The sequence below is a fragment of the Pipistrellus hanaki genome (assembly GCF_964339955.1).
Source record: "Pipistrellus hanaki genome assembly, chromosome: 9".
In the NCBI taxonomy this organism is placed as follows: Eukaryota; Metazoa; Chordata; class Mammalia; order Chiroptera; family Vespertilionidae; genus Pipistrellus; species Pipistrellus hanaki.
The window spans coordinates 57334181-57478359 of record NC_140511.1 but is presented as its reverse complement, the minus strand read 5'-3'; the positions used below and the strand labels follow the sequence as shown (position 1 = coordinate 57478359).

The window sequence follows — 144179 nt, the reverse complement described above, 5'->3', positions numbered from 1 at the left end:
ATAAGAGATAGAAACATCAAAAATGAGAGAAAAACCATCAATCAGCTGCCTCCTACAGACTCTCTATTGGGAACTGGGCCTGCAACCCAAGCATGTGCCCTGACTGGGAATCAAACCGTGACCTCATGGTTCATGGGTCTATGCTCAATCACTGAGCACACCAGCTGGACAATGAAATAATTTTTAGTATTATGATAGTTAAGGACATCATAGGCCCTCATTGGTTGCCATCAGTAGGCATGCTTCAGCATCATTTAAGAGACTTAGTGATCTGGGTATCAAATGCCAGGGAACTTATTTTATAGTGATATCACTGCTGTGATTCCCAATATTGATCCAACAATATTTCTAAATCTAGAGGCAAAAAAGCTTATTTTGAAGGAAATTTTACTCAGTAATTTTTCTGGATATCCTAATCTTCTACAGGGGTCTTCAAACTACGGCCCGTGGGCCACATGCGGCCCGCAGAGGAGTCTGATCCTGCCTGCCAGGTTTTTTGGGCAGTGAGCGCAGCCGAGGTGTTACAGTAGGAATTAGTAGTTCATATAGTCCGGCCCTCCAGCTCTCTGAGGGACCGTGATCTGGCCCCCACTTTAAAAAGTTTGAGGACCCCTGTACCATCACCCTGTGTTGGGGAGCACAAGAGACTTGATTAACAAATTGTAAGGAGGATATTCTAAGAAAAGGGAATTGTGTGGAAGACCACCTGGCCAGTTTATGGGAATTCTGATTAGGGAGACTTAAGGGAGTGTTGAAGGTGTTGCCCCGGATTATTCTTTGACCTTTCCAAAAAGTCTGTGCATGTGCAGATCCCCGGGTGTTTACTGGAATCCTTATGCTTAATCCCTGGATGCCCTTGCATACAGGACAAAGTAAGGACATGTGTCCTCCCAAGATTACTTACCCTTCTGATTGTATCTAAAGATAAAAATTCCAATAAAAGCCTAATGAGGCAGGCAATGGAGGCTGCCTCACTCCTTCACCTGGGGCATCCCTTAGCCTCTCTTTCACAGTGAAACTGTGTTGGAATAATCCATTCATCTGTTGCTCAGGATCTGCTGTCAGCCCTGGCAACCACAATTTACTGACTTTGAAAAGTATATTAGCAATTTTAATGTTTTCCTAAGCAAAAGCTTATCTTATGTTTAGCAGCTAAACCAATGACCCCTTGCCTATGCATTCCCAATTTACCTGTTCTACTTTATTACCCACCTCCTACCTCTTGGTTTGATATCTTGACTTGATGTTATATTTTGCTCCCTCACATTTTAGAATCTTTCAGACTCTGTCCCCGGCATTGAGGACTTCAGTAATCAGAACTGTAGTACTCCTTAACTTGTAGCATTCCCTATTGCCTGTGGTGGGTACTATACCTTGACTCCCAATGGACTTTTCTTTTTCTGTGCTTCTTCCAGGGAAAGTGGAACGGTAGAGGTATTACACAGGCAAAGGTCTGGTAAGATTGTTATTCGTTTTTGCCATCACAAATATATGACCAGTCCTCTGTTGATTTTTGGCTAAATTTGAATGACAGGCAATTAACAATAAAGTTTGCATGGGAAAAAACTGTGTCCTCAGCATTTCCTGAATTAGAATACTTACTTTGAATATTTCTATGTGGGTACAGACAAGACAGTAATCTTTTGTATCTTGATGTCACTATCTATTCAATTGATTGCAAGAACAGCTATCTCTTAAAAATGTAGGTAATTCTTGCCAAAGCCGGTTTGGCTCAGTGGTAGAGCATCGGTCTGCCGACTGAAAGGTCCCAGGTTCGATTCCTGTCAAGGGCATGTACATTGGTTGAAGGCACATCCCCGGTAGGGGGTGTGCAAGAGGCAGCTGGTCGATGTTTCTCTCTCATTGACATTTCTAGCTCTCTATCTCTCTCCCTTCCTCTCTGTAAAAAATCAATAATATATATATATATATATATATATATATATATATATATATATATATGTAGGTAATTCTTGTTTGTGAAGAATTATAATAGAACTAAAAAGGTCTCTGGATACTAAAATGATAGTTCTCTTCTATTTCACTGCAGGGAACCCCAAGAGGTCTTGATGGAATTTTAGTGTGTAGTGTATATAAGGGTGTAACGCCATGAAATATTTACATAACACATTATGTCATATGAACTAGACATAATTTTAGCAGAAAATATGGCTTTATTATATGTCTGCCATAAAGTCATAATCATGGGTGCCCTATGGTTGGGCGTGGGGAAAATCAAGCAGTCAAAGCAAGCATGATTTTCCATTCCTCAGTTTTCCACAGGCTTGTTCCTCAATCATTCCTTTTTCTTTTTTAAGACAGCTATAGAAAGTATCAAATATCAAGAAATATATATGGAAGAAATTTTAAAATTTGAGCCAATGCTTGTCTCAGAAAATCATCGCTCACTTTTGGGAACAGAATATGCTCCAGTTTAATTCAAGGAGTTCTTAATTTCCATACCAAGATAGTTTAGGAACCACTGTGCTCACATCCCAAGATCAGCCTCTAAAAGCAACTAAATTCCCCCTCTTTTAAAAAAAAAATGAAATGCAAGTTAAAATAAGATGGTTTTACTTAGGTGAAGATTAAGATGCTAATATTTCCAAAAAGAATGAATCTATAATTTCGTATAAATATGTAACATGTACATTTCTCATTTTTAATAGTCTTTTAAATGTTGACATAGAACATTCACACTGCCCTCATTCATGGTAATGATGCCTAATTTAAACCACATTTTCCATTAGAGAGACGATTGTATATGGAAAAGGAAATAGCTCCCCAAGTCCCTCTGTGTATATCGAAATGGAAATCTAAAGCCATTATATAGTTTATGCTTAAGTTTTGATTAAAAGATATCATAAAAATCCTATAAGAGCTCAGCCCAAGGTAGAGGATTTGACTTCAGCATATTGAAAAAAGATTGGTGCCCAAATACCAGCTTTAAGTATCTTTTCTCACTGAACTCTATAATAAACAATCCACATGAATGTAAAAACCAGGAACTTCCCGAATAATGGTCACATCTGTTTTCCAGTCAAAGTTAAATCCCCTATCTCTAAATTTAGTGAATAATTCATTTTAGAGCTGGAAAAGAATTTGGTCCAATTCCCTCATATTATACTTGAGGAAATTGAGGCACAGAGAGATTTCTCCCTAATAACCTTACTAATCCTTCCAGTCTCAGCCTAAGATTAACTCCTTGGGAAAGCTTTCACTGATTCTGCTGCCACAAAAAAAAAAAAAAAAAAAAAAAAAAAGAGTCCCCTCTCCTTTCCTATACTCTCAAATTTCTCTGTAGTTTTCTTCATAGTACATAATATATAATTATACAAGTGTCATAACTTTTTAGTTTAGAGTCTGTTGTCACAATTCAAAGCTCCGGGGGTTCTATGAGCTGGATGCTCACCAGGTAGCACATGCCAAGCACAGAGTGTGCCCAGTAAGTATTTAACAAATCAATGTTTAAGCAACATGTAATGACACAAATATATGTATTACATCATTTATAAAATGAGAGGTTAGACTAGATGATCTGTAAAATTCAAACCAACTCAAAACTTTTTATGAATGCTTATAGTTAAGTTTAGTGTTCCTTCCACTATGCCACAAATGTTGTCTCCTTGCTATTCATGGTTTTTACACCCACTACTTGTGTGATTTTGGACAAATTTATTCTCTATATTGAAGCTTAACTTCTTTGATGGAAAAATAATAAAAGTTATTCTTTCAACACATTTAATTTTTAAAGAATTTTATCAATTGTGGTAAAATATATATAACAAAAATTTATCATTTTAATCATTTTGAAGTGTTCAGCTCAGTGTCCTTAAGTGCACTGACATTGTTGTGCAAATATCATCGTCATCTAACTCCAGAAATTTTTTCAACTTCTCAAAGTTTTATTTTTATGCTTCCCCTTTACCACCCTTCCTTCTTCCTCAAACTGCCAATCCATTTACCCTTTCTTACCATCTATTACTAACTTTGTATCAATGATCAATTTCTATGTAACAGGCCACTTATTAAGCTCACAATTTTACTAAGTGGTTCTTTTGATCTGGTCTGGGCTTAGATTATTTTAGCTGGGTTTGTTCATGAGTTTGCAGTCAATTGATCAGTTGTCTTGGGTTGCCTTACTCACATATCAACCAGTAGGTTGGCTATTGGCAGATATGACAAGAGTGACTGTATCATGTGATTTCCACTCTCCTAGTAGGATTATCTAAGCTTACTCATATAGTGGGGATAGTAGAATCTTGAATGCACCAAGAGGTCAAGCCCCAATGCTCAAATGCTTTTTAAGTCTCTATATCATATTTGCTCATGTCATATGGATCAAAATAAGTCAAATGGCCATAATCTGTGTGTCAGAAACTATAAAGACATGAATCAGGGAGGCCAGGGCAAATTGTGGGACATCACTGTAAAAATATATCACACCCTTGTTAAACAAACTGTATTTCATATTCTTATCATTATGATAATTTCTTTTTATCAACTCTTTTTTTTTTTCTAATTTTCTCTCCAAAGTACTCAACTGGAAAAATATCCAGACTCTGGTCAAACCCAACAATCTGCCAATCGCACCACATACTGGAGCAATTATCACTGAAGAAAACAGCCCAAACATCCATCCTGAATTCTCTCATTTGTAATTTATGAGTACCAATCTCATCTGGGCACTGAATATTACTTATCAGTCTCACATATTTGTTATCCTAGCTGATAATCTTATTTCATAATATACATCACAAACATACACATGTTGAGAGAATATGAATCAAAGTATCACTCATCTTCCTAGTAACAATCCTGCATCTGTTAGCATATTCATTACATCCCTTCTAGATGCCAGTTAAAATGACTTCTCAGGCTTAATCTCTCTCTCATGCTCCCTTCTCACTTAGATGTCTGCTAGGTAGATCAAGCATAACATTCCCAGACAGAATACTTGGTTCTCTTTGTTTCTTTTCCACCTCCTCCAACACATAAACCGCATCTCTCTCCTAGATTTTATATATAAAATGGCTCTTACTGTTGCTCAAGTCAGTAATTGGAATTTCTAGCTACCTCTTCACATACCCATTACCAACTCCTGTTGGATACCAAAAAGATATATCAAATCCATATGCCTTTTATATATCTCTGCTTCTACTATCTCTGCCAGTCTAGCATCATCTCTCATCTCCTGCAATATCTTTATAGCAGTTTCCCTTGCTTCTTTCTACTCTTGAATTCTTCACTCTATTCTCTGCACAGCTGCCAGAATCTTTTAAGAACACAAATGATCATATTACTTCTCTGCTTAAAACCCTCTAATGGCTTTCCACTACAAAGAGAACTAAATACAAAACTTTCATGGTTGTTTGCAATGCTCTGATGTGGCCCCTGCCTACCATTCTCCAACCCACCTCCCATTGCTATGCTTCTTCTTATGCCTGGGCTGCTCTGACCTGCATTCTGCTGCTTGATCACACCAGGCCTTTTCCAGCCTTGTGGCTTTGGCCCTTGCTATTCTCTCAACCTGGAACACTCATCGTGTGGTGAGGCATTGTTATAATTCAGGTCTCACCTCAGATGTGACCTGGCCATTCTTTCTAATGTTGCTTCTTCTCCTACTCCCTCATATGGCCCAACGATAGCCAACCAGTGGCCCACAGACCATTGGTGGTCCATGAAGTCTGGAAGTTTGGTGACTATTGAATACTTCTGCTCACTCTCTACCATACTACCCTGCTTTTCCCTCATATCATCTGTATTAGTTAAAGTTTATTCCTTATGTGTCTGTTTCACTAGAATAGAAAATCCACAAATGTTAAGAACACATCTTGTTCACCATTTCATTCCCAGCTTATAGGACAAAGCATTAAAAAATAGTAGGTATTCAATAAATAGGTTTGTTTTTTTTTACATTGCATGGTTTCTGGAGGAATGTTTTAAACATATTTGAAACACTCTGGTATATAATAATCATTCTATAAGTGATGTTCATAAATCACAAAATATGTTTTTCCATCTTGTATCCTTGGCACCTAATAGTTACTTGGAAATGGTATCCATGTGACAATTTTTTTTTTTTTAGCAAATCAATAATTCCAACATAAATAGCATTAACATTGGTTAGTACAAATTCCATAGAATATTTTAATCAAGGCCATTTTTGGTGACAAGTAATAGAAATCAATTCATACTAACTTATATACAAGAAAGAATCATTAAATGGACCAAAATGAATCATTAAATGGACTACAGATGCACGGAAAGTACAGCCATGACCTCCATAGAATATTTCAATCAAGGCTATTTTTGGTGACAAGTAATAGAAATCAATTCACACTAACTTATATACAAGAAAGAATCATTAAATGGACCAAAATGTCATCTACAGATGCACGGAAAGTACAGCCATGACCTCTCAGGGGCTTAGAACAAGGAACTAAAATATCACCACATCCTGTGGCTATTTCCTCTCAGCTAGCATGGCAATTCTGTCTGCATGATTCTCTCTCTGCAAACCAGTTCTCTCTGGTTTTTCAAGTAATGGCTATCCAAAATCTGGCTTTATATGAGTTCATAGTTCACATGACCAAAAGAGACTGAATTAGTGTCTGAGAATTGAATTTCCAAATCCCTGTGGAGAAAATCTGATTGATCCACATTGATTAAGTACTTACCTGTATTCAAACTTGGGTAGCCAGGAGTTGTGGTCATATATCATCAGATGACTCTGAAGGTCCACACCTCTGTGTGTATGTATGTAGAGAAAATAGAGTTCTAACAAAAAGTGGAGAAATAAAGGAATGGACAAATACCTTGTAATGCAACTGTCAAGGCCCTAAGTCAGTGGTCGGCAAACTCATTAGTCAACAGAGCCAAATATCAAAAGTACAACGATTGAAATTTCTTTTGAGAGCCACATTTTTTAAACTTAAGCTTTTTTATCACCACTTCTTCAAAATAGACTCGCCCAGGCCGTGGTATTTTGTGGAAGAGCCATATTCAAGGGGCCACATGTGGCTCGTGAGCCACAGTTTGCTGACCACTGCCAACCACTGTGTTCAACTTACAGAGAAGTGGAGAATCTATCTCCAATGGTACCTTTAGTCTTCAGGTCTACATTGAGAGAGCAGACTTCACTCAGATATGTGTGATTTTACCTTGGTTTCAATCACTGGTGGGAATTCACACTCCAGAGGCTTTAGGGTGAGCCGGTGTTTGATCTGTGTAAATTATGTCAGATACACAAAGCACTCACAAGATGGGGGCAAAAAGTCTTGTCTGATAATGCTGAAGGAACAAATGCAATTGACATTGGGTAAAAATTCTCATGTTCCCGGGAAGAACCATTTTGAAGCAAAATACCGAGTAGAGATGCACATAAACACATCTTTGACCTCCAGAGACACTTGATTTATTAAGAGCATAGGAAACGGAATGATTTGATTCCTGGTGTTAGCACAGGCATTGCCGTCATCATGCAAGGAAAAGAAAGTGGATTTATTTAAATTCATTTTGCCTTAGCTCTCTTCAAAAGAGCTCATGAATAAGAGAAGTGTTTAATGAATTAGAGGACATAATTCTTCTTTCCGCCTGCCTCCTCCCACTCTATGGCTCTCTCATGAAAAATAAACACCATTTAAATTAAGAGACAAGAGTAAGAGAAAGGTGACAATTGAACTGACTTTTTTGAACATGGAAAGAAGTCATAAAGGTAAAGATCATGATATATGACTGAATCCTGCTTTCTATTGTGGACAGTCCAGATTAGAAAGGAAATATTTATTTCGTTCCTTAAGTCCAGCTTCATTTTAACAACAACCAGGGAAAAGTACAGTAGCCCCCCTTATCCTCTGGAGATACATTGCAAGATCCCCAGTAGATGCCTGAAGCCATGGATATACCAAACCCAACATATACTATGTGTTGTTGTGGGGTTTTTTTGTGTGTGTGTGGGTTTTTTTTTGTGGGTTTGTTGTTGTTGCTATACATACATATCAATGACAAAATTGAATTTATAAATTAGCATAGAAAGAGATTACCAACAGAACTAAAAATTAAAAAACTATAATAATATACTGTAACAAAAGTTACATGAAGGCTCTCTCTCAAAACATTTATTATGTTATACTCACCCTTTTCCTTCTTGTGATGGTGTGAGATGATAAAATGCCAAACTTCTCTCTGCACCTCTGGGACTCTCCTTGACTTGCTGAAAGTGGCCCGTTTCAGGGGACCCCTTGCTGAAGTCTTCATTCAGGTTCAATGCTTTCTGGAGCAACCCATTCCTGTCCATCAGAAACCATTTTCTGTTAAGTCTTTCACCCACAAATGCAATGCCTTTTCCAGCTTAATTAAGGCATTTATTTCGCACTCTGGCCATAACTCCTGCAGTTGGAAGTGTGATTGCAAAACTAATATAGATTTTTGACCTTCTTCACAATTTCAAGGATAGGAGATTTGTTCTTACCTCAGATCTCGGCAACCTGGGCACACCATCTGTCCCCCCTTTCTTTATTTAAAGTCAAACACGTTCACCTCCTTCTCCGCCCAAGGACGCTCTTTATGGTTGCGTTGCGCTTTGGCAGATCCAAATTGCCAGTGTGACCACCCTTGCAACTTGGGGGCCTGATTAAATAAAATAGGGGTAACTCCAACACAAACGCGGCAATGCCACCACGGTCCGTGGCTACTAAGGGACCGACTCCTACGAGACTCGCGTCCCAGGCGAGACAACGCGAGACTCCATCCCACTGCTCAGAAAATCCTGCAATTTAAAACGAGTACATGGTTCGTTTCTGGAATTTCCCATTTATTATTTTCGGGCTATGGTTGAACACAGGCAACTGGAATTGCTGAAAGCAAGTCCCCAGAGAGGAGAGACTACTGAAATTAAGAGAGTATAAATGTTGGGTATGCTAAGGCTTTTTCTGCTCTTAGCAAGTAAGATAAGTATACAGAAATTAGAGTATTAATCAGACTTCAAACATTTAAAAATATATATATTTTATTGATTTTTTTACAGAGAGGAAAAGAGAGGGATAGAGAGTTAGAAACATCGATGAGAGAGAAACATTGATCAGCTGCACACCCCTACTGGGGTTGTACCCCCAACCAAGGTACACTCCCTTGAACTGAATCAACCTGGGACCTTTCAGTCCACAGGCTGATGCTTTATCCATTGAGCCAAACCGGTTTTGGCTCAAACATTTTTTTCATAACCATTTGTTAAGATCTGAGCTTGTGGGCCAGGACAAAAATGCAAGGTATACACCAGATTCTATTTGCCATTATCTATTGCGCTACTTATCCAAATTCATTGCCCTTAATAATGCTAGCCATCTTGAAGGGTTCATATATCAGTTGGTTGCTAACAAATACATTTTTATTCACTTATTCATACATTTTTACATTTTTATTTTACACATTCGTTTTCTCAAAAGATATTTTTAGGACTTTTCAAATTTCAGTTTCTAAAAAAAATAAATAAAATTCTAGGTTCTGTTCTATAAATGTAGGCTATAATCAAGCAAAGAATAAAGAAAAGGGAGAATAATAATAATTAATTAGGACCTTGCAGAATACTGTGTTTTGCTGGACACTTACTGTGTGTGTGGTAGTTAATTTTATGTGTCAACATGGCTAGGCTATGATGTTCAGTTGTTTGCTCAAACACGGACCTGGATATTGCTAGGAAAGGTATTCTGTAGCTATTAGTTGTTTTTAAGTAAAGGAGATTACCCTTGATAATTGTGAGCGGGACTCTTCTAATCAGTTGAAGGCCTGAGAGCAAAAACAGGTTTTCTGAGAAAGAAGCAACTATGCCTTAAGCCTGTAACATGTAAGTCCTTCCTGCATTTCCAGTACATCAGCCTGACCTATGAATTTCAGATTGAAGATTACAACCACTAAGTTTTCCTGAGTTTACAGTCTGCTGTCCTGCCCTGCAGGTTATGAATCGGCCAGCCTCCAAAATCATGCGAGCCAGTTCCTTAAAACTTCTCTTTCTATCAGTTCCCTTCTCTCTTTTCCATATATATCACTTTCTTAAGTCTTTGTATTTATTTAATATCTCATTTAATCTTTGGCCCCAAGCCAAAGTGCAAGACAGATTTACTTAATATCTCATTTAATCTGTCTCAGTGACAAATCCAGGTATTATGAAGTCTGAAGGTAGTCAGTAGTCAATTATAATCAATTATGAGGCCCTATTAAGAAAAACAACACAAAATTACAAATATAAAATTACATACTAAATTTGAAGAAAATATGTACAAATGATGCCTTGATACTTGTTAATGTTATAGTAAATCCACCTTTTTTTTTTATAACAACCTATCAGATGAGTATTATTATTTTAAGTTTTTCCAACTGATACATAAGGGAAACAAGATTTAAGAGTTACTTGTTCCATGTTTTGGAGCTCAGGATAGAGCAATGCAAAATTCTAGGATAAATTATAAATCATGCTTGAAGTTTAAAGTTCTTTATGGTAAGTATAGTAGGTAATATTTCAAACAAGAAGTTTCTATTTTTTGTTCAAAGGATAAAAATCTGAGAAGTCTGTGCCTTCCAATTTGATGTGCCTTTTTAATTTCTAGCTCCAAAATGTACCACCACAATCCCTGACCAGATACAGAGAATAGAGAAAGAATGCCCATGTACTCTGAAATGCACATGGTATTGGAACATTAAGATTTATGGGCACAAAATGATAGTGCATTAAAAATTGGGATTTATGAGCAGCAAATGATAATAGTGCAAAAAAAAAGGCTTAAAACTCACTTGGTGCTGGCGCATTAGGATTTATGGGCACAAAAGAATAATAGTGTATTAAAAAAAAAAATAACTGAAGCAAAATGGAGTGGTTTTAGTACCTATGGGAGTGAAAATACATTTCTTTGCTCTTATCTTTCATCCCAACCAAATGTCATATATTATATTCAAGACACTGTGCTGTAAAGCAAATGCTATTGTACATACAATGAGCTTTAAACAAACCTTAATGTTTTGCCTTGTTTGCTTTGAAATTTTAAGATATTTCAGATATAAGTTGAGGTACATTTGTATATCCTTCTCAATCACATTTTTTTCTTTTCAATACTATTTGTTGAATAAATGAATAAATGAACTAATGAACAAAACCACTTGCAATATATTCACCGCCCCTTTCCTTCCCAACAAAGCCATAAGTGCTTCCATCCTCTGCTCTACAAAAACTCTAACAGATGAGCACACCCTGCAGATTTCAGTGAAGAAGCTGCAGGTGGATGTTCTGGCTCACCCAGAGTGTCAAAAACATTATTGGGAAATATATTCATTTATTATAAAGCCCTATTGAAAAACCTTGAACCAACTCAGGCTTTGCTCTACTGCATAATCAACCTATGATCAATTTATAGGCACTGAATGCATCTGTCATTTAGAAATTGTAGAGAGAGGCTGCAGTGTTTGGACAGGTTCAAACCTTGGACTACTGAGAGGGCATAGTCCTCTCATGGCCACATGCAAGTCCCAGCTTAGAGGGCAGAACCCTCCCAGCACAATTATAGCCAACAGCTATAGTTGTAAGCTTGAACCTATGATCTGAACACGTGGCCCCACGTGCCTAAGTGATGTGAGCTTGATAGAGTTCAGGTGCAAGTAATTGAATAGGATTGAAACCCACAAGAATGTTGTAAACATCTTGATCACGCCCTTACTTTGCCTTGTGGAATCTGGCTATAAAATAAAGACTAGGCTGTGGCATTGTTTTCCATCAGAGAGGATAGCTTTCCATCAGAGAGGATAGCATCCCACTAAGACCCAGCTTTCTTCTCTTGTCTGTCTTTCCTCAATCCTTCACCGCCTCCTCTCAGGATCATCAAACCTGACTGAGCTGGTGTGGCACATAAGGTGCCCAATATGGGGCTGAATATGCCATGGCCGTGCCACTTGCCACAAAAAAAAATTGCTATCAAAATCTAAGATCAATTTTTAGAATTACAGAATCACTTCTCTTTAATTTCTAGTTTGAGGTATAGGTTGAAATGAGGACTAACGTTTATAAAAAATCCTCATCCATATGTGGAAGTCACTTTTAGCATGAAAAGTGTGATATTTGAACTCTGTTGGAAAGAGCAAGATAATATAGACATAGGCAACAGAATCACATCAAAGTTTTGCGACCTCCAACATCTGAAGAGCTCCTGTCTTTGAGTTATGCTACAGCTTTCATGTTCATGGAAGAATTGCTTGCAATCGCTGTCTGGCCCCGAACACTGGAGAGATAGAGGAAATAGCTGCTCTCCACCTCACCAGGGTCCAGGATTTTTCTGTTCAGTGAAGGGAAGTAGAATTCTGATTTATAGCTGAAAAGAGACATTTTTTAAATGCCAATAATAGTGGACAGGTCAAACTCTGAGCAAGGCAAGCTTGGTTTAAAATCCTGGTTTTTCACCTGACTAGCCTCATGAAGCCTGAGAAAGTGAGTCTTTCTCTGTAGCTTCGTTTCCTCACCTGTGATATGGAGATAATGACAGTAACTACCTCATTAGGTGGACATTTAATTACATATTGCAGCTCAAGTGCTTTGCATTGTGTATGACACATAGCTGTGGTGCACCAAAGGTACATAACTTGAATTAGTATCTTTAAGAACCAGAAACGGAACTGCCTCTCCAACTCCCCTTTCTAGCAACCCTGCCTTCACAAAGTCACTTCTAGAGCCATCATACAAATACATTATAATCTCACCTGCTGGCCACAAATGATGGTATAGGGGCGGGCATCTGATCAGTCCTTTCCTGAGAATTTTGGAGCTAGCACTGAGAGAAGCAGACTCTCTTTGAGTTATGCTGGCCAAAGATATAACACGCTGGAGCCGACTTCTTGGGAGGCCTTGATTATCATGATGAATAAAATGCCGGTGCTCAGTGGAAGAGAAGTAAAACTTCCACATGCAAATGAAAGTACATATGATGAGCAATAGTGTGCTAAACGCATTTGAATTGCAGTTGGTTTTGAGATATAGCCACATCCCTGCATTCTGTAAAGTCTTCATGTCTTATAACATATCCCAATAACTCTCCAATACATTGCCCTTTATACTTAAGCCGAGATTGAGTTTTTATTTTATCTTAATAAAGGCAACATTTTATATATATTATCTCATTTACTTTTCAATAATGCCAAAAGATAGATATTATTATTCACATTTTGCAGATAAGGAAACTGAGGTTCAAAAATGATTAGTTGCCTAAGGCCAAATTAGTAATCAATTGTAGGACCAGGATAGGATGTAAGCCCTCTGCCTCCAAGCTTTCATTCCTGACTCCCAACCATCAGGTTCTTGCCATTTCTTGCTGTTCTCTCTCCCTTCACCTAACTTACGTTGGTCCTTCAAGTACTGTGGAGAGCAGCTACAGCCTTTGGACAAATTAAAGCCTGAGACTACTGAGAGGACACGATCCTCTGAAGGCAAAGCCAACTGCAAGTCCCAGCACAATTATAGCCAAAGTCTATAGCTGTAAGTTTGACCGTATGGTACAAACCTGTAGCCCCACGTGGCTGAGCGATATAGGCTGCAGGAGGTGCAGCAAGTAAGCAAAGCTTGATCAGGTGCATGTAACTGAGTAAATTCAAAACCCCAGAGAACGTTGTGACCACGCCCTTACTTTCCCTCATGGAATCTGGATATAAAATAAAGACTCGGGTTACAGGCCGTGGTACTATCTCTCCATCAGAGAAAGCAGTGTCCCACGTAGTGCCCAGCTTTATTCTCTTGTCTGTCTCTTCTTAATCCTTCACCACCCCTCTCAGGCTCACCGAACCTGGCTGTGCCCGCTGGGCACATATGGTGCCCAATGTGGGGATGAGTATGGGGAACAGGGGCCTGAGTATGAGGAACTGCAGGTTCTCCCATGGCTGTGAGGGCTTGGCACAAGGTGTCTAGCCTATCATTGCTTCAGGAAGCTTTCCTTGGCTCCATGGACTGGGTGCAGGTTTCCATTCCATGTTCCATAGCGTTTTAGCTTCCCCTTATAACACATATCACTTTGTACCCTGAATGTCTTCTCTCCTGTGTACTCTACTACACTATAAAACATCTAAAGATAGGTGTCTTTTTTCCATCTTTGTATCTCATATCAGACTCAACCCCAGGGATAAAGAAGGACTTTATATGTGTATTTTGAATTGAATGAATATATGGAGGAAAATGAGAAGGATGTTTTCTGTGTCCCCAAATTCACACTAAAGGTATCACCCACTTTCTTATACAGAACAGCCCATCCATCAGACAATCTTTTCCTGGGTCTGATGCTCCCATCTTATATAATACTACAAATCTTCCTTTGGCATAGCTGTCCCCTCTTCGCCTCCCCTAAACCCTCATCTCAATCCCCTGCAGCTTTGCACTCTGCTTTAATTAGAGGGTGAGAGTGAAATAACAAATGAAGACAATTTAACCACTCTGAGCCATCTCATGACAATTCTACAGCTTGGGAGAAAAATGTTTTGGGCAAGTAATGTTTATAAGACTTATGGTTTACATTCAGTCATACTGTCCTTTAATCTCCAGGAATAGAAGCTATTGTTTTTCATTAAGTTTTACTCCAGAATGTAAAACATTACCTGGCTTTTATATATATTTTTTCTTGACATGTAAGGAAATATATGTATCAATATAGTACACACACAGTGAGAGAATGTATACTTTGAATAAAATAAAACCTAAAATAACAATATTATGAAAGATTCTTCAAAATTAAATCAATCACAATAAAGTTGAGTAATTTTAAAGAAGATAAAATTTTATTGAATGTAGTCTGCACCTAATTAAACTTTTCTCCCCAGAGATGTTCTCATGCATAGGAAGAGCCATTGGAACAGAAGCTATAATATAATGAACTATCAGATGTGCGTGTGTGCACGTGTGTGTGTGTGTGTGTGTGTGTGTGTGTGTGTGTTGGACTTTGTGATCCTCACTTCTCAGTTTAATGGGAGAAGACAGTGTGTCTTTTTGTGGAGACCATACCAGAATGTTTTTGAATTATTGGGACTTTTGGTAAAGTGTGTCTTTTGTACAGGCGAACTGTGCTGAAGCTGTGAGTCTGTCACCATCCTCATTAAATAAAATAGCGAAAGATCAAATCCTCATGCAGGTTGGGACCAGAAGGGTTCCAACAGCTACTCTGTGGCCCACAGCGATCCAAGTTGTCCTTTGAAAGCATTGTCTCCTAAGCGAACGAAGGAAGGGGATGAGAGTTTGCCTACAGAGGATGAGGCAAACAAAAAGACACGTAGTGTGAGGCTCTCAGAACAGTGCAGCTTAGCTCGGAACACGTGAGATGCCGCCTTTCTTCCTGCGGGCTGGGGGATGGGAAAATGGAAGCAGTCGCAGAAGCACGGAGGTTGACATCCATAAGCCAAAGCTCTCGCAACATAAGGAATAGAATCTGAGGGCAGGAACATATCCCTCAATCACTGTCAAAACTATTTTAAACAGGAGCTTTATGGTTCTCAGCCTGGGAGACTTACTGTATTTAAAACCTTCCACAAGCTGTGTTCCCCTTCCATGAATCTTTGTTTTTTACTGAAAGTTGCTGTTTCTAAATTTTGGTGAGATGCAAGGATCTGTTCAGCTGTAGCTCATTTTTGGTTTATAACAAGGAAAAGATTAGTTGTTTCACAAGCACAGTTTATCATAAAAGGTGCTAACTCACAGAGATAAATTAGACGGATGTTTGTCTTTATTGCCACAAAGATGAAAGGAGTTACTTGGAAATAAGCTCCAAACCTCCAATCAGAATGCAAGTGGAAATCAATAATTCATTCCCATACATCTTCCTGCACTTTGCTGGCAATTGCAGACAAAATTAACAACAACCCTGACAGCCAAAAAGAATGACTCTGCCACGTTTCCCCAGGAGGCCTACACCATTTCAGTCCCAGGGACATAGTTTCTACATCCTTCACACCTTTGCTCTGGGTACTTATGAGTCAGCTGTTTCCTGTGACAGCTTTATCTATAGTCTGGGCGATTATTATTTTCACGAAGCCAAAAATAATTTTTCTGTTTGCAAGGAACGGCCATTTTGTGGGCACAGCAGAACCCAAACTCAATCTAATTAAATCACTCAACAACATTTGTCAGCTGTAGGTAGAGGCATCGGCGCTTCACAAGGTCTGTGGGCTGCAGTAAATGTGGGGTCATCAGGGGTCATATGCAGAGATCACTTGATTTCCAAGAACAGAGAGCCATCGCAGCGAATCTAGATAAAGTAGAGTTTAGAATAAGGTTAAAGGGAAGCCATCTCATAACCACCTAAGGAGGAAAAAATGGTGAAAATATGTCCTAGCTTGACTAAAATATCAGAAACTTCTATTTCTCTTGTGGTTGTATCACAGAAAGAGAATAGATTCCTTGTCTAAAAATTTAGTTCAGGTGTTGAAAGTGATAATATCACGCACTCGAAGAGACTATAAAAAGATTGATTGTTCACATAATAAAGCTTCCTGGGGAGAGTAAGGCAGGGTCTCAAGCAGTTCCAAAAACGGCTTGAGAGAGCAGGGATGGGCAAGTGGCTTTGAGGCTTACAGCAGTTAAGGGGTGGAGCTAGAGTGAGGGATCTCATGAAGGGTCTCAAATTGGGTTTTGCATAGTTGAGACTTCCTATTAATGTGAAGGGAGGGAGCACTGGGCTCTCTTACCAGCTTTTTTAGATGTGGGGCAGAAGAGAAAAGAGAAGGGTGCTTGAAAGTTGGCACTAGTCCAACATAAAAATGTGCTTATACTCTTCATTATACTATCCCTCTTCCATTGGGCCCACATATTCTGTGATTTCAGATTCTCTCTGGACATCTGTTCTTTTATCTTTTTTTGAGGACCCCTCTGTAAGTCTCTTATTTTCTGTATGTCTCTCAGGGCTCTGTTAGGGATGGCAAAATCTATAGCTATAACTCTCAGTGACCTTTTAATATTAGTGTCTATCACCGCGTAAATGACTAAACCTCTGCATTAAATTCAGGAGTGAGATAAACAAAAAGAGAAAGAGAAATAATAAGACAAAGAAAGAGAATGAATCCTATGTTTGGTTTTCTTCCAAATGAGTATCTACTCTGGCCCATTAGATTCTGTCCAATGAGATAGTCAGAAGGTTCAAATATGGCCACTCAAATGCTCTCTCTCTGAAGGTCCTGTGGTCAGGGTGAATTTTAATTAAAAGAAGGCTAACTTAAGAGTGCTTAAAAAAAATACCTTTAACTAAGCCCATACTTTGTAAATAAACCCTTTTCATTTATTTTGTTTGTGCTGGTTCCAGACACAAACCTGGCTATATATATAGACACATAAACATACATTGTAAATCTATTCATATATTTGAAGCAATGAATATAAACATCTGGAAATTATTGCTTAAATAAAAGCAAATGTTAATTTGCTTTTCCACATATGTGGCATAAGCTTAAAATTTAAACTGCTTATTTGATGATCAGAAAATACTATCCATTCATAACAAAGCCAAATAGTAAACATCTCCATGGTTAGCCCTGACTTTTTAAGAGATTAAATCCTGGTATATCATGTAGGTATCATTGTGTTAATCAGAAATACCATTCTGAACATTAAAAATGCTCAGGTGCTTAAATATTTATTTTATCTCATTATATCCCTGTGTGCAGGAATATAAAATTCTGTTTTTTATTAAATGTTCCCCATAAATCCAAAGAATAGGCATATTGTTAAATTTTATTATCACTGACACTGTCAGATGACCTAAAGTTTTACAGAAAGGCAAAGACAAGAAATCAAAGAAAATTGTTGTCATAGCCAGGCTCAGGTGCGGCCCTCAGGGACATTGTGAGTTTGACAAGGTCCTGGGAGCTCAGACTTCACCACCTTCTCATTGTGTGCCTAACATCCTGCTTTTCTTTCTCAAAACTTTCTCTCAAACCTTATTCAGATTTTATTAATTGATAAAACTTGAAATTCCATCTTAAATAATTTATTCTAATACTTTCCCCTATGTTTTTTTTTGCGTGTGTTTTTAAAAAAAGTTTGGAAAAATACAATAAACTGAATATGTCAATCAAAATTTCTCATGGATAAACACTTATTCTTCAATAACTTCACACTCCAGTAAAGATGTTTCCATTTCTCTGAAGTCACATAAGTGGTCCTTCATCAGCCCAAGAACTGGACTAAAATTTTATCCAAGTTACAGTTTAATAACTGGACTTTTGCACTCCATTATATTTTTTAATCTTCTTTTATGAGCCCATCTAAGACCCCCAAGAATCTTGTTACTTATCACTAAATTTTCAAGTCATAGCACTGTTTGTTTTACTGATAACCTTTGTTTACCAAGTACATAACTATGTAACAGTCTTTTCCCCAAATCCTTAACGCAGTCTCTCACATTTAATTTTTCCGACCACTATCATCCTACTTCATGGATGAAGTTTTTGAGGCCACAGAGAGGTGCTTTGCACAAGTTCTATAGCTTTCAAGTGGCTGAGCTAGTGAAAGGAGCATATGTATATCTGCTTAACAGATGAAATGATGCACTCCTGGGTTGTCTCATGATCCTTATAACTGGCACATGTATGTTTAAATACATAGATTTTAATATCAATTACCAGTTCATCCTGATTTAAAAAATGTGGAAATTGTTAGTAAGGAAATATTTTCTGTGTCAGTGAGACCTGGATTTCTCTTCCTTATTTCAATTGTTTTTGCAAAGAAAAGCAAAAGTGCCTTGTGGGCCAAAGGACTAATTGTGAACGTTCTCTTGATCATGATTTTATACACAATGCCATTCACATCAAGTGGGCTTGGAAAATGGCAGAACTTTAAACTGTCTTCATCAGACCTTTCCTTAAAACATACAGTCTTTTCTAGTATTTAAAGAGCACATATTGCTGTGGTTCTTAAGCTTATCAAAAGGTCAGACCAAGATAAATTGTAAGTGGAACAGAGGAGAAATGGCAAGGGAAAGGAGGAGGGATTTGAAGCCGAGAGAAATAGCAGGCCCAGCGGGAAGACATTTGGATCAGCGGGGGATAGTCAGGGTTGATGAATATATGGAGGAAAGCAATCTAATTTCTATAAATGACCATATTTGTAGGACTAGAAAGGGCACGTCCAAAGCACAGTCTCTTCAAAGATGTCTGTCTTACTGTCTAGGAAAAGACCCTGCCTGAGAAGGGATCTGCGCCTCCTCCAAAGCCCTATCTGTCATTTATTAGGCAGTCTTGCCTGTGGGGTCCGCATCTTACCAGGGTATCAAGACCACAGAGCCCAGGAAGCAGCAGTCTTAGTATTAGAATATTTTTCTTGTTTTACCTTTCTTGGCTACTTTTTATATTATCTGTTTGTTTCTCTGAATCTCCTAGACATAAAAACCTGAATGGTTGGCAGTTTCCTGATATCCCTTCTGCTCCCCATTCTTCCAAAATCCATATCAGATATATATATATTATATATAATTGATTTCAGAGAGGGAGAGAGAGATAGAAACTTCAATGATGAGAGAAAATTATTGATTGGCTGCCTCCTACAGAGGATTGAGCCCACAAACCAGGGATGTGCCGTTGTCCAGAATCGAACCCAGGACTGTTCAGTCTGCAGAGGCATCAGCTCTATCCACTGAGCCAAACCAGCTAGACTCATATCATCTTTTGGGGCTAATTACATTTCTCTTCAGGTTCAGGTGTAGAGTAGAAAATTCTTCACCAATGTTATCATGAGAGGTTTAAGCAAGATTCCTCTTTCTCCCTCACCTCATCATTCAATATCCATCAAGAAATCTGTTAGCATTTCCTTCAGAATATTCTGAAACTCTAACAACTTCTCATGTTTACTATGGCTACTGTTTTCAAGTCCAAGCCCCATTATCTGTCAACTGCACACTGCAGTAACCTAACTGGTCTCTTGCCTCTGTTCATGCTTCCCCTAGGATTTTTAAGAGCCTTATATCTTATTCTGAAATTCAAGCCAGATCATATCACTTCCCACTGAAAACCTTATGATGAGTTTTCTTTGGCACTTACCCTAACATGCATACACGTCCTGGTACCCATCTGCTTCTCCAGCTGCGTTTCATCCCAGGCTCCACATTTCCACTGAGCCCCAGGAGCACTGGCTAAGCTCATTCCCATGATGGAGATGGACACTTGCCCTCCCTTCTGCCTGAAGTACTCTTCTTCCAGATACTTTCATGAACAGCTGTTTCATCCTTCCAGGGCCAAGATCAAATATCACCCCCTACTTAAGATTCCTTCTCAGAGAGGCATTGTTCACAACCCAATCTAAGGAAGAACTCCCCCACTCTCCTCAATCTTCTCTATCTCTTTGCCCTTTTTAACTTTTCCCTAACATATACCATTCTAAAATTGTCTTTTTTCATTATATTAATTTTATTGAAAAATATAAGATGTTTTTAATTTTTTAAATGTACTTGTAATTAAATATATAGGGGTGACATTTATTAATAAGACTATATAAATTTCAGGTGTACATTACCAGAACATATGATCTCTATATTGCATTGTGTGCACACCACCCAAAGTCAAATAATCTTCTGTCACCATATAGTTGGCCCCCATTACCCTTTGTTACCTCTCCCCACCCCTATTCCCTCTGGTAACCCCCATACTGTTGTCTGCATCTATGAGCTTCAGTTATATCTTTTTTACTTATTTATTTTTTTTTAAATATGTCTCCTGGACATGTAATAAACTCCATGACATGCATACATATGCTTGGAAAAGCACTTGCCGATGTGTGGTCACAGTCAATATTGGTTGACTGAATGGAAGGCAGACTACACTTGGATGAGGAAGAAAATGCTTTCTTTGTCTAAACTTCTATCTCTTAAGTCTGGCATCTGAAATAGGTAGCTGTTTTTGAGTATATCTGCAGGTTAAGGGGGAAAAAAGGCTAAGAGCAAGGCAGGAAGTTATCCCTAGATCTTGCCAGGAAACCAGACCTGTAGTGAATGTGGGACAGCCTATAAGATATGCCTAAGGATTTCCCTAGCCATATAGCCCCTAACATTGCCAGCCCAGAGGTTGTTAAATGTGAGTCTGAGGGCCAAAATAGCCTGGGGATGTTTTGTTTAGCTCACATTGTTGTTGCCTTTATATTTGCTGACAAAAACAAACAAACAAACAAACAAACAAACAAACAACAACAAACAGTTGTGAGATGTCACAGAAATACTTGGATTTTTAACCTCTCTTGAAGCTTAGTGACATTTCCACATAGCTACAGGCAACTGGAACCGAGAAACTGCTGCCCCTTTTCAGCTGGTCGTGGTGGGTTTTCCCCGTCAGCACACCCCCACTAGCCTTCCTGCTTCACTTGCATATATGCTTGGTCCTTATAAGCCTTTGAGTTTCTAATTCCAGTTGAAACATTGTATGAAACTCTTCTATAATCCTGGGTCCTTTCTCTGATGAATCTTTGTAAACTCTTCAGTTTGCCACGAGCTGTGCTGTAAGTAAAGAAAAGACTAGAGTGGCAACTGGAACAAAGGGACAGGCCACTAGGGTTGTCCAGAATGCATGCCAAGCAAGGTACCCTGACACCAGGCAACCAAAGCAAAAGGTGTCCCTTTCAAATTTCTTTGGCCTCATAATAATTCATTAGCCAAGAGCGGCCCATATGGAGAGGGTGAGCAATGGGTAAGCAATGCCCAGTCAGGCCAGCATGGTGAGAGCAGGAAGAGTTTGAGCTGAAAGTTTTAGTAACACTGGGTAGATCAGTTCTTTCTCACCAAATGCAACAGAATCCCAGTCAGTGACTCAGATGGATATTACAGCCCAAGGGAAGTCCCCCAAAATGAAAATTCGGCATTGAGTCAGGAGTAGACTTTAGGTTTAACTGCTGTGTGACCTCATTAGAACTGAGAAGCAGAATGACTTAGAGGGGTTCTGTTTTATTGATTTTGGGGCAACTTACCAGTTTCATATACTTTGAAGATCTAACATTGAGATGTATACCATTGTTGATTCTTAAATAAATACCTACTCTAAAAAACAGCTCTACCTCCTGCTGTGACTGAGTTGTCATTATATTGAATCGCTTCACGGAATTTTTCTGAGTGATGTTAAGCACAGTCTAAAACACACACCACCAAGTGGAAGAAGTCAGACTCATGAATGATTTGTGATACCAGTCACACAGCCAAATACACTAGTGCTATGCTCTTGTCACTGGTGCTCATTTTATTTATTGCCCTTTGATCTAGGACTTCTGCCATCTGATTCTTGAGGGGATTGACAGCGTGTCTTGTCAGACTGACTCCTTGTCAGCAGGATGGCCACATAGCATTTCTGTGATGTCTTCCTTGTTGTCCAGAATGCAAGTGAAGTGGCACAACCATTTGCAAGAGTCTCATTTTCCACAGTAAAGGGGAGAAATCGAGACATTGAATAGTTGCTTTCTAGTCACTAATCACACAAGCTCTTTAACAGTTAAGACCAACGGGAGGTTGTTATGAGTTGTATTGTGTGCCTCCCATCAATGTATATGTTGAAGTTCTAACCCCCAGTACTTCAAAATGTGGCCTTATTTGGAAATAGGGTCACTGCTGATGTAATTAGTTAAGATAAGGTCATACTGGACTAGTCCATAAGCCAATATGACTGGTATCTTTATAAAAAGAATATTATATAAAGAGACAGACATTAACACCAGAGAGAAGAATGCCATGTGGAGATTGGAGTTATGCTGCCATAAACCAAGGAACTACCCCAAACTAAGGGAGAGGTCTGGAACAGATCATTCCCGAGCACCTTCAGCAAGAAGATGACCCTTGATTTCAGACCTCTGACCTCCGGAACTGTGAGACAATATACTCTATTGTTCTACACCACCAGTTTATGATACTTTATTATGATAGTCCTAGGAAACTCATACAGAGGTGTTCTGAATCCCACTCCACTTGATTCTGTATCTATTATGTGAGAAGTATAGTTTGGATTTTGTGTGAACACATGAAGATAAATAGGACATGATTCCTACCTTCAGTGAGTTTGCTGAATAGTATAATTTTTAAGTTTTATACTATATTTTTATTGATTTCAGAGAGCAAGGGAGAGGGAGAGAGGGAAACATCAATGATGAAAGAGAATCGTTAATCAGATGCTTCCCAAGGGCCCTCCTCTGGGGATTGAGCCCACAACCTGGCCAGGTGCCATGACAGGGAATCAAACCATGACCTCTTGGTTCATAGGTAGATGCTCAACCCCTGAGCCAAGTTGGCTGGGCATTGGCAGCACAAATTTAAGCACAAAGAATAAGACACTAAAAATAAGGACTACATGGAAATAAAAGTATCTTGCTACCAGAGAGCAGAGAAAAGAATGACATACCAGCCTTTTAGACCCATCCTCCTCCTCCTCAGTGCTCCCTCTCTCCTCACCCCACACAGAGCTTCCATGAAGTCATGTGGCTGCTCCTGCACACATCCACCCAGGGGTGCCCCTATGAAACCCACCGTACCTGAAGAGCAGCTCTGTCCAATGACCACCCATCTTAGGACTTATTTCCCTTGGGTTTATCCTTTCCAAGAATGAGTACTGTGGTATATCTAAATTATATACCACAATTCTAGCCCCAAATTGGACAGATGAAAGATTATCACTAAGTCTCAATTTTCTGTTTTGTTTTATTTGAAAAAAATTAGATAAGGACCCTCTCCATTCTATGTCACAGCACGAGAGTGAGGATCAAATAAGGGAGGATGTCTGGAGGCATTTATCAAACCTGTAATTTATCATAGTTACTATTGGTCTAGTATGTTTACATCCAGTTAAATTCTTTCCTTTTACTGGGAGCTTCTTGCAAAGAGCTGCTACCTTCACCCAAATGGATGAACTGAAAATCTCTGCATTTGTTTGGCACCTTTTAAAGATCTACAAAGCTTGCAAATCACATTATCTTCCTTGATGTTTACCACAGTTCACAGAGCTATGCACTGTTATGCCTGTTTTGCAGATGAGGATGCTGAGCTCCAGAAATGAAATGGTTTGCTCATAAGTGGTTAGAAGTATGAAGTGGAGTCAAATCCAATGCTCGTCTCACAGTACTTGGCCACTCCTAGTGAGGGGGATGTTTTTGATTACCCAGCCCTTTCTATGTTTTTAAAAATAAACCCTTAATACAGGCAGCTATAATGTCCACCAGTGCTGATAAAGCACAGTTTTGACAGTGACAACCCTTTAGTGATACGTTAAGGTTTTATTTATGTTTCTAGGCACATCATGAAGAATCATGTCTGTCCAGAAAGGAGAAAGAAATACAGTGAAAAAATGCACAAAAAAATGATGGGGATATAGTCAGAGCTTAAGTGGAATCCACCATTAAGAGTCTATTGTTCCCTAGGTTGAGTGCATTGATTTCCTGGAGAAAAGAGACTAACTTGGTTGGGTAGCAATCTGTCCCTAGATATGAGAAAGAAAATGAAGTAAAAGATTGAGACACTTTGTCTTCTTCTTGCGTGTAACCTTAAATTTCAGACAGTATTTTGAAAAAGAAGAGAACAAAATGTTATCTCATAAATATTGCCTGTAGTTCTTTCTGAGTAGTTTTGGAAGCCAGAGGCAAATAGATCACTCTACCTTGGAATGATATGCAAAGGGCAGAAAGCGTGAATCATGTACTTGTGAATATATTTTGATTATCCACATCTGCTCTTGGGTTTGAGTTGGAAATAGGTAGATATGGAAGGAAGGAATATGCCAGGCCCTTGTCTTGACATTTGGAAAGCATTATTGTCTCCAGGGCAACCATCCCTCTCCCACCCAAGTCTTCCATGGCACTCTTGTATAGAATATGCTCCTGTTTCTTCCCACTCTACAACATTTTGCAAGACAGATCTGATTATCTCAGGCCCCACTAAAATGCCTTTAATTATACAATAGCATCTGAACACTTTAGTCTGGCATTTAATGCACTGCACAGTCAGCTTAATTATCCCATGTAGGCTCATATATGCTCCTAAGTACACTTGATAGTTCACCACACCACCTGTTCACACCTCCAAACACTCCATGAGAGCTATACCTTCCTGATCTGCTGATGGTGTAGCTTCTGCCTCTGTCTTTCCTCTACTTATAAAGTGGGAAAACATCTATTTCACTTTCAAAGTCTAGTTCAATGTTTTCTCTCCATCTTTCAGAGAGTCAATAGGAAAGTAGGCAGAAACTAAGCATTTACTCTTATATCTAGTGCAATTCTGAGAACAACTATAATACTTTCTCAAGTTGACTCGAGGAACTCAGGTATTTGTCAGCAAGAACAAAGTCATAAAATTTCAGAGCTTCCGAGCTGGGAGGATCTTTAGAAATAATCAAAGTTAACCGCCTCCCCTATTTTCCAGGTGGGGAAGCTGAAGCCCAGAGAGCTAATGCGACTCACCTTACATTCTATAAAGGGCAGTGGCCAGTCTAAGGCTTGAACCTAAAGAATTATACTTTTTCTGCTATCCCACTGCAACTGGAATCGAAAGAGTTAATATTCCTTTAGACTAATGATGACATACTAATTCCCACACTACACTCGTGGGCAGAGACATGTCCCTAACACCCCCTTCTTAAAATCTTTGAGAAATAATCCAGCAGACTCTGACAAGGTCTGTCAGAAAGATGGCTTTCATCGGTGACATATTTTCTCAGGCAGACTTTCGTTGGCTCTGTGCAGAAGAACTTCATTTGGATTCATAACCCTACTCATAAATGTGAGAAATCCTGCCTTTACACTGACTTTATAAAATTAATACGTTCTCCCAAAGTGGTTGCATTAAATTATATAGCTTCTGAAAACGGTCAAATACACTTGAAGATCATGCTATTATCTTCAAAGGCAGCCCAAATATTAAAAGCAAAACAAAACTAGAGAGAAATAAAACTTGTGTTCACTGGGGAAAATATTTTCTCTGATCTTTGCTTGTTTTTCCATTTTACAGTAGAGAAAAGTACCATAAAAATATAACAGTCATATATGAATTCTAAGAATAAGCCAATATTTTCTCATATTTGCTTTATATTCAAAATTAAAATATAATATTTTGAAGCTTCTTTAATGCTTTTCCCAAGTTCATTATTTCTTCATCTCCAGATGTAACCACTATGAATATTTTTATGTCTATCCTTCCATGTCATGTCTTTATCATCACATTTTTAGAATTATATATTATATTGTACATATAGCACTCTATAGTACCTATTATTCATGCTACATAAAATCTATAACATACAATTGGAAAAATAAGTTAGGTAACCAACCTGAGTAATTTTTTATAACAATATAAATACCTCAAGATAGTTTTCAAAATGGCCCATTGTGATGAATCTGACATTGAAATTATAATTGAGTGAATATCTTATATTTACTTAGCATTATGGGAAAGGGGGGAGGGGAAGTCACATTTGTTAAACTCTTACTAATGTTCAGGGTGCTGAGCTAACTACTTCCTATGTTATTTTATTATATTGAAAAAAACAGCTATCAATTTGATATTAGAGTGCCATATTATAGATGAAAAGAACTGAGCGTCAGAGAAATTAATTTGCCAAAGTCACACAGCTACTTACCTTAGCAACAGTGATGAAAAGCACAAGGTGTGGAGACAGAGGGCTTATTTTCACATTCTAAATTTATTTCATTAGCTGTGTGACGTTGGATAAGGCAGTGTTTTTCAACCTTTCTTGGGCAAAGGCACACTTGTTTCATGAAAAAAATCACGAGGCACACCACCATTAGAAAATGTTAAAAAATTTAACTCTGTGCCTATATTGACTATATATAAAGTAATTCTCTTGAATAGGAATCAAATAAACACAAAGAAAGTATTTTATAATTACTTTATTATGAAATATTAAGTAAACAAAATAGTGAAAAATTATAAAATTCTTGTCTTGTCTGCACCTACGGCACACCAGGCAACATCTCGCGGCACACTAGTGTGCCGCGGAACAGCGGTTGAAAAACGCTGGGATAAGGTACTTAACTTCCCAGTGCTTCAGTGCCTCATTTATACAATGGAGTTAATAATAGTACCTAACACAAAGATTTGTTCTTAAATATTTTTAAGATTAAATGATTAGATATAAATATAAGTATAAATATAAATAACCCTGAAATCATCCCCTAGCTGGCCTGGCTCACTGGAGAGAACCTAGGCCGGCGGACTGACAGGTCCCAGGTTCGATTCCAGTCAAGGGCACATGCTGGGGTTGCAGCTCAGCCCCCAGTAGGGGGCAAGCAGGAGGCAGCCAATCCATCATTCTCCCTCATCGCTGATGTTTCTATTTATCTTTCCCTCTCCCTTCCTCTCTAAAATCAATATATATATATATATATATATATATATATATATATATATATATATATATATATATTTAAAAATAACCTTGGGAACAGTTTCTGGTGTTTTATATACCATATGAAACATATGAATAATTCCTATCATTATTATTATTGGATCCGCCATTCACTGCCTCTTTTAAAATAAAGTCAAAGGTAAATAGCAACTAAACAAATAAATAATGAAAAAAACAGAAACCAAACAAAACTGAGGAAGGGAGATAAAAACAGCAATTGAGCCAAAAAGTGTGTCTCTAAAGCTTCTTGTGGAGACAAAGGAGATGTGGTGGCCCCGGGCCCTTTCATACCTAATTACTGACAGGGCTGTAATGCATCTTCCAGCTCCTATGAAGAATGCAAGGATTTTTATCTACTGCATATTGAGCAGAGCAATAAAACAGGTCCTCAAATGTGATTTAACAAAAGTAAAGAGGACTCTTCATTTTGCCTGTTCTTGGTGAAAGCCAAGGAGGTATTCATTCAACAAGAGCTGCTGAATGTAGATGAGGGACAGGGTTATATATCAGGGTAATACGCAGCTTTTAGATGCTTGGCTATAATGAGGGTGTGTGGAGAGGGGGGAGCATAGAGAAGCTTGAGCATTTTTAAGGAACTGAGTAGTATAGATCAACCTACATCAGTAAAGTATTTTTGATAGCAGCTGAATGACAATTCAATTTTGAGGTCTTGCATGAGAATAGAGAGAAAAATAATTTAAAAAAACAAACAAACAAACAAAAAAACCTCACCCTGATCATTATAACAGTATAGTAAGAATGAAATATCAAGAGCCACTATTTGTTGTTAAAGCTGAAGGAGGCAGCATGTACATAAAGGGGGTGAGGGAGGAGGAAAAATTGATGGATTATTAGAAATCCAGGGGAGAAACAGAAACAAAAGCAATTGGAAGAGCTGGATGGGAAATGTGCTTAATTAGTTCAGCCCATCCATCTCGGCTCCTGCAGCTTCAGGCACTGGAGAAAGCTGATGCTGATCTCCCCTCAAGGCCTAGCTTCCCTGCAGCTTGGGGATGTCTCAGGCTGAGAAAAGCATTGTCACCTGAAACTATTTTTTTTTTAATGACAAGAGAGCACCAAAATAGCAGCCCAGCTTTGGGAGTTTAGAGGTTTAAGGAAAATCCTTCCTCGGGGGATTGCAAGGGCCGCATGTCCAGAAAGAGTCTCTTGGTCACATCTGTGTGGCCTGACTGGGCAGCTGGACAGCTGCAAACACCTCAGGAGGAGCCTGGGCTTTAAGGTCCATGATGGTAGAGACTGGATCTGTTTCCTCACTACTATATGCCCAGGGACTTCTTCCACGGTATCAGTGCTTCATAAACACCTGTACTATTGAGTGAAGAAGTGAATGAATAAATCCCAGAAAAGCCAATAACCAGTAGTACTCTCTACAGACAAACACAGGAATAGTAAACTATAGATAGTAACTTAAATATCCATCATGGTTATAAATGTTATATATATATATATATATATATATATATATATATATATATATATATATATATATATGTGACTTTGCATTCCCTCACGAAGAAAGAAAAAGAGAAAAGGGTATAAAGAAGAAATATTCATACGTAAGGTATTGGATAAACAAATACCTTTAACATTGCTCATGGTGTGTAATATTAGACTACAGCACTATTACTCAAGTAGAAATATTCACATGCTGAGATGTCAAATGGAAAAAGTAGGTTGCAATAATAGGGCAAGTGTAAGTTCAAATTTGCAAATTACAAAATATATGTGAGTTTTCTATATATGTGGTTTTTATAAAAAAAAAAAACTAGAGGATCAGTGCACAAATTCATACATGAGTGGGGCCCCTCTGGGTGGCCTGCAGGGATTGGGCCAAAAACCGCAGTCCAATGCCACCTGCAGCTCCTACCTGCTGCTCCTGCTCATCCCGGCCCCACTGTGTCTGCTGCGGGCTTGTGCCCAATCACTCCTGATAGGGGTTCATGTTGCTGCAGCAGCACTCGCCAGCCATGTGCCCTGAGTCTGGTGCCTTCCCAAGGAGACTGTCTTGCAGGATCAGCTGAAACTGCCTCTCCATCATCCCCCAAGGGATACTGGATTGTGAGAAGGTACAGGCCAGGTTGAGGGACCCCACCAGTACACAATCAGGCTGGGGAGAACTCCAGGGCATGTTTGGCCCAACTGGCTCAGTCTTGATCGGCTGTACCCCAGCAGCAAGCTAATCTACCAGTTGGAGCATCTGCCCCCTGGTGGTCAGTGTGTCATAGCAACTGGTTGGTCAATGACTGTCTGCCTCCTGGTGATCAGTGCACATCATAGCAAGCAGTTGAGCAGTCTTAGCATATCATTAACATATTATGCTTTGATTGGTTGGTTATTCTACTGTTTGTTCTATTTGCATATTACCTTTTTATTATATATCAATAGAATTCTGTATATATGGTTTTAACACTGATTATATCCAGATAGCAAGATTATTGATTAACTTTTTAAAAAATACTCTTTACCTAACAAAGGTCCCCTTTAACCCCATACTACATTTATAATCAAGGGATTAATAAAGTGATTTAAAAGTGAAAATACTGGAACTGAAAGCAAACCCTTTATTGCATCCTTGCCCTGGGATTGTGCAAGTGGCAACTGTCACTCAATAGCACAGAGGGGGAAAAAGTGAGCCCTAGCCAGTTTTGCTCAGTGGATAGAGTACCCGCCTGTGGACCGAAAGGTCCTGGGTTCAGTTCTGATCAAGGGCACATAACTTGGTTGCAAGCTCCTCCCTGGCATGAGTTCTGGTAGGGGCTTGTGCAGAAAGCAACCGGTTGATATATTTCTCTCACATCAATGTTTCTGTCTTTCCCTCTCTTTTCCACTCTCCCTAAAAATCAATGGAAAAATATCCTCGGGCAAGGCTTAACAACAACAACAAAAAAACAACAACAAAGAATCTCTCTAAGAACCATGTCTCACACAATTTAAAGAATGCCATGTTTCTACATTAAATCTCAAGTGACTAAAATAATGTTCTTCTTGAGCCTAGATGTGGCTTCATTGGATCATACACAAGCTAAATTCACATTAAAGCTACAATCTAAATAAAATCAACCCAAATTAAAGTACTGCTTTTTTACAAAAGGATAAATAGAGCATTTTATTGACACTTTTTTTTGCAGCAACAAAATGATAGCCCACATATTTTCATTCAATACAACAAAAGCTGTGCTCACATTACACCACTTTGAGACACCAAGCAAAATATATGGTTTGCATTTTTAAAACAGACTTTATGTTTTATATTTGCAGTAGCAGAGCCTCCAGTCACTAGCACAATACAACGAACAGATCAAATATCCAGAATAGACAGTTAAATACACCAATAATATTTTGAGTTGAATTGGGAAATGCACTATTATTATTTTAGAGAATGAAAATGAGGTATGATGTTATTTTTTTAAAAAGAAAAGAAAAATCATTCCAACCATCCAAAAAGCTACCACAAGCAAAATAAAGATAATATACAGACAGGAAATTTTATGCATTGCACTTATTGCTTGGTACACAAATGTTGCAATTACTGTTGAGTTATATTAAGAAGTGACAAGCAAAATGCCTCTGCCCCCATCTAAAATTCTATGACTCTATGAAAGTAGAAATTCTATCCCCTAACCCAACTTTAGGTGTATGCTATTTTTGTGTGTGAAGATTGTTTATTATGTTTCTGTGTATGGATATGTATAAGATATACAGATATATATATAGATATAATTTTAATATAATTTATTGTCCTATGTAAGACAAATATATTTTAAATGGGACTTTAAATAATAAAATTATCTACTTACAATCTCTCTATTAAATTTATCTTCTTATATATAGCTCTGTGGCACAAGTTTTATATAGCATTTAATTATTAAGGAAGAAGAATATCTTAACCATTTTCTATTTCTTTTGTTTTAATATTGCATTTTCAGGGTTCTATTTCCATAGTAAATTTATCATTAGATTCTTTATAGTGTGTGCATCTTTTTTTATTTCCCTAATTCAAGTTACAACCTGTACAAAGTTGTAATAAAAATACATTGAAGTCTTTTTCTAATTGTTTTTTCAAAAAAGTTATGTGATATGCTACATGAAAAGTCTGATTTATTAAAATGTGAAGGGTTTTATACTGTCGGGTAAATGAATGGAAGAACATGAAGCATACCCCACACTTTACAAGTTCTCTTTCACAGATATGTGTTTGTGCCCAGTATTTCATATAAACCACTGCAAGACATTCCTTTTGATAACCAACAAAATAACTCACATTATATAATAACAATAATTATTTAGTATGCCTTGCTAGTAGCTAGGCCACAATGTTCTTCTCTGAGAGATATTACAACTTCATGATTTACATCCAATAAACATTATCAACATCTGTGGCAGCCAACATGACAGCATTACACTTTTGGTGTATTTTTTGTTTTTTGTTTTTTGTTTTTAACACGACTTCTGCGCGAGAGCTTGCAATACAATGTAACAAATATATAAGTGCATTTGACATGATCAAGTAGCTTTGGCTTCCTAACTTTTGTAGGATGAAACGTGCCAACTGTTTTAGCTGTGCTTTATTAAATGGTGGTGAGTTTTAGCTCATATAAATCCAATGAGTAACTACTTGTTTCTACAGTTTTTGATCAGTCAACCTTGAAAGCACAAATGCAAGAATAGATGACCTGGATGGGAAAGATGGGATTTCACAACTTCTACAGATTGCACTTGATGGTAATTTCATGAGTTTGTTTTCATTTCATTTTTACAGCAAGACTTGCCTGGTTGATATGTTTACATGTTCACACCACGTATTTTAAAAATGTTTGTGCAATCACAATCAAGTTAATCACAGACACTAAAAATAAATCCAGCAATTAGTTTTGTTATGAATACTCATCTCGGTCCTTATAGACGTATGTGTCTTGTCCTTCTTCTTGTACAAATTCCTCTTTCTTTTCCCAGCCATTTGGCCAACCTCCATTGGCCTGTGTTGTGGCACCGTAAGACTTGGTGGTACCATAATTGATATAATTTTGAGTAATGTCCCCTGTTTCTTCATCGAGCTCATCTTCATGGATAAACCCACATTTTTCTTCACTGGTTTCCTCAGGGTCTGCCCAGGGTTGCTTCTCTCCCGAGGCAAATATTCCATAAAATATGACTCCACCATAGTGGACGAGGGCAGCAATCAGGAAGACATATTGCCACTCCTCACGTGACTGCAGGGACAAAAGTGACCGTGTGAGAACAAACTCCCCATGTATGAGACATCTTCTCTACTACTATTGTACTTTCCATAAAATGCTAACTGTAGTGGAAACCCCTCTTCCTGATTCTATGAAGCAAATCTTGTGACAGAAACTTTCTATAACACTGTAACTTTCATTACTTTAAAGATAATTTAAATCTAATGTTATGAAATAATTCCAAGTATATCTGTGGTCGGCTAATTTTAACAATATTTGTCATTGATTTGCTTAATATCCTTTTCTCACTCATTTATTTTCCTCTAGTAAACCATAGTTTTGAAGCTCTATACATAAGGATAAGCAGCTGATAATTATATTCTTCCACTGACAACTGTAGAGGGGTCTGGATTGAGGTTTGTAAATAAAGCTCAGAAGATTTCTGCTTGCCTATTTTAATAAACTGGAAGCAGAAGGTTTTATTTGTTAACTACATCAGAGGCCTCAGAAATATTACAAGGTGTTGAGATACATGTTGCTTATTGGTTGGGAAAGAAGGCTCACTCAGAGTTCTTAGATATTTTCTTCTGAGCCTCCATCTTCTCCCCTACCCAGAAGTGTGGGGAGTGGACCAGAAAAGAAATGCCAAAGAGAATATATTAACCCTTTCCCCAACCATGAAAGTGAATATTTTACAACTAATCATCTCTTTTGTTCCATCTTACCTTATTCTTTGTCATTGCACCCACAATGATAGGACAAACCATTCCTGACAATGTGCCAACACCATTTGAAATGCCCATTAAGATGCTGGCATATCTTGGAGCAATATCCAGGTGGTTAACATTGAAACCTGAAATACATGTAGAATCTTTAACTCAGAGAACTTCAAGCCTCTTAGAAGTGTCTATAAAATATTCTCTATCATATTCACCACCCTCCTTAAAAGAACTAGGTACACAGCAGGTGCTTAATAACTACTTTTTGGTAATTTAGCTTAGGGATATAATGAGAATAAAATGAGGTATACTTTCTTATATTATGCTTAATATGTGATGCTCACGGCACAGAAGGAGATATGTTCTCATAATCAAAAAAATAAATGAATTAAATAAAAAGAGTAAGAAGGGGCAAAGTGAGTAGTAACAAGTCTCAGTAATGAATTTTAAATGTTTTATTATTTCTAATTTAATTTTTAGTGAAAAAATGATGAGCAAACATTTTCTAGTCAAAATATTCAAATAGGAAAGTAAAATATATGGAGATAGATGGATAGATCATCTTATTATCGCTAGCCAAAATGAGATGTCACAAGTACAAATTTTAAAAATGTATGTTACCAGATATAGCAAATCCACTGAATCCCACTGCAAGTACCAGGAATGAGATAGCTACTCCTCTAGTATGAGAATAGCCAACAACCAGGAGCAGGGTTGCTTCCATGCCAAAACCTTCAGAAACAAACACATGAAACACTTCAGAAATTTGTGTAAAATTTTCCAATGAGCTAAAAATGCCCTTGCAAACAACTTCTGGCAGTCTATCCTAAAAATAATAATAATAACACTAATAATTTATATACAAAGACTCCTGAAACCTTCCTTGTGCTGAATAAAAACATCAAGAGCAACCTTAAGTTTCAATGGTGGCAAGGGTCAAGTTAGTTATGCAGTTATTTAAAAATAGGAGTTATGAAAATCTAAAGTTAAGATAGTAAAATATTTATAAATGAACAATGAAGACACAAATGTAACGGCATATTTGATATGATTAGAAAAAGTTACTTATGCAGATTATAACTTCATCAACTAAAAATACGTTTTTAACATCACATAGGTACTTACCACCGCAATTCATGATCTTTCTTACTGTAGTAGTTGAAAGAATTTGCCTGCTTCTTAGAAAGTCTGCAATCTGCCCTCCAATAGGCACAATAATTGTCATTACTAAGTGTGGCAAAGCAGACAGCATGCCAACCTGGTAACAAGAGGGGAGAAATATACGCGATCGTAAGTAATGTGGGCCATTTAATGGTCTTGATTTTCTGGAACCTCATTATAAATCTCTTCATGGGAAAAGGCAGGAAGAATTCTGTCTCCAAAGGACCACTTATTTTCCTAGAATAAGTGATAACTTGAGAATAAATGAGAAAAGCTAAGTAATTTTATTTGGATCCCTTTTTTGTGTTCCGGAGAATACTTTTCTTCTGTGCTATGAGAGTCATTAAATTTTGAGTTTATGAATAAGCTACCTTGAATCTTATCACAGAGTGATTAACATTATTGCAAGGCACTACTCTGTAGAAATTATGGAAGCAAGAAGTATAAATAAAATGCATTTTAATTATGTATTACCACATGTGGACTTAGTACATTTTAAATATAAACATAGAAGGAGGTTATTTACTATGCATACTTTGAAGCACAGTTCCTGACAAGTGCTGGATAAGTTTATTATTTGATGTAACTATGTCTTTCAAGTTAGACTACTGAAGGTTTGAGACAAAGATTGTATTTTATTTTCCAAGGTGTATAATGTGACACCAATGACCAAAGACTTGGGTTATTTGGACAATTAATTAAGATGGTGAATGACTCTAAAAATAGGTGAAATGTCCAAGCTATTTAGTTCTCTCTTTCACTTTAGATAGAAATGTTTTATATTATCATTGTTATAGTTTATTGTGGAGTTTAGTTCCTGTATCATGTCAGCCTAGATCCAAAGCCCATGATCTATTTCCTCCATCACCTCCTTTATATGTTTTTCAGGGAAGTCAAGAGTCTTTTTGTTGTTGTTGTTACCCGTATCATCAAAATCATCAAGCCAATCTGTGTGTGTAAAATGTATCCATAATTTAAACACATAATAAGTGAATCAAATCCACCCCTCTGGTTATTATATTTAGTTGTAAAATGCCATTGTTTTCACTCACGCGTTTTCTATTAATTGGAGCTCCAGGGCCAGAATGACCATGTGGTTTCATTAACATCAGTTGGTTCCCTCACTCTCCCCCAGGAGACCTGACATTATTAATAGCCTCTCAGTGTCATAGTTGGCCTAGATTATGAAAATGGACTCACACCTCTAGCAGCCTTTGTTGAGAAGTATAACACCTCTCAGAGCTCCCAAAGGCTACTCTGCAGCGTTTGATCAGCTACAGGGAGAAGGGCCTTCTCTAAAGCAGCATTATTCTCTCAATAATGGAGGAGACAGTTTCCTTAGAAACAGGGATTACAAAAGGGCTCTTAGAATAGCTACTCCTAACTCAGGTTTCCTTCAGTTCCAGGCCTCAGATAATCTTTCAAGTAGAGGCATAATATGAATAGTGAGCCCAGCTGGACTTATGTAATGACATGAAGAGAAATGGCAAGTCCATTGCTAGCACAGGCAAGTGTATTCTGGACTCAGCAAAGGACTTGGCACAGAGATGGCATTTGACAAATACTTGCTAAATGCTTAAATTAATATGTGGTTTACCTGAATTTGAATGGCAAATTAGAGGGAACTGAAACAGTCAAAGGATCTGGGCTTAAAGCTGATTCTGTCATTTATTACCAGCTTGGCTTCAGGCAATTTAAATACCATCCCTAGCTTCTGGGTCTACATCAGTTCAAGAGAAATGGTGATAGTTACACCCTATTTAATAGCATTTAGCATACTGTGCTGCAATTGGTAACTTCCTTTTTTTTTTTTTTTTTTTTTTTTTTTTTGGTCTACACCACCAAGCTATGAATTCTTGAGGACAGAAAACATTCTTATTTCTGAATTTAACACAAAATTTCACATATCATGTTCAACAAATGCTTGTCAAATGAATAAATTGGAGAAACCATATAAGCATGTTTCCAGATATTTTTTTGTTATCCTCAAAAATTTTAACCAGACAAATTTCTGAGATTATTGAAGAAGAGTTTGATTGGTAATAGCAATTCCACCTTAATGAAGTACTTTTTCATTGACTGTTACATAGTCTCTGATATGATATTTAAAAGAAGTTATGTTTGCCCTGGCTGACCAGTGTGGCTCAGTTGGTTGGAGTCATCCTGTGCACCTTAAGGTTGTGGTTTGATTCTCAGTCAGGGCACATGCCTGGGTTTCAGGCTCAAATCCCGCCCCTGTCCCCCCCACCCCCCCACCTCCTGCCCTAGGGTCTGTGGTCTGTGCAGGAGGCAGCAGATGGATGTTTCGCTCTAGTGTTCTCTCTCTCTCTCTCTCTCTCTCTCTCTCTCTCTCTCTCTCTCTCTCTCTCTCTTCTCTCTCTCTTTCTCTCTCTCTCTCCTTTCCCTCCCTCCATGCCTTCCTCTAACCATATCCTCTGGTGAGCATTAAAAGGAAGTTATGTTTAATTGCAGAGAGAAGGCAACACTGCTGCCCACCCCAACTGAGATGTAAGCTCCGAGTGGAGCTTACAAAAAAAGATAACAGATTCTAGCAGATATTTAAAGGTAATAGATAAACATCTTGCTTAGTTTTTGTTCTCCAGAAATTACTTATTAACTGGATCTATAAATAACTCATGAAATCTAGAAGATAAAATCTTAATAAAGAAACTTAATAATCACATAAATACAAAAATTATGCACTAGTTACACAGAGATAATTTTTACATACCTTGCTGATTTCAAATCCAAAGACTTCCTCAAAATATGCTGGCTGACTAATTAGCAATAAATAGAAAGTCCAGCTTCGACAGAAATTTGCGACAATTATTGCATAGACTGGCATAGATGTAAAAAATTTCCTCCATGGAGTCTTGAATTTCTGAAATCCCAAAGAGAGAGCCATTCTGAGCATTTAAAATATATTCTAACTTACATGGGAATGATAGGAGCTTTGCATTTTTATGATATGTATGTTGGGACATGAGTGGGAGGTAGACAAGAAGTAGCTAGTCATTAATTGCAACTGTCCAGTTAACCTTAGTTATATGAATAATCATTAGAAGAGAAAAAATATATTAGCCTTGTATTTTGATTAAATTGTTTCAGTGTTGGGAATATACAAGATTCCATATTTATATAAAAATTATTCCAAAAGCACAGATCTCAGTTTTTAAGATTTCTTTCTTTTTTGCAGTGATAAGATCATGCCTTAGCTAAAACTCACTGTGACCTTGTTGTTATTCAAACCAGTGACCTTGTTGGTGTCCAAAATATTTTGTCTAGAATATAAAAAATTTAATATACTTAGAAAAATTAAAATGAGAAAAATTAAGAGTGCAATAATCTAGGCCCTACCTAAAGATGATGATACCACTACTTATCTATAAACACTTTTGCTAGTCAATGGATATCAGTATCAATTCTGTGACACTGGAGTGCAAGGCTCTATAAAAGTCACATGATGTACATTTGGTTAAAACGTTTGGCGAGTAACCCAGCATACCATGTGCACATCATAACTACAGTCATGCATTTCGTAACAACATTTTGGTCAATGGTTTACCACATATACTATGTGGTCTTATAAGATTATAATAGAGCTAAATTAATTCCTATTGCCTAGTGACACCGGAGCCTAATACATTACTCGCATGTTTACAGATTCTCATATAAATAAAGCTACAGCACTGATAGTCATATAAAAGTATAGCACATCCCTGAATGGTGCTCAGTTGGTTGGAGCAGCATCCTGTACACCAAAAGGTTACAGGTTCAATTTTCAATCAAGGCGCATACCCAGATTGCATGTTTGATCTTCTGTTAGGGCACATGTGATTTTTCTCTTTCACATTCTCTTTCTCTCTTAAAGGTCAATAAAAATCTCTGGATAAGGATATAAAAGAAGAATATAGCACTTAAAATTACAGTAGTAGGCTATGCCATCTAGGTTTGTGTACATGCACTCTATGATGTTTGCACAACTAATACTTAATACCATTTTTCTCAAAATACATCCAGTCATTAACTGACACATGACTGACTGTAGTTATTTATGATATTCAAGAAATTCAAAATTAAAAACCTAAATATGATTGGCTTTGCTTATAATACCCATTAAAAATTGCATCCAGTATACTTAAAGATTCTGTGTTTGCCCAAATGTACAAGTATCCTCTCCCAAGACTAATTTTTACACCATAGTCTCTCATATTTCCAAACACTTTTCAATTACTTTACATTGAACACCAAAATACTGTTTGGCGAAGAATCAATAAACTAAAATAATTGTGTTTAATCCTATCTTGGGATCCTTGACCTAACCAAATGAATAAAAGAGGAGGCACTCATCAGTGGGATATAAAACTGAAAGCAACAAAAAAGACAAACAAAAACTCATAGAAACACACAATAGTATGGTGGTTATTACTGTCTGTGTCTATGAGGAAAGGAGGATGAGGAGGAGTAGAGGGAATGAAGTGTATGATGACCAAAAGAGATTTGACTTTGGGTGGTAAGCAATGCAATATAAATTGTACACTTGAAACCTGTAATTTTATGTCATCCCAATACATTTAATAAAAATTTAAAATTTAAAGAAGAGGAGGCAAAGATGCTTTTACACAGATTTAGTAATTATTTCTGGATGTAGAATCCCATCATTGCTATTATTGATTGTTATTCTAATGAATCCTTTTAAAGGTCCCTTTAAAGCAATTTAGTGGGATGCTATACTGTGGTGATCGCAAATATAATATATAATAGAAAAACAGAATCAAAACAACACAAAAGCCATCCTGATAATATATAATGAGTTCTATGGGTTTAGATAAAAAATGTTAAGTGTCAGCATTATAGATGGGTTCAAAAAGTGCAGTTTTTTCCCCCTCCTTTAATTCAATATGTTCTGGAAAAATGGTGCCAGATGAATATGCTTATTCACTGATAATAAAAATGGCCGAATAAGGAATGTCTGCATTATAGATATTTGTAAGAGAAATAAGTTTAGAATATTATTAGAAGTAAATAACTTTTTCTTGCTTGACTGGTATTTCTTTTATTTACATCAGGACCCTGAAGGACTTTATTCTTCAGGTTGCAAAACACTTCATCAAACCTAAGAGAAAAGTATCTAATTTCATACCTTGAAACATGGTTGGGGGCTGCAGGAGCGTTTATGGTATTCTGATAACATTCTACAGCTACACAGGTGTATTTAGTTTATTAAAATTTAGCAATCTATTTGCTTATGATTTTGTTCATTTTTTCTGTATATATGTTATATTTAATTATTTTAAAGAGAGATTTAAGAAACATTATTGTCAGCTGCAATGTGTGTGATCTTTAATTGGATCCATACTCAAAACAAATAGCTATAAAAGACATGCGAACATAGACTAGGTATTAGAATTTGCACCGGATATTAAAAATTTTAAATATCTTGGTATTAAATAATATTAGGAAATTATTTTTAATTGTGTTAGGTATGATAATAGTACTTAAATTCTGAAAGAGAATATTATTTTCTAGAGATATATGTGAGATATTCATGAATAAAGGTTTATGACAGCTCATTTACTTTGAAATTATTCAGCAAAAAAACTGAAACAAGAAGTATGACAAGATGTTAACAACTGTTTCAAGTACGCAGTGAGTTCATGGCTGTCCTTCCATATTAAGTTTGTTCACTACAAAAATGTTCAAAATAAAATATATGTTCTATCACCACCTGATCTCATTTTGAATAATTTACCTTGAAGCTAAAGTATAAAATATCAATAAGTCATAAAAAATTATGTTTAGAAAAGCAGTGAATTATAGAAAATGAGAATTTTGAGATTATGCTCTTTTATGAATCTGCCTGATCTTTTGGGGGTTATTTCAGAAAATTTATGCCTGATCTAGACACACAGTATCTCAAGAACTGGTAAATAAAAGAAGCACATTTCACTAATGAAGACATAGGCTGATCAGAAATTGAGCAGAAATTGAAGCTAAATTCTGAACTCACCTCAAATCAACCTACTTTTAGCTTCTGCTCACAGCAACTGTGGCTGGTGGGAATAGAAATTCCAGAGCACACTGCCAACACCCACCCCACCCCCACATAACCTCCTATCTTTTGAGTAGCCACCACTAGAAAGAAATTATCAATCCATTTACAGAAGGAAACAGGAAGGGGACAGTTTTAAATGCCAATTTACTCAGCTCATGGAACAACTATAATATAAGGATTGTTTTTAAGTACTGAAGTTTAACTTCTGGATAATATCCAACATGGAATTTTTCTTATTCATTAAAGGTCAAGATGCACGTCCTTAGTAACAATGGGCGGCTGACCTTTTACCTAGAATGAGATGTCAAAGACAGGCCTTCTTTAACAAATGAAGTAGAGAAACAGAGCTGGAATAATATAGAATTTGAATGTAGGAAAGAGAAACATAATATAAGGGGCATTGGTTCCTCAGCCAGTGAATGTTACCTTCCTACTCAACATCAGGAAGTTGAGTTACTGATTAAATGCTGAATTACTAAATCTGTCTAAATACATGACTTTTAGTTTACTATTGATAGATCATAGTATCATATGACCATCTACTACTTACTATTTATGAATTATTAATGTCACATGTACTAAAATAGTTGCATTATTGACATATAACTTCATTTCACTCTCTATAAGCAGATCCTGTCCAAGAAACCAAATCCAAATCAGGAAAAGGGTTTTACAACATTATCTATATAATGCTCTCCATAACAATGATCCTGAAAATGGATTATATCAATAAAAGTATTATGTTAAGAATATTTTCACATCAGCTATCTGTTATCAGCATTATAATGCTTATGTTTTACTAAACCACAAGTAAAATAAATACATATGTATGAAACCTACATTTAGACTATTTAATGAACAAAAAGATTTCCTTGTCCACGACTGTATTAGGTGATTTGACATTTCCTACAATCTAAAATTAACTATTGGTTGAATTTGTTTAAATTATGGAACATATTGAGCTGTTTTTAAAAATTCACTTAGCTTTATAGTCATAGCTATAACACAGGGCAAATTTGAAACTACTTAACAAAGATAAAGAAAAAAAATTATAGCAATAATTCCCAAGTATATCAGGGAATATGGATGAAGTAAAGAAAATACTCATGATTGATACCAAATTAGTTTTGTTGAATAGGGACGCATAAAATAATTTGGTTGATTGAAGGGAGATGAGATGGAAAATAGGAGTAGAAATATACATCATAATAAAGTTCTTACTTCCATTGCACCTAAAAGATTTGCACTCTCTCCAATGCTTTCTTCTATGTACCTACGTTCTTCATCTGTAATAGTAGGATGCGTTGCAGGACTCTCATAAGACACCAAAAGCCAAAACATGTACCAGACCATTCCAAAACTTCCTGCAAGCAAGAGTTCAAAAGGAGCAAGTCAAAGAAAACAATTACAAATACTTCCTTTTAATAGTCATTTGCTGAAATAACACTACAAAACAAAATCTCATGACAATCATATTCTATAAAATGTGAATTCAAGTTTATGTTTCTACAACTGACTTTAGTCATCTCTTCTTGTCTTTTGCCACCAGACTTCAATCTTCCTGAAGGGTGGTCCTGGATTTACCTCTTTGTCTCTATAAATAATGCTGCTACACAAGAAACTCACTACCAATCATTACTGAAGGGTGTGTCTGGAACACATTCACCCATCCAACAAATATATATCGAGAAGTGACTTTCCCAGACACTCTGTTAAGGGTCAGAAATATGAGGAACAAGACAAAACCCCCGTCCTCAAAAAATTCTATGAGGTGAATCCTTTTGTTATTGGCCTTTCTTGAATATACAAGAGTGGTCTGCATTTCCAGAGGGTGGAAAAAAATGCTCCTTTTCTTCTTTTGATAGCCTTTCCAGATCTAGAAAACAGACTACTAAGTGAAATATAGAAAATTATTTCAGCCGTGGGTGAAATAATTTAAGAATTTAAGAATGGGCTTCTGTGATTTATTTAGGAACATTTCCCACTTTATGTGACTGAACACCGTTTTATTTTCAGGACATGCTATTGCCTATGGATCATTTTGGAGGGGCAGATGAAAGTTTTAAATTCCAGTACAATAGACTGCTTGCAAGTTCTTTTCATCCCCTTCTTTATTTATCTCTCTCATGATTAAACATCCCCTTATTTTTGTGATATAAACTGGACACATTAATAATACAAAGAATTTCAAGTGATTTATTCTTGTTTCCCAGCAGCTGGCCATTTCATTCTTGCCTCAGACTGTTCTTTTTCCCTTGGGCAACAATCCCTGATTCCATATACCTTTTATTTTTTTCTTGCTCAGTCTCTCGGTGTCCCTTAGTACCATAGTTTCTGATGTGCCAAGCTTCTTTCAATTACTAAACATGACAGTGAAAATCCAATATATTATACTGGTTATGGAATATGGCTCTCCCAGATTCAAATTTTCACTATGCCACTCATTAGCTACATAATCTGATCAGGAACTGAATCTCTCTAAACCTCCACTGTAAAATGAGATAATAATTCATTTTTTATGAGATTGTGGCAAAGAAAAGTTAAGGCAGATAATGCACAAAGCCACTAACACAGTGGAGGGCTGAAAATAAGAATTCAATAAATGGGAGCTCTTGTGATTAGAAATAATTACCATTACTCCTCTATGAATGCATCTGAAGTGCCAGATATGCAGCTAATTGCTTTTTAGAGGATGGAGCAAAAGAAGGTTTACAGTTGTAATTACCTGAAACGTAGTTTATCCTGGTGTTGTTATTTATTAATGAGTGTATTATTTCCCATAAGAACAACTGTAAATCTACTTTTGTCCCACCCTGTATGCATTATCTTTTTTAAACTTAGTCGCTACACAATTCTTATCTTACTGAGTTTTAAATTATCAATATTAAATGTGTGACTCAAAGAACCAAATTTTGGTATACACAGCAACTGAGCAGGTATTATGATAGGATATTTTCAGATTACCTAATATTTAAACTTTGAACCATTCAAGGATAAACATAAAATAAGTTATAACTTGAAATGATGTGGCTGATTCGAATACACACTTTGTGGAAATTAGTCTCCTTACTTTAAGCCACACCATGTTTTCAATCAAGTAATGGACTAGGTACATATCAGAGGATTTAATGGATGGCTCTCCCACTTGTACTCTACACCCTAGAAATAAATGCTTTAAACTTCTTTGAATTATGAAGTCTTGAAAATCTAATGAAAGATATAGATTAAAATCTGATAAAATGATCTCCCCAGGAAAAACAATGTACAAATGCATGCATGGCTTATAATTTAGGGCCGTGGTCGGCAAACTGAGACTCGAGAGCCACATGCAGCTCTTTGACCCTTGAGTGTGGTTCTTCCACAAAATACCACGGCCTGGGTGAGTCTATTTTGAAGAAGTGGTGCTAGAAGAAGTTTAAGTTTAAAAAAATTTGGCTCTCAAAAGAAACTTTAATCGTTGTACTATTGATATTTGATTCTGTTGACTAATGAGTTTGCTGACCACTGATTTAGGGCATTCATAAATGTAAAAGCCATCCAGGGCTTTTGAGCCAGACTAAGAGCCCCTCCTGTAAAGTATATTTAATAACACTCTACAAACATAAGGGTTTGCTCTGATGACAACATTTCAAAATGGAAATGGATCACAACAAATTTGGAAACAGCCAGATAACTATTCTGCTCAACCACATGGCTTCATTAATCTTTCAGGTTCTCAAGCTCATGCTCAGAGATGGTATTAATCAATGACAATATCAGTTGGAATCCAGCTTTCTTATGTTTTCCCTTTCCTCGTTGTTATAAAAGTGTCTCTCAGAGAGAGATCATAGGGGGACTTTCATTGATAAGTTTTCAGCTTCTCGTTACAAAGTAAGCAGAAAGGGAGTTTGAATTTAGGGCTTCTTGTCATACTTTTTATTTCCATTTGGGGGCCCAATCTCCTTTAATGCAAAAGAAATTAGGACTCAAATATGCTACTGCTGCAAGGGACTACTAATATTTCTCCACAAAACTGAATTTTTTTAGCATTACTATGGCCGTCTAGCTCTAACCTTATTCAGTCTTGAGGAGGCACAATCAGAGAAATGATCAGGGAAACAGTAGTAAGAAAGAGAAGTGGGGGCTTCCTCGTTCTTTCCTCTTATTCAGCTTTGACTCAAGAGATAACTTAATTTTATTATTCATACTCAAGGGGCAATATACATCATACATCACAAAGTTTCCATCAGCAATGTGTTTGCTTTTTAAAACAATACATAACAATGTAGGAAAAATCATAAAGGAAGAACATTTTCCTTGATCTCCTCAGAATATAAGGAAACAATTCTTAATAAGGGAAAAATAAGTAAGTAAACACAGAAGTTACATTTAGTGTCCTATCTCATTGTTCTAGCTTATGCAGATTTCTTTGAACTCTAGTGTATAGAAATGTAACATACCATAGACGTAGAATACTGAAGACCAGCCAGTATACTGTACAAGAATGCCAGCTAACGGCATTGCAATCACAGCTCCAGCATAGGAACCTAAAGTAGAAGGGAAAATAGAAAAAAAGGTAAATGAAATCTATAAAAATTTTTTACTTTATTTCATGTTCCTTGATTCACTCACACAAATACCCACTTGTACACTTGAGTACATACACACTCACACTCATACACTTCCAAGCACACATATATGCCTACATATTTAGCCAAGAATACAAGACTACACAAGTAGATATAACTTGACCAAGAGACAACAAAGATTTAAAAGTAAGACTACACTAAAAATTAAATTTAAGACTATCATAAAAATAATTCATAAACAAACTTGAAAACCTAGATGATGTGGATGAACAACAACAATCCCCCATCCAAAACAAAACAAAACCACACACAAACAACAAAACACAAAAACAAACACAAGAGACCAATAAAAATTAAAGAAATTAAGCTAAAACAGGTTTGGCTCAGTAGATAGAGCGTCGGCCTGAGAACTGAAAGGTCAAGGGCATGTACCTTGGTTGTGGGCACATCCCCAGTAGGAGATGTGCAAGAGGCAGCTGATCGATGATTCTCTCTCATCGATGTATCTAACTCTCTATCCCCCTCTCTTCCTCTCTGTAAAAAAATCAATAAAATACATTTTAAAAAAAAGAATTCAAGAAATTGAAATGGCAGTCCCAAACCTTTCCTCATGTACACACACAGGCACTCCCCCATTGGTTTTTCAGGTACCCTTTACTAATTTAAAAACCTTATTCAAACAGTTCCTAAACCTTCACCCACCATAACTACATTGGCGCATAGTATTTACCACAAAAGGAGGTGGTTGCCAATCTACTTCTCTCTAGAGGAGGGGCCCATTTGCTCCATATTCCATGACATGCTGGGTAGGTGACACCCTGTGATGGAGGAAGATATATATCACATTTAGGATCCATGGTCATTGGAAAATAGGCACATTACCTTCTCTGGTACAGTTTCCTTAGAATGGGCACAAGGGGAAGTTGCTATTCATGAGACTTTGCTGATGATTCCCTGAAATTCCATTTTAAAACTTTCAGCCCAGACCAGGTAGGACATGGCCTCTTTTTAGCGACCTGTTCAAATTCTCCCCACCCTTCAAGTCTGATTTCTACCTCAATTTTCTTCTGATCAAGGCAAAATGAGGAGATCTTACACTATTCAGTTCATATGTAATTCTGAACAGCCTGAGAAATTTGGAAGACCTTTCTGTAAGGCATTACACTCAATAATCTTAATATAAGGAATCCATACAAAGGAAGTTAAAGCTTAGATCCTTGAAGTTCACAGTTCCTGAGAGTAGTGTCTAGAACTTAAGACCCTTAAAATATAATCAGCCCTCTGCAGTCACAAATTCTACATCTGCAGAGGCAACGAATCTCAGGTTGAAATTTTTAGGGGAAAAATACTACATTTGTTCCTGACATGTATTATGTAGTAGGGCCTACCATGGTTGTGTCTGTACCGAAAATGTATACACTTGTTTTTTTTGTTATTATTCCCTAAACAATAGAGTGTCACAACTATTTGCATAGTATTTACATTGTATTCGATACTATATTTAATTTAGAGATGGTATACAATACAAAGCAGGTCAGTGCACATATAATACCCAAAGACTACACCATTTTAAAGGACTTGCTCATCCATGAAATTTGGTATCCAAACAAGGGTTCTGGAAAGACTACAATTCTCCTTTTTTCTATTATTTCGATCCTATTCATCTTTCCTTGTTTTTGGAGAGAGGAGATTGTTTTCAGTGCCTTCATACTTACCTGACTTATCTATTCCCATCTATTCCATAGAAAGAGAAGGGGCAAAAGGTAGGCCAACCTCAAGCTTTTAAATGCAATTTTTTCAAAGGAAGTAAGCTGATGGAGTCAGTCACTAGAGTTACATGCCCCAAACATATATTCAATAAAATGCATTAGTGAAAACTCAAATAATGATTCAAAACCAATACACAGATTTGGTATAAAATTCCCAAAATTAAGTGTTATGGTCAGCAAAGAATACACTCAAGAATTTTTATTCCAACACATTTAAAAAATGCCTGTTTTTTTTTTTTTTTTAAGTGAAATAGTCACTAAACATTTCTTTAATACCACTCAATTCTAGAGAAGGGGCAGTAAGCAGTCACAGTTGTAATTTATCATCATTTAAAGACAAAATATCTGATTGCCTAACTTTTCAATTTTCTACATGATGTAGACACAACCAACTAAGACATATTTATTTGTAGATCAAGACAAAGATTGCTGGTTCTTAATAACATGGCAACATTAGCATGCTGTCATCCTGCAGTTCCATACCTCAACAAGTCCCTGCAATATCCTAACAAAGATGACACACCCATAATGCACTCTGGCGGCTGATGGGATTAGCATATTTAGGGTAGAGGTGAGAAGTATGGCAGCTCCAAACACCCTGAAAAAGAAAAGGAGTTAATAGATCTAAATTTCTCTGGTTAAGTTAATCACAAACAATTTTAATAGAATGCTTTTTTTCTCAAAGAATAAAATACATTCTGGACTCGATTGGCTTGAGCCACTGCAAACAGATTTGTGGACTAACTTGAAATGCTAGAAATATAAGAAATATCTAATAAAACTGGTTATACTTACTTGTATTTATTGTCTTTGCTGATGTACGTACAAATTGCAAATATTTAATGAATCAGTGCATACATTTTTGGTCTGTATCTCCATCTACAATGGAAACTGCTTAAGGGGTAGAGTGTGTTTTCAGATACAGTTATATCCCCAATACTATGTGCCAGTCATATAGCAGATACTCACTGAAGAGCTATTGGAAAATAATAAATGCCTAAATGGAGCAATGCCTCACATTATACAAGTATTTTTAACATCCTTAAATCAGTTATATTCATAAAATTGTATGAATGATATCATATTGTAAATACCCCAAGAGATCACATGATCAGATCCCACAGCATGTTTTTGGTTTTGGTTTTTACTTTTTAAAATATTTTTATTGATTTCAGAGCAGAAGGGAGAGGAAGAGAGAGATAGAAACATCAATGATGAGAGCGAATCATTGACAGCTCCCTCCTGCACACCTCCTACTGGGGATTGATCTTGCCAACTGGGTATGTGCCCTTGACCGGAAGGCCAATGCTCTTTCCACTGAACCAAACCGGCTAGAGCAGCACATATTTTTATAATTGAAATAACTATTACTTAATATTTATGTCTCAGTTTTGTTTTGTTTTTCTTTTTTGAATGTGGGAGGGTGGGGAGATGATGTTTGAGTAGCATCTCTAGATGCATACATATCCATTACAATTCAAGAAAAAAGTGCTGAAAATATGATGCTTGACCTTTTATCTATCTACAAGTAAAAAGTCAATTTCATCACTTAAAACACTTAATGTTCATACTAAAACAAGAAAAACATCCCCCATCTGATTGATTTTTAGAAATATCCTCTTGCATGGAAGGTTTGTGACTTATTATCTCTAATGAGCTTAGTATGTGTTCTATGCAAGTTTTCTTAAATCACACATTGAGCCTTTTACTAGTACTCAGTCAAAACTGGTTGCCTCAGAGAACCTCAGATTCTTCCAGAGGCACGTTGAAATGTAACTGTAGAAGGCTTGATCTTCTGTAAAGAGTCTTGATTGCTATTCATCTGCTACTGAGATTTGAATAATGACTTTAGGAAGGGTTGAAGAATATAAGCTCCTTTTCCATGAATCATAGACATAGACTGAGACAAATGCTTTTGTGTACTTAATGCAGCCTACTAGCCCCTGTCCTCAGAGGTTTCTCTCCAGCGAGGTAAAGGGTGACTCAGGAGGTAAAAGTCCTGCTCCATTTCCCTCTGTTCTGGACACTGAATAGGTATCTTTGTGTTTGTGTCAAAACATAATTTATGTCCTAACAGTTTGACACCAAATAGAAACTTTCTATTCCTAGAAATAACTCTTCCCACGAAAATGCCATGCACCCAGTGATGTTAAACTTCTGCCAAATATGGATTTATTTTTCAGAGAATAAATGCAAAAATCCCAGAACTTGTCCTGTAAAGTAAGAATCTAAAATTATTATAAGAACTGCTTTTAAAAGTATTTTAATCCTTACTGATTCCTTTTGAATTAAAAGGATGTTCACCTCTCTTAAGTCTACAATCTAAATCTTCTTACATGCCATCCACATAACACCTTGGCTCTTTTAGGGCTGAGAGGAAGTAGGAGGGAGTCTATGGGGCACGTTGGCTGAACCTGGTGTTGCCAAAGGCCAATGAGGCAGACACATCTTCCCACTTTCCTAGGAGTTTGGATGTGGTACCTGTGCAGCAGAAAGAATGAAGTTGGAAAGGACAAACGGTGCAGGAGTTCTGGTCGCATGAGTGAGCTGTCTGGATGTTGGCAAATTTGTGCTGTCTCTCTGAACATCCATCCCACTTTGTTTATTATCATTGATAACAGTGAAATGGACTGCTCAGGGCTTTAAGGATAGAGAACCAAAGCCACATAATGCTACAAGATTCCTGAAAGTGTTTATATGAGTTATACATCCTCTCCATTCAGCCCTTTCCAAGAATTCTTTCCAACTGTCATCTATAAGCCTGCTGCATTAGAATTCGCTGAGTGCTCATTAAAAATGTAGATTTCTCCCTCCACCAGCCTCCCCTCCCCCCAATATCACTTCACATTGAAAGACAAAGGAGAGCAATGTGTGTGTGTGTGTGTGTGTGTGTGTGTGTGTGTGTGAATGTGCAGTATAGGAGGCTCTCTGTTACTAAAGAGATTACCAAAATTGAGACCCACGTAGTATTGCTGATACAGAAATGTTGGGAAAAGGAAAAGCTGCTGTTGAAAACCTGCGTCACGCCCTCCTGATGATAATCCTGCAGTGTGTTCCAAAGTGAGTTAGCTGTGGGATTCACAGTCATATACTTTTTTGATGAGCCATAGCCACAACCCCATTCTCATATCAAGCCTACCCCGAAAGGATTTGCCCGGAAGAGGTGACAGAAGCACTGGTGACTTGTCACTTCTATGGATTATATCCATCTTCCTGGGATCAATCCATCAATCTCCATTTGGGCTGTGGCTTGTTACTAACAGGGAACTAGTGTTCCGCACCCCAGGTGTGGCACTAATCCTCTCCTGGAGCGTCCGCAGGAATAAAGCGATTCAGGCTGTTTAATCTATTTAGTCTAATCAAATCCGTGCTCAGGCACCGCCCTTTGTCACATCTGATGCCCCCACTTCTCTATTAAATAAGGACTACACGAGCGCACCAGCCCTCGGGCTCCCTTGGTACATCATTAAGTTGTAAAAATGACTTCATCACTCATGACAGAGAAATTGGACAGCCCCCACAGTGGCATATGGTAGAGGGAAAATCATTCCACCAGCTGCCCACCTGACTCTCCTCTCCCTCCCCTCCGGGGGCTGCCATTGTAAGATGTAGCCACAGAGGAAGCTAGAGCTAGTAAAGGGTGAGAAGAGGGGAAAATGAAAGGCCAGAAAAGCTGAGAGAAGCTCATGTCAGCAAGCCACCTGCAAGCCCTAAGGGACCCCTCTCCCTCTCCCTGCACACGCATCTATTCATCTTGTGGAAAGGGTATTTCTTTTGTCGGAAAAAGGAAGGCATCTTCTGCATTGCCCTAGATACCTAACCTATAGGGCCCACAATGGGAAGGCAGCGAGATGAGGGAGATAGAAATAGTCACCTCTGACCCTAAGAGACTGAATGACTGACTACAGGCTGTTTTCCATCATAGCAGGATAGTGGTCCCTTGCAGCAGGCTTTATGTTTATGATCTGAATTATTTTCTCACACAAAAGGAATTTGCAAATGTTTCTCACTGGAAAGGTTAAGGAGCCCTAGCTTGCAATTTACTTCAATGTTGCAGAAAATAAGTAAAAAGTACAGAGGAAAAAAGATGATAGATAATAGAAATAGATAGATGATAGATAGATAAATACATAGATAAGCAGATAGGGTGTATTTGTATGTGCATGTGTGTTTGTTGATAAGACTTAAGATTTCCAATAAGTAAAACACACTTTTATTGTTTTATTTTTATGAAGGAAAAAGAATAGCTCCAGCAAAATCATTTCTTTTTGGGCTTAAAATATGAAGGTGTTGTGTTTAAAGTATCTTTGTTTCCCTCTTTCTGAAAATCACTATTATTGGGGAATTTTTCATAATTAGGTTAGTGAGAATATTTACTTAAAACATATCAAATTTCCTTTTTACAAATGCAAATGCACACGAATAAACTGTTTTAAACCCATCCATTTGAATCTGTGCAAGTTTAAGTATAAATTCTTCCCTCTTTTATATTAGTAGTATGAATTAAATTGGGCCATTTGAAAACCCAAGGAACAACCCTTCTTTGACAAAAGGTCTAAACTACTCCCCTCTCCCAGTCATGCTGGAACCTCTACAATCTTCTAGGAGCCCAAATTGCCACAGGGGCTGAGTAGGGAGGAAAAGTTCTAAATTTATGTTTTCCTCTCCAGATAATCACACTCTTTGTTTGAGTCATTACCAAGTTTGGATATTGCCTTTTGTAGAGGGAAGAACAGAATCACTCATGTTGTGGCCAAATAGTTTGGGAGCCAGTACACACACACACACACACACACACACACACACACACACACAAATACTATACTAGAATGTTTCTCCTGCCACAAATAATCTAAGGATCTCGTGGGCCCACTAAAAGCTTCTTTCTCTAATTCATGGATTTCTGTCCAGGATTTGGGGCATGATAGATTGTAGGCACTGATCCAGAGAACAGATGGCTCAGCCTGCTGCTGAAAGTAAACTTTGAGTCCATACTATCAGGCAGAGATGCTCAATTTTAAAGAAGATGTGGCTGTGGGTCATATACTATGGGACATCTGAGTTTTAGTCTCAATCTCTCCTGACCTTGGGCCCATCCCATACTCCCTGATGCTCTATGTCCTTTCCTGGTCTGTAAAATGTGAGGATTGGATTCGATGAGTCCTGTCCAGCTCTCATATGGGTTCTTTCTGGTACAGTAAGTACACTCTATGGGACAGACATATGCAACCCTCAGATAAAGAATGATTTTTTTTTTTTTTTAGCAAAATTCAAGTTAAAAGCCCAAGAGATACCCTGAAAGACAAAATCTTGCACTAGGAACTGAATCTTCTTTAAATAAAGAACGGGGCAAGAGAAAAAAAAATAGTAGTTTTCAACAAAGAGTTTAACTTCCAGCTTGTGGATTTCTGAGTTCATTTATAATGCCTGGCTAGAATTCAGACATTGCATGCACCGAAGTACTAACACTCTCAATACCCTGGGCTGGAGATATTTTTTAGGACAGCTATTTATGAGACATGACATTTCCAGTGAACAATGATATTAATAATGTGTAAAGGAAAACAACTTTAAAGGCAGAAATCTGACCTGAAAAGAGGCATTTTTATCACAATAAAAATAATCCTTTGCATTACTAACACTTAAGGCAAATTTAAACACAAGTAATGCTGAATGTTCATAAGAGCTTTTTTTCTTTTAATATCTTTTCTGGATTTAAGATTTTATTAATAATAAATGACAACAGCAAACAATTATTAAGTGCCAGTAAGAATTTCACACATGTTCTCTTATTTAGCTGTCAGTATAACCAACCATATCAGGTAGATATTTTGGTTAGTTCCCTTTTATAGAAACAGAAACTGAGGCTCAAAGAGGTTAAACAATGAGCAATGCCATTCAGTTATTAAATAGCATATTTAGGAATCTGAACTTATACAGTTAGCTTTAGAATCTATATCCTAACCACTATGCCATAATCCTTTTTCTTTTTAAGCCACAAACATTTTGTTGTGATGTTCCTTTTATTTATCAACAAGGATCCATCGTGGGCCAGACACTCTCTGAGATGTTATGTATAGAGCAGTAAAAACAACATGGACAAAAACATTTGCTTTGTCATGAAGCTTACTTACATTTTATTGGAGAAAGGCAGATAAAGAGAAAAATAAGTAAAATATTGGAATGGCAGGTGGCAGTGAGTGCTATGTACAACGCTAAAGCAGGACTGGGAAATGAGGACAGGAGCAGATTAGGGGCAATTTTGAAGTAGGGTTTCAGTAATATTGCCACCTTGAATAAAGAGGCAAGTATGATCTGTGTATACTATCATCCACTAGAAATGTCATGTTGGCCAAACTTCCTTTGGTAATTCTGACCTTCTATGATTATGTCCACTGCAAAATCCTGTTGTCTCTCACATTATTTTCTCAGTAAGGTTCCTCCTCACTCTCTCAATGCAAGGTACAAGTAGTCCTTAGCCATTTCCCATTTGTAAATACCTGGATCACTGGAAGCTCCATGCTGCCTTGTTTAAAGGCAAAGTTAATAGCCCCCAACACCTTTCAATCACAATGTTAAATATGTTCTCATCTGAAAACAGTACAGATCTTGTGAGGAGTCTTTCTTTGATTCCCCACCCTAAGGCCCTCCATGGAGGTGAGTAAATTCTCCAGACCAGGATGTACAATAGCCCTTTAAGGAAAGACAAAGGGAAAAAAAAAATGATGCATTTTTGAGTTTTCTCTTGGGAATTGAGTTTTCTCTTCCCAGGACTCTCTCATTTCCTCCTCTCCATGAGCTGGAAAGCAAGAATTCTTAGAATTTGACTAGAAAGGAGAACCAAGAACCTGTATTCTGTCCATGAGGGGCTCCTTTTGTTTCGTCCTTAAAATAGAAGCACCAAACCATTGCTGTTTGTTTTTCATTGAGAACTGCCTGGAAGTGTAACCAGGAGCCCTTCTCTCTTGAGGTGCTGTCTCCACACACCTCCGTTCCTCTATTCTATAATAGTTCCACCCATCACGGTAATGGCAAACATTTTTCCAAAGCAAGCTTCTTTTATTCCTGGAGGGAAAGGCATCTGTCCCCAGTATCCCACCCAAGGGGAATTTTAGTCTATTATTAAATGATCTATAGGGAGAATCTTATTTGAATGGGCATCCACACTTGTAGGTGGAAAACTGGTCTTGCTGTGTTGTTTTTACTATGTTTGAAGGTGATTATAATAGAAAACATACACTTTTCTACCCAATTCTAAAAATCTCAGATTTTGTGTTAAAACAAAACCCTTCTAAGATTAAATTCCATGTAGTAGGTATAAGACTAATTAAATAGTGACCAAAATGTTAATAGGTGACTCTCGGTTAATAGGTGATTCTTTTTTTAGATATTTTTGTTTAGCATGTGATAATTTTATAATCAGAAAATGAAATGTTACATATTTTTAAAACATGCTTTCACAGGAGGCTTCAACTATATTTGTAATGTTTTGTTATATTTTTTAAATGTAGCAAAGATCTCAAAATCCTAAGATATAATGAAGAGCTAGTCAATGATTTTCCATCAATTCATAATATTTTACAATGAATTTTAACTTAGTTTTCTCAGTCTTGTAGAACACAAAACACTGCATGTGAAAATATTAAGTTGCTCTCCCTTTAAGATCCATTGAAAGGTAAGGTGTAACAGATCCAAATAAAATTTTTAAAATTCAAAAAAATTTCCTTTATGGAAAATGTACCAAATAAATTAGAACCTGAGTCAGTATTAGTCAATTCTTTGCTAAACATGAAACAAATGCTAGCAATGAGCTTGCAAAAAAAAGCAATAATGACAAAAACTAATAGAAAAACCTATTTATTGGCCTCCCAGTCTTACAACCAGGAAAGCTGGGACATCCCTGGTGCTGTTTTCTTGACAGGAAAATGCTAACATTTGCCAAGCTGGAGGCTTTGACTCTGAAAACACAGGCACAGCCTTTCTATTTTCATTTCACATAACATTGAGTTCCCTGTGTCATTTTTGGGTTTTGGTGAATTTTTTGTATATTTATCCCCTGAAGTCAAAATATTTCATGTATGTATTTGGAGTATCTTTCTGGGGAAGTTTAGTTTGTTTTAGAAAATATTTTATAGGAAAAAAAATTAAGATTCAAAACACAACATATTAGGGACATGAAAGCCAAGAATGTAACAAGTTCATTACCAGTAATGTTTAAGGGAATATTTCCTTAGCTTTTTCTAATGTAATTTTTATCTGATTTATCCCAATTATAAAATTGAGTCCTCTACACAGTTAATGCCTTTCATTTTAAACTGATTCCTTTTTTTTTTTTTTTTTTTTTTTTTTAAGAATGTCTTTTGTTGGGTCTAAGTACAAACCATCCATAATGTCGAGTAAAAACAATATTCAAAGGGCACTTTTCTTAATGGATTGCATTCTCCTCTTAACATTTTGAAGGATTGCCCCAAAATATTCACTCTAGAATCATTAAGCCTAAAATAAATTTCCAAGAAGGATCCTAGGCCTTGGAAACGACTGGGAAATATTGGGAAGGGAGACACCTCTGGAAATGGTACTGTAGGTAAAAAAAAAAAAAAAAAAAAAAAAAAAAAAAAAAAGTACTGAAAGTGGCCTGGGATATTTCACTGAGAGATGATGACAAGGGACCAATTTACAAAAACAGAGGAGCTCAGATTAGAGAGGTGCCAATTCTAGATTACTTGCCACCTTTTGGGGGGCACGAGGGGAGAAGTCGAAGGTACAGGGTCTGATGAAAGACCCAAAGTCTTTATTTGGGGTCTCTGTGCAGCATTACCTGGAAGAACGAGTATTCTTTTTCAGTTCAACAATTCAGATATAAAGAGCACTTAGTTTTATTTGCCATAACTCACACAATGAGGTCAATGAAGCCGTCTCTCAACCCTTGAGTGGCTGTATTCTTTGATACCCCCACCCAACCAGTTCCTAGGCCCCGGATTTGGGGTGCCTCTCTGGGTGGCTCTGGGCGCAGTCCTGGGGGCTGACTCTAAGACCTGGGCTCGCAGCCACCGCCCCACAGCAGCCCTGCCTGAGGCCGCAGGTGGCGCCGCCCCCACCCCGCCCCAGCTCAGCGGAGCTCATTAACAGGTGGAACCTTCCCCCAGCCCGCCTCCCCTGGGCCTGCAATCCCGCCCGCCTCCATAGAAACAAATCCTTCTGACCGAGAGCCCCATCTGGGCGAGCACCGGGTCGGGCTCTCCACCGCCCTGCCGGGGAGGTCAGCGCCGAAAGGAGCCCGGGCACCCAGGGGACTAGCGGGGGGTGGGGGGAGCTCTGCACGAGGCGCCCCCACCTCTGTGTGCATCTGGCCTCGCCACCCCAGCTCGGTCTGCTCGCCACCAGGCCGCGGCTCCTTCCAGGCCTTAAGGCACGTCCACTATTTTGCGAAGGCGGATTCAGACAGGGCGCAGAGGAAGCGACGACGTGCGCCCTCCCCGGAATCCTTTAGGGCGCCTTATTCTGGAAAAAGGCCCCAGCAATTCCTGCTCCAAGAAGGGGGTGCCAGGGAATTGGGAGACCTGGCCCAGGAGTTTCCAGCCCCGGGGGGGGGGGGGGGGGGGGAGTCGGTATTCCCTGCCCCCAGTCCCCGCTGCCCATCTCTGGGTCCCACCGCCAGGACCCCGAGCCGAGCCGGGGCCGCGGCGCGCGTGTTACCTGTTGGCCGCCAGCCGAGACGCGATGTAGCCGCCGGGAATCTGTGTGATGATGTAGCCCCAAAAGAAGGACCCGTGGATCATCCCCACGGTTTCCGGATCCCAGTTGAATTTGGCTTTCTATGAGAATAGGGGGGAAATAAATTAATAAAATTTAATTTACAGCCGAAATCGGTTTGGCTCAGTGTATAGAGCGTTGGCCTGCGGACTAAAAGGTCCCAGGTTCCATTCCGGTCAAGGGCATGTACCTTGGTTGTGGGCACATCCCCAGTAGGGGGTTTGTAGGAGGCAGCTGATCAATAATTCTCTCTCATCGATGTTTCTAGCTTTCTATCCCTCTCTCTTCCTCTCTGTAAAAAAATCAATATATATATATATATATATATATATATATATATATATATATATATATATTTAATTAATTTACAAAACTGGGGTGGAGGGTGAGGGTAGAGTCAACGCCTGGGGCCGAGGTTCACTTTCAGTGGTTTCTCCAGCCAACGAGCCCCCATTCCCCGGGCACTCTCTGCATTCGGGGCCGGTGGGGGACTTAATTTCGTTTCTTAACAAAACAGAACCAAAACCTTCTTGTAGAGAGGAAATGTCGCTTGTAACTGGAAACCCGTGCTCATTGGAATTGTATCGTGATCAGTGGAAAAGCTAGACCCCCTAACTTTGCTCTGGGAACCGCGTTAGGTGGGCGCAATCTCCCGAGCGAGTGAGGGAAACTTAGGGCTCCAGATTGGGAAATTCGGACTTCCCAGGAAGAGGTTCCGTTAGGCCGCTGGGGATAGAGACCCTGCCTGGGCGCATTTATTACCCGCCCCGCCGCCAGCCAGTGCAGACGGGAGTGGGGTGGCTTGGAGAAAGGGATCCAATCCAGGAAATTGTGGGGAAGGGAATTGGGGAACTTGGGGTGCGTGCGAGGTGCGAGGTGCGGAGGCCGGTTGGAGGAGTCAGGAGGAGGATGGTCCCAAGCAAAACAATGGGGATCGGCCAGGGCAGGCAGGACTAAGAGTGGCCCTGGGGATTTGGGGAGTCAGCGGAGAGGGAGGTGCTGCTCAGGGCTGGTCACGAGAGCCCAGAAGGGTGCACTGAAGGTCAGGGCCTAACTGCCTTCACCAGTCTGAGTGGCGAGTGAACTTCAAAGCAAACTGGGGCGAAATGCCTGCAGTGGAAAAGGGGAGGGAGAGCGCATGTCTTCAGCCTGAGCAACTGGGGCCCCCTTTCTCCCTCGGAATAAAATGCTGAAACCAAGCGCACTTGGCAGGCTCTCCCGGAATCCCCCGGGCCGGTCAGCGTTTGCAGCTTCCCCCCCAAAGCGAGTGCTAAACTAATCCTCCCAACCCTGGCCTGGCCAATGGTCCCTCAAATTCTGAAACTGGAAATGCAGACCCATCGGCTTCCGTGACCTTGACATAGCATATACCCTTCTCTTCCTAGAGGTCACTCAACACACACTGTAAGAGCAGAGGACCGGGCTCCAGAGACCCCAAGATACCCTGGGGTACACTTCCCTACTCCCCCCACCCCCACCCCCACAGCCAGTTTGAGTTGATTTATTTTTCGGTTTTGTTTCATTTCCATTATTAAAAATGTTTGGAGGAATTCGGCGGGAAATGATAGCTAACGTGCTGCTTCATTCCTTGGAGTAAAAGAAAAACACCTCGATTTAGAGTCTGCAGGCATGATAAAGCCGCGACTTCCTGTGTGAGGTTACTCTTCTCAAAAAACCCAGTGAGCTAAAATAAATGAATTAATTAAAATAATGTTTTAGAAAGCCTGGAGAGCTACACGCGGCTTTCCGTGTTGCAGGTGAGAAGAGGAAGGCCAAGAGGGCAGAAGCCACTTGCTTCAGGAGCAAAAAAGGCAGGTGAGGATGATGTCAGAGCTTTCCACCTTGGGAAGGCAGTGTCCGAAGGGCCCCAGGGGGGCACCCAGGCCTTCCTCACTCAGTGTGTGTGTTGGGTGGGGTAACCGGGCTCTCACAGGGGACGTGGCTTAGCGCAGCCACTGGCCAGCTGTCGCCCACCTCCTTGATGACCTTGCCCCCTCGGTGGATGGTGCTGTTGTTGACCATGTCCACGATGGCCACGCCCAGGTTGCAGCGGATGCCGAAGGAGATGCAGAAGCCCAGGCCGCTCATGATGGCGATGATGTAGCGGCGCGGCAGGCCGAAGCACGTGCAGTCGCACAGCGGCGCCTTCTTCTCGGGCACCTCCAGGGGCTTCCCATCCTCCGTCAGCTCGATGGTCTCCCCGCTGGTATCCTGCTTCTTCTCCAGCACCCTGTGCGGCAGAGCAGGGGACCGGGGAGGCGAGGACGCCTCAGGTTAGGCACCCCAGACGCCCTCCTTCCTGTCCCCAAATCCCAGGGCCTGGCAGGGCTGAGTGGAGCGGCGCTGACCCACCCCCCATCGCTCCAGGATGAGGATGCTCCGGACTCTCCAGCCTCTGCCAGTCCCCTCCCCCGGCAGCATCTCTTCTAGGTTAGCACCGCTGGCCTAGGGCTCCAGGCTCCCTTCCCCCCAGGAGCCACTTGGCAACACCTTGATTCACGTGCACAGGCCGCTTGTTTGGGCCTAACTTTTTTGCGGGGTCTGCAGTTTATGAGGATCACCCCAAAAGCGCCTTCTGAGCGCCTTCTGAGCAACTGTGTGGGCCGCCGCAGTGCTTTAACCGGGATTATTTTTTTATTATTTTTTTTTAATTCCAGCTGCCCAGCTGCGGGCCGGCCCAGCCGAGGCTCTGCACGCGTCCTACCCCTTCCTTCCCAGGCAAGTTAAAGCTTTCCAGGGTGGGGACACCGCGATCCCGCCCACAAAGGAGCCGGGGCCTCCGGGGACTGAGGCCTCTCCAGTGCGGGGCCCGCGCGGCCGTGGTCTGTGAATGAGCCGCGTGCTCTCGGGCCCCTTCCTCCAGCCCCCGGAGCCAATTTAGTGTTTTCTCTCCAGGTTACACATCTTTTTCCTCGTTCCTGGAGTTGGAAACAAAGGCCTCCGCAACATATGGCCGACACCTAAGCCTTCTGCTGCCAGAACATGAATAATTAATTCTTCACAACCTTGCGTCATTACTATCTCTGTTACAAACACCCAGAAAAAAAAAAAGTCCCCGGCCCATTTCCAAAGGTTTGAAATGCAAATCCCAGGTATACAAACGCGCCCCTCAATCAACTCTGGTAGGGTGTTCCACACCCAGGTAGAAGGTCTCACATTTAGTTTTTGTTTTGGTTTCTTTTCTTTTCTTTCTTTTTTAAATTAGCATTGCATCTCACCCGCCTGATTCCTTTCAGGCTTTTGTCCTTGGGGGAAGGGGGTAGGGGAAAGCGGAGGGACAGAAAGATTTTACTAAAACCCCATAATGTTGTTCTAGTCCACCATTTAACTGTGAAATTTCTGTTTTGTGTTTTTAAAAAAACAAGTGAAGGGTGACATTGCCATGGACCCTTGAGGTGAATACTCTCAATATTTAAACAAAGAGCCTCCCTATTTAAAATAGGCAGATATTTCCAATCTACCATATAATCGCTTTTTATGCACCCGCCCTTTCAATGATATATCCGGAAACAATTGTTTTCATACACACGGGCAAAGCAAATGAAATTTTAATATCAATTCCAAGAATGCATGGCTTGGGAGATGGCTGTCAAGCAATTTGAGGCTACCAGGGGGCGGGGGGGGGGGGGATGTCATACTTCCAAATTCTGTAAGTAACACCTGGAAATAGGTCACTAACGTATCCTTGGCTCTGTGAATGCTCATTCCTAAAGTCCAATCCCAATTGTAGAACACGGGGCAATACATACAGGGAGAGGAAAAGGGAACGAATGAGATTTTATTTTTACTTATTCCACATTGGCTTTCTGTACTCATATTGCAAAGTCCAACTCCGCACCTGACCTCCCCACCTGATGGCAGTTGGGCTGGGGAAGGACAGCTCTTTCCCAGGCAGCTGCGGGACTGCAGGGCCCTTGCGGTATGCAGTGCCGCATAGGTGCATGACCGAGCCTGCGTGAAGCCCACCAGAACCAAAGGGATTTGGAAAATGGGGAGGCACCTTGGTCAATTTCTTTACATTTCCCATCCATTCCCAAAGGCTTCAGTTGCCCAAATGTGAAAATTAGCACTCTCTTGAACTCGTTTATCCTTTTATTTCTGCCCTCTTCTTGATTTGGTTCATATTAAGAAAGGGTGTAGTCATTATACATCTTGAAAGGCTACAAAGTGGTGGAATTGACAGCATAATTAGTGCAATGATTGTAGGGAGGATGAAATTATTTTTTTAAAATTTCCAGCACTTTCAAAGTCATTTAACTGGTTATTATTATGGTTTTTCTTATAAGTAATGCGACCTTTCCCATACAAGAAATAGGCTTCTATGAGAGGTCAAATAATAAATATATACATATACATTGTTCTTAGTTCAGAGAGAAGAACTGCTTTCGCTATCAATTATTGATATGTTTTGATTCTTCTTCCTTCTTTAAAGAAGGATGATTCCACTGGGGGATTCGCTACTCAAGTGGTTTTAAAGCTAAGATCTAAATTTCGGGTTTTTTTGCCATTACTCTTTGGAAATTCTTGATTCATTTTTAAAGGATTGTATTTTTTTTATTCATTTGTCTGGATAAAAAATTAACTTGGTGTCACTATAAGCACCAAAAGAAAGGTTTTTTTTTTTTTTTTTTTTTTTTTTTTTTGAACAGGTACTGGTCATTTTTCAATTGCAAAGAGGATAGCTAAATCATGGGCAGGAAAGGATGAGAATCTGCAGGTACGGAAACAAAAATCACACACACACATGCACAAAGCAGACAGGTTCATTTAGTGCAACATTCCTGAATAAACAAGCAGGTTTCCAGAGCAGCCCCAATCCATCAATGAGCAAGAAAAAAAGACTTTCCGATCATATTACAATCTCTCTAAGCAACCTAAGCAACGCGGTTTGCGGAAATAGCCCTGCAGATTTTTTGCATGCGGAGCCCCAGGCAAATATGGGTTTGCTTTCCTCTTACCTGTAGATCTGGCCGAGGGATTTTCCAGCAAAATTCTTTAGCCCCTCTTTTCCGGGGGTCAAAACCCTTTGTTTTACGGATTCCATTCTTGCAAAGACTGGTGTCGGGCTCTTGCCAGATTTAAGTAGTGATCGCTATAGAAGGCGAGAATTGCGCATATTGTCTTAACCCCTTAAGGTGGTTGTGGGGTTTTTCTTCTCAGCGGAATGGTATTGCTGTGCCTCCAGCAAGAGTGCCAGTGAGCAAGGGGAGGGAGAGTGAGAACAGAGTACAACAGAATAGCTAGCTGCATGCAACCCACGGGTTTCCTAATAGGAGAGTTGGTAGACACAATCAGAAAGTCTCATTGGAAGGGGAGGTTCCGGTGGCAAAGGGCGCATGGTATTTGGGCGGGCGCTGATGAGTTCTTGTCCTGGAAGTCAGTCCACTGAAAAACAATTTGAATTCCTGGTGCTGAAGCCTTATTGCTGTCCAATCTTCTGGCTTTTTAATCGGAAGGGTGGAAATATCACAGAGCCCTTGTGTTAAGGACAAAGGGAACATAAAAGCATTTTGTAAAAAATATGTGTATTTGCTATGCGGAGCACAGCGCTTCCAAAACTCATGGGAGCATCTTAGGTCTCAGGTGAGCAATGCTGCTATTCGTTTTGTCTCCTTCCAATGATCTCCATTCACACCTGCGCAACTCTGCTCTGCGGTAGAGTCGAATTAAGATGGAGAAAGCTCGCTGCCGTTTGAGGACGTGAGTAAACAACAGACGCACCGTTCTGATTTGGGCAGCTTCAGGGAAGATTTTATTCCCCCCAGTCAAGCTGACTGCTCCTCCTTCGCTGCGCCTTCGGGGGCGCGGCTGGTCAGAATGTTTCAGCACCACGGACAGAGTTCCAGGAAATGGGGAAGCTTCTTTCAGGCTGACCAGATCGCCAACTTTCTAGGGGAGCTGGGCTGATCGCCCTGAACAAGAAGCCTCCTGGGGATCTTCAGACACGGATGCTATGGAGACCAAGTGGAAAGATGTCATCATCGCCCGAGTTTGCAGGGAGAATGGTGCATTTGGCGCTGCAAGGGAGGAAGACTATAAAAAATTGACAAGTGACTGTTCTAATCTACGTTTTGCTCAGCATGGCTGACAAATCGTTGTAAGGAAGATAACAATGTATTTTTACTTAAGTCTGTGGTATTCTGGGGACACCTGGGATCCCTTGGATATAAAACATATGTACACAAAATGCATAATTATATTGCTCATGCTTTTTGGTTTAACCCCTGGAAGGAATGAAGGAAGGAAGGAAGGAAGGAAGGAAGGAAGAAAGGAAGGAAGGAAGGAAGGAAGGAAGGAAGGAAGGAAGGAAGGAAGGAAGGAAGGAAGGAAGGAAGGAAGGAAGGGAGGGAGGGAGGGAGGAAGGGAGGAAGGGAGAGAGAGAGGAGGGAGGGAGAGAAAAAAGAGAGAAAGGGAAAGGAGAGAAAGAAAAAGAAAAAAATACCTGCAACCTCAATGACCTTGGTTAAATAAAATGTGTTTAATATATATATATTCCTTGGAATTTTATGATTCTTCACTTAATTCACAGCACACTACTGAGATATTAATATACTGATGAAATTTGTGGCCATACATTGTGCTTGTCAATAAATAATTACTGATGATATTTTCAAGATTTATTTTAAATTACTCCTTTAAAATATTATTTTTGTCTCATTCTCCTATAGTAGAATTATAGAAATTCATGTAAGACTTGATTTCACATATATAGGTAGAGTATCAATGAATTTATTTCATTAAGTAAAGCAAGAAAACTATGCTAACTTGATGTTAATTATTTATGCATTTGACATGAATCACAATCCTCTTAGATGCAATTCAGGCAAATGATTATAAAACAGTTTGTCCTTAAACCACACTCTCAAGGTTGAAATCTTTGCATTTTATTTAAATCAACAGGGGGAGTAGATTTTTCTTAGGAATCCTGATATCAAATCTTAGAAGTAAAAACCTAAACACAGCATCATGGAAGAATGTTCCCTGAATAGGCCAAATAATACAATGGATATGAATACACAGATTGGATAGCTGAAAAGCAATGTCAAAAATAGCCAATACTCTCTACCATTAATATGTTTGATAGTTATCATATACATATGTGTTAAATATATATCTTCTATAAAATAAGAAATTATATCTCTAAACCCCTGGAATGCCTGGAAATAGTATCTATCCCCAAAGGTGATCAAGAATGAGGAGGAAAAAAACCCAACCCAACACTAAACTACCTCCTTCCAAACAAAAGATTCAAGCTAGTCAGGACATGACTCAACTAGGTGCTTTACAAATTATCTGTTTTCCAAATCATTAGTGACCAAATTCATTACATGTCCTTAATTGATTTTAGGGACACCCATGATTTTGAAATTCTGGAAAGTTATGCAAAAAAAAAAAAAAAAAAAAAATAGAGGTTAAATATATGTGAGGCTTAGATGGTGATAAAAAAAAAATGATTCTCCTAAGTGCACCCCAAATGTCTAGAGATCTAAACCACCCAATTGCTAAGCCTGCACTATATGTAGCTCACAGGGCACCAAACAATACAAGTCCAGCATGAAAGCATTGTTTCTAGAGTAAAATAATTACATTCACCTTTATTGAAGTAAATGTCATCTGGATCTTTCTTCCATTCTCTGAGTAACTGGGTGAGTGTTTGAATAAGAATTACTGCTGATATTGATGTATTCATTCTGAAAATATTCATTTAGTGCCTAGAATTGCACTAGATTCTGAGAATGTCCTCTGAAAGATTTCATAAGATACAAGGGAAACAGACAAATTACAAATAGCTATGGATAAAATTGGACAAGAAACCCAGGCTTGGAGTGAAAGTACACAGGAAAGATTTTAGGAGGTGATGTTTCCTTGTCTGTCTTAAGAGAAACCTAACCTTAGGAAGATGGTGGCAGCCTTGTGGAACTGAGTGGAGATAGGTGATGGTATTTGGAAAGTATCCCCACCAGAAGGGACATCTTAAGCAAAGTCACAAACAAATGGAAAATGTTGTATGTGGAAAATTACAAGAATTGCTACTAGGCCACCTGAGACCAAAGAATGCCATTTAGCCTATTCTTAAATTAATAGCTATTCTTGATATAAGAGACATATATTCAGACATTGCTTACCAACCCAACAAATTTTCTTCAACTGTGGTTCCAAAATCCAAACATTGAACATGTACTTTTTTCAGATTTATCTTTATGAAAGGAAATATTAGTAGCTATACATATGGCATTATATAGTGATACTGAAAAAGCCTTTTCTTCTCTGGACACTCTCCCTTATCCCTAATATCTTCCATTCAATTTTAACAGTGCTTTTATTTGAATTATTAGTCACCTCTTCCTATAGGAGAATTATCCCCTCTTCCTAAGCACTCTTTTTGTTGTTCTTAATCTTTACTGGAGGATATATTTCCTTTGCTTTTAGAAATAGTGGAAGTGAAAGGGAGACAGGGAGAAACAAATATGAGAGTGACAGATCGATTTATTGCCTCCTGCAGATGCCTGGACTAAGGCTGGAGATCAAGCTTGAAACCAAGATATGTGCCCTTGATTGGAATAGAGCCCAGGACCCTTCAATCTGCAGGCCGACACTATCCACTGAGCCAAGCCAGCTGACGGCTCTTGCCACGCACTCTTAAAAATAAAAGGAAAGGTTTCACTGACTACAACTAATATGTGTATCATATTAACACTTTCAAGTGACTTTCACTTACATGATTTCATTTATTCCTTGCAATTATTATTCAAAATAAACTAGTTTCAGTCTAATTTTATTGAGGAGGAAAATGAATTTTAATGAATTGCCTGAAGTCATGAAACCAGGAATGAAGCAGCAGCATGTGTTGAGTAGTTTCTCACCATTTAAAATCTTGTTAAAATACAGATTCTGATTCATCAGATCCACAGTGGAGCCCAAGATTCAGCAATTTTAATACGTTTCCAGGGCCTCTTGCCCATGGATCGCACTTTGAATATCAGCAGTGGAGAGTATGAAATGTGAAATCAGCTGACCTGGATTTGGGTCCTGAATTTGCTGATTATCATCCCTGTGACTTTGATTCACTTAACTTTAATAAATGTCAGTTTCCTAATCCGTACAAATTAATGCTTTTAGTAAGTGATCTCTATCATCGCTTCCACTTGTAAAATTCTGTCACTTTTTCATTAATTTCTTCATTGATGTAAGACCATGTTTTCTTTGTTTCTTTTACCCCATTATTTTCTTATTGTATATGGTAATAACCATTTTCTTAATGGTTAGTAATGAACTGAGAAAATTCCCAATAATATAATAGAGAAATGTGCTCTTTTCTCAAAGTTCAATCTTCTTATATGTTTAAAGAAGAGTAAATTTATTGTTCGTTAAGTTTTATATGTAGTAGAAGTTAAGTTTTATATGCAATTGTTTAAATAATTGCTTCATAGTATTCTCTGAAAGTCACATAAGATATTACCTAATAGCACTGTAAATGGCTTTCATTTGTTTTTGACCTTGTGTGAAGAAATACTTTGGCGAGACTATTTAAATATCTTGCAAATGTTGCCCTCTGGTGGAAGGCTACATTATTATTTTAGGAGCAATTGCAGTACTTCATTATGTAATTAAAACTACTATTTTCTTTCTTATCCTCCCCCTAGTCCCCTTTTTCCTTTTTCTACAATCCCCTCCTCCTTCTTTCTGAGATTTGAATAATTAAAATATATAGCTAAAATATCAAATATCTTTGTCAGCGATATATTTGCTATTGCCTGACCAAGTACTAAATGTCTTTTAGAAATAACTTCTTTTTATGAGAATTCCTCAGTTAACCAGTTATTATATGAAACTTCACTCCATTAAGAAGATTTACAAATGGCATAGAAATAATGTGGAAAAATGGGTTAAGGTTTCTAATCACAGTAGAATAAATTGTGATAATTGTGTGATTATTTCAAAATTGTAATATGTTTGATAAGTTTCCTTTTCATTGAGTGTGTGTATGTACAATATATGCACATATACATATATGAAGCATCATACTTAATGTTACTTATAAATATTTCTAAGGTGTTTTTAAGGAAAATTTATTTCAAAAAACATTTCAAGATTTCTAATTCTGAGGTTACATTTTCCATTTATGATTTCAACAAATATTCACTCAAGAGATATTTGCATCTATAATAGGTTTGGTCCTTTGTGCTATAGTAAATCAATTAATTCAGCAGAGTTTTATAGCTTTTTATAATAAATGTAGAGAGTGCACATTACTAAAAAGAAAAACTGCGTTTAAAAGTTTTACAATATGGTTTTATTTGACTTTGAATTTCTAAATAATGTGCATGTAAATCCTACACATCTTTCAGGTTGAGGTTATACAAGTAAGCTCTAGGATTCATCTGTTAATTTTTTCTTACCAGGTATTTTTAAGGAGATAGTTTTTAGGTCAGCTTTATTTCACTTTACTTTTAAGTGCTAGCCTCAGAGATATTTTCAAGAAATTTCCATTATAAAAATTTTTGAGGGCCAGAAATAGAACAATAATTGCTTGTTTTACACACGTCTGTGCACATAATGCCCACTACTTTGCACTGCTATATTTAGTGACCTAGTATAAAATAACTTCTGATTTCTCTGTGATCTGTCTGGGTAAAAATCTGGAAGCAGAAAGTTTTAAATAAATGTACATTGTAATCTTAAACATATATTTAACTATCAAAAATGTATGTTTATAGTTACATATGCAATGTGTTGTATCTGTGTGTATCTTACGCTGTATTTTAACATTAGAAAGATTTATACATTTAATTCCAGTTCTTTATTTCTTCATTCAAGGAAATAAAAACCCTATTCACAGCATGCCATTGAGCCTCTGGAAAACGCACCTTTTAAAGGAATGGAGACCAAATACTGTTTTCTTATTGTGAGGAAAGTCTTTTATTTTTATTTTTGTATCTCATACTATATACATAGAGTAATAAAATGAAATCAGAGAAGGACTTTGAAAGCATCAGTGTCTTTAAGGTCTCAAAAATATTTTCCTAAAGTAAAAGGTTTGATTGTATAAGAGAATGTTGAGAAAAATTGCAAATAGAAAAGAGATTCAACTTGTAAAGAGAACAAAAGAAATACTAAATACGTCAATATGAAGAAGACCAAGGTAGAGATCACCATGACTAAATGTATTTTACAGATAAAGAAATAGATTAAATAATAAGACATAATATTGGGGGGTCTGATGAACTCATGTCTGATTAAAATGTCTCTCTCTTCCTAGGTTCTATAAAATCCTAGTTTACTTTCATCATCTTGGGTTACTGATTCCCTCCCTTGGGTACCCTATGCTTGTCATGCCAGGTTGTGGAATACTGTCTTCCTTGAAGCAAAACAACTAATATTATTGAAATCTCCCTCTTGGCTGTAAGCACCTAGGGACTTTCTGTTTAACTTCTTCACACTATTTTCCAAGTTACTTAAACTGTCAGAGACAAAAGGTGGGAAGATTTCACTTCTAGAATATTTAGAGTGATATTTTCCAAAGTAAAGATGTGAGTACATAGTTGGGTAATAGGACAGAATAATTAAAATACCCAACATTTTCTTCTATACACATGCTTTAATCATAATTTTGGAGAAGTAAAAACAATAACAATAAAAATATAATGAAATACAGTGACCATTATAAATATTTTCTCACTGCTGCTCTCTAGTGGTCATAAAAAAGAAAGATTTATTTGTCTTGATAGGTTGATTTAAATTGTTGAAAAGTAAACATGTAAGCATTCTTCAAATGATATTCATATCATATGTGTAGCTTCTTTACTAACATAAAAAATAAAATGGCAGATAAATTTGTGTTTAAAGTTTGTACCACAACTTGAATACTTTTTTGTGCTTGCCTGTGGGACTATTACACTGTGGTAAGAACTATAGTGGGTAGCTCTTATTGTATAAAATGGTGAGGTTGTGGTCATTTACTGAGACTGGGTATTCAGCGCCAATCCCTTCAATGATTTATTGTAGAGAAATAAAGTCAGAGACTTATCAAATCACACCTGAAACCTCAGTAACTAGCCTATCCAAACTTTTGAGTCAATTAACCCCTTTTAATTAATAGTTAAGCGAAATTTGAGCTGGAATTGATATGTTAACTTAAATGCACTTGGATAGATAAATGAAATGAAAATGATAAAGAGAGTTAAGGTTTAGATGTAAATTTAGAAACACTTGAAGGAGGGTAGGGTCATATAGGAGTAATCATTGAGCATAATATTAGAAAGATTGAAATCATGAACCTCAAACTTCCAAAATATTTTCCTATAATACTGAATATTATAAAGAATTTTCTTAGGTTTTCCTGACATATGCTCATTGGTCAACAACTGTTTCTGAAGCTATCATTCCAAGTTGACTGCCCACTTTTCCTGTTTAGTGTTCTACACAGTCTGATGAATCAGGGCACTGTGTTAGTCACCAAAGCTCCATCCCCTGCTCCTCTGCCCTATGCTTACCTTCACTCTTCTGATAATGCCATTTCCCTTTCCCCCCACTCATCAGTGGCCACATTAATCATCATTCAAGACCCAGGTCACATGCATTCTCTTTAAGGAAGTTCTTTCTTTTATTCACTCACTGGAAATTGAGATCCAGTCCTGTCATTGGAAGAAATGTACAACCTCTGATAATATAATTGCAATTAATGGTGCCTTGGTTTCTATTTTTTTTAAATATATTTTTATTGATTTCAGAGAGAGGGAGAGAGAGATAGAAACATCAATGATGAGAGAGAATCATGGATGGATTGGTTGCCTCTTGTACGCTCCACATTGGAGACCAAGCTCACAATCCAGGCATGTGCCCTGGCCCGGAATGGAACCATAACCTTCTGATTCAACCACTGAGCCAAAACAGGAGGGCTGTCTTAGTTTCTTATCTGTTAGATGGAATAAGGTATACCTACCCTTAACATAATCAATTAAATAATGCATGCAATCTACCTTTCACAGTGTCTGACACATAATTATGTAATAGATGAGAGATATTGTTATATTGGGATTATTATTTTTTATCTAAACCTCTTATATGATATTTGTCACTTCCTACTGTTTGGTATTTGAAAATGGAGTCCATATGTGTATTATATGCATTTTTCATAATTCTTGCCATAATATCTGACATTATAAACTCTGAACAGGGATGAATAAATCAATCTTCTAATCTTTATTACCAGGCCCCCTTATAGAAAAAGGAATTTTGTTAGTTTCCTAGGGCTGCCATAACCAATTACCACGTTAAAATAATGGAAATTTATCCTTTTACAGTTTAGGAAGCTAGGCGTCCAAGCTCAAGAAGTCAGCAGGATTGGTGCCTTCTGGGAGGGAGACATCATCCCATACTTTTCTCTTAAATTCTAGTGGTTAGGGGCAACCCCTGTAGCTCCTTAATTTACATATGTGTCACTCAGATCTCTGCCTTTGTCTTTACTTTGCTTTCTTCTCTGTCTCTTTGTCCTCTCTTCTTATAAGACCAGCAGTCCCAGGATTTGGGGTCCACTCTAAATCTAAATTGATTTTATCTCAAGACCCAAATTTCACCTCATCATCCATATAAGGTCACATTCTGAGGAAGTAGGAATTTTTGAGAGACACTATTCAACCCACTACAAATATGTATAAGGCTCCTTCTCACTTATAAAACATTTAATGAAGAATATAAATTTTACAGCTAGACTGCATAGGTCCAGGCTCTGCCCCACTCTTATTGGGTGGATGGCTTTTGTTACGTTACTAATTATACCCAGTTTCAGTTTCTGCATAAGTGAAATGGGGATTATAATATTTACCTTAAAGGGCTTTTGTGTGGGTTAAAAGAGACAATCTTTATAAAGGTCTTAGTGTAACCTGATTGTTATTAATCAGTCAATCAATGTTGGTTTCTTCTTCATATATATATATATATATATATATATATATATATATATATATAGTCATGTCTCTGCTTGGAAAGTTCAGTATCCTCCCACTTTTTATTTAGCTCCTCAACATTTGCATCTCAGGTTAGGTGTCACTTCCTCAGGGAGGTGTTTTCTGACATCCTCAAGAAAATCTAAAAGTCCTCAATCCTTTAATTCAGCCCTTGTCACAATTGTATACTGATTAATTATTGCCCTCAAATAATATTTGCATGCATTTTAGGTAATTGTCATTTAGTATCTGGCTCCCTGTAGAGCTACACACTCCATAGGGGCAGGAACTCTTGTTAGTATGATAGGAACTCAGGTTGCCTGAGACTGAATCCTCCTTGAGTAAGTTTCTTACTCTGCTCAAGTCTCAGTTTTCTCATATGAGGTGGCTAAAATAACATTACTTACCTCAAGCAAATGTTGTGAGGATTAAATGAGATCCTTTATGAAAAACACACAGCTCACAGTGCCCGGCACATTCAAGTGTTTAACAATTGTTAATTAGTATTAATATATTTTTATCAGTCGCTGGCTTCTGGTTGGGTAAGTGAATGAATGAACCAGGTTATCTGCCAAATCTAGGATTGCAATCTGGGCCCAAGAATAGTGTTGCAGATCAGTAGGTACCAGTGGCCTTGTGCACATCAGAGATTTTCTCTAACCAAAGGAGCTAGACAGCCCAACCAAAGTGCTGCCTAACACCACTGCTCCCAAATAATTTCCTGTATTACAACCTTTTTATAGAATATTTTTCTTTCCTTTTCAGTGAGGATTGGCATTTGTTATTATATTAGTTTCAGGTGTACAACATAGTGATTAGATATTTATATACTTAAGGAAGTGTTCACCCCAATAATTTTAGTATCCATCTGTCACCATTCACAGTAGTGACAATATTATTGACTGTATCCCCTATGCTATATTTTACATCCCCATGACCATTTCAATTACAATTATTTAGGTGCCATTGGTCAATAGGATCACATAGGCTTCAAGTGTACATTTCTCTGATAAAAAAAAAAATAAACCTTTACAATCCTATTTAAAACCAGAATTTTGTAAATAGAAGGTTCAGAAAATTCAATCTGTTTCAGGCCCTCAGGAGCCTCTTGGAGAAGGAGAAAGACTTCTGGGAGGGCAGTGAATAGACCAGGCGATGCAGGTCTGGTTCCTATTGGTGAAGTGTGGCTTTGGGCAACAGCGTCTCAGTGTGAGGAGGGCTGGCGACTCCTCAGGATCTTGCAGCTTCTTAAGTGCTTCTCCACAGTCTAGGGAAAAAATTATGTTGCATGAACATAAAAAGGCAGCTTTAAAATTGAAAATTATTCACCACCCTAAGAATAAATGGGTGTTCTGGACCAACTATGCCCATTGAAGAGCATGTGATTTTCATTTCTGCATGGCCTTTACAGCATAGTGACAATTCAGTGGCACAGGTTTGCCACCAGACTGACCCAGTTTAAAACTCTGGTGGAAATGTCATTTCCTTTCTAAAGTGAGTCATGAATCACACAGGTTTTGGGAGGACTGACAGATTCCCCTCAGGCCTCAACTCCCAGGGACTGTGACTTATATTTCCAGAGTGAGTCAAGGATTCTAAATGTGCTAGTAAAATATCAGTGGTGTGTGGTATGTGTGGGTGTGTGTGTGTGTGTGTGTGTTTAAATCTCAGTCAATTCTGTGCTGATGACCTGCAGACCTTATCTTGAAGAGAAAAAAAAATCCACATGAAAACGAATAAAAACAACCAAACAACAGCAAGAGAATGACTGTTGCAGACCCAATTTGGTGTCAACATAGAAAAATATATAGTAGATTTCTGTGAGTCCTTGTGGCAGACATGGCCAATGGACTCCTCCACTGACACTGGTGGCAAACAACCACTGCCCCTCCCCCTTTGAAGTAGACATTTGAGTACTGTGTTCAGGACTCTCATTATCTTTTGAATTGCTCGATGCAGAAGAGAGGCTCTTGTAACTGGGTATGCAATCCGAGCCCCACCTCCCCGCCGCCCTCATGGAAACCACCTGAGAGGGAGCCCTGATGGAAAACAAGGTCCGTGTGGTTTCCATTTGTTATTGTAGGTGGTTGATGGTTGAGGTACCTGGATTTTGGTATTATCGGTGTCATCGGTGTCAACGGTGGCTGTTTCCTAGTGGTGGTTTGCCACTAAAGGTCTCGTGTCCTCAGGAACCGGCTCAGGACTAGGCAGACCTGACTGCGGGTCATCCACGGGCTGGGGACACATTGTCAATGCGGGTTTTGTAGGAAATTCAAGTTTTAAGAAACCCGGTTTCTGGAATTTTGTGCTAAGCAGTGGCACTGCTGGAAGTTTTTGGTGTGTTTTGCAGTCGGATTTTGACATTTTCTCCTAGAGGCTAATGCGGGGCGGGGGGGTCCTTCCCCCCATCCTTCCAATAGCTTCACAAGCTTTTGAATACACTGTAAGTTACTTTTAAGCTTAAACTAGCATGAGTGAATTTATTATCTTCAATTAAGGTTTCTGACTAATACACCCTCTTCCTGCTTCAAATACCACCATGACAATTAGAGATATATTGTAAGCCCTCTCATACACGAAATCATGAAAATGAGAATAAAAGCCAGCACTGAAGCATGGCAGAGTGGAAGGAAAGAATGGCTGGTGGTATTGCTGGTATAATTAAAACAGAGAAAGTCCCGGAACTGTCTATTTCTGAGACATCTTGTATCTAAGATAATAAATGTCTAGTTTCAGGCCATTGTAGCCTGGTGAAGTAGCTATCTTAACTGATAGGGGTTTAAGTTAATCATGCTATTTATGTAACCTGTTTGTTTGTTTTTCTTTTTCTCTCACTAACTCATACTCCACTTCATATTTCTCTGCCAATAATGTAGATTGACAGTGTCTAAGGATGGTAATCCCTAACTTGCTTTGGATGTCCTGTCTTTTTTTTCTCCCATTTAGCCTCATTCATCTGTGTTTTGAGCTGTTTTCTAATATGATTTTTTGTTCTTCTCTGTCATACTATTTGTTTAACATTTGAATAAAATATGAGTAAGGACAATGTCATATTTGAATATAGTATTGATAAAACTATAGATGTAAAATAGTTTTAAATTCCTAAAAATTGCTATGTAAAAGCTGGTGGATAATTGCTGCTGCAGCACAGATTTCTGTACAACTAAGGAATTATGTCATGTCTTTTTTTGTTCCTTCAAAACTTTATGTCCTGATTCTGCAGATTTGTCCTAGAAGAACATTTTATGTCTCTTCCAAACAAGGAATGAGACAGTTATCAATGGTGAGAAGTTTCACTGGGTTGTTCTGATCAGATGATTAGAAGATGAAAAAATAATAGTGAAGGATATAAGGAAGAAGAGATTAATGGAAATTGAGGGTCCAGTACAAAAAGCGAGTGATTAAGAACACACATTGCCTGACTTGTTTTTAAGTGAAACCCCCTTTGTCCTCTTATTTAAAAACTCCTGCAGCTAACCCTTGTAATTTTCCCCCTTCAATATGTTGGTGATTCCATAAGAAGCAAAGTGACTTCTATAATTCTAGGAAGAACATTTTGCCAAGATAAGAAACTGTGAGCAAGCATGGTGCGTCCAGCCCCCTTCTCCCTTCCCCCTGGAATCTTCCTGCTGCAAGGACACAGCTGATGCAGGCATTTCATTCCCATACCTCAAGCCCTACTCTTTCAGGATCCAGGATCCGTCAGAGATGCATCAAAGCCACTTGCTGCTGACATACTGGAGTTGTCTCTCTCGGCACAGCCCTGTTTGTATCCTTGCTTCTCCTTTACTGGCTTTTACTAGCATCTTGCCTCTTGTTTTCTCACTGTTTATGAGAATAACAATCATATCTGTCCCAGTATGTCAACTTATGTCACAAATATTCCAGGGCAGCCTTCAGAAATCCTTTGTGTTGGAAGTGAAACCTCCAACTACTTAAACTACTTTTTAAAAGCAGATAGCTAATTCATTTTTGAGTAGGTTTAAAAACAAACAAACAAATAAACATTGGCCCCATTGTTACAGTCTTGAGAAACTCTCCACCTGAGCCTCAGTTTCTTTATTTATGCTATAAAGATAGCAATCCCTATTTTACAAAAATGTCTTGACAAATAAAATAGTACATAATATGTAAAATGCTTGAGTTAGCATGGTGCACAGCACATAAATGCATATTTCTCACTTCAGATCCCCACTATCCTAGCACTTTGAAGTTTCTAAGAAAGACTGGTTTTGCCAGAGTACAGGAGTGAGGTTGGAAGTGTTCTTAGAAAATTTTGTGACAAATAGAGTAGCAATAAAAGACTCAAAAGGTCTCAGCCTGGGGACAAGGAAAGCCATAGGAGATGCCATCCATTAAAATGACCTGCTCTGCCAGAATATAATGTTGGACCACTATCACTACATTTTATTTCTCAGAAGTTCCTCCTGTACAAATATTATATATGGAAGTGGGCACATAGTGGAAAATATAGCATAGTAATTAAGAACCAGTCTACTTAGCCCTGAACCTAAATCCTCTTTCTGGTCCAGGAATACAAACTACCAACTGCACATTTATTGGGGGGAAAAGATCTATGTATAAGCAGGCCTACACAGTTCAAATCTATGTTGTTCAAGAGTCAACTGTAGATTTATTTCCAAGTATGTGTGTGATATGTTAAGTCAAAAATGAAAATATGGTGAATCCATTGTTCATTATTAAAGATATTAAAATAATGTAGATATTGGAGTGGCGTGATGATAAGTGGTATGATATGTCACTACCATTGTTAATATTTTTAAAAAATGCATTTTCATAAAAATAAAAAAACCCAGATCCTCTTTCTGGCATTTATTAGCAATACCTTGATAGGTTAGTGTACTTCTGTGACTAATTTTTTTTCTTTAGTTCAAATAATACCTCAAAAAGAGAATAATATAAGGATGATGTATAATGGTAAGCACACAATAAATAATTATGTTCCATTCATTCGACAAATGTAGATGCCTAAAGGTGTATTGGATACAGTCATGTAATTTTCTCCTGAGCCAAGAGTCTTAGAGTAAGACCTGTGAAAGAGAAAGCGGACTTTGTTTTTGCAGCATCAATTTTGTGGCATTGTCGTCACCAAATTGCTACTTTATCTGAACTACAGTTTCTACAATGGAGACCAAGATAGATTTAGGTACTTTCTGGCTCAGTAGAATTTTGCATTCATTTACATTATCCTTAATATTGGATATTATTTTGGCTAGTTAGGAAAACCAAGTTAAGAATCAGAAGCACACCCCAACTTGGAGAGGAGACCTATGGCTATCTATTTAATGCCCGATGATATTGGTGGTGTAATAATATCTACTTCAGAATTTTTAGAATTTAGTTGATGCCATTGACATATATAGATGTTACTCATCTGAGGTTGAGATGGATGAGTTTTGACAAATGAATACCCATATATAAAAAGTTATTGTAAATAGGTACACCATTACCATGGATTTCCTTCATTCCTAAATCTCCTGTCATGCCTTTTTTTTTTTTTTTTTTTTGTCAGTCCCACCTCACACCTAGCCTTGTGCCCTTGATCCATTTTTCTGTAACTATTCTTTTGCCTCTTCTAGAATTTATTATTGGAATAATACAAATATGTACTCTGGTATGTGACTTTTCAGAATATTTTAAATATGTTTTTATTGATTTCAAAAAGGCAGAGACAGAAACAATGATGAGAGAATCATTGGCATTCCCGTTGACTAGGAATTGAACTTGTGACCTCCTGGTTCATGGGTTGATGCTCAACCACTGAGCCATGCTGAATGGGCAAATTAAGTTTTTTGGTTTTTTTTGTTTTGTTTTTAATCACATTGTTCAGATGACAAAGCTTTGTTGGCTTGTCTAGATGGCAGTTTGCATAGTGTCAACCTGGTTAACTGGATCTGCACTTACCAGTAGTCTTTCTAATATGGTGTCAGGTTAGGTTTGCAAGGGGAAGACAGAAGTGAAGCAGCAGCTATTTCTCTCTGAAGGTCTTTGGGACCAGATATGATGAAGGTCACACAGAAAAGGAACCATCTAGTGGGCTCTAGCTCTTTCTCACTCTTCCAGTCCAGGTCCAGGTCTTCTGGACCAGCAGTGGCCCCAAGCCGATAAGTGTGGCTGCAAACTCACAGGAGTAGCTCTATGGAAGCAGTTTTCCATAGACTTCTTCAATAGCTTCCTTCCCAGACTCACATCAGCACTTGAGTATCCAGGTCTGCTCCAACTTGTCCATGTTTCAGGAGAGCTGAGGGGTGTCTTTTCTCTTACCTTCCAAGTCTCCCTTCCAGCCATCACTTCCCAGTTCCTCCCACAATTTCAAAAGACCTCTTTCATATAACAAATTCTTTATTCTACAATTTTCACAGTAGCTTTGCTGTCCTGATTAAATTCTGACTAGAAATCTATTTGTTCTTTCAAATACTTAAAATGTGATGTATTCACCTTAATTTCTGGTTGGTATTCACTTTTTTTCTTTTCTTGAACATAGTGATGAAAGCAAATACTTTTATCTTATTTTCCCTCTTAAAAAAAATATTAAGTAGAGACTACAGGTCTATGGCTCTTAGGATATAAGATTTCAATTACTTCTGCACAGGACTAGAGGACTTCTAAAAATTTGAAAATCTCGAGTCTACATGACTTGGCATACTTCCCTAATGGTTGGATTGGTAAATTAGTGTTTGATGTTATTAAAAAATGCTTGAGGCTAGAGAATTTGGTATTTTTGTGAAATTCTCATCCATCTTATACCCCAAAAAGGTAACCCTGAACATGGGGTATATTTTTATGGCAAATGGTTCACACACTTACCCTAGGTATTATAGAATATGGTTTTGTGAACCAATGTCATCACAATAAATTCAGTTTTTAAAAAGTATACTAGCCCATCCGGCATGGCTCAGTGGTTAAGTGTCGACCTATGAACCAAGTCAGGGCATGTGCCCAGGTTTCGGACTCCATCCCCATTGTGGGGTATGCAGGAGGCAACCAATCAATGATTCTTTCTCACCACTGATGTTTTTTTTTTTTTTTTTTTTTTTTTTTTTTTTATCTCTCTCTCCTTTCTGCTCTGAAAAAAAAAAAAATTAAAATAAATGAATGAATGAATAATACTAGTTTTTTAGCTGGTGTTACTCAGTGGTGAGCATCAACTTGTGTACCAAGAGGTCACTGGTTCAATTCCCAACCATGGCACATGCCTGGGTTGCAGGCTCAATCCCTGGTATGGGACGTGCAGAAACCAGCCCATCAATGATTTTCTGTCATTGATATTTCTTTCTCTCGCTCTTCCTTCCTCTCTCCTTAAAAGTTCAATAAAAACTTTTGTTTTTTAAAGATACTAGCAAACTATAACACTATGTCAGCATAACATCCTTCAGATATTTTGTAACACTGAAGACTGTTTTAAGATTCCTCTCTCAGAGGTTCTTTCTGCCTCTGAAGACCTAAGGTAGGACAAGGGATATGCATTTCTCACAAGTAGCCCAGAGAAGTCCAGTGAAGATGGTTGTGGATTTCTTCTGGGGAAAGACAGGAATGGAAGAAAATTCAGAAAATATATTAACTTACTATTTATGTTGTTGGATCTTTCTATTCACTTCTATATCACCTCACGAAAAAGAAAAAATAAAGAGGCAAAACAAAACTACTACTACCTCCATTTTTTGTGCCTTCTGACCTCTATTTCAAGAATTTGCAATTCTAAATGTAACAATTGTAATTCTGTGAATTAAATATGTTGTATGTAATGCATTTTAATGTTTCTAACAAAAAAAATGACTCAAAAACCTCTTAAAACACTCAAATTCAGAAAAAAAATTATACCGTTTTACTATCAGAACAAATTGAGTTCATGTCAAAATATAGTTTAAAAATAAGGATTACTTCATTCACTGAGTTACTTAATAGCAACTTTCCCTGCATACCTGCATACCTACTTCCTCCCACAGGTGCACACACACATACAAATTGGAAGAAAAGAAAAAACAGAACTTATTTTCTTTGTTCAACTGCATGGCATATATTCACTCACAGAAAATAAATAGATTTTAAATACATTTTGGAGTGATGAAAGCAGGTATCTCACACACTTTGAAAGACGCTATCTTTTTGAAAAATACGTTATCATGAATTTTTAATGCTGAAATAATAATGCTGGAATAACTAACATATTTAAATTGTTACACATAAAGGAAAAGATTAATAACTTGTCTAGAAAAAAATAACAGAATACAGTGGTGCCTCGCATAAAGAACGCCTCCCACAGCGAACGCTGCACACAACGAACTTCATTTCATGATTCATACAACGAACTTCGTTTCACACAACGAAGTCGCCCGAGCTTCCACGACTGCTTCGCCCGAGCTTCCACGATCTCTGCCGATGTATTGCATCCTTCCGCGCAGGCACTGCAGGCAGTCGTTAGTCACTGCGCTTAACTTAAGCACGTATCGCGGCAATCGTTCTTCATTACGAATTAAATCACGCACGTATCACGGCAGTCGTCCTTTTAAGTTAAACTCAATATTTTTTTTATATCATGGCTTCTAAAAAAAGCAGGAAGGTGATTTCTGTTGAAATGAAACAGGAAATAATTAGAAGGAGTGAATGTGGGGTAAAACAGTGTGACCTCGTCAAAGAGTTTGGCCTCAGCAAGACCACCATTTTCACCATTTTGACAAATAAGGATGCAATCAAATCAGCCAAAGTAGCCAAAGGAGTATCAAAACTATTTCATGAAAAACATAGGTCTTCAATCCACGAGGAAATGGAGAGGCTATTAGCGATTTGGATTAAGGACAGGCAGGTGAAAGGTGACGTAACAACCCAAGATATTATCTGTCACAAAGCCAAGAGAATTTATGACGATCTAAAGAAAAACGTCCCTGGAAGTAGCAGCAATCAAGATAATGAAGAAGAATTCAAAGCCAGCAGGGGGTGGTTTTTTAGATTTAAGAAAAGGTGTGGAATCCACAGCGTTACTATGCATGGTGAGGCTGGCAGTGCTGACAAGAAAGAAGCAGAAAAGTTCTCTATTAACTTTCAAAAATGTATTAAGGATGAAGGATACTGCCCACAACAAGTGTTCAATGCCGATGAAACGGGTCTTTTCTGGAAAAGAATGCCGAGCAGAACCTTCATTACAAAAGAGGAGAAGAAATTGCCAGGACACAAAGCCATGAAGGACAGACTTACCCTTATGTTTTCGTCTAATGCCAGCGGAGACCTCAAGATCAAACCTCTATTGGTTTATCACTCTGAAAATCCAAGAATTTTCAAGAAAAATAACGTTATTAAGTCCAAACTGCCCGTCCATTGGAAGTCCAATCAAAAAGCCTGGGTGACCCAAGTTATCTTCAACGAATGGATTCTGGAAACCTTTGCTCCTGCCGTGAAGAAATTCTTGCTGGAAAAAGAACTGCCGCTCAAAGCCCTTCTGATACTACTTGACAATGCCCCTTCTCACCCAAAAGACCTAGAGGAAATATTGCAGGAAAATTATCCTTTTATCAAGGTGCAGTATTTGCCACCAAACACCACATCCATTCTTCAGCCAATGGATCAGCAAGTTATGGTGAACTTTAAAAAACTCTACACTAGAGCCCTCTTTAATAAGGTGTTTGAAGAATGCGAGTTTGGTGGAGACAATATGACTGTCCGAAAGTTTTGGAAGGAGAAATTTGATGTCCTTATGGCAATACGACTTATACAGAAGGCCTGGGAAGAAGTGTCACAAAGGACCCTCATTTCTGCTTGGAAGATGCTTGTGCCTTCGTGGACCCAGGAAGAAGCAGTAGTTGATGACACAGAAGTGGTGAAGGACATCATCACAGTGGCCCAAAGGTTGGAATTAGAGGTAGAGGAAGAGGATGTAGAGGAGCTTATTGAGAAACACGAAGAAGAGCTGACAACTGAAGAGCTCCAAGCACTTCTGGTCCAGCAACAGGACAATGCTCAAAGGGAAGCGTCATCTGATAACGAGGAGCAACAATCAAACAATCAACCAATCCCAACTGCTGACATCAAGAACATCCTGGTCAAATGGAAAGCAGTTCAGGAGTTTACCAATGCCCACTATCCGGATTCAGCTGAAGCAAACAGGATCAATGATCTTTACTCCGATACTCTTGTCCGTTATTTCCGGCAGATGTTGGAGAAAAGAGAAAAACAAACGACTTTGGACAGGTTTTTCATGAAACCATCGGCCAAAAAGCAGAAAATGGATGAAGATGTGCAAGATTCGGTAGACTCTACTTAGTCTGTCTTAAAATTAAAAAAATGTGTTTTTTTTTTTAATTATGTTTTTAGATGTATCTAAATAAAAATAATAACAAAAAATTTATCTTTTTTTATGTCATCTTAGCATATTTTATGCTACAGAACGAATTATTTTTTTGAACATGTATTGTTATGGGAAAACACGTTTCACATAACGAACTTTTCGCATAACAAACTTGCTCCTGGAACGAATTAAGTTCGTTGTGTGAGGCACCACTGTAATCACAGTGAATCATGGTAACAAACTTGTAAGCCTGGCCAATGGTACTTCTTGCAATGCTATTTTTCTTAAAACATTAATTGATAAAAACTATTACTAATTAAAAACAAGTAGTAGAAAGGTTCTTTCAAAACAATACATTCACCTTTTGAATGAGCAATACAAATTCCTCACCCTCACCTGGAGTCAATCAGTAGAGATCCAGGACTACACATAACATATGACACCACAAAATCACTTGGAATCAGTGTTACTTTTGACACATAATAGTTTCCAATTTGAAATTTGTTTGGTTTTTCTCTCATCCTTATTTGATGGCTAAGGAAAGAGACCTTCCATTTACCCCTCCCCCTGCCCCAACAGCTGCACCATGACACCTTACACAAACAACTCTCTCCCATGGAAACATGCAGTTTCATAAGGAGAGAACTCTTTTATCTCCTTCTTCCTAGGTCCCTCTCCTCTTTACCATCTTCTTTCCTTCCTCTCCTTGGTAACTCGCTTAATGGCTTAGATAAAAGAATATTAAATCTAGGAGGAGTCATGAGATACAGCAAAAATAAGAGTATTCCATTTAATTAAGATGCTCCATTCTTGATGAATCACTCTAAAATAAATGTTTTGAAGTGGATTCTGCTTCTTATGTTCAAAGAAAACCTGATGAAGGCAAGGATTAGGGATGACATTTAAAAAGAGTTATGTATTTTTCAGCATTTGTATTTAAAGAGGTTTTAAAGCTAACACCTTAATTTTAATGGAGAAAGGGGAGGACAAGCCCTTCCCATCCAGAACAGGTAATCCAATTCCTACCAGCAGCTATCTTTAAACAATGTGTTCATTTTCATTTGAATGGCTATACCGTTTGATAGCCTAAGGGCAAGTTTATATGTAAACAAGTTTGCTTCTCAATTCCCAGGGCAGAAAAAAACAAGGTTTAAAATTATTAAATTTTAAAATTTATTCTTAGAAGTGTAAAAGCTTATTAATTAAATAATAAAAACAACAACAACAATAACAACAAAAAAAAGATTGAAAAACCTGATGTACAATATTAGCTGTTGATTGTAGTAGAGTCGGGGAGACGGGAGGGGAGTGGACTGACAGTTCTCAGGGAAAGGGGGAGTGGTGGATGCGGGAAGAGACTGAACATAAACTGTGCACCTATGGATGAGGACAATGGGAGGTGGGGAGAGGGCGGAGGGTGGGGGTGGGAACCTGGTGGAGGGGGGAAGAAATGAGGAACCTTTGTAATAATATGAACAATAAAGATTGATAAAAAAAAAAAAGAAGAAAGAAAGAAAGAAAGAAAGAAAGAAAGAAAGAAAAGGAGACATAAAATTAAAAAATAAATAAATAAAATAAAATTATGTCAAATAAAATCTCAAATGTTTCCTGGAACATTTCTAAAAAAGTAACTGTGGGTTTGATTGGATGATAAACAGATCTGCCATGCTGATAAAAATCAAATTACATTTCATAGCCATATGCTATTAATTCAGCCCTCCCATATTAACCAATAGGTTAAATTAGATAAAACAAGTCAATCTGAATGGATTTGGCTTTGGACTTGGACTAGAGAGTTTTTATGAAAGTGATGAATATACTTATATTTCATTTTAAATTCTATGAAACTAGAAGAAACTCTTTGTGGAAGATTGAAACATGAATACAAAGTATCAATATTTTAAAAGAAAAATACCAACTAATCATAAAGACTAAAAATTACCATTTCCTCTCTTGTCTTCCATACATTCTAGAAATCTAAAATTGAGTTAGTTTAGGATGGCAATGAACAGACAACCTTATGAGAGAAATATGTTTTTATTTTCTTACAATCCAGCTCTATAAATATTGTTAGGCCACAAAAATTAAAAGCCATAAAAAACAGTTTCTACATTCTAATTTTTATTAACACCTAAGAAGGAACAATATGAGCTATGCACAATGTACAACACCGTAGTAATGCAGTTTTATTTAACAGGTCAAACATACTGCATCTGTGGCTTACTTCATAGTAACACAGACTGGATTTCTCAAGCAAGAAATATATCTCCTCCACATGTGAAATCATGCCTCAACAATGAATTTCAAATTACACAAAAATGTTCATAAAAATCTACCTAGTGGATGACAAATTATTACTGTGAATATTGGGATAACTATCTCATAGTTTTATAAAATTCATAATCCTCAGATCTAAATGCTTAATATTAACCAAAGCAAATACATTGGTTAATACTTCCTGACATATACTTAATACTGACAATTCCACAAAATACATTAGCATCAAACAATGAAACATCACTTAAAAATTTTTTGCAATATCATTTCTTCTTTTGTGTACAATTAAAAAATATTATTCCTTTGGCACTTAAGTATAATTTAAAACTAGAGATTCGAGTTGACCTGTATCTCTCACTCTGTAAAGTTAAAAATATATATGCTATATATGTGTCTATAGCATTTTTAAGGGAAATAAGAATAAGAATGAGTGTATATGTGCCATAGACCTAAGTATGAGAGTAATAATTCAACTTTTTTTTTTTAATTTAGCTATCAATTTCACCACCTCATTCTGATTTAGTTGATCCACTTTTGCTGTTAAACTCGGTGATTGATGTCAAATCACATCAAATCAATAGCCAACAATACCTCTGGGTGTCAAAGGCGTAGGGGTAAGGTGCTGAACACTGTGTAAAGGGATGAATCAATGTAAAGGGTTGTAAGTGCATTAAAAGATTTGAGATTACTTTAAACAAAAAAAATCAAATTCCATAAACAACTTGTGGCTAACATACAAATAGCTAATGCTCAAACAAGCTTCATGATGAAAAAAGGCATTGTAGAAGACAAATAATTTTTTAAATAATTCAACAATTTTTATATTAAGATCAATAAATTAATCACTATGCATTGTCTTGAATTTCTTAACTATAAAGAAAAGACATTGCTGCTTTAAAATGTCTTTCATTTACTCAAAGACCTGAAACAATCTAATAACTTCTTAATGCTCTTTTCCAGATAAAACAATCCAGTCTTCAAACTATTTTTACCAAAACCTTATCTTTAAACAACTGAATTGTTAATCTCTTGTTGAAACCCAAATGTTCAGTCTCTTGAAAAAGCAATTTTGCATTTACCTGAAGGACTACCTGGGATTCTTATGAAAGTTTCACTTATTCAGGACTACTTCAGAAACATACCCTTGCCGTGATATTTACCCAATATGCTTAATATGTGAGTCTTCTCATGTCATAGATTTTGGTTTTTCATTTACATAGTCTGAAATAGCAGGATAAATATGGCTTTTTAAGTCCCTTCACTTCTTTTTTTCTTTGACTCAACATTTTTCTTGATGGGAAAGTGATATGAAACAACTCAGTAGAAGACCATGAAAATGTGCAGATGCACTGGAAGGTGACGGGACAGCACTAGTCCAGTGTTGGATTATAAACTGCAACATTCCATGATTTTCCATATTCTGATTCCACACGCACTTTTAACAATCATTTATAGAATCCCAGAAAACAATATCTAGGGAGGGCCCAGCCAATGGAGCAGAGAAGGTATTCTTCTGACCTCACAAAGTTGGCCTCTATAAAAGTGTACAAGAACTTTGAGTTAAAAAAGACGGAGAAGGGATAAAATTGACACATGGCTTCTGGCTTCTGGCCCTAATCTAAGGAAAATCTGAAGCCAGACAGGTTATCAGCTGCTTACTCATTTTGTTGACTAGACTGTTGATTTAGCCAGCTATACTTTGTTTTCCTGAACGATGAATTCCTTGGCAAGTGAAGTAGGATCCATTGTCAAGTTCTCTTTTAATTTCTTAAGCTCAAAGTCATGGAGAATCTTGACTGCCATTAGCCTTTCTTGCCTAATTCTATCCAGAACATCTTTTGGAACATCAGGGATCATCCAAGCCAAGAAAAACTTAACTAAAAACACAACGTGCTAGAAAAAAAAAACATAAAATAACAGTGTTAGAATTGCCAAATGTTCAGCAGGAAGCTCTTACAAATAATTTCATTCATTCAATAAACTGTGCTCAATGCAGGAAGCCAGGAAAATAAAAAAGATATGGCCCCTGTCCTGGAACTTTCCTACAAAGACCAATAGTAAACAAATAAATACATTCTAAAATATGTAATATAGAAATTGAGGTTGAACACATTATTGAATATACTTTTTTCTATACTTCTTCCTAAAAACCTAATAAAATACTTGAAAATGAATTTTAAAAGGTAATATAACCAACAAAGACAGAAAGAAGGGAGGGAATAGTAATAACAGACTCTAGAGTAGAGAAAGCTGGCACTTAAACTTGCAATGGTTCCCTGACCCTGGTAGAGGTGTGGACAGGAGGTAACAATCAATGTGTTTCTCCCACATCAATATTTCTCTCTGTCTCTCCCTCTCCTTTCCACTCTCTCTAAAAACAAAATCAATGGGAAAATATCCTCGATTTGAGGATTAACCAAAAAAAAAAAAAAAAAAAACCCAGAAAAAACAACAACAAAAATAATAAAGACTAGGAATCAGAATGGTATTGCATTTGCATTTTATAATAACACTGACCCTAACCCAGGGAAAAGCTAACAGAAAATAGAGCAATGTCTTTAAAAAAATTCAGGATACCAAAATAAAGATGGTTAAACATTTTTCAGGGAAAAGGACTTTCAATCTTGAATTTCAAACCAATTAATCATCGATAATGAAAGAACATATGTTTTTAATATGCAAGTTTTCAAAAAAATGATGGCCCATAATTTTCCTCAGCAAATTACTGAAAGATGTACTTCATTAAAAGTAAGCTATCAATCCAAAAATGGGAGAAACATAGATTGCAGAAAATATAGTAATTAATACAAGAGAAGTTAAAGAAAAATTCCAAAAAGACAATGAATCAGAGCCTGTGATAATTACAAACATTAGTAAAAATCTACCTAATAGAAGAGTAACATGCTAATTGACTGTAACTTTGCAACGCACACCAGCCAATCAGGAGTGAGTATGCAAATAAACCCAACAAACATGGCAGATAATTTGCATACATAGGCACTGAGCGGCTGAAGGCAGGGCAGGATGCAGGTGTTCTGCACCACCGCAGCAGCTCCAGGCCTCTGGGCAGTGTGGGAAGGCAGAAAGGCAGCTCCCGCCAGAGTGAAGTCTGTGCCGGAAGCCAGGGAGAGGAGGGCCCGTTCTTGCACAAATCTTTGTGCATTGAGCCTCTAGTAATGAATAAACAAAAGAAAAATATCAAAAGATTCCTAGTGCAGTTTGCCAGACTGAAAGATGATGAAAAAAATGTAGAAATGAAAAAAGTGATAAAGAAGAGAGAGAGAAATAGAGGGGGGGGGGGGGGGCGGAATAAGACTGCTCTCTTTTCTTTAGCATGCAAAATTATTTTTTAAAATCACTTGCATATATAAAAAATAAAGAAAATCTGATCAAACTTTGTGTGTGCTTGCATTAAACTTTTCCATTATTGAGATTCACTGTAGAGTAAAAAGAAAGTGCCTTACACTGACTTGTCTCTTACTTATTGGGTTTCATGTCTTAAAATTTATAGCTCTCAATTTGTGTCTTAGTCAAATACCACCTCTTTATTTCCTCCTCCTCTTCTTCTTCTTCTTCTTCTTCTTCTTCTTCTTCTTCTTCTTCTTTTTATTTTTATTTTATTTTTTCTGTGTTTCTTATATCTAAACTTATACTGGAAATTCCAACATAATATAGTGGACAGAGCAGAATCTTGGGAGTGCGACATCTAGCATCAAAAGCCAGGTTCAATATTATCTTTAAACCAAATATTTATTTTGATAAGTCTCAGATTCATTTTTTAAGAGCAAAAATTAAGTCAAACTTACAAGGTTATTAAAGCCTCTGGAACCAATATGTAAAGGTATTCAGTAAAATCAGTGGGTCCTCTGCCTTTTTCCTGTCCCTCAAGAAATGTAGCCATATTTTTTTTTTTCTTTTCTGTCACCTTGATAGTTATTAAGTGAATAACAGGCACTCATTATACTGAAAATATCCTTAAGTTGCTTTTTATGACAACAAATACATCAAAACCATTTATTGAAATAATGCTACTTCTTTTCTGAGGAGATATCTTTAGAAATATATGGCTAATGGGAGCAGAGAGACTAACTAGAATGAATGCTAAGAAGGTCTTACCTCCATGACTATGATGAAGGTCATTTTGGCAGCAAGGACATGCCAGAATTGCATATTATGACAGTATTTATCTATGTGACCAGGGGGAAATCTGTAATCTCTATACCTGAAAAATATTTATACAAAAATATTCAAATAGAGAAACCTCTTAAGAGACTCTTTTAATTGACTTCAAAACTCAAGTCATAGTAAGATAACTGATACCATGAAACATTTATCTTCCTTGCACAGATGAAAGTCATGGCCAAATATTGCTCACATATAGTATAGATGTAGCAGGAGACATAAGTGAAACTTCTCTCCTGTCCTTCACAGACAGTTTTTGCCATCTCCATTCCCTCCTTTCCTACTCCTTAACACCAGTCATTCTGCCCATCACTCCGGTGAAATCATTTGTCTGTCATTAAACTCAAGGAACATTTTAATCCTCATCTTATTGTATATTTCAATAATAAAATGTAACATTATTAACTATTACTATTTTCCTAAAACTCTCTTTTCTCTTGGCTTATCTGACACTTCATTGTATTATTTGGGTTTTATTCCTTACTATTGTTCTGGAGTGTTCTTAGTGCTCAACTTTGTGAGCTCATTGTTTTTTACAAAGTCCCTAGAGATTGATGTGCTTCGATGACATCATGAAATACAACACAAGTGTCCATGCTCTTAAAGGCTATGTTATGATTCCTCTAGATTAGTCTCAGATTCATTTTTCAAGAGCAATGAATGGGTAGTGATGGGTAGAATGATGAGTGGTTCTCAACCTTTCTAATGCCGCGACCCTTTAATACAGTTCCTCATGTTGTGATGACCCCCAGCCATAAAATTATTTTTGTTGCTACTTCATAACCATAATTTTGCTACTGTTATGAACCATAATATAAATATCTGTGTTTTCTGATGGTCTTAGGCAATCCTTTGGTTCTTAACCTGTGGGTCATGACCTACAGGTTGAGAACTGCTGCTGTAGAGCCTAAGACCATAAAATAGTCTTAGGCGATCTTGCTAGTGGTTCTTAACCTGTAGGTCATGACTCACAGGTTGTGAACTGCTGCTGTAGAGCCTAAGACCATCGGAAGACATGGATATTTATATTATGATTCATAACAGTAGCAAAATTAGATATGAAGTAGCAATAAAAATAATTTTATTGTTGGGGTCACCACAACATGAGGAATTGTATTAAAGGATTGTGGCATTAGAAAGGTTGAGAACCACTGCTCTAGATGCAAATATGAAACATATAATGCTTCTGTCTACCTGTGATGCAACATTTTGCTGTTTCTTTGCTGGAATCCAAAATGAACCAATTGGTTTAAGAATTAAGGGGTATTAATGTTTATTCTATCAATACAGTATAGTATAATATAATAGAGTCTCTCTCTCTCTCTATATATATATACATATATATATATATACATATATATATATATATATATAACGTAATATGCAAATAGATCGAACAGTGGAACAACTGAATAACCAAACAACCGATCACTATGATGTGTGCTGACCACCAGGGGGGCATGTGTGGAACATGGCAGGCATCAACTGTGGTGGGATGGTAGAGCAGGTGAGTGTGGGAGCCAGATCAAGGCGGGAAGCTGGTCACTGTCATCAGGGCAAGCCTCTAGTGGTTACTGAAAATTCTTTGCTCCTGCATGCTGCGGTCCCACCAGGCACTCACACCAGCTGCTAGCGTGGAGCTGCTGCTTGCACCCGCTGCTGGCGCCCAGCGCTGGCCCTGATCACTCGTCGCCATCAGCAGGTGTGAACTGTGGCTGCCAGCCCTGATTTCCCCTGCTCCTGAGGGGCAATTGGCGCAGCAGCCACTGCTCCCATACACTTATGATGCTGGCCCTGCTCACACTTGCTGCTGGTGCAGGTCCTAATTGCTCTGTGTCATCATCGGGTGTGAGCGGGGCTGGCACTGTTATTGGACCAGAGGCCGAAGTTGGAGGGGCCGGGCGAGGATGCAGAGGATGGGCCGAGACCCACCCCTGTGTCAACCACAGCCTTGCAGCCCACAGTTCTTTCCAAAGTGCACGAATTTGTGCACTGGGCCCATAGTATAGTATAGTATAGTATAGTATAGTATAGTATAGTATAGTATAGTATAGTATAGTATAGTATACTATGGTATGGTATGGTATGGTGTGGTGTGGTGTGGTGTGGTGTGGTGTGGTGTGGTGTGTGGTGTGGTATGTGGTGTGTGGTGTGGTGTGGTGTGGTATAATGTAATGTAATATAATAAATATAATATAATATAATATAATATAATATAAACATACTACATATAAATCTTTAAATACTAGAGTAAAAAGATCTTCACAGGATACAAGACACTAAGTGTAGAAAGAATAGGTTTACAAATCCAATTTCACACTCACTGCATAAAAGAAACCCTTTACATAGCATGGATGGTAAAGCAATCATATTTTTGCTTCTTTTTCAGTTTATCTTATTTTGAGGACATATAATTAAGGTCAAGTAGATTAGATGCTTGAATAACATAATTATACTAAATATATTACTCCTTGGGATCAAAGGGCATTTGTTGGTGAGAAATTTTTCCAATAAATTTAGAAAGTAAAAAACAATTTTAAATTTACATCATCTTTACCCATAGTATTTTCTTACTTTGGGACAGTCAACATTTCCAAATCAGAATCATAGAATGTGTGAATTTTAAAATTATGCACTCGATTTATCTAGGATTTTTATTTTCCCAAGGAAATCCTTAAGGCATGAATGAAATATAGAACTTAGCAATACATTTAGAGGGTAAAATGAAAGCCTAAGAAAACAAGAGGAAACCTGCAAGTGGAGAAGTCTCGGATGTCCAAAGGCGCAGTGGCGTTTGGTAAATCGGCTATCAGGAATACTGACAGGCTGTTGTTGACATATCCTCTCAAAGGGTCCCTGGGATCAGTACTGTAGGCATAGGTGTAAACTAAACGAGGAATGATGTCCGATGTAAATGCAACAATAAAAGCCTAAAGGATAAAGCAAGAGGGAGATCAGGAGCAAGCAATCTAGTTTTTAACATATCTGATTTGTTCCCTGGCTGGTGTAGTTCAACCCATGTGGTCAGGGTTGCTGGTTGGATTCCTGGTCAGGACACTGCTGAAGTTATAAGCTTGATCCCTGTGGGAGCCAGATCAAGGCGGGAAGCTGGTCACTGTCATCAGAGCAAGCCTCCGGTGGTTACTGAAAATTCTTTGCTCCTGCATGCTGCGGTCCCACCAGGCACACACACCAGCTGGGGGTATGCAGGAGGCAGCTGGTTGATGTTTCTCTCACATTGATATTTCTCTCTCTCTCTTCCTTTCTCTCTCTCAATCAATAAAAATCTTTTTTTAAAAATGTCTGATTTGTATCAATCCCAGTTCCATGTGCCATATGGATGCAAAATGATTAAAATGCTATTATAAATCATGATAATATGAGTCTTTGGCCTAAAATATGAAATACCACATTTACAGTAAATTATTAGTAGTCCAAGATGTCATAGCTAGAAAGTGACTAAGTTAAAATCAAACCTAAGTGTATCTGTCTCCAAAAAAGTATGCTCTTTCCACTCTGCTTTTTTATTTCCTACATTTTTCATTGTTGCACAGTGCAGTTCCAGTGTCCTTAAACAAATTCAGTTTCCTGGATCAACTCCCAAATCCAAAAGCGAGGACAGTGTTTGTGCATGTGTGTTTATGTGTGCGCGCATGTGTGTGGAGTTGTTTGGTGGGGAGGGAATGAAGAGATACAAGACCATGAGCTAGTAAATTTCCCAGTTAAATGCAATTATCGATAATTTCAGTGTTTATTTCATAGGAATGCTATTTTTCCATCTTTTCCTAAGCTCTAAATGGTATAAACAACATGTTTCTTTTAGGATTGATAAGTCACTTTAAACCAGCTGGTTCTATTGTATATCTACATTTCTGGTGGCAGATTTTAAAAAACCTTTTAACATTACTTCTATAGCTATTGGTTCATTCAGGTTTCAATCACAAAATAAATTTTTGCAGTTATTATTTTCTAAAAAATTAATACTTTTAAATAAAGTTGAGACTTATTGTAACACATATATACACAGCAGTCTCTCAATATTCTCACCTGTATCTTGTAACTCTTTTACATGTTTGTGATTTTTGGAGTTTTGTTTGTTTTATTTGTCTTTTCAATGAGCCAATTCTTGGTTTACTTAGGATTATTTTGCTTTTTGTTTGTTTTCTAAATTGATTATTCCTGTATATATCTTTATTAATTCTTATTACTGGCCAGGGCAAAGCATTTACGGCTATAAATTTTCTGTACTTGTGATTTTAGCTGATTCCTTTATGTTTTCATTTTAATTAAGTGCCTTTATAATTTAATTTCTTCTTTGTATATTTTTATTCTAACCCAATATTATATATATATATATATATTAATTTTGAGAGAGAGAGAAAACATGGATGTGAAAAACCTGACTGGGTCCTGACTGGGGATTGAACCTAGGTCAGTCATGTATGTCTTGCCTGGGAAATGAACTGAAACTGGGCCACCTGACCAAGGCAGGTGAATTTATTTTTATTTCTATTTTTTAATAAGTACTCCATAGATATAACAGGCAAATAGTTGTGTACTATTTGTAGTACACAACTCTACACGTGATCAATATTTAATTGCACCCAGAGACATAGAAGCATGAACAGAAGGTTGAGCCTCAGAGGGAAGTCTGGGGAGAGTGGATGGGAAGTGATCAACCAATGAACTTGCATGCATATATGCATAACCACTGGACATAGACAATGGGGTGGTGAGGCCTAGGGTGGGGGAGGAAGGGGAGTGGGCTGCAAGAGGTTAACAGAGGAAAAATGAGGATCTATATAATTCCTTCAACAGTAAAGATTTAAAGATTTAAATAAATAAATAAATAGGATGATGCTTTATTAAAAAAAAAGATTCAATTGTATTATTCAAATCCTCTATATCTTTACTTGTATCCTATTTATTTTGTTACATGTTATGAAACTGTATTGTTATTTTTATGAGTGTGATTTTATAATTTTCCTTGTATTTCTAAGAGTTTCTATGTCACAGATTTCTCTATGCTATTTACTGTATAAAAGTTTAGGAATATTTTACCTTTGCGGATTGTCATCAGATGAAATCAATGCAAATAAAGATTGAGCTAAGCATCATTCACATTTCCCCATCCCCAAGAAAACAAAACACAATGTTACCCCACCAAAATAGGTCCACTTACATTACTTGCAACAGAAAGAACAGCCATTGCATGTAGAATATCTTGCCAAACACCTATGCTATGAGCTTTAGATGCTACGGGTCTCCTGTACTGAGTAGTAAGTTTCCAGGCATCCACTCGAATCTCTATAATATTATTCAAGAGAGCAAGAACAGGAGCCAAAGGAAAAGAGGCCACAAATAAGGTAACAAATCCAAATTGAATAACTGTAGAGAAAAAAGAAAAAATTGCAAAGTCATTATTGTGGAGGAGAAAAGAGGGAAGACTCTGCCCAACTCCTGCCACTTGCTGCATTTTGGAAGGACCAATACCAGCAAAATACTCCAGGTCTCTTTCCATCTTCCCAGTTCCTCCTCCCTATAAAAAGCATAGTGATGTATTTGCTTTCTAAAATAAGGAGAAACAGGGCATGCACAGCTCAGTTCTGTCCTTGCTGTTTCTTTTGAGATCTGCTTATCTAAAGAAAGTATCTATTCTTCTTAGATAATATATTCTTCTTAAAGCACAGTCTTTTATTATCCTATATAATCCTATATAATGAAGAATGACCAGAATGCCCGTGGCCCCTCACCCTGGCTGGCCCACCTCTTATGGCCCCCATTAGGTGGACTGGCTGGATCCCACCAGTGCAAGAATTTGTGCACAATACCTCTAGTAGTCTATAGGAAGGCTTATGCTGGTCTAGACTTTACACTGATACAGCCATAGTAGATTTACCAGAAAATCAAGTTTTCTGTCTTGCTAATATGAGTACTTTTTCAGATCAGGGATATGACTGACTCATTTGTATACTTCCAATAGCCAGCATGTGCTGGGTATATAAGAGTACTCAACTATAAGCCTTATAAATTAACTAGAGACCCAGTGCATGAAATTTGTGCATGGGTAGGGTCCTTAGGCCTGGCCAGTGATCATGACCAATCTGTGGGGCAACCAGCAGGATGATCAGAGACCCCCACTGGCACCATCCTTGGCTGGCCTGGCACCACCTGCTCGCCGGCCCTGCCCCCTGCTGTCACTGGTTGCCTCCCTCTGTGGGGCGACCAGCAGGGTGATCGGGGGCCGGGGGGAGCTCTGCTGGCACCCGCCTTGGCTGACCTGGGGCCTGTGGGCTGTGGGAAGCTCCTGTGTTGAGGGTCTGCCCCTGGTGGTCAGTGCGCATCACAGTGACCAGCATTCCACAAGTTGTTCTGCCATTTGGTAAATTTGCATATTAGGCTTTTATTATATAGGACTAGAGGCCTGGCGCATGAAAATTATGCATTCATGGTGGTCCATTAGCCTGGCCTACACCCTCTCACAATCTGGGACCCCTTGGGTAGGATCCCGAGACCTGGCCTGAGATCAGGGCCTATCGGGCATTCCTTCCCTGGGCTGCAGGCAGCTGGCCCCACCCCGTCACTGCCACTGCTTGCCATCTGTGCAGCGCTGGCCCTGCCACCAGTGGCTTCCCTCTGCAGGCAACAGGCTGGGGTGCGATGGCTTGGCTGGCCTGGGCCTCTCTCTTTCTTTGCTGGGGGATAGGGCCAGCCCTACAAGGGGCTGTCTGCCTACCTGGTCACTCCTAATTGCTCGTCTACCTACTTGATCACCCCTAACCACTGGTCTGCCTACCTGGTCACTCCTAACCACTGTGCCTGCCTGCCTGATTGTCCTTATCTGCTTACTTGGGGGTGGGGCCAGCCAGGCAAGGGGCCATCTACCTACCTGATCACCCCAACTGCTGGTCTGCCTGCCTGACTGCCCCTAACTGCTTGCTTGGGGTGGGGCCGACACTGACTTCCAGTTGGTCAGCCCCTCTGGTTGTTACTGGTCATTAAGACCCAAGGTTTTTATATATTAGGATCTTTATTTAAGTTTTGAAGAAGCTAATAGATAAAAAAGTATAAAACAAGCTATTTGAGAATAAACCATAAAGTTAATTTTGAAAATATTTGGAAGTATATATGAATTATATGTGGGCAGAAGAAATATACATTTTCTGGAAAAAAAGTATTAAAGTCCTGATTCTTTGTGATATCTTGACATCTTTTAAAATAAGTTTTACTCTCTTCACTTGGTAAGCTGGCTTCTCTACACATTTTTGTTATTTTGTGTCCAACAATGCTTGGAATAAAAAAATCATGGAATTGGCAGTCTAGGCTTCCCACATGAATAATAAAAATAATAATATATACAGGAATGGCTCTGACTTGAAGGAGGAAATACAATAGTATTCCGCTGGTCCTCTATTTTTAGATGAATCTTGAGTATTTCTGGATTTCAGCTTTTCTTTTAAAATTTTCTCATGAAAATCAGCCTTGTCATCTACTAAACCAAGTGAACAAATTGCCTCATTTCCTGTCTTCTCTGATACAAGAAATATGACATTAAGAAAAGTAATATGTAGAAACAGCTTACATTTTCCATGTTCAAATTTTAGATCTTTACTTAAACTCTTTGTGACAGTGGAAAGTTAAACTACCCACATATCAGGATCCTCTAAAATAAAATGCAGTGAATAATGACTACTCTGTAAGATGTTTCAAGATTAGAGATAATGTATGTAAAATATCCAAGTAAATTAATTGTACCACAATAAATGGGAGTCAATCTTATGAAACCTTGATTTTATATTTTATTCAGTGGTAACCTCTGATGCATTTACACACAAATTTATTTGAAACTTATACAATTAAAAATTATAGCCTGCTCACCCCATAAAGCAAACACTACCTAAATTTGGAGCCAGGTACATACAGACTTCTTTTTATTTGTCCTCAAGTTACCTATTTCAATCCATGTGTCATGGATATGTACTTTAGTGGTGAATCAGTAACAAATTCAGGCCATCTCATTCATTCCACTGTGATTTTAAGGGTCTTCAGAATAAGTTAAAAATTGTCTAACCAGAGAAGCAGAGAAATGTTACTGAGAGGAAACACTCTGATTAGCTATACAGGCTGTCTCTTCATCACTCTCTCCGAAAATGTTACCTCAAGATCTCTGTTCAATCCTTAGAATATTTTATAAATTTATTGTGTTCAATTTGGTTTCCCTTGAATAACTGCTTTTAACCTTCTTCTGTTCAGCAGAAGTAAAGGAAAAATTAAATATATGTTATCCATTGGAAATGTTTTTCATCTTATTCTCTCTCAGCTGCCACAGAGGTAAACAAAAGGAGAAACAGCTAATTTGAGACAGGCACTAAGAAGTAATCTTTATTTTGTTCAATATTAACATTCCATTGATAGAAAAATATATCTAAGATTGGTGTTTTAAAACTAAACTTCACTCTACATTCTGTTTGGTGGGTAAAGTCAATGTTGAACCAATCTTTTCTGTGCTCATCCACCTATCTTCTCATCCACTGTCCAATGATTTATTGAACACCTACTATGTCCAAAGGCAGGAAGAAATACTAAGAGATGAAAAACACTTATTTTACCCAGCCATACTCTATGCTTCAAACAAGTGGTTGAAAATTACCTGTTTCTAAGTATTCATAGAATAGTCCAAGATTTCCAAAAGGTTCAAGGTCATGATCCTGCTCCCATCGACTGTATAACTTTTCAGAGTTGGTGCGAGCTTTTCGGCGTCTCCACCAATTCAGAGCAAAGCTGTTGGAAGTGAGAGAAGTAAATACACAAAATAGTGTTTTAAAAGGGTTATAGAATCAGGGTCTTAGGTGACCCTTGTTAGCAGTTCTCAACCTGTGGGTCACGACTTCTTTCACAGGGATCGCCTAAGACCATTGGAAAACACAGATATTTACATTACAATTTATAACAGTAGCAAAATTACAGTTATGAAGTAGCTACAAAAATAATTTTGTGGTTGGGGGTCACCACAACATGAGGAACTGTATTCAAGGTTTACGGCATTAGGAAGGTTGAGAACCACTGCTATAAGGGCTATGTATATGCATATAAATTCCCAGGTTAATCTCTCCCCACTCTCCCCACCCCCACCTTCCCTCTGAGATTTATCAGTCTGTTCTTTATGTTGTCATGATACTAAGAATACTCAAGAAAGTGAGGAACTGGTTAAAATAGAAATAGAAATGGCAGCAAAAACACAAAGGTTTATCTAAGCCATGAAAATATATGCATTATTCCTAAGCAAAATATGACCTAACTAAATTCATATAAATTCATATAAATTCATATAAAAAATAAAATCTTATCTAATAATAGACAAACATGTACATTAACCATACCTCCACTATGCCACCAGCCAATCAGGAGTGATATGCAAATGAACCCAACAAATATGGAGGCTAATTTGCATACATAGGTCCAAAGAGACAAGGGTGGGATGCTTGCGTCATCCCCATGGCAACAACACAGGCATTTTACCCCACCCCTGGTCTCTCAGGGCCTCTGGGCAGTTTGGGAAGGCGGGGCTGAAGTAGAAAGAAGTGGCTCTGGGGCCTGAGCGGAAAGGGGCTCGGCCAGAGTGGAAAGGTGGTGCCAGCAGCCAGGGAAAGGAAAGCCCATGCTAGCACGAATCTTCAGGCATCAGGCTTCTTGTCTATATATATAAAAGGCTAATATGCTATGTCCTTCCCACTGCCTAACTGGTCGCTATGACACACACTGACCACAAGGGGGCAGATGCTCAATGCAGGAGCTGCCATGACACACACTTGACATTTTCAGAGAAACAGCAGTGCTCACCTGGCTCACAAATCAACACTCAGCTTCCCCGAAGTGGGACACAGGCCCCACCACCACCCTAGTGCAACAGCCCACCAAATCACAGCCGATGCTGCCGAGAGCCCACGGCCAGCCTGGAAACAGTTGCTGTGGGCGCCGGGTAATGATGTCACATAGCATTGCCTGGCTTCCTCTCCCTAGGGACTAGCCTCCTTACAGTTTATTCAGTGAACACAACTTGCTTTATATCCAGGTGGGAACATTTACACTTTATCCAAATGCCTGTGAAGCGCTTTCCTGTGCCTCATCTCATTTGATCCTCACAAAAGTCCTGAAGTAAGTAGATAGGAGACTCAGTGGAATCCTGTTATCCTGTTTTCTTTTCATTAGCCGGAAAACAGAGATTTGAAAGCTGAGAAACTTGACTGAAAAGAAGAAATGGTGGACCTTGGAAATAACTTCAGGTTTTCTCACTGTGCAGAATATAGTCAAATACTGCTACCGTTAAATATTTCACCCTTTGTTTCTCCCTGCATGATCTACAATAATATTCTGCTTTGGGTTGATATTTACTGCTGTGTTGTGATAATTACTTGAAAGAGAAGTTGGGGTGCTTTCTTGGGCTGGAAAAAATTTAGCTAAATCAGAAAGCAGGTCTAATTAAGCAAATTTATTCTATATCTATAAAAGGCTGTTGACTCACGCATGCACAATACATATACATCTCTTGCTGGCGACAATCACAAATGTGTGTTTCAATTTGTCATTGTCTATCATGAATTTGGTTGACACTTCTATAATTATAGAGAAAGGGCGAATAGTGATATTAAAGTATTTCTTCTAATTAATTTTCTTCCAATATGCAAGAATTTGTGCAACTGGGCTCCTAGTATAATGATAATGTTAGATTACTTTAAGAAACAAGATTTTTTTAAATTTTATTAATCAATGTAATAAATCACACCAACAAATTTAAGAATAGCAAATCATATCAACTGCTGCAGATAAATACATTTGATATATTTTAAGCACCTATTTATAACAAAAAGGTAGAAAAGAAGGAAATTACCTCTATCTGATCACAAGCAACTACCAAAATTTTGGGCAAACATCATTCTTAACAGGGCAAAGTTAGAAACATTCCCTTTAAAACCAATAACAAAATAAAGAATCTGCGCAATCACATTTAAGACTCTACTAGAGCCCTAGCCTGTTTGGCTCAGTGGATAGAGTGCAAGCCTGTGGACCAAAAGGTCCCGGGTTTGATTCCTGTCAAGGATGTGTACTTCAGTTGCAGGCTTCTTCCCCTCACAGGAAAAAAAAAAAAAAAAAAGGAGACATCTGTAATACTTTCAATAATACAGATAAATAAATAGAGCACTTTTAGCCCACTTTATATTATACTACAGATGCTAAACAAACCTGACAGTGTCATTTCCTAGCTAGGAACCTTGTAAGATTACAGGCTTATGATTCTTTCTCCTTTTATCTATGGGAATTTTCCTCTTATATTTGGTATAAACTGTCATTTTGGTTTTCACTTTTTAAAAAGTATTTGTTATTGCTATGCTTTTGGAACAGAAAGCAAACCTTTCATGTATCAGTATTTCATTCATAACAAATTTTTGTCTAAATGTATCCATGAAAAATAGATACTATTACAGAGTTCAATTTGTGAATACATAACATGCAGAATAATCTACAGAGGACATAAGACACAAATCTTCCTAAAAGGGCCATAACTGCCTTTCCCTCAACTTCAACTCAGGCAACAGCCATGCATATTTAAAGGCCTGTAATACCTTAATGCATTCAACTGTTGATTAAACGTGAAGTTTCTTTTTCATCGACTTAAACATTTGCTGACAAAGGCACCATGATAATAGAATTTCATCTTCTTCCAGAGGAAATCCCACATAATTACTTAAATGAAGCAAAAACTTGTAAGTCATACATACGGATAAATGGCTTCTTGAATGTTTCCAAAGATCTGTTTCCCAGTCATTATTATGGTCATCTGGGTTGTCAGTTCTATTAGACAGCCTCCAGGGTCACACTATTTAGAAAGGGAGAGTGAAAAGAGAAGTGAACGACGAAAGACAAAATTTTTGCAATGAAATAAACCCAGAGGATCAGAATCTGAAGGTTTGGGTTGACATGGATACTAATGAGATATAAAGGGATATTTAGCTCAATAGTCCAAGCACGATCATAGACCAGTGCTGGGGTACCTGCATTAGATTCAGCTATGTTAAGAAAACATTTGTGGATTTCATTCTCAGAAAATTCTGCATCTTTATGTCTGGGTTAGGGCAGAAGTTGCTATTTTTCTCCATGTGATTTGGATGCGCAGCCATATTTGCAGACCACTAATCTGACCTAACTCACATCCATGGTGGAGTCCTCTCTGCTATACTTGGAGTTCTCATTCTTCCTTTGCAGGGAGTCTTTGGGAACATAGAACTCACTTATTCCATTTTGCAGCTCATTTTTTGATACTAACAATAAGCACAACATAACTTCTAGCCCTATAGGAACATGGATGTCTATTAGATGACAGAATTCTAAAACTAATATTCTCTTCAAACAGAGTCAGTATCCTATACCTCTCTTCCAATTTAAATTAAATTTGAGTTTGTGCTGGGCACAGCAAAATGTATTTGGCTAACACTGAGTTATTAAAACCACAAACCTCACTTCTCAAGAGAGTTCTTACCTCTTCACTTCTCCACACACCAAACAAATATGTGTACTTTCCAGGATAGCCCACAAACTTCCCTTTAAAGAAAGCTAAGTAGAAGCATGATGAGTAAAAATTTACAAACTGAAACAGGAACATTTTCAAGGTCAGGCTGCTTTCATACTCCTGGTAAGTTCGAGGGATTTCTGGTAAGGAAAAAAACAAAACGTCAATGTTTAACAATGCACTTTCACTGGGATGAGTAGATATCTAGTCAGATTTTTCTGAGAGGCTGCTGAAATTTCCCACTTTGGTCATAATACACCACTCTGGTCATAATACACCAACATTTAGTTAACTATGCACTGAGTGGCCAGATAATTATGATCTCTGAATGCATAATAATCTGGCCACTCAGTATCTATATTAAAGGCCTGGTACAGGAATTCGTGCATGGATGGGGTCCAAGCCAGCCTGGCTAGGAGGAGGGGACATGGATGATTGGCTGGCCTGCTTGCTGGTGTAACTCCTGGTCGAGGGGACAATTTGCATATTAGCCTTTTATTACATAGTGTCTTAGAATCTAGATTATTTTCTGCTTAATATACTGGAAGTTTTCCGAAAGCCACGAGGAAAGGTGAAGGCATCACAGGTGAAAGAGTCTCAGATGAAGTGGTCACAGGTGAAGTGGGAGACTGAACTAGAAGAATAGTTCAGAGCATAATTGCTCCTGATCTTGCCCCAGCAAGTTGGAAATAGGTCAGAGACTCAGCTCAAGGCCTCAGCTTCTTCTCTGAGTGCTCTTTGTCCAGGAGCACTTCCTCTAAATCTGTCCACTGAGGGGTCCAATGTGACCCAATAGACCACTTCTTCCACCCAGCACTGGAGTGAGCACTGGGAAGTCACATTAAATATGACTCTCCAATTTGGAGTTCTTCCCTCAATTTTATTTGTATTTTTCTGCTAGCAACAACAAAAATATTATAGCAGATAACACCCAAAAGTGAAATACTTAAAAATAGCAGCTTTTTTTTTTTTCTATGAGAAAAAGCACTTGTGTTCACTGATGAAAAGAGAGGCACTAAATTTCAGATTAAGGAGAAGCAGATTGTTCTCATGATATTTTTAAAACCAGATATCTTCTAAAAACCATACACATGAAATAAAAACTCTCTTTGCCTCGAGAAAAGTGAGGATTTTACTTAGGATTCAACTAGCCCCATGAAAGGGCAATTAAGATAAGAATACTCAAAGAGATCTAAAAAATCTTAATTCTTTTTAGTTCATCCCCTTGCTCCCATTATGATGGCCTGGATATAGCAGTTAGGGCATTGTGAAGTACCAGGCTTTGGGTCTACCTATGGAACCAAACTGCCTTAAAATTAGCAATTGAGGGACGATCCATAGTGGATGTTCAGTGTTGCTAGGGACCCTTTTTTTCAGAGCCATAGTAAAGAGTCAGTCAGCTTACCCATCTTTGTAATCCAGGCAGATAACTTTTCATAAAAGAAATTCAAGATCAAGATGACAATAAAGTTCAAGCATGACCCAGAGAGTGCTGTAGCTATTTGAGGAGTGAGAAAACTTTTGACATGCTTTAAGGATGCTTCACTTTCCATGAATCTGGAAAATGTAGCAAAGACTGACAGGCGGTACACAATCACAGCCACCAAACAGGCAATGACAAGAGACATCTGCAGAAGGAAAACAGAATTGGTCACTCTGGTCCTTGTAGCTCTGTGCTACATATACTATTGATATATCTGTACCACTGTTCTTTTCATTTCATTCTGTTATGCTTAGCATCTCTGACATGGAAAGAAAACCAAGTCTCTCTCAACACCAATGGCAGGAAATGAACACTGGTAAGGTAAAAAGGTTAGAGGTAAGGCATATGGTAGGGAGGTAAGTCTAAACTAGAAAAGTATTCATGGTTCATATGCTAGCAAAAGTTAGAAAAACTAGCCAGAAGGCCAAATTCTGCCTGTGGTCTTACCAATTCTGGCATGACCCTGGAGTTAAGAATGTGTTTTGCCTGACTGGTGTAGCTCAGTGGTTGAGTATAGACCCATGAACCAGGAGGTCATTGTTTGATTACCAATCAGGGCATGCCCAGGTTTCAGGCTCAATCCCCAGTAGGGGGCGTGCAGAAGGTAATCAATGGATGATTCTCTCTAATCATGGATCTTTCTATCTCCCTCTCCCTCTCCCTTCCTCTCTCTGAATCAATAAAAACATTTTTTTTTAAAGGATGTGCTTTGCATTTTTTTAGGTTGTAAAGAAAAATAAAGATTATTATGTGCCAGTGACTGGCCCACAAATCCTAAAATACATCTGGCCTTTTTAAGTAAAAATGCCAACTTCTGCTCTAGATTGTAGTTAAACATGTAGCATGAAGATGACTTACTTTCCCAAGAAAAGTACATTTAAGGATTGTATTTCATTTCCCCTCAGAATGTTGCCATTAGTAACCTGCTAAACCAGACAGTTTAGATATTTGCATCTGTTTGATATAAATTTTGCATACTTCTGATATTGCAAAAAAAAAAAAAAACTAGCCAAATAATCTGCAACCAAATTGGGAATGAAGGAGGGACAGGATCTAAGATAAAGCATCTCTCTCTCATCCCAACTATTTTTTTCAAGTTTCAATTATGGTGCATCCATGTAAATTACAGTTTATTTTATATAAGAGCTCTATTCAAGATAATGACTGGGGAGAGAAAAGGAAGGAAGGGACTTGGAGCTATTTCAGATTAAACTGTTGAGATAATCCTAATGTGACTTGCCTGAAGCTAATTCCAGCAGGTCATAAATGCAAAAGGTGTATGGAACTTGGGGACTCAGCAAGGGCTGAATCACAAATGTTGTTGCCTGTTGGAAGTGGCTGAGGGCATTTCCCCAAACCTGAAATGTATGCATAAATGATTGCCTGCTGCCAGATGCTGAGGGCATTTCAATCTACATGTTATTGCCTCCTACTGGCCAAACACCTGAGCAGTTCCTCCAACCTCACAATGGATTCTGTATATTAAACTTTACCCTTTGATATGTATATCTACCTTGTCTTAGGACAATTTGTGTTAATAAAAAGCAAGGGGTCCAGAGAGGCAGGAGAACTTGTTTCCTTAGCCAAGCTCTTCTGGCCTCCCAAATGCCTTCCAAAATTATATTTCATCTCTGGACTCTTGATTAATTTACACATAGCACCTTCTCTAGATTCCTGAACCCCTTCTAGATGCCGAGAAATACACACTGGCAGTGGTTGCATGTCACACTGATAAGAGTTTTTTTTGCTTTGTTTTGTTTTGGTTTTAATGCTTACCCACAATGTCACTGTGGCTCCTGATAAGAAATACCATGGAACACGATTCTTCAGAGGCATGTGAGGCTCCAGCTCCTATAATTTTGAAGAAATCACAGCAAAATTCAGAATCTTCCCACAATTTTGGGATTCCAAGTAGTCAAAAATCACAAAGCTCAGTTAAATAAGAAACCTCCCAAAAAGGTCCATTCCAACTCACTGGAGGCTACATTTTAGTACTGGTCCCTTCCCTTTAGACAGAATACTTCAGGGCTCTTAGCTGAGACATTTTACATGTGATATAAGACATGATGGTACACACTATTTCCTGGATGTTGAATTAGAGTGGTATTCAAATAGATAGGAAATAAAGTCAAAATCTGAGGGCAGTTTCTTCAATAGACACTTTAATGATGACTTAATTCCATTAGAGGCCTGGCACACAACATTCGAACACTGGTTGTGGGGGTGGGGGGTAGTCCCTCAGCCTGGCCTGCACCCTCTTGCAGTCTGGGACTCCTCAGTGGGATGTCTGCTTGCTGGCTTAGGCCTGATCCCCTGGTGGTGGTGGGGGACATCCCTCTGGAACTGTGCTAAGGAACAGTGCTCCAGCTATGGGAGCATACTGACCTCCAGGGGTCAACTCCTGCGTTGAGCATCTTCCCCCTGGTGGTTGCATCATAGTGACCAGTCATTCTGCCCTTTGGTCAATTTGCATATTATATATAGGTTTTATTATATAGGATTCTAACTCAAATGAATTAAGTTGAATTGCATTGCTCTGTAATTGCTCTGCATGATATTAAATAGGATGCCTTCTTTATATTTATAGGATTTCACAAAATTCAAGGGCCCAGAATTTTCCATTTTTATGCTTGTTAAGTCATTAATGGAAGATATTAATTATATCAGCTAACATTCTTAGCTACATAAAGTTATATTTTACCCCAAATAATACTGCCATATAGTAAAAAAAAGCAGAAACCTAAATCATATAATTTTATCTAAAATAGAAGATTTTGCACTTTTTGGTATGTTTTTCAGGGCAGACTGAGTAGAAACAGAAATCAACAGTAGAGTAGGTGGTCTGAGAGCTCTACTGAACCTCAGGATGTGTGCATGTATGTGGATGTCAAACATATGAATGAGTGTTCCCAATATGGAATCAAATGTGCCAGTTCTGGTTGTACTTAACCACTAATAAAGCACAGCAAATAAAAAAATTCTGATTACAGCTAAGTGGATAATTACAGCTAAGTAAAATAAACCATTTCATGGAAACCCATTACAACTATGTGGATAATTCACAGTAAACCAATACATACTGTTTTATTCAATTGGTTTGAAAAGTAATCATTCAGTACCTGTGGCTTTCTTGTCAAAATTTTTTGGCAAGCCTATAAGCCTGCCTTTATTTTCTTATTATCCCATGGAATATGAATAGATATATGATGGCTGAACAGATTACTCTGACAGTTTCACTGTGAAAGAGAGGGCTAAGGGATGGCCTGGCCAAAGGTACCAGGCAGCCTCCATTGCCTGCCCTGTTAGCCTTTTATTATAACGGCAGTTTGAGATAAAGTTTACCTTTAAGATACAATCAGTAGGGTGAATACTCTTGAGAGGACACATGTGTTTACATTGTCCTCTGGGCAAGGGCATCCAGGGATTAAGCATAAGGATTTCAGTAAACACCTATCAGGGGGTGGGGAGTGGCATCTGCTCCTGCACAGACGTGTTTGGAAAGATCAAGGAATAATTAGGGGCACCGCCTTTGGCACTCCCGATAAACAGGGCAGGTGGCCTTCTATACAATTCCCTTTTCTCAGAATGTCCTCCTTACAAACTTTCCAATTAAGTTTCATGTGCTCCCCTACAGATATACATAATATCCTTACTAATTATCACTTACTAAAGGCCTGGTACATGAAGTTTGTGCATGGGGGGGGGGGGGGAACGCGGGAGGGTGGTCCCTCAGCCCAGCCTGCACACTTTCCAATCTGAGACCCTGGTGGGATTGGGCCTAAACAAGCAGTCAAACATCCCTCTCACAGTCCAGGACTGCTGGCTCCCAACTGCTCGCCTGCCTGCCTTCCTGATTTCCCCTCACTGTTTCTGCCTACCAGCCTGATCACTCCCTAACCACTCCCCTGCCAGCCTGATTGATGCCTAACTGCTTCCTTGCCAGCCCAATTGCCCCCAACTGCTCTCACCTGCAGGCCTGGGTCCCTCCCAACTGCCCTTCCCTGCAGGCCTGGTCATCCCCAACTTCCCTCCTCTGCCAGCCTGGTCACCACAGACTGCCCTCCCCTGCAGGCTTGGTCCCTCCCCTACTGGCCTGATTGCCCCCAACTCCTCTCCATTACAGGCCTGGTCCCTCCAAACTAACCTTCCCTGCTGACCATCTTGTGGTGGCCATCTTGTGACCACATGGAGACAGGATCTTTAACCACATGAGGGCAGCCATCTTGTGTTGGAGTGATGGTCAATCTGCATATTACTCTTTTATTAGATAGGATAGAGGCCTGGTACATGGGTGGGGGCCAGCTGGTTTGCCCTGAAGGGTGTCCTGGATCAGGGTGGGGGTTCCCTTGAGGTGTGGGGCAGCCTGGGCAAGGGGCCTGTGGTGGTTTGCAGCCGGCCACGCCCTCTGATGACCCAAGCAGAGGCCCTGGCATCTGGAATTTATTTATCTTCTACAATTGAAACTCTGTAGTGGAGCCAAGCCTTCTTCTCACTCCGGTGGTGGCAGCCATTTCTGTTGGAATTTATGTATCTTCTATAATTTTTATAGCCTTAAGTGGAGGCCTGGGCCAGCCAGGGTGTGTGAAAAGCTTGACTTCTTCCACCGCTGGGGCAACCCAAACCTCCCTCCTTCTCTCTCCAGCTCCATGGATGCCTCCATTTGTTTGGACTTATGTATCTTCTATCATTGAAACTTTGTAGCCTTGAGTGGCGTCCTAGGCTAGCAAGGGCAGGCAGAAAGCTTGACTTCCTCCATTGCCAGGGAAACCCAAATCTTCCTCCTGCTCTCTGTGGCCATAGCCATCTTGGTTGGGTTTATTTGCATATTCACTCCTGATTGGGTGATGGGTGTGGCTTGTGGGTGTAGCAGAATGATGGTTAATTTGCATATTATTCTTTTATTAGATAGGATGATATAATTTTATAATTTCAAACTAAATTTCACTCAAGTTGTTAATGTATTTTCTCAGGTTTTCTTCCCCCTTTATTTATTTATTGAATTTTGTAAAGTTTCAATGCAATTTAATAAATATTAAATGAATGCCTAAATTATGTAAAGAATGTTGAGTATTATGCTGCAAGAATAGTGTCCTGAATAGAGTAGGGAATGCTACTAAAGAGACTATGTTAAACATTTTATTTTCTGCCTTTAATAGCATCTATGGTTACAGATTATGGAAATGTAGGGATTCTAAGACTATGCAGCCAACAGTCTGGTGTTTGATGGCAAAGTACCTTCTATTTTCACATAAAAAAAGGTACCAACAAGTCAAATTATTCAGTCAATACATAGCTGGTTTGCCAGTTTAGGATCCCAAAATACAGACTTTCACTCCAAATAGTAGCATAAATGACCTTCCCATTATAATCAATTAAGAGAGACTAGTTGAATAAAACAATCACTCATAAGCCCACTATCTTAATACGATACTAATTTAATTTTTGCATATTAACTTTAGTTCCATGTATACATATTTTTATACACATATTTAAAGCCCAGAGCATACACACTGTTTTCCATTTTTTTAAATTGCACTTGGTATTTAAATAATGTCTTTCATGATATGACATCTTGGATTTACTTCAAAATAACCCAAAGGCCACAAGAAGTAGGTATACAAATAAAAACAAGGTTGTCCAAGAATTAATATTAATTAAAGCTGTGTGATGGGTCCACCCTGGAGTTCATTTTACTTGTCTATCTACTTTTGTATGTGTTTGAAATATAAGAGTAAGTAAATGAGTTTATATGATTTATATGTTGGAGAATACTTAAAGGCAAATTAAAATAGACATCATTATTTGAGAGACAACCTACAGAAATGTGCCCATTGAGATAGGATGCCCACTTCAGTTTCCTAAACTACCTGAGTCACGGGATTAAGTTTCTTCTTTTTACACATGGCTTCAAATTCAGGCCTCAGCTGAAGCTGCTGCTGCTCCTCCTCAAAGTCCACCAGGTCCCACTCATAGTCTAGTCTTGCTTGATGCTGTTTCCAAAACTCCAAAAACAATGTGACTATAGGAAAACAAAGTATAAAACAAATATAATTAAGAGATGGAGAGCCCTAGCTGGTTTTGCTCAGGGGTGAGAGCCTAGGCTTATGGACTGAAGGGTCCCAGGTTTGATTCCAGTCAAGGATACATGCCTGGGTTACAGGCTCAATCCCCAGTAGAGGATGTGCAGGAGGCAGACGATCAATGATTCTCTCTCAACATTGATGTTTCTGTCTCTCTCTCCCTCTCCCTTCTTCTATAAAAATCAATAAAATGTATTTTTTTTTAAAAGAGATGGAGACATACAGGGAATAAGAAAATAACTGAGTTTTCCTCTATTTTGATTTATTGCATTTTTAACTGAATTTATTGATATAACATTTGTTAATAATAATAAAACTACATAGATTTTAGGTGTATAATTACATGATACATCATCTGTACATATATGTGTGTTCATCACCCTAAGTCAAGTACACAATTTTCCTCTATTTTTTTATATGTTTTTATTGGTATGTTTTAATTTTACAAAGAGGAAAGGAAAGGAGAAAAAGGGAGAAACAAACAGATAGACAGAAAGACAGACATAGATGAGAGAGAGATATATTAATTGGTTGCCACTGGAATTCCGTCTGTGGATCGAACCGAAAGCTAGGTAAGTGCCCTGACTGGGAATCAAATCTACAATCTTTTGATGTACAGGTTGATGCTTCAACTAACTGAACCACCAGGCCAGGGTCCCTATTTTAAACATCAATTTGGTTGCATGATAGCAATTCTGTCCCTATTATTTGATGATAAATTTATAAAATTCTTAATATTAGCATAATTATGTAATAACATTAAAATGACTCATATATAAAATCTCGAGTTAATTCCTTAGACAACTAAGGAATGCAAGAAAAAAAATTCAGGTTAATTATTCTCTCTCTCTCTCTTCATTAAGATAATTTGAAGGAATAAACTTAACTTTTTATTAACACCTAGGTTTTGTTTGTAAAATCTGTCTTTTACTGAAATTAGTCTTTTAGTGAAATCTAAGAAAAATGGAAAAGCCATTTTATAACATATTCTCTCCCTTTAACATATGTATTTCATGTTCACTGCAGCATTATTTGCAGTAGTGAAGTAATGAAACAAGTGTCCATGCATGGATGAATGGATAAAGAAAAAGTGGTTTATATAAAGAATGGAATAATATTTGGTCATTAAAAAAGAAAATTCTGCCATTCTGCAACAACATGAATGGGCCTTGAGGATATTGTGCTAAGTAAGATAAGTCATACAAACAAAGAGAAATACTTAAGGTCTCACTTACATGTGGAATTAAAAAAAAGGGGGGTAAATTCATAGAAACAGAATGGTTTGGTGGTTGGTGACGGTGAGGGAAATGGGTGAAAATGGTCAAGAGATATAGATGTCCACTTATAAGATTGGCAATATTGGGGGATATATAATTAAAATTATATAGCATGGCTACTATAGTTAAAAATAATGTGTTATATATTTGAAAGTTACTAAGAGTCAATCTTATATGTTCTCATTACAATAATACTTCTACTTCCCATGTAATATCCTGGGATATTTCCCAAATTAAGGGCTGTTTCACTTTAGATCTACTTCCAGATCTATTGGAAAGTTTTTACCAAATGGATCTGAAAGCTGGCACTACAATTAGCCACAGAGAACTTAGATTCAAACACCAACATATTAGCCCTCTATATATTTTTAAAATTCTTATTCCAGTTTGTTTTCATGATTCAATATCCTCTAGCCACCAAATATTTGTTTATTCTCTTCTGAATTAACTACTTTTTGACCCTGCTTTTTACCACAGTTCTGGGAAACAGTGTGAGTTGAATACATACGAAGCTTAAAAAAATTACGTTGTGTCTGCCTGCCCAGCATGGACCAGGAGGTTATGGTTGGATCCCCTGTCAGGGTACATGCCTGGGTTGCAGGCTCAATCCCCGTGTGGAGTGGGCAGGAAGCAGCCAATCAATGATTCTCCTTCATTACTGATGTTTCTCTCTCTCTCTCTCTCACTTTCCCTTCCTTTCTGAAATCAATAAAAACATATTTTTAAAAACAATGCTGTCTCCCAGAGACAGGAGCAGGTGATTAATAGAGACTTTCATCTTTTTCTTTGACCAAGAATCAAGGATCAAAGACCACTGATTTGGAAGCCGTCATTGTATTGATGCTAGATACAAATACCTATATCTAAAATCACCTTTAGTATGTTACACAGATGGGCCATATACCACATAACATGGAGAAAGCTATTTTTTATGTGACTATATACTCACCCCAAATTCCCATGAATATTGCAAAGAACACTGTTGACTCATTATCAAATAAATGAGAAACCTGTTAAAACAAAAATAACATCACAAAGACAATTTAGTTTCTAATACAAGGAGGGAAATTACATCTTACTAAAATACATACATACCTTTGAAGACAAACATGTAGAATTTAGTCTCCAAAATTCACACAATAAATCACAGAGTGGGCACATGATAATCTGGCCTCCAATCCCAGGGTCACAGACTTCAATGCTGCAGAAGGAACAGCAAAGTTATTTAAAAAATAATGTGTGTTTGGGTGAGAGTCTAAAGCTATTCTGATCAGAACAACTTTTCACACAGCTTCTCATATGGCAGAAGGGGGAGTGAAGCAGCAATTTCTTTAAGTTATGCTTTGAAGAGCAGAATCTTTAGAACTAGTCCTTAAAGACAGATTTTTGATAAAGCACCTAGTGAGGGTGGTTGCTTGGGTCTTTTTTTTTTTTTTTAGAAACATCACTCATCTGCTGCCATAAGAAAACATTCGGAAACAAATGCCCCAGGAAAAATAATAACACCACTTTCAATTAGCATAAGATCAAGGCATTTTCTCTACTTTGCAACTCAGCTGCACTTACCTGGCTGTGCTAAAATGCATGGAAAATAAGCCATAACCAAAACAAGCTAAACCAACTATAGCTGCAAGGACCAGCATTTCTGTGTAAAATCCGAGAAAGACAAAATACATGCCAATTTTTTCTCCAAAATAATTCCTGTAAAAGAGGATAAAAGTAGACTCAGAGATTGGAAGAATTACATAAACCAGACAGCCTTTGTTCTGCATTCAGACAAACCTCTATTCTAATTTTGGCTCCACAATTTTCTGGACATATAATTTTGGTAAAGTTACTAAACTCTTCAGTTTAGCTTCCATGCCATAAAATGCAGGATGATGTTATCCAAAGAATTGGTGTAAGGATTAATAGCATATCTAAGTAGGAAGCCAACTGAAAGTTAAGTTTTAATTTTGACATAATACAATCTCTTTGAAAAGTTTCTAAATTTAAAGAGTTTTGCATATTTGAAATGAAATGGAGAACATTCTGCAATGTAACTTCTAGCACTTAATTTAACAAATCAAAATGACATGCGCAATTTGCACTGACTTGTGCTTTATCTCTCTTTCTGAAGTTGAAGAAGTTACTCTGATTATCTACTAAGCAAGAGTGGTTGTTTTACTAAGCTCAATTTCCCCCAAGTTTGGATCTCTGATTGATACAGTACTACAGAATTGTGAGACAGGCAGTACACCACAGGATTAAAAGTGACTGCTCAGGAAAAGTTCCATAAAATACGCAGTTCAGCTTTTGCTTACAGAGGTGAGGAGTGACAGCATTACTTGACAAAAATGTTAAAATCTGACACCAAGCTTTTTGTTATGGCTGTTTTTTTAAACCCACTAACCCTTAAATAATCTTTCAAGAAACTTAAGAACATAGATCAGCTCAGCAAATCCATAAATTCTTTCCAGTTTCATACTAGCGTGCTATTTATAAATATATTACAGGATATAATATGAAACTATAGTAATTTTAAAAGGAAGGCAGATCTTACCATAAAGGCATAACCTTAATTTCCCAATGAGAAGATTTAAAATTTTTTTTCCACAGTCATTATTAATTTTATTTACCTTCCTTATTTTTAAAGAATTACATTTTCCTTTCAAATAGCAATAATCTTATTTCTTGAAAATAAAAAAGGTCTCAAGAAATAAAGTTCATATAATGATTTATAGAAACATTAGTTTATATACTCTAGCTATCTTTTATTCTTAAAAGTTCCCCCTTATTTTCTTAGAGAAAACTGTTGTGGTAATATTTCAATTGATTTGGATGCTAAAAAAGGATGGTGTACTAACATTGCAGTAGAAACATTAATCACCAAGTGAATTGTTCTAATCTGATTACTCCTTTACTACAATCATAGCAGAGGGCCCCTAACATCCTGTATGTATGTAGTATTGTAATGGTTTAAAGCAGAAGCCTGTAGCCGTAGTCTTCTTACTTAGCTAATAAAACTAAGAAATTATCTGAGAGAATGGAACTCAGTCAGGCTCAGACACTAAGCTTGTCAATTGCCTGAGCCCAAAAATGAAAGAGGGGAAAAAAAAAAAGAGGCTATAGAGCAATTGTCTTCACACACACACAGCTATACCCAACCTTTCTGCTATCTTCTAAATTCCTGGACTGAGAGGAAAACAAAACAAAAATATTATGTATTAAGCTGTAAGTGCTAGCTCCTATGCTAAAAAATAGTATCTCATTTAAGAACCAAATGCCAAGAGGAAAGGATTAGTCATTCCCATTTTACAAATGGGCATCATAGAGGTTAAATAACTTGAACAAGTTTAGAAAGCTTCTAGGAGAGAGAACTTAGATTTGAACTCTAAGCCACTGAGCTATCTCTGCAGGGTGGTAGCATCTGGTAACAGCACTGTGTTCACAAAGGAATGTAAATGATAGTGTAGATACAAAATTGGGAAAGTGTAAAAATATAGTGGGTAATAGTAGTAAAAAGAATGGAATATAATGCCACTGTAAATAAAAATCACATTATCAAGTTTTAATCATCAGTGTGATCTTTTGTAAGAAACTTACTTAATCAAGTCGAAAGGCTGCTCCTTGTAAAAATAGGAAAACCGAGCCCAATTCTGGAAAAGTATGTACCTTTCATTGGTAGGATTAGGAGGTTCTGATGGCTTCCAATATTGACCCTACAAATATTTAAGAAGAAAGTACATTAATGACCAAGTGAAAAACTGAGGGTGAAAAGTAAACCAACACAGCTTTTAAGAGGTTAGTGAAATATAAAAATATTTTTGACCCTTTTTTAGACTGGGATTTTCATGTGAAAATGAATGAATGTAAAATTATTTACTAAAATCTATAATTCTATATAATAAAAGGGTAATATGCAAATCGACCATGCAGCAGAACGACAAGTCACTATGATGTGCACTGACCACCAGGGGCAGGTGCTCAATGCAGGAGTTACCCATTGGTGGTCAATGTGCTCCCACAGGGGGAGGGCTGCTCAGCTACAAGCCAGGCTGATGGCAAGCACAGTGGAGGTGGCGGAGCCTCTCATGCCTTCGCAGCAATGCTAAGGATGTTCAACTAGGGCTTAGCCCCCCTCCCCTCAGGGAGCGGGCCTGAGCAGTCAGTCGCCCATCCCCCGAGAGCTCCCAGACTTCTAAAGGGTGCAGTTCAGGCTGAGGGACCCCTACTCCCCACCTCTGAGAGCACGAATGTCATGCACCGGGCCTCTAGTAATCTATAATAATAGTGATTTATTTATTAAATTCTCACACCCAATTATTTAAAAATGCAAGTTTAAAGTTTGAGGCTCTGACTTTACTCAAGCTGTTCTTTTCACCAGGAGTACCCTTTCTTCTCTACTCAAATCCAACATAAAATCCAACATAGCACAGCTCAGGATGGATATAAATTATATACCTGGCTGGGACTTTATTTTATTATTTTATATTTTATTGACTTTTTTTTTTTTTACAGAGAGGAAGGGAGAGGGATAGAGAGCTAGAAACATCGATGAGAGAGAAACATCGATCATCTGCTTCCTGCACACCCCGTACTGGGGAGGTGCCCGCAACCAAGGTACATGCCCTTGACCGGAATCGAACTTGGGACCTTTCAGCCTGCAGGCCAACACTCTATCCACTGAGCCAAACCGGTTTCGGCTACCTGGCTGGGACTTTAGAAATAAGCTAATATTTTTATTGTAGAAATTGAAAGATAAACCCCAAGAGCAGTTAAATGGGTGATACTGCTATGACAGGAATCCCCTCTAGGGAACCTGATTGTCTGCACTGATCCATTTCCCAAAGAACTTAAAATCTACACAACAAACTTTAGCACTTAGCTTCAGTACTGCTTCATGCTTAAGTTCTATCTCCACTGTTAGGTATTGTACAGGGTTATTAACATGCCTCAGAACACGGCCTACTCAGCTGTTCAACGCATTCTTTGTAACTGCTCACCTAGACAAGTGAACTGCTCAAGACAGCAATAAATAAATACCCAATTTATACTTAAGCACATGTGAATATCTCTATGTGATAATGTGTAATATTTTATGTTATCCAGATCCCAAAAGCTTTCTTCTTCTGTAGCTAATCCTACTGAATCTTGAGACTGAAATAGAAAAAGCAGCAGCCTATTTGTGTATCTGGAAAAATTATTCTTTAAATACATAAAAGGAAAATCAGCATATAAACTTGAATTCAGGGGAAAGGGAAGAAATAAAACATAAAATTAACAGTAAATTAAAGCTCTTGCTAACAATGATGCAGTAACACTGGTTTTCTAATAAGCACACTGGAAGGCTAGATGTCTGGATTAACATTTCTGGTGTCTGAGGATATTTGGTCTTTTTAGTTTGGCTTTATGACTTGGGATTAGGAAGAGGATTACTGCCCTAAAAACAAACAAAAAAAAACAATCCTCAAAATCTTCAAAGAACTGAATGAGCCCTTATGCGAAAAAGATTGACAAAATAAATGCATTGTCAATGTTTATTAACCAACTATAAATCTCTCTATTTATGCCCATGGCTTTTTTTAAGAATCCATAATCTGCTAGAATTTATTTTGTCTCAGGGAAAAATATGGGGGAAGGGAAGGGGCAAGCCTTGGAAGGGTGGGGAGGATGGTGTCACCTGAATTGATACTCCTGTTGAAAACTGTATTCATTTTGGAAACTTCTGCTGTATCCTTATAGGAACCATACCACAGATAATCAACTAACCAGTACTACAACAATGCCTTCACAAACATGAGCAATGATTTAGATGCCACCTGTTTAAATGGAAATACTTGGTTCTTCTATATTCCTAAGGAATGTGTTTCTCCAACAGAGAGCATGCCATTAAAAAGTCTTCTATAAGTATCAAGGAGTAAAACATTAATAAAAGAAATGAAAGTTCCAAGAGATGATGTCAAAATAGTTTATATATGTCTAGCCATATGACATCTACTTCCAAAGGGTGGTGATATTAAGACATGTAATATCTAAAAGGAAAGTTTTCCCTCAGAGACCCCCAGGAACTAGGTTGTCAAGATTTCAGGTTTGCTTGAATTGGGCATCAGAAAAAATGTCACTTCTTTGTTGATCTTATGAAGCTCAATAATTTTGCACAATGATCGAACGGCCTCAAAGAATAATTCTTCTGACTTTCAGTTATTTGTCTGAAACTTTCTTATGGAATGAAGTCTTTAGCTTGTTTTGAAGTTGTGTACATGCTTTATTTCCCAGAAATTCCTAGTATATGAGTGATATATTGATGTCTTCCAATGATACCTAACACAATGCTTTAAAACAAATTATTCCTTTGATGAATTAATATATGCATGCATTAAGTGCAGTCATATAATTCAACTCTTTTACTGCTTTAAAACTTTATGGTAAAAGATCTGATGAATTCAGATAGAAATTCCAAATATTATGCTCTAAAATGTTTTACTATAATTGCATTTTCAATATGTGTCCTAAAAAAAATGTGCAAATGTAATAATTTTCCCCAAATGAATTTATTTCCATTAAAACTTCAGTGTGAAAAGGCGCTAACTTTGTTTCAGAGTACTTGTAATTTTAAATTCTTTCTCTGCCTCCTCTCAGTTTGGGAATAGGGTACCTTTGGGGATTTTCCCAACACATGAGAGAATTAAGCAACCTTTCAAAAAAAAAAAAAAGAAAGAAAGAAAGAAAGAAAGGAAGAAAGAAAGAAAGAAAGCAAGCAAGCAAAGGGAAGATTCTCTCAATAAGGCAACCTCTGAATGTGTGAAGAGGAAAATGGGCTCAGTATCTCAAAACCATACTACGACTTACATCATGGAGTGGATAGGCAGCTGAATAAGCATGAGAATTCAGCAGTCTTTCAATCCCAAACTTTTTCTTCCCATCTTCTATGCCAAAAGGACATCGTGAAAGAATATAATAAACCTGTAAGATAAGCATAAAGAGGCACACATTTCATGACTATGCTTTCCACATTTTTGTTAACAACAATTTAAAAATGTCTACTTTGTCTGAATGTAGTTAGGGGCTCTGATTACAGAAAAAACTTTCCCTTTGTTGTTTGGGGGAAGAAGTGGAGGGTGGGACTGTATGAGTTTGCAGGTATTTCAGCTCCTGGGTAGGAGAGCCTCCTATTCCCTTAGAGAAAGTAAAGAGTGAATCATAACTTATTTTGCTTCTCCTCCCCCACAATCCTCTGGAAGTCTATTGTGCCAGAATTCCTGCCACAATTAGGGCTTCAAGTTGGAGTCTAATGTCACCACCAACAATGCAATTAGGGGAATATAGAGTAAAACTGATATTTGGACAAGCTGTCTCGAATACTTCTTCATTTAATTACTCTGATGTTTATTTTCTCTCTTATCTGAATTTATTCACTCAGATGATCATCTCTCCATAATTAGTGTGCCATCAACTAATATCTTTATATCAGTTTTCTGTATATACTGTAGACTTCGGTCTCTTCTGCTCTTGAATGTCTGTCAATTCAATCTTACCCGCTGTTTGTGTTCCAGCAACTTTTCAGAATTTCTGCCTTTCTACATCATCATTATTTATATTAGTTTCTTAAACTGAGTATTTAGTGGGGGGGAGTTCAATTAAAATAGATTGTACTTTGGACAAATAGGAAAAAAGCCAGCCAAATGTAAAATTTAAAAATTGAGTGGACTTCAGATATTTAAAGTTAATCTAGTACACCAAAAACTAATACAATGAAACAAGCTGGTGTTGCTCAGTGGTTGAGCATCAATCTATGAACCAGGAGCTGGTGGTTTGATTCCCAGTCAGGGCACATGCCCAGGTTGTGGGCTCAATCCCCAGTGTGGGGCATGCAGGAGGCCACTGATCAATGATTCTCTCTCACCCTTGATGTTTCTATCTCTCTCTCCCTCTCCCTTTTTCTGTGAAATCAATAAAAATAAAAAATAAAAGAAATTTTATATTTTTGGATGAAGACAATTAACCCAGATGAACACTTTAATTACCAATTGAATTTGGGATGAACAACATGGCAAGTTGTTCTGTCAAATCAGACTAGGAGGTGGGGGTTAGGAATATTCTTTAAGTCATATGAGGGAGGGTGGTTCTCTATGCAAGCAGGTTCCCAGAATGAGAAGAGTGGGGGTTTTCTTTAAGTGTCCCTGTTTTCCAGAGCTACAGAATGCAGATAAAGTTCAACATTGTATGCACTGATAAAAAAAAAAAAATAGACAAAGAGGTCAAAGGCAAGAATCAAGTCCCTCAGAAGACCCATGCCTACATAGATATGTGAGTTATAATAAAAGTAGAATAGTAAGATAATATTAAAAAAGAATGAGTGTTTTCAGTAAATGGAGCAAGTAAAATGACTATACATATGGGGGAAATGGACTCATCTCACACCATACACAAAAATTAATTCCAGGTACATAGCAGTTCTCATTGTAAAAATAAAAATAATATAACTACTAGAAGATAATGTAGGAAATTAACTGCATGAAATTAACTTCCTAATTAATGTAGGAAGTTAAACTTGGTGGTAAAGTTTAAGAGCATTATTCATAAAGTAAAGGCTTGATACAGAAGACTACACTTAAATTAAAAACAACTGTTCAGCCCTGGCTGATTTGGCTCAATGGATAGCATCACCCTGTTGACTACATGGTCCATGGTTCAATTTCAATCAATGGCACGTGCCCAGGGTTGCAGGCTCGATTCTCGGTAGGGGGTAAGCAGGAGGCAACCAATCAATGATTTCCTCATCATTTATGTTTCTATCTCTCCCTTTTCCTTCCTCTTTGAAATCAATAAAAATATATTTAAAAAACAAAACAAAGAAAACACCTGTTCATCAGAAGAAACTATTAAAAAAAAAAAAGAGAGAAGCACCAAGTAGGAAAAGATCAATAAAATATGTAATGAATGGAAATATATAAACAGTTGTTACAAATCAACAAGGGAAGACTTAATTTAAAAGCAGACAAGAGAATTTAGCAAGGATTTCATAGAAATGCTTTATCTAAATGACCAAAAAACATATACATGGAGATCAATCTCCTTCCTATCAGAGAAATGCAAATTAAAATAATAATAATGCATACACAAACAATTTCCATATGAAACAACACAAATAAGTGGAAAAAAGCTCATACAAAACTAAGTTAACCATCCAAGTAAATGCTGAGACAAATACTTGTTTCTTTTAATTTAAACTGATCACTGCTGTGAGTAGTTAAGAGTTGATCTCTGCTCTGGAGAATGGGAATAGTGATTGGGAGAAGGCACTAGGGCTTCTGGGGTTTTAGAAAGATTTTCTCTTTGGATGTGGGTGGTAGTTACATGGCTGTGCATTTTGTGATAACTCAGTGAGATGTACATTTATGACTTGTGGGTTCATGTCTATTTATGTTATTAGGATTCTAAATTAGTACATATTTTTATAAAGTAGGACAATGCTGTATGTATAAAATTTTAAATGTGTGTGCATTTAGATCCAGAAATTTTACGTGGTATCCATTTTGCAGAAAAATTTACATATGTTGAAATTATATAAATACTATGCTATAAAGGGCAGAATTATTTGTAATATCAGAAAAGTTGGAAATAAACTTAATGGCTGTCAGAAGTGGAAATGTTTAATAGAATTATGTTACATTTAAATAAGATGTTTCAAAATGAAGATTGTGAGGGGCATATGTCACATGATTGTGAATATATTTTTAAAAGTATGAAATTCTATACCAATGTAAATGCTCTTGTTCAATCTGTACATACCTAAACTATAGTGTTTGGGATGAAGTTAGTAAGGAAAGGACTTTTCTGCTTTTATTAACCTCCCAAATAACTTCCTCAACAGAGCAAGAATAGCATTGCTTTAAGAGAGGAAATTGTTGAGTTTTAAAACTAAATTAACCTAAGGTACTGACACTCTTTACTAACAACTAAAGATGAATGAATACTGACATTTCTGTTCCTGATCAAGTTCCTAATTGGCCCCTATATTTCATTTGTCTTTTGTTGGCAACTTTTCAATGTAACAAGGATATCTGAAATACTTTATAGTTTACAGAGTGTCTCACCTACATTCTTCTATTTCATTCTCCCAATATTTCCAGTATTACCATTATCTCTATTTTAAGAAAGGTTATACATTTAGAAAGAAGCAGACTCGTGACCTGAAACCAGATTTTCTGATTCCATGCCATGTGCTCTTTATTTATTTACCTATAAGCTGCCTCCTAGGTTTGTTGTTGTTATTTAATCCTGGTAGGAAAGGGGACACAGTTTTTAGTTTGTAGATTCACACCTATATTATATGTACATTAATTCTAGGCATTACATTTTGTTTAATATTTGTCAGTGAATTATTAAAAAATAGAAATAGAAACTAGAAAGTTATTATTTTTAAATCCTTCTAAGACACATAAAAATACTGAACCTAAAGGGAATAAAGTCTCCAATTGCTCAGGGAAACAGTAAGGAAAATCAAGGGGAGGGTCTTGTGATTGTTAGAACTCTGGTGACTACATTAACATGCAACAGAGAAACAAAGAACCTGCATTTCCCCCCCTCTAAAAATCACACCAATAATAATAATATCTAACACTTACTGAGCACATACTATGTTCCAGAAACTGTTAAAACCTTTCATACATAAACTCAATTCTCAAGGTAATGAGAGGTAGATATTATTCCTATCTTAACACGAAGAAACTATGGCACAGAAATGTGATTCTTTAGAAGAGAGGCTTTAATGGTGAATTTAAAGAACCTAGGACTACAAATGGAGAGGAAATATTATTATTGAAAAGACTAAAGATGGTCTTAATGAAAAGAAAAAGTTCTGTGATTTCTCAAATGCTAAATATATACAAAGCATTCCACTTCTATTTGGAACAACCAGTGTTCCTCCAACTATGCACTAAATTTACAAAACCAAACTCTAAGATCATAAAGCCACTTTGCAAAAATCTAAGTCCTGTTCTCAATTAAATGCCTTTCCCAGCATTACATGATGTCTCTTTTTTTTACTATGTCCACAATGTCCACCATTCAATTTTAAACAACAGTATGAGAAGTAGGGAGGTTAACATACTTAGATGGACCAAGTAAAATTTCAAACATGCCCAATACCACTAAATACATTATCAACATTTTCACAGAAGCACCTGCTGACACACTATTACCCATGCACACATATAAAAGCAAACAGGCACACATCCCTTACTGAAAGGGATATCCCCAGATGGCTTCTCTACCTACAATTCTGTTTCTTGCTGAGGATGGAAAGAAGGTTGACTTGTCCTCAATGAGGAAGAGTTCCTGGCGATGTCTGGTAAATTGGACAGTGAAATATTCTGGTTTAGGATGCGTCACATTCTTTGGGAGCTTCAGAGGCCCAAGAATTAAGTTAAAGGGGACTTTCTCTGGTCGGGGAATATCATTCTCTTTAATAGGCTTTTTCATTCCCAACACTTCAGCATAAGTAACTAATACCTCCCAAGGGGCATGGATCTTGACAAAGTAAGTTCTTCCATCTTCAGAGTTCTATATAAAAAGAGTCAAAATAAAAGAAAGCTTACTAATACGTTTATTACTGAACTAATTAAGGAAAAAAAACAGAATTATATAAAAACACAAATTAAAGATATCACAGCATTTTTCAGTCTACTGAAATTCAGCAAAACTTTTAGAAGAGCAAATACTCAAGACAGTTATATATTTATATATTATATACTATATATAATATATAAATATTATAAATATATCATATAAAAATTATATATATATATATTTTACATATAAGGTGTCCCAAAAAATGCATACACATTCTGAGTAATTATTAATTTCAATGGGTTAAATCTGAAAAGAAACATCAATTGAGTTATCAGCTGTAAAATATGTATACATTTCTGGGGGATAGTGTATGTGTCTTTGTGTGTGTGTGTGAGAGAGAGAGAAAGACAGAGAGAGGTAAAGAGATAATATTTTAAAATATATATTTCAGTGTCAATGTATACTAGCCTGATATCCAAAGATGCATATGTGTCTGGGCAATCTCTTAAGTATTGATTTAGCAACTAGCCATTTGCTCAGAATTGTGCTTAGGGTATATGTGGAACACTTAGGAAGTATAAGATGCAGTCACTCTTTTTTCTTAACTTCTATGTATAGCCTAAACTTAGAGCATGTATATTCTATACCAGTGGTTGCCAAACTGCAGCTCATGAGCCACATGCGGCTCTTTGGCCCCTTGAGTTTTTAGCAAAGGCTAGTTTAGGAGTATCCTAATTAAGTTAATAACAATGTACCTATCTATATAGTTTAAGTTTAAAAAATTTGGCTGTCAAAAGAAATTTCAATTGTTGTATTGCTGATAATTGGTTCGGTTTACTAATGAGTTTGCCAACCACTGGCCTACACTCTTATTTCTGCCAAGGGCCATTTGGATATTTATAACATCACTCAAGGGACATCCTATTTAATAAAGAGGTAATATGCAAACTTACTGTCACTCCAACACACAAGATGCCCCCCCCCCCATGTGGTCAAAGATGGCCATCCCATGTGGACACAAGATGGCCACCACAAGGTGGCCAGCAAGGGAGGACAGTTAGGGGTGACTGGGTCTGAAGGGGAGGGCATTTAGGGGTGACCAGGCCTGCAGAGGAGGGCAGTTAGGGGCAACCAGGCCTGCAGGGGAGGGCAGTTGGGGGGACTAGGCCTGAAGGGAGGGCAGTTGGAGGAGTCCAGGCCTACAGGGGAGGGCATTTGGGGAGGGGACTAGCCCTGCAGGGGAGGGCAGTTGAGGGTGACCATGTCAGTAGGGGAGGACAGGTAGGGGTGATTGGGCTGGCAGGGAAGCAGTTAGGTACCAATCAGGCTGGCAGGGGAGTGGTTAAGGGGTGATCAGGCTGGCAGGCAGAAATGGTTAGGGACAATCAGGCAGGCAGGCAGGCGAGCGGTTGGAGACAGCAGTCCTGGATTGTGAGACAGCAGTCCTGATTCCACTGGGCCTAAAGGGGCAGTTGGACATCCCTTGAAGGGTCCCAGATTGGAGAGGGTGCAGGCTGGGCTGAGAGACACCCACCTACTCTATGTATGAATTATGTTTACTGGACCTCTAGTACAAAATAATCAACTTACAAATTAACCTGCTATATTTGATCAAACATTTAATTAATTCACTCCTAATGTCTTGGCAGGGCCACACCAAATCCCAAACCATGACCTAGAGGAAGTACTTTAGATAATAAACATTAATCATTCATTAAACAGAAGAATAATTATGTTATAGAGTGTGTAGTATAATATATATTTATTACTTCAGTAAAAATAGGGATAGATAAAAACTAATGAGTGTTAATTTAGAACTAGAAAATATTACGGTTTCAAAGACAGAATAGAAACTTAAATATGGCTTTAAATATAATTTTGAAGGAAATTCTAGAAAAATAGTAAATGGTAGTGGTTAGAAAAACATTTGTCATATTCATGAGCAGAAATGTTCCTTAGCTTAAATATCAATTGTACTACAAATTAGCCAGGCTAACTAGATTGGATGCCAGATTATAGGCAGCTTTCAAAATGACAAAGATATGAAATAAAAACCACTTCACTTTCTTCATATCCTGAACAATTTATTTACGTCTAAGTGTTCCACTCATCATTCCACAGAGAAAAAACCAACTTACCTGAACAACCACAGGTATTACCATTCCCAGTGTACACATTTGTAGCCCCCCAAAAAACTAATGTGTTGTTCCCAAGACAAAGTTTATCTAGTCAAAGGCCAAAGTAGAAGAAAAAAAGATTTTAACACCAAGGTTCTGGTATAAAATAACTTTTACCCTTTTGTCTTCAATTTCCAACTCAAGACCTGTTTTTTTGAGATTTTCTTCAAAGTTTTTTCTTCTAACCTATGGAAAATGAATCAATAGAATTATGCAGAACACTTCAATTTACACTGTGATAAATAGACTTGTTACATAATGAAGATGCCTCCACGGTCCACTGCCCCTCCTATGGTTTCATATAAAAGTACTCTACGTAGTATCCCATCTCAATGTTATATGCTGCTTTTCACCAGGACTTTAACCCATAATATAACTAGAAAATTCCAATATATCTAAGGATAATCTCCAGGAAGTGTGCAGGATCTCTATCTGAAAAAAATGCACAAAACTTTACTACATAACAACAAAAAGTAGAGAATCAGATAATGCTTCTAGTTGAGAAGACATTAAGCTATCAATAACCTTCAAATAAATAGATAGATAATACAATTTTAAACCAAAATATCATGACTTTTTAATCTTAAAGAACAGAACATGTTCACTTTGAAAAAGCAAAATTAAATTGAATGCAAATAATCATTACCTGTGGGCTTCAGAAGTATGCACTGATTGCTGAAAAAAAACTTTTGGTTTTAATTATGATTTAATTGTGAAAAATTTCATAATAATGGACATTTTAAAAGGCTTTGCTAGAAAGTTAGAGGAGACTCATCTTCAAATGGATACCTTGAGATGTAATGAAACTTAACAGGGAATAAAATATTCTTTTACATCTTTATTTTTAAAATATATTTTTATTGATTTTATAGAGAGGAAGGAAGAGGGAGAGATAAAAACATAAAATATGAGAATCATTGATCGGCTGCCTCCTGCAGGCCCCACAACGGGGATCAAGCCCACAACCCAGGCATGAGCCCTGACCAGGAATCGATCCATGACCTTCTGGTTCCTAGGTCAACAATCAACCAAAGAGCCATACTGGACTAGAACATGTTATTTTAATATGTCCTTTCCCTCCTCTTCTAATGTTTACTATATGTTCACTACATCTCACAACAGACCTGTGATAATGGTGTAAGGTCTCCTTTCTCAGCTACCTTTTTCACAGTTGACCTTCTCCCATGTTACCAAAATAAGACAAACGGGAAACAAAAAAAAAGGAGAGGGACATTAAATATATTGGATGTATTGTATCTGGTCTTGGACAGTGTGGCTTGATTGGCTGAGTGATGTCCCGCACTGCAATGTTGCCAGTTAGATTCCTGGTCCAGGCACATGCCTGAGTTGCGGGTTTGAGTCCTGGTAGTGGTGATTTCCGGAGGCAGCTGAAATGTTTCTCTCTCTCTCGCTCTGTTTCTCTCTCTGTGTTTCTCTCTCTCTCTCTCACTCTCTTGCTCTCCTTTCCTTTCCTAAATAAAAACATATTTTTAAAAAGTCTTAAAAATATTGTATCAGTATTAAAAAAGTGAATAATCTTTCTCATTGTATCGATAATATCAATGCTTTTGCAAGTGATATAGTCCCTACTTCTCTGAGTTCAAGGAAATAAGATTGTTACTTCATAGATTATTAAACTCTACTTTTATAATGAATCACTTTGTAATTTGTATAATTAGGATTTCAAAAAAAGATTAAAATTGCTAGAGCAATAATCTTTTTATTACAATCTATTCATTTATCTACCAGTGTTTCCCCAAGTGTGGTACACGTACCCCCTGGGGTACGGGAAGAGTTTGGTGGGGATATGCACTGCACCGTGCTTAGCTGCACCTAATTCTACATTCTCCTGAGTACGAGGGATACTCAGCGTTACGAAAATTATAGAAGGGGTAACACATATGTCAAAAGTTTGGGAAACACTGATCTAGACAAACTTAACACTAACATATATAAAAACAAAACAGGGCTATATTCAAAGCTGAACCATCTCATTCTAGGAATAATTCTCATTTGTCCATGAACAAGAAAATATTTTTAAGCCCCTTTGCCCATCTCATTAACTGATACATTTATCATGAGTTTACTTTTTTAAAATAACGTTTTATTTTTGTATTTAGACCAAGTGGTGATATTTTATTTATTTGTTTTTATTGAGATCAAGTGGTAGTATTTGTTCTTGCTTTTTTTTTTTTTAATATGGAAGAATTAACAGCACATTTGTTTGTTAAAAAACAAATTAAAAAACAACAACAAACAAACAAACAACAACAACAAAAACAGCCCAGGAAAGAACAACAGAAAATATAATTTAAAAGAAAAAAGACTAGCTAGAACAATATTTCTAAGCAAGCATATGGAGAAGTTAGTATCAGTCTTGAAAATTCTATTCTTAGAAAGGCCTGCCTGCAAGAGTGGCACTCAGGTCTGGAAACTTGGTTTTGGGTGGGGTGGGGGGTGGGGGGTCCCCACGACTCCCAGAAGTGATAAAAGTTGCTCACTTTACCTTAGTGTTTATACAAACAATGCAGTTTATGCTAATCATTTGCTTTCCATCTGGGACTACGACATGTTAGTATGTGCTAGGCAGAAGGAGAAGGTGACCAGCCCTCAATAATATCCTAGGACACTTAGTTTTTAATGACAATCTAGTAGACACACTTCACATGTTACCCAAGGGATTAAGTGCATTCTATACCACTCCACTGAAAGAAAATTCTTGTGAGCTTGCACCTGGTTTCCTCTGGAGTTTGCCCTATGCATTATTTATATTATTTCACTGCAATAAAACATGGCCATTGTATATGACTATATACAATGCATGTGTATCCTTCTAATGAATGACCAAGTCTGGGGGTGCTATTGGTGACTCCTGAATAGTAGCCAAAAAGAAATGGGAACCAGGGTACAAGTGGAAGTGTTGGCTGTAGGCAGAATAATAGTTTTCTATGATAATAGGAAGAACAGTAGATTATGCAGGTGAAGATGTTGGTGAATGGACAAATGTGATGGGAATTTAGAACTTCTCCTCTACTTACTTCTGCTTTCCCAGTGAAGTAGAAAAGTGTGGTCAGCTAAGCTTGAAAATGGGGAGGAGGAATTGGAGGTGAAAGGAGAGAGAAAAAGTTGTAAAAGAATCATCTAGGAAAGTAGAGAGCAAAATAGAATAAACAAATAAAGTATGACAGCCAGACAGTATTAAGGACCTAATATTTATTGAGCATCCATTATGCTTCAACCACTGTCCTAGGCATTTGGCTATACAGCAATGAACAAGACAAAGTCTTTGGTCTTATGAACTTAATTTATAATTTACAGTGTTTGACACAGTAAATAAGTAAAAAAAAAAAAAAAAGTAAATTCAGAAAGGGGCATGTTATAATGAAAAAAAAATAAGATAAGGAAGAGCATAATCTAAAGGAGATTTCAGATAGATTAATGAAAACAAATGAAAATTGCATACAAAATATAGATTATGTTTAGACATACAACTCAAATTTTAGAGGTAACATTTAATATTTAAGGTAAACTATATAAAAATAGAAGAAGTCACTTTGAAGAGAAAAAAAAAGTTAGTCCAAAAAATAAAACTGATTTTACACATTCATTCTTAGGCTGCCTATTTTATAGTCTTCTTAACCAGGTTCAGCTTTTGGTAACACTTCAGAGGCCTCTGACTTTTGCAATATAATTCATTGAGAACCTACCTGTCCAATTACAGAATGTCTTTCTTTCTATTATTATCATTTCTTTCACATAAGTACTTACTATCTTTAAGTCCGCTTCTTTCTTTATGTCATCAACATAGGAAAGCACAAAATCAATTTGCCTAATCCCATCTCGGAAGAAGATTGAATCTTTGCTTTGTTTATCTTTATCAAACTGGAGGAGACATGGATAACAGAACAGTTTTATTTTCAAATGGCAAAAACATGATATCCTTAATCAGCTAAGATTGGGCCATCATCTATTTTTTTTTCAGTCCTAAAATGACAGTTGAAGACAAGTATCCACAGTTTCATCAACAGAAAATTATGCTTATTTTAGAAAATGAAGTTCTATAAAGGAGATGTTTATTAAACAAGTATTCAAGATGAAACTGAGCATATTAACAACAAGCACCCACAACAAAAATGATACAATTATACCCAAATATAGAATGAATATATGTATACACTGATCCCAAAATGCATATTCAGAGAGAGACTTGCTATCTTCATTAAACAACATGCCAATTAGTTCAACAAACAATTAATGGTCACACACCACTTTAGGATTAGTTAATGAATCTCACTATAATATGATTTTGTAAAATTACCTATTCTATGATTTAATAAAACTGCCACTTTCTAATTAAACTTTTGAAGGATTCAAATAAAATCAAAGTGCAGTAAAAAATTAGGAAGCAGGTAGCTTGCAGCTGGCTTCACTACAAGTAAAGTCTCATGCAAATCTCCTTTCAACATCAGTTTCTTAGGTGAGCCAAAACCAATCCTTTGTTTAAATTTGTGTTAGTGATTCTCTCAGCATAATAATCAAACTTTCAAATTCAAGTTTCACATGCTGTATAGTTCATTAGTGCCTTCCCTTTCAAAACCACAAGGACACTAGAGAGCTTTAGAGAGAAGGAACTTCATATTTGACTAATTCTCTTTATAGTTTTTATGTAATACTTGGAATAGCCCCATATAATACTTAGAATGATGCAACCAGATAAGGCAGTGGATGTCAGTGATGTAACTCTGTGATGCAAAATTATAATATAGACAACTTTCTTCTATCTAACCAGTGAAAGAAGAACTAGATTTTTAAAATTTTCATCACTGGTGTTTATATCAGCTTGAGTTTATTTTATGGTGCTCTATGCTGTTTTTCAGTCAAGTCAGGCCATATAAAGAAACGAGTGTAGACCACTCATTGCAAATAAGACAAAAATTTCAGGTATGATCTGTGTTTTATGAACAGAGTAATTGCATTTTATCTATATGAACACATAGTTGATGTGGCTGAAAATAAGTAGTTTCCAATGCATAGAAGGAAATGAGTGGAAAAATAGGTTAACAGAAATATTTAGGGAGTCTAAAAATTAAATATAAAAGTAACTCAAATGTTATGTCTAAGTTCTCTATGCCTCAAAAGAATTACATAATCATCTCCCATTTCTGAAAAGAAAGTAAAAAAAAAAAATACCTGAGAAAACTCAAACTGTTATCTTATACACTGATTATAAATCACTAAAAAAGTAAAAGTAAACAAAATAAACCACTTAAACTCTTTTGTAAATCATAGTATGAACATGAAATTCACTGAAACTCGTGGAAGCTAACTGGGCCAAAATAATTAATTAGAATAAATATAATCAAAACAAAAAATAGAAGGGAAAAACAATAATCATTTTTCTCTAAATCTATGACAGCTATTTTGCATGGTATTTTATAAAAGGAAACAACATATATTTAAAGGTACTCTTACTGTTTGAAAAGCTAAATCTAGGTCCATGGAGAATTCTGAGTTCTGGTAACAGAAAATGTGCATATAGAAATCAGTAAAAATCACAGAGTATTTAACTATTAAGAAATAAACAAGTAGCTACAAAAATAATGACTCCCATTATTTTCCTGAGGGTTCAGTCAAAATGGGTATATACACTGAGTGACCAGATTATTCTGATATCTGAACGTATAGTAATCTGGTCACTCTGGCCACTCAGTGTGTGTGTATGTGAGTGTGTGTGTGTGTGTGTGTGTGTGTGTGTGTATTAGAGGCCTGGTGCATGAATTCATGCATGGGTGGGTCTGGCCAACCTGGCCAGGGGAGGGGACATGGGTGGTTGGACAGCCTGCCTGCTTGGTTGAACTCCTGGTCAAGGGGACAATTTGCATATTAGTCTTTTATTATATAGGATATACACTGGGTAGACAGATTATTATGTGTACAGAGATCATAATAATCTGGCCACTCAGTGTATACTTCCCTTCTACTGAAAGCCAAAGGCTACATGGGGGAAACCCAAACTTCTGTCATTATATTGTGCCCTGACTATAAACTGTAAACATTTTCAAGTTAAGGAAAAATCACTTGTAGCCTTATAAATCACCATGAGGTATTTGTCAGCACTGTTAACAAAAACTAGTTGAAGCCACTGGGGCAGAAAAACCTGATAATTTTTTTATATATAACCAGATACTATTAAAACCCATCATTGTTTTGTTTTGCCAAAGACATGACATTAAGATATTTTGCAGTGTGTGTACGAATTTGTGTTTATATTTGATTTGCTCTTAGAAATGCCTATATATAATGAGCCTTTTTATAAATCTGGACATTTTCTTTAAATTAGGAAATTATTCTGAAGTTCAGAGACTTGGATTTCTGAATGGGGTTCTGAAATAGTATGTAAATTATATGTATGTACCGTGTGTGCGTGTGTGTGTGTGTGTGTGTGTGTGTTTATTTTTTTTAGAGGCCCAGTGCACAAAATTCCTTGCACGGAGCGAGGGGTGTCTGTCAGCCAAGTCTGCACCCTCTCCAATCTGGGACCCCTTGAGGGATGTCTGACTTCCGACTGCCTGTCCGTTTAGACCCGATCCCAGTGGGATCGTGTTTAAATGGGAAGTCAGACATCCCTCTCATAATCCAGGACTACTGGCTCCCAATTGCTCGCCTCCCTGCCTTCCTGATTGCCCCTAACTGCCTCTGCCTGCCAGCCTGATCACCCCGTAACCACTCACATGCCAGCCTGATTGCTATCTAACTGCTCCCCTGCCAGCCTGTTTGCCCCCAACTTCCCTCCTCTGCCAGCTTGGTGACCCCTAACTGCCCTCCCCTGCAGGGTTGATCGCCCCCACTTCCCTCCCCTGCAGGCCTGGTTTCTCTCAACTGCTCTCCCTTGTAGGCCTGGTCTCTCCCACCTGTCCTCTCCTGCTGGCCATCTTGTGTCCACATGGGGCAGGATCTTTGACCACATGGGGGCAGCCATCTTGTGTGTTGCAGTGATGGTCAATCTACATATTACTCTTTTATTAGATAGAATAGAGGCCTGCTGCATGGGAGGGGGCCAGCTGGTTTGCCCTGAAGGGTGTTGTGGATCAGGGTGGGGGTTCCCTTGGGGCATGGGGGGGCTGGACAAGGGGCCTATGGTGGTTTGCAGGCCAGTTATGCCCCCCAGCAACCCAAGCAGAGGCTCTGGTATCTGGGGTTTATTTATCTTCTTCAATTGAAACTTTGTAGCCTGGAGCAGAGCCAAGCTTCCTGCTTGCTCCGTGGTGGCAGCTATTTCTGTTGGAATTTATGTATCTTCTATAATTGAAACTTTGTAGCCTTGAGTGGAGGCCTGGGCCTGCCAGGGTGTGTGGAAAGCTTGGCTTCCTCCATTGCCAGGGAAAATCAAGCCTCCCTCCTGCTCTCTGTGGCCACAGCCATCTTGGTTGGGGTTAATTTGCATACTTGCTCTGATTGGCTGGTGGGGGGTGGCTGGTGGGCATGGCTTGTGGGTATAGCAGAGTGATGGTTAATTTGCATATTACTATTTTATTAGATAGAATATGATAAGCATACACATTTTTAGGAAGAGGTTCCATAGCTTTAATCAGATAAAAAAAATTAATAGTCACCATTCTAAAACTTCAATTGCCCAGGGAAGAGGAATCAGTAACAAACACCCCAAAATCAATACAATTCTTTCGGATAAAAATGACTTAGACTATCACTGCAGCTATCCAAGCATAAGCAGCAGCATTCAGCACTGCTTTTACCATAAGACGTCGCCTCAGGAACAAGTTGTATCTCTTTGCAGGCTGTGAAGCAATCAACAGAGTTAACAAATCCTGCCCAGGATTAAAGAGAAACATTTCAAACATCACAAGCATCATGGAGGGACCTGGAGAGTATAAGCTTAATGGAAATAAGCTAGTCAGAGTAAGACAAGTACCCCATGATTTCACTTATATATGGAATCTAATGAACAAATTAGAGAAATAAAATTGAAACAGAGTAATAGATACAGAGACCAGACTGACAGCTAGCTGTCACAGGGGAAGAGGCTAGGTCTTAGCTGCAAGGAGGGCTCTCTCTCTCTCTCTCTCTCTCTCTCTCTCTCTCTCTCTCTCTCTCTCTATTTCTATCCTTCCCTTCTTTTCTCTCTCTCTCCCTCCCTCCCTTACTCTCTCCAAAACCCATTAAAAATGTCTTTATTTTTAAAAAAGCAATCAACATTTGAAACCTACATCATCTTTTTTAAAAAATAAATCTTTACTGTTCAGATTATTACAATTATTCCTCTTTTTTCCCCCTCATAGCTCCCCTCCACCTGGTTCCCACCCCACCCTCTGCCCTTACTCCCTGCCACTGTCCTCATCCATAGGTGTATGATTTTTGTCCAGTCTCTTCGGCACCCCTGTACCCCTTTTCCCCCCAAGAATTGTCAGTCCACTCCCTTTCTATGCCCCTGATTCTATTATATTCACCAGTTTATTCTGTTCATCAGATTTTTTTATTTACTTGATTTTTAGATTCACTTGTTGAAGGATATGTATGTGTTCATAATTTTTATCTTTACTTTTTTCTTCTTCTTCCCCTTCTTAAAGAATGCATTTCAGTATTTCATGTAATACTTTAATTTTTTCTTATCTGTGAAGCTGTTTATCTGACCTTCAATTCTTTGAATGATAGCTTTGCTGGGTAGAGTAATCTTAGTTGTAGGTTCTTGTTATTCATCACTTTGAATATTTCTTGCCAATCCTGTCTGGCCTGCATAGTTTCTGTTGAGAAATCAGCTGACAATGGAATGGGTGCTCCCTTGTAGGTAACTGTTTATCTCTTGCTGCTTTTAATATTCTCTCTTTTATTTTTTGCTCTTGGCATTTTAATTATGATGTGTCTTGGTGTGGTCCTCTTTGGATTCCTTTTGTTTGGGGTTTCCTATGCTTCCTGGACTTATAAGTCTATTTCCTTCACCAGGTGGTGGGATTTTTCTGTTATTATTTCTTCAAATAGGTTTTCAGTATCTTGTTCTTTCTCTTCCGGCACCCCCATAATTCTGATGTTGGTATGCTTGAAGTTGTCCCGGAGGCTCCTTTCACTATCTTCATATTTTTGGATTCTTTTTTCTTTTTGCTTTTCCAGTTGAGTGTTTTTTGCTTCCTTATATTTCAAATCTTTGATTTGATTATTGCAATCCTCTAGTCTGCTGTTAGATCTCTGTATAATGTTTTTTATTTCAGTCAGTGTATGCTTAATTTCTAGTTGTCCTTTTTCATATTCTCAAGGGTCTTGCTAAATTTAACAGCCTTTTCTAGAAAATTCTTGAAAAACCTTATAACCATATCCAGTAATTTATTTTCCTCCATTTCTTTCATTTGTGATCTGTTTCTTTGTCTCCACATTTTGGCAGCTTCCCTGAGTTGATAGAGTGGCTTTGTGTGGTAGATGTTCTATAGGGCCAGTGACTCAGTCTCCTGAGATGGACACTCTTGGTGCACCCCTTTGTGGGCTGTGTGCACAGTGTTGTTGTAGGTAAGCCTTGATTATTGTTGATATCACTGGAAGGAATTGACCTCCCAGCCAAATGGCTGTGAGGATCAACTATGTCTATACTAGAAGAACTTCTGTGCTGGAGACATCCTTATGAGACAAGACTTTCAAAAAGCCTCTTTGCTCAGTGTGGATGGGGTGGAGTCTTAGGACAGAGCAGACAGCATTAGTTTCCTGTCAGCCCTTCCCTAATAGGCCCCTGTGTCTCAGTGTCTTGTGGTAATCACTGCAAGCACCTCTGAGAAAAAGCCACCCTCAAGTTCTGTCCATTGCCAGACAGTCCATTTTCTCCCTGAATGAGTCTGGGTCCCCAGACTCTTGCTTGGAACTGGAGTTCAGCACAGTCAGGAGCTTTTGTCTCCCTCCTGCTTGAGAAAGCCAGCCGCACACTCAGTTGCCAGTCCTCTCCGCGTGCGCATCTCAGTACCTCTGCCTCCTGCAGCTCCTCTGAGTCTTGGTGTGCTTTTCTCTTTCCTTCCAGTTGTAGAATTTCCACTCAGCCAGCCTTCCTGTAGTTTTGGATAATGTCCATTTTGTCTTTTAGTTGTAATTTTGAAGTTGTTGTGTGAGGCAGTAGTGTAGGTGTTTACCTATGCTGCCATCTCGGTTTCTCCCCTGAAACCTATATAATCTTATAACCAATGTTCTCCAATAAATTTACAGAGAGGAAGGGAGAGGGACAGAGAATTAGAAACATCAATCAGCTGCCTCCTGCACACTCCCTACTGGGGATATACCTGCAACCAAGGTACATGCTCTTGTCTGGAATCAAATCTGGGATCCTTCAGTCTGCAGGCTGACACTCTATCCCCTGAGCCAAACTAGCCACGGCTTATCACAATAATTTAATTTAAAATAAAAGAGAGAGAGAGAGTATAGTACTGATCATTACCTACCTCTCCTGTTTCACTGAGGAGACGGCTGGTCTCTCTGTTGCTCGCGCTCTACAATTAGCACCATAAGGAAGATACAATGCTGTTAATCATGAGGCAAGTGGGAGCATATAATGTTCAGCAACAAAAGCTCTAGCTTCTTTCTGCAGAAATACTAAACCTACAATTCAGGGGAGCTCTGAAACTAAATGCAAACTGTATTTATATATGTGTATACATGTGCATGTGTATTCATGCAAGTGTGGGTATATATATGTGTATGTGTGTGTGTATGAAGAGAGAGAGCATGAGAGGAAATGAGAATTTCGGAGGTATCTTTATCAAATCATAGGAAAAAACAACACCTGAGACACAAGAAATGGTTATGAACCACTATATTACAAAGAATTAGGATCTCTATTCTTTTAATGATGCTGAATTCTCAACAGGACCAAAACAAAAGGCAGAATCAATTGATTATTTTAGGCCTTTCAAACATTTGATGACATTACTGAGAGAGTGTGAAGACTAAAACTAAGTAAATAAATACTCAAAATCCTATTTCACTCATATGTGATTCTATCAGTATTATTTTGAATACAACCCTCAAATGTTACTATGTTGCATTTTCACTTTTATTCAGTTCAATGTTTTGTTTTGTGTTTTCTTTGACCCATGAATTGTTTATAAGTATGTTGTTTAGCTTTAATTATTGGAGATGTTCCTGTTATCATTCTGATTAATTTGATTCTATTGTGATTAAAAAAACACACTCTATGATAAATTATTTTAAATTTGTTGAGGTTTATCTTGGTATATGCTCCATAAGTACTTGAAATGAATGTGTATTATCTTGCTGTCAAATGGAGTAGTCCATAAATGACAATTATATCCTGTAGCTTGATATATTAAGTCAGTGGTTGGCAAACTGCAGTTTGCAGTTCTGTTGACTAATGAGCTTGCCAACCACTGTATTAAGTTAATCTATATCTTTGCTGGTTTTCTCTTTAGTTGTGTCATCTATTGTTGAGAAAAGAGTGAAGTGTCCAGTTGAATTATAGACTTGTGTATTACTTTCCATCCTATTATTTTGCTTCATATATTATGATGCTATTACTTGGTACATATAACTTACCTGTTTCTTAATGTTGGATAGACACTTACAATATAATGATTCTATAATGTCCTGCTATTTCCATGGTATTTTTCTTTGCTACAAAGTATACTTTATATATTAATTTAGCACTCCTGCTTTCTATTAATGTTTGTATATATTTTCAGTCATAATGTTTTTAATCATTTAACTTTCATGTTTTTAATGCTCTTTGCAAATCTGTCTTTTAATTATTGTGTTTAGACTGCATTTATTTAATTACGAATTAATTCTGACATTTTATTTTTTGTTTTGGTTTCTGTTTGTTCTCTGTTATATTTCTCTCTTTTATTTTGCAAAACTTCCTATTGATTATTGGAACTTTCTTAATAATTCCATTTTGATTTATCTAAGCAGTTTTTGAATGTATCACTTTCCATATAGTTTTTTAAGTGGTGGGTTTTGACAATACATTATATATACATTACTTGTCACAACCCACAGTATGTATATTTTATCTATCAATGAAGTATATAACCCAATGTCCATTTATATTCCCGAACCTCTTTATTATTATCTTAACTATTTCCCTGTATACATTGAGAACATCAGAAATTGTTAAATATTTTTACTGCAATTGTCAAGCATAATTTTGAAAACTCAGAGGAGAAAGTCTATTGTATTTAGTCATATTTCTACTCCTCCTGCTTTCCCCCCACTCCTTTCCCATGTCACAATATTTATTTTATCATTTATTTCTGTTAAAGAACTTACTTTGGCCAAACTTAGGGTAGTTGTGCTGGTAAAAGTTTTCATTAGTATTCCTTCTTTTGAGAATGTCTTGATTTACTATTGATACCAAAGGGTACTTTCATTGGCTATATAATTCTGGATTTGGCAGTTTTTTGACCACTTAAAACAATTGTAGCACTTCCTTGGGCTTCTGATGAGAAAGCTACTGTAATTTTTAATTACTTTCTCTCTATAGTTAAGGTGTTTTTTCTCACTGTTTTCAAGAATTTTTTTTATATTTAGTTTTCTGAAACAGTTTTAGTTCAATTGATGTGAATTTCTTTGAGTTTATCCTGTTTGTAGTACCTTCAGCTTCTTTAATCTGTAGGCTTATGTATTTTTGACAAATTGAGCTATTTCCAGTAATCCTGGGATTTCAGTAACCCAATATAAGATCTTTTGGTATAGCCCCATAGGTGCCTGAGGCTCTGTTCATTTTATTCAATTTTCCCTCTCTTCTGTTTAGCTTGGGTAATTTCTATTCTATCTCCAAATTCAGTGATTTTTTTTTTCTTCTATCCATTCCACCTCTGTTGAGTTTTTTTTTCCCCTTCTAATTTCACTTATCTATTTTTCAATTCTAAAATTTCCTATACGTTCTTCTTTAAACTTCTGTTATATTTTTGCTGAGATGTTCTACTTTATTATGTTTGAAGAATGTTCAAAATTGGTCACTAAAGCACTTGGATGATAGTTGCTTTAAAATCCTAATCAGATATGTTCTAATATCTGTGTCACTGCAACATTGGTATCTATTGCTTGTCTCTTCCCATTCAAGTTGATGTTTTTCCTGTTCTTGGTATTATATGTGGTTTTTCTACAGAAATCTAAATTTGTAGGGCATTGTGGTATAAGATTATATATTTTATTTAAATCTCCTGCTTTACTAAAACTGAAGACTTACTACTAAGTCTTCTCTGACACCACACTGATGGGATAAGTGGAGTGATGCCTTACAATCTGGTTGGGGTAAAATTCTAGGTTACCTTCTTCACCTCTGTGGATACTGAAGGGTTGGTGGAATGGTTTCTCATTACTACTGGGGAGGGATGGAAGTTCAAGTTTACCCTTAGGCCTTCACTGATCCCAACCTGTCTAGAAGGATGCCTCCTTACTGCTCCCTATTTGGCTTCCACTGTCACCACGGCAGGGAGTGGTGTGGGGATGGCTTCTCTCCTTCTAGACAGTAATGGTGAAACTCATGGCTTTCCACCAGGCTATCTCTGACAACAACCCAGCACACATGAATTGAGCACCTGGTTACTACTAGTGAGAGTGAAAGCCAGACTGCCCATTATCTCCACTGATTCCATGCAGATGAATATGTGAGAGAGACACATTTTCATAGTACCTGCCTTTTCCATTGATAAACCCTAAAACTGTCTTTTCTGATGCTGAATATATTGTAATCCAAGCTTGTGTTTGCTCCCTTGTAACAGCTAGAAAGACCCAACATTAGATCCGCATAAAACATGGTATTTGCTTTACTTAATAAAAAAAAAATAACCAGGTGAGAGGACAAAAATAGAAAGAATATAGTATGAGTAAATACCTGAAGAACAAAGATCTAAAGCATTCATATAAAGTGCATTTCTAACCTCGTCTTGGTTTCTCATTCTGCCTTATAGGCTGCTAGTATATATTTAACTTACCTCACTCATTTCTAAAGCAAAGCTTGAGTCCCTTTTGAGTCTTCTTTCTAAATTAAATAAGAAAGGGGAAAAAAATAAAACAAAACATGGTAAATGGCCAATTGATCAGAATATGCTGAGTTTGCATATAGAGAAAACAAGAATTCAAAAATCAAACAAAAAGTTCAAAGAAAAAAAAATACCCCAAATATTCCTCGATCTAAATTGTTCAAAACAGCCTCCAAAACAAATCAGTGCCCAAAACTTTATATAATCTAGGAGAAAAACACAAAATGCCAATATGTAGAATATAATGGCACCTACCAAGAAATAAACTTAACTCTGATAAATGCAGTTATTAAATACATAGGCACAAAACTGCTGAGAGGAAAATATCCCAGAGGGGTGTCCATTGCTATCTCTTAGTTCTCACCATGTGAGATTTAATGTTCTAGAAACCAGAGACATAAAGGATATTATATGTAGGATATAATGGCTTATATCATTGTGAAGAATCATAAAATAAGAGCTAAAAGTAAAGTCAGCCCAAAGACTGAGCTCTAAGTTGTTGCTGAAAGCACATTACTAAGAATACACACTCCAGAAGACCCAGAGCCCAAAAATAGACCTTGCATTTACCAAATGATCTTCTCAGTTTACCCTCCTTCCAGCTGTATTAAATAAAAGTACACTGACCCACGCAGAGATTAAAGGCACTGACACCCACCCCCCATAGTCAAAAGTCTTTGTATAACTTCAACTCTTCAAAAATTTAACTGGCTAATAGTCCAGTTAAAGGAAGCCTGTCACAGTGATTAACACATATTTTGTACTAAGAGGCTCAGTGCATGAGGGGCAGGGGGAAGTCCCTCAGCCAGCCTGTACCCTCTCGCAGTCTGGGAGCCCTCGGGGGATGTTCAACTGACAGCTTAGGCCCAATCCCCATGGATAGCAGGCCTAAGCTGGCAGTTGGACATCCTTATGCTGCTGTGGAGGCAGGAGAGGCCTCCACAGCAGCTTGGCTTCTAGCTGAGCTGTGCTCCCCCTGTGGAAGCACACTGACCACCAGGAAACAGCTCCTGCATCGAGTGTCTGCCCCCTAGTTGTCAGTGAATGTCATAGCGACCAGTCATTCTGCTGTCGATCTATTTGCATATTAGCCTTTTATTATATAGGGTTAAGATAACAAAAAGAAAACATTAGGAAAATCATAAGGAAAATACATTGGCAATATTTATTGAAATATATACACTCATAAGTGAACCCACACAGTTCAAATCCATGTTGTTCAAGGATCAACTGTATATGCAATCAAATATTTATATTATCAAATGATAGATGGTTTGGTTAAATACAATGTTTAACATGGTTGTAAAGATGTAAGCAGCCGAAACCGGTTTGGCTCAGTGGATAGAGCGCCGGCCTGAAGACTGAAAGGTCCCGGGTTCGATTCCGGTCAAGGGCATGTACCTTGGTTGTGGGCATATCCTCAGTAGGGGGTGTGCAAGAGGCAGCTGATCAATAATTCTCTCTCATCGATGTTTCTAACTCTCTATCCCTCTCTCTTCCTCTCTGTAAAAAAATCAATAATAATAATAATAAAAAAAAGATGCAAGCAATTCTACATTCAACTTTAAAACTGTCTTTTCCACCACACCCACGTGGCTCAGTGGTTGAGCATCCACCTATGAACCAGGAAGTCATGTCTCCATTCCAGGTTAGGGTACATGCCCAGGTTACAGGCTTGGTCCTCAGCGTGGGGTGTGCAGGAGACAGCCAATGTATGATTCACTCTCATCACCATCATCCTTCTCTCTCTCTCTCTCTCTCTCTCTCATTCTCCCCACCCCCACTTCCCTCCACTCTGAAATCAATAAAAATGTATTTAAAAAAATAAACCAACAAACAAGTGAAAAAAGGGAACCCTCATGCACTGTTGGAAGAAATGTAGATTGGTGCAGCCACTATGAAAAACAATATGGAGGGTTCTCAAGCATTTAAAAATGGAACTGCCTTATGACCCAGGATTCCACTTCTGGGTATATATCAAAAACAAAGACACTTATTTGAAAGAATGTATGCACCCTTGTGTTTATTGCAGCACTATCTATGATGGCCACAATACAGAAGCAACCAAAGTGCCCATCAAGAGACAAGTGTGTAAAAATGTGGGTACATATATACAATGGAATATTACTCAGCCATGATAAAGAATGAAATCTTGCCATTTGTGAAAACATGAATGAACTTAGAGGCTATTTTGCTAAGTGAATAAATCAGACATAGACAACTATCATGTGATTCACTTATGTGTGGAATCTAAAGAATAAACTAAATGAACAAACAAAACAGAAGACTCACAGATACAGAGAACAAACTTATGGTTGCCAGAAGCAAGAGAGGTTAGGGGACTGAGTGAAAAAGGTGAAGAGAAAAGTATAGATTGGTGGTTACAAAATGGTCATGGGGATATAAAGAAAATATAGTCAATATTCTTGTAATAACTATGTATGGTGCCAAGTGGGTATTGAAACTATCAGGGGGTAACACTATGTAAAATATATAATTGTCTAACCACTAATCTGTAAACCTAAAATTAATACAAAATAATATTGAATGTCAACTGTAATTATATTTTTTAAATACATCCTCACTGCAATGCACTTTTCATACAACCCTAGTAATAACAGAGGCCTTAATAATGGGAAATAAAGCCAACCCAGCAAGATAATTGACATACTGAAAAACATTTAGAAAAATAAGTGTCATTTGAGTGGCCTGGACCTCACCAATCCACACTACCTTCCTGTAGTACTTGGATTCTGGATCTATAAATAAAACAGGCAACAGAAATTTGGGCAGGTGCAGTCATCAGAATCAACCATCAAGTGTATATGGTATTCCATATCAATATTCTCTTCTATCTCCACCCAAACTAGAGGCCAAGCTTCAAATACTATGAGAGGAAATATAAATTACAAAGGCCTTTGCAAAAAAAAAAAAAAAAAAAAAAAACACAACAAACTGAAATACTTTTTGGAAAATTTCTAAAACTTTCCTTGAACAGACTCAAGCTGCACCATGACATTCCAGTAAGCAAAGTTTTTTGAATTACTAGAATTACAACTAAAAGTAATTCTCAGCAAAGGAGAAAACCATTCAATAAAAATAGGGACCTCTATTTTATTGACTATCTTATACATTTAAAAAACAAATATACTGGTAGGTAGGGACCCCAATTTTATACATTCAAAAGTCATTTGATTTCTTTTGCATTACTGAACACCAATCATTTTTACTAACAAATAAATATATTGCATCATTTAGCAAAGACATTAGTCAAAGCTAAAAGTTTTCCATTGTTTTATTTCCCTCTATCCTTAAATTATTATTTTTTTTTACTTAAAAGGGGGTAGTTGCTTCACACAGAATTAGAGAAAATATTTACAAATTATATATACAGAATATACAAAGAACTTTTACAATGCAATAATAAAATGACAAATAACAAAATTGTAAAATGGCAAATAATTTGAACAGACATTTCTCCAAAGAAGATATGTGAGTGGCTAGTAAGCAATGGAAAAGATATTTGACACATGAATCATTGAAAAAAAAAAAAGCAAATCAAAACCACATTGAGATACCACTCAACACACACTAGGAAGGTGATAGCTAAGACAGATAATAAAAATGTTAGTGTGTACCAGTATGTGGAACAATTAGAACTCTTATACATTGCTAGTGGGATTATGAAATGATGCAGACACTTGGAATAGTTTGTCAGTTTCTCAAAATTTTCACTATAGAGCTACCACATGATCCAGCAATTCCACTCCTGGTTATATAACCGAAAAAAAAATAAAAACAATGCCATAGAAAAGCGTGTACATAAACATTCATAATAGCATTATTCATGATAGCAAAAAAAAAAAAAAAAAAAAGTGAAAACTACCGAAATGTTCACCAACTGATGAATGAATAAAACGTGGAATATTATTTGGCAATAAAAAGGAATAATGCACTGACATAGGTTACAACATAGGTGAACTTCAAAATCATTAAGATAAGAAAAAGAAGCCCATTACAAATGGCCACATATCATATGAATCTGTTTACATGATCACACTTCATGCAATTCCTGCAAGAGTAGGCTTTCCTTCCCCTGACTGCCTGCACCAGCTTCCCTCTGGCACTGGGACCAGGCTTTTTTTTTTTTTGCAGCCCTGGCTTCATCCAGCAGGTCCTGGGAAAGGACATCCGGTCTAATTAGCATATTACACTTTTATTATTATTGATTATGTTTGCTATATACATTTATATAGTAAGTAAATGAGTGGCTGCCCATAGGCTGGGAGTACAGAATAAGAGGAAGGGGGTTGATGGAAAGTGACTCCTAAGATGATTCTATTTGAGGTGATGAAAATGTTCTAAAATTAGATTATGGTGATGATTGCACAACTCTGTGAATATATGCCAAAAACCACTGCATGGTAAGCTCTACATGGACGACTTTTATAGTGTATAAATTGTATTAACAAAACTGTTAAGAAAGTGGAGGAGGAAGAAGCAACAATACATTGTTTCTTGGTGCCTTTAAAGACTAACTAGTAAGACTGCATAGATGTCCTGTTACTTAAAAGGGCTGTGTCCACGTTTAGATCTAACACTACACAAGACCAGAAAACAGACTGTCATCAAGGGAACTTAGCGTCCTTGGAGATAGTCTCAGAAAACAGGTGACTCTTTAGAAAAAAGGTGTGCACCAAAGTAAAACAGATCCACAGGGTATGGGGTCAGTGCAAAGGCCTTAGCAAACAATGAGCAAATATTTCTCCACCGAAGGTTCAGTGAAAGCTGCTGGTACAGCCCTGTTTAAGTGCCTGCCTCTCCCGTAATTATAACCAGCACCACAAAGCTCCAGCAGCCATCGGGCGAATAGAGGCAAAAGCACCCACACAAGGGTCCCAGGTCATACACCCTAAGCCAAGGGTCCCTGTAGGAGACTCTGTTCTGGGTGCTTATTTTCCCCGGGCTCCTCGGGGCGCACACAGAGGTGCAAAAGGAAGGGGGTCACGGGGGGAACCAGGTCCGGGCTTGCAGGAGCAGCGGAGAAAGCCCTGGGGCGCCACTCACCCATCATCCACCCAGGGCAGGGTCTTGCAGTCCCCATTCTTGCACAGGGCACATCCCTGGGTGAATGAATGTCCCTGGGCTCCAGGCAGCCGGGCCGCCAACGTCGTCGTCCCCCCCCCCCCTCCCCTCCCAGGGGAGAGCCCGACCCTCCTCCCGCGCCCCCTCGGCCGGCTCCCTACCTTCCTCCTTCACCATCTCCAGGACCTCCGGGTCGCCCATCTTGGCCAGCTCGTTGATGATGCTGAGCGAGGAGTCCGACTGAGGGTGGAGAGCCTTGGAGGATTGGACGTTGAATCGGAACTTGGGCCGCCGGAACAACTGATCCGTGGAGTCACCCGTCAGGAGGTCGCTCCGGGGGGTCGGGCTCTCCCAGGGCGACCACCCCGGGGACTCCGCCGGCCCCGCGACCTCGGGGTACTTGGCCTTCTTCTTCAGGGGTTGCAGCGGCTCGTCCTCCGGGGTGCCGTCCCGCGGGGCCTTCCCCGCCCGCTCCCGGGCGCGCCTCTGGGTCTCCCCCAAGTACCACTCCCTGATCACCCTGTTCTCCTGCTCGCCCAGCACCGCGGCGACCTCCGGCCCGGCCGCCGCCCCGCCCCCCGGCCGCGCAGGCCGGGCGCCCGCCCCCTCCGCTCGGCCGCGACCGTCCCTGGCTCTCGGCCTCGGCCCCGCCTCCCCTGGGCCAGGGGCTTCCCGTCCCACCCCGGGGCCCCACGCCTCCGGGCCCCCCAGGCCCGGCAGCTCCACTCTCAACAGGTTCTGCTCGTCCCATAGGGCCCACGACGACCAGGACTGCAGGCTCTGCGGCTCCGTCACCGCCTCCCAACCCGCCTCCCAACCCGCCTCCTCACCCGCCTCCTCGGTTCCCTGCCCACCCGCCGGCTGCTCCTTCCCCTCGGCCATCTGCCCGGCCCTCCCTCCGCCTTCGGCCGCGGCCCTCGCTCGGGGAGCCCGCTCCCAGTTGGGGGATTGTTTTTTTGTCGGGTGAGAAAAAGACCCCCTTCCTTAAGGGGACCCTCCCCCTTAAGGCCAGCGCGCCCAGATTCTAGCAGCCCCCCCCCCCGCCCCCCTCCAGCCTGGCCCCCGCACGCGCTCAGGTATGATCTTGGCTTCGGACCTGCAACAAATCTCTGGTCTGATAAGGTTGCGGGAATGTCATCCTTCCCGGCCCCCCCCCCCCCCCCCCCCGCCGAGTTTGAATTCAGCCTCTGCTCCCTAAAAATAGGGTGGCATTGGCCAAGTTTCTATAAGCTGCCCTATTCTAAAATGAGGAGGAAAACAGTACCACCTCCTAGGGATGCTGTGAGCAGTGGTGTGGAGTGCACTGGCCTAAAGTGTTGAACATGTAGCCTCTATCACCACCAGGGTTTGTGACTTTGGGCCCTGCCCCAGCTTAAAGGGTCTCAGTGCCTTGAGCACCTCAGCTTCCCAGCAGGGTGAATGGTCCCCCTCTTCACAGGTCCCTCTGGATTCCTTCTGTGTGGTTGAAACCATAACAGCTGCCAGCTCCCCAGTAATTAGGAGATAGGAAGAATTACTGTCCACCCGGTGAAAAAGACATGAGCGGTGATTATGTCAGGGTGAAGTGGAGATATGAGAGGGAGGGCTTTGAGAATATGGAGGGTTGTTTGACTTTGAGTTTGGGGCAGGGGTGGAATGATTTAAGAATAAAGAGATGACCAAAGAAGACTTGGTCTTCATTCCTTCTTCCTTCTTCTTTTTCCTCCTCCTCCTCCTCCTCCTCCTCCTCCTCCTCCTCCTCCTCCTCCTCTTCCTCCTCCTCCTCCTCCTCCTCCTCCTCTTGTTCTTGTTCTTCTTCTTCTTGTTGTTCTTGTTCTTCTTCTTCTTCTTCTTCTTCTTCTTCTTCTTCTTCTTCTTCTATGTTTTATTGATTTTTTATAGAGAGGAAGGGGAGATAGAGAGTTAGAAACATCAATGAGAGAGAAACATCCATCAGCTGCCTCCTCCACACCCCCTACTGGGTGTGGTACATGCCCTTGGTACATGCCCTTGACCTGAATCAAAACTAGGACTTTTCAGTGCTCAGGCTGATGCTCTATCCACTGAGCCAAGCCGGTTTTGACCCTTCCTTCTTTTAATGCTATTCTATTCCTCTCTCCCCTTTCTATGGACTTTTTAGAACTAAGAATTACCATTGGAAAAAGACCTACAGAAAAGTATTTTGGTGAAGGTCATGATTAACTGTAGAACTGGAAATCATGTTTTTGTTTTTGTTTTCTCTATCTTTCTATCTATACTCTTAAACCTCTAGGAATATATCAGTTCTGGTCATGTGATTTGAGACAAGCAATTCCTCACTTGATACATTCTGGAATTGTGCTTGAAATGTGAGTCAGTCAATGGATTTACATGTAATTACAATAAATCCCTAGTTATGATGCAGTGTTTGGGGTTTAACCTCTTGATTACTAATCATTGTTTGATTCTAATAACATGTTTACAACATTATTTGTTTCATGGCATTCCTGTATCTGTTTTATGTTCTTCCTGCATGTTTCATGTTCTTCCAATAGGCACTGTGCATATTGTGATTCAACGAATGAGTGCAATCTTTGCTTTATATAGATTAAATAAAAGTTTATTTAATTGTTTTTTCTATTATTTTTCTATCCTATATAATAAAGAGGTAATGGTGCAGAAGACCAAAGAAAAACCAATTGACGCC

The 144179-nt window shown here is 38.0% G+C and overlaps 2 protein-coding genes across 9 annotated transcripts; both read right to left on the bottom strand.

Moving 5' to 3' along the window:
* Nucleotides 1-30480: 30480 nt before the first annotated feature.
* On the bottom strand, nt 30481-61836 carry SLC17A6 (solute carrier family 17 member 6). The gene is made up of 12 exons (XM_084894734.1): nt 61557-61836; nt 58573-58828; nt 56542-56660; nt 47329-47443; nt 45807-45894; nt 44948-45034; nt 41730-41872; nt 37185-37334; nt 34418-34550; nt 33914-34024; nt 33299-33426; nt 30481-32606 (listed from the first exon to the last, which is right to left on the bottom strand). Exons 1-12 carry the CDS (start codon nt 61640-61642, stop codon nt 32271-32273), a joined length of 1752 nt encoding a protein of 583 aa, XP_084750860.1. The 5' UTR covers nt 61643-61836; the 3' UTR covers nt 30481-32270.
* Nucleotides 61837-78545: 16709 nt separating this feature from the next.
* On the bottom strand, nt 78546-142088 carry ANO5 (anoctamin 5). Of its 8 annotated transcripts, XM_084896011.1 has the most exons (22): nt 141676-142088; nt 136382-136428; nt 132869-132916; nt 130196-130237; nt 126210-126323; nt 122559-122627; nt 119971-120255; nt 115540-115653; nt 112294-112409; nt 110275-110409; nt 109804-109909; nt 109658-109718; nt 107219-107370; nt 103128-103202; nt 101274-101496; nt 99839-100008; nt 99081-99178; nt 95954-96084; nt 92486-92691; nt 90055-90233; nt 87238-87343; nt 82865-85014 (listed from the first exon to the last, which is right to left on the bottom strand). In XM_084896011.1, exons 1-22 carry the CDS (start codon nt 141713-141715, stop codon nt 84814-84816), a joined length of 2718 nt encoding a protein of 905 aa, XP_084752137.1. In that variant the 5' UTR covers nt 141716-142088; the 3' UTR covers nt 82865-84813. The 8 variants fall into 8 exon arrangements, 7 of the variants coding, with proteins under 7 accessions (XP_084752139.1, XP_084752137.1, XP_084752140.1 ...); XM_084896013.1 differs by lacking the exons at nt 82865-85014; nt 87238-87343 and adding an exon at nt 78546-79132; XM_084896014.1 differs by lacking the exon at nt 87238-87343.
* Nucleotides 142089-144179: the final 2091 nt, after the last annotated feature.

Excerpts from the sequence above, each read along its gene's own strand:
- SLC17A6 (XM_084894734.1), bottom strand. The coding sequence starts at position 61,642 with ATGGAATCCGTAAAACAAAGGGTTTTGACCCCCGGAAAAGAGGGGCTA. Across the intron at positions 58,829-61,556 it reads TCCCTCGGCCAGATCTACAG|GGTGCTGGAGAAGAAGCAGG; the intron begins GTAAGAGGAAAG and ends TCTGCCGCACAG. Across the intron at positions 45,895-47,328 it reads TATTGCAGGGACTTGTTGAG|GGTGTCACCTACCCAGCATG; the intron begins GTATGGAACTGC and ends CCTCCATCACAG.
- ANO5 (XM_084896011.1), bottom strand. The coding sequence starts at position 141,715 with ATGGGCGACCCGGAGGTCCTGGAGATGGTGAAGGAGGAAG. Across the intron at positions 109,910-110,274 it reads ATGCATTTTAGCACAGCCAG|CATTGAAGTCTGTGACCCTG; the intron begins GTAAGTGCAGCT and ends TTCCTTCTGCAG. Across the intron at positions 85,015-87,237 it reads CCTTCATCATAGTCATGGAG|CACGTTGTGTTTTTAGTTAA; the intron begins GTAAGACCTTCT and ends TTTTTTTTCTAG.